The 144,179-nt window shown below is 38.9% G+C and overlaps 1 protein-coding gene and 2 long non-coding RNA genes across 3 annotated transcripts; 1 reads left to right on the top strand and 2 right to left on the bottom strand.

Annotated features, from left to right (window-relative positions):
- The first annotated feature begins 74,927 nt into the window (after window positions 1-74,927).
- LOC149912956 (uncharacterized) lies at window positions 74,928-87,014 on the top strand. Its single transcript, XR_016461765.1, has 3 exons — window positions 74,928-75,190; window positions 76,597-76,629; window positions 84,444-87,014. It is a non-coding gene; the product is annotated as an uncharacterized LOC149912956 (long non-coding RNA).
- A 9,716-nt stretch (window positions 87,015-96,730) lies between these two features.
- LOC149912955 (uncharacterized) lies at window positions 96,731-97,833 on the bottom strand. Its single transcript, XR_016462282.1, has 3 exons — window positions 97,676-97,833; window positions 97,463-97,561; window positions 96,731-96,925 (listed from the first exon to the last, which is right to left on the bottom strand). It is a non-coding gene; the product is annotated as an uncharacterized LOC149912955 (long non-coding RNA).
- A 4,525-nt stretch (window positions 97,834-102,358) lies between these two features.
- On the bottom strand, window positions 102,359-114,166 carry DIRAS2 (DIRAS family GTPase 2). Its single transcript, XM_031610507.2, has 2 exons — window positions 113,714-114,166; window positions 102,359-104,043 (listed from the first exon to the last, which is right to left on the bottom strand). Exon 2 carries the CDS (start codon window positions 104,002-104,004, stop codon window positions 103,405-103,407), a length of 600 nt encoding a protein of 199 aa, XP_031466367.1. The 5' UTR covers window positions 104,005-104,043; window positions 113,714-114,166; the 3' UTR covers window positions 102,359-103,404.
- Between the last annotated feature and the right edge of the window lie 30,013 nt (window positions 114,167-144,179).

Genomic DNA, 144,179 nt, shown 5'->3' with positions numbered 1-144,179 from the left:
AAAGTTCATGCAAATTCTCTTCTATTTTCTGCATTAGAGAAAGGAATTTTCCTAAATGAAAGATGTTAAAAATATTTGTCACTTCTAAGACAGAATCTCCACTGCAGAAGCATTTATCGTGGAGCTGCTGGTTAGCTGTGTTCTTTGTTCTTTACGGTAGTCACTAAGTCTCAATGATAAAATAATACTTGACAAATCACATGATGTCTTAAAGAGCCAAAGTAGGGCTCTTTAATAGCAAGGTGATACAACAAGAGATCAAGAGTCTTTCTGGCTGACCCCCAATCCTTCTACTAAAACTTTGCCATGTAAACCCACTACACTGCAATTTTTACTGGAGGGTTTAGATGAAAAATGTTGATCTCCATTATCCCAGATATGAGGGGACGGACCCCAGTAGCAACAAGGAGCTTCAATTTAAAAATATCTGGGAAAACTCTGATTTCCACTATACTAGAGAGGCACAAAAAGGATTCTCTATGGTATAAAAAAAGTGAAGACATCAACAGCCACTTGCAAATTCCAGGTTGTGTAGGGAGCATATTGAAGTCATAAACACCTTGTCAAGATTTGTATAGAAACATTTCTACTTTTTTTTTTTTTTTTTTTTTTTCCTGGCTAAAACTAGAAAATTAGCAGAAATTGTCATTTCTGGAGGAAATAGTAATAGAAATAATTGAAATAAATAATTTTTCAATATTTTTATGTTTAGAAACTGGAATACTTCAAGAAAAAAAAGGTAATATTACATTTCTGCCATGGAGGAATTGACCATCTGTATTATGTACCACTCTTCTACCCACTGCTAAACCAGCAGTCCGGAGTGACCAGGCTATGACATGCTTTCAGGCTGCTTCAACAAATTGTGGGTAACCTTATTCACCAAGTTTGAAAATAGATTTATAATTTGATTGTGTATCAGAACTTAATTTGCAAATTACCCCTTTGGCTAAACTTTTTATGGCTATAGATAAATACAGATAAAATACTTTCCCCCTTTATTTAGGTGGATCAAGATGATTTTTATCATCTTCTCCATTGTAAATCTATTCCATTTTTCATTTTCTCTCCACTTGGGTCTTTTCTCAGAACCATGAATGTTATGGTATACTTCCTGAGGAGATAGATACAGAACAAGAAGTAATCCTTTTATGACCTTTCCATTCAATTGCATTATTTTTTTATGAGTTGCTCTGACATACAGCTATGGCTTTGGCACTCAAAAATCTGAACTGGACATAGTGTCTCCATCATTACCATTGTTAGATCTTTTAAATGCATTAAAAAAAAAAAAAAAATTAAAATTAAATGCATCAGAAATTCTAATTTGCCATGGAGATAATGTTCTTCCACCACATTTCAGATCAGAAGTTAAATTTCTTTTGACTCTTAATCCCTTTGCACCAAAATTCAGCTGGATTAAAGGTCTACCTATGTGAGAAGGAGAAGAAGGTCAGGCTGTTGTGAGTCTTGTGATAGGGGTGCCTGGGACAGAGGACTTGCTGCAGTTGTCTATGCTGGCAGCTCACCCTTCCAGTAGCCAGCTATCTGTTTCCTTATATTCCTCCACTTGTTCCTTTGGGTCTTTGCTTGTATTACAAAGTTGCAGATGCAGGGAATAGTGTTCCAACTGGAGTTCTGTGCAACCCAGAGGCACTGCAACAGTACCCTTGTTCAATGCTAATATGGCATGAACAAGAAAACAAAGTTGTGGAGCAAATGGAGGATGCGCAAAAGTCAATGTTTTAACAAAGCTCAAAAAGGAGGTAGCAGTGAGTGAGGATCACGTGTTGACTCAGAGAGCCAAGGGCAGGGCTGTGGTTTTCACTGAGCTGGCACGGGTGACACACAGGCATTATTATGGGCCTGGCCCTGGGCAGACAGGCACTGTGCATGGTGTGGGATGTCAGTGGGCAGAGAGACACCAAGAGATCTCCCAAGCACTAAACTGGCAGCCATAGGAAGGCTTCTGCTTCTGTTCTTGGCACATCTCATACCCAGTTTTTGAATTTGCTTTTCATTTGTAATTTTTTTTTTTTTCTTCAGTTTTCCTGATATCGGTGCAGGGTCCTCCTGGGGGGGATGCTCAGTGAGACGAGGCATTTCAACAGGACGATGGCACTTCAGCCATCTGACACCATGAAAAACCATCTGTGCACTTGTGCATTTTCTGTTCTAATCTGCTCACAATGTATGCACTGATTACATGCTGCTATATGGGAGAGCAGTCTACTCCCTTCCCCTCATGCAGTACAGCTACAAATGGAGCTGCTTATTAAATGAAAGAACATGATAAGAATTTATCTTGCCCTTGGGAGATGCCATTTTCTTTTATCTTCTGCTTTTTAAAAACAATCAAAATGTTTATAAACATATTTGAATGCAGAAGGTGGCAGTATAGTGCATGGCAAGCACAGATTATTTGAACTGCCATACACTGAACTGCCCACTCAACATGCCTAATTTATTATGTATAAAGCTGTTGATCAGGAAAACAACAACAACAACAACAAAACCCTCTGAAGGTCTGAATGGTATGCAATATTGCACTTCTTGAGGGGAAGCCCAAAACTAATAGTTATGTCAAATTGATGGAGATCTTTCTGGACCCCTATTTAGTTATATAATCTCATCAGCACACACTTCGGTATTTTAAAAAATTTTTTGTTCCAAACTCCAGATGATCTTATTTTGATTAATGTCATAGCAAGCATAATCTAGTTCTAAGATATTTATTGCATCTGTAAGAAACAATATTTTTTTATTTTAAACATATATTTGTGTAGATGTTTGGTTTAATCATAGTAATTTTATAATACAACCACAGCATTTACTTTACAGTAAAAACAGGCTCAAGCCTTCAGCAATAGATAAAGCAGACAGGTAAGGGGAAAGCACTCGAGTACTGTAAATTTCCTGACAATTTTTCTATCTGGATAAAAAACCTGAAAATATGGTTGGCAGGCTATATGAAAAAGACTGCATAAAGAAGTATTGCTGTATACTAGAATATGTTATTATTTGAAGGTTCTTAAATTTTAATCTGCCAGTTCATTACGATTTCAACCTTTTAAAATGAAAATGAAGAATAGGGCCAGCAGATGTCACTCTAGTAGAAGCAAAACAAGAAGAATAAAAGCTACCTCTTGCCAAATATTTGTACTTTCTGTCAGAGGAAAGAACCTATGTCAACATGATGCTTGTTCTAGCCTTTGGACTGAGTGTTTATCAGGAAACATATCAATAATACTTGTCAGAATTTAGAAGCATGAAAAGGGTTTGTGAAGCTTTAACACTGAGAGACAAAATATTTGATTATTTTTCTTGGAAATAAGCAGTGAGATAGGAGGAGATTGTTTGGGGAATAATTTTTGTACTAACTTATTCTAACTTTTACTAATAATTCAGAGAAATTTAAGTGAAAATCCAAATAGCCAATAATGTATTTTAGCTCTTATACTGTGGACAGCGTGCCTAAGTCTACAAGACCCTAGCTTGGTTATGAGGCATGTAAAGCAATGTTGTAATACTCAGGTGTACTGTGCTCCCTGGAGCTTCTCTGTCTAGTGAGCCTCACTTTTAGACTTAGTCATTCCACTTTCAGCATCCGTGATATGAAAATTCCATGTCTGTTAAATGACTGCCGTATGATTCAGCATTCTATGAAATGCTGAAAGAGATCATCTTCCTAAAACATGAATTTTGAAGTAGAATATAATGTTTATGAGAAAGGAATGTAAACCATACAGTCAGAAATTAACAAGGTGAAACACTAAACTTTCAATATCTTTAGCTTGAGGAGAGAGGAAATGAAGCTGTAATGCATTGAGTGGTTGAAAGGGACAGACATGGAAAATAGTGTATGTGAAAGGACTACTCTTGATTTTCACAGCATGCTCACTCACTAGCCACATGAGAACCTCATGAATTGAGAGCAATGAAACCAGTATATGAGAAATGCATAAACGTGAAAGGCAGAATTCAAGTGAGGTTTGAACCAACCTGGATCCTTTCCTGAAGTTCAGAAAAAAGTTCAGTTTTTAATGCAGGCTAATGCTCTGGCCAAATGTCCTTATTACTGCTGGTCAAACAGAGACTGAACTCTTCTAGGACGGAGTTTTTTCACGTGACCGAGTATCTCTAGGAGCACTTAGTATCTGTTGGATCAAAAGGAATTAATTTTACAGTCTAGATGAGACACAGGTTAGTGATAAGTATCAAAGTTTTAAACGTGTTCCAAACAGTAATCATTGAGGTGGCTTTAAGAGTGGATTTCAAGTCTCAGTTTTAGTTGATTATGATGTAGATTCTGATTCAGAGCTTGAATGCAACTCTGTATCTGAATTTGGGACTTTTCCACTATCCAGAATAAAAAACAATATTTTACATTTCAGATCCTTAAAAAACGTTTGATAATCTGAAGTCAGAATAAATTCACTAAAATTTTGTTTTATTTCTGCCTTATCCTCTCTCTTTATGAACTTCATGGTTGCTAATTCATCAGTCACCTGAATTCAGCAGGTACTTTATCCACAGAATTGGATCAGAATGCTTAGAAGAGAATATTATGGTTGATAGCCTACCTTCTGCTACATCTGTTACTTACGATGTCATGATTATTTAAACAAAGAACAACTTTGCTTCCTCTCTTTCCTTTTCTAGAAAATACATAAATGAAGGGAAAAATAAGCATTTTGAACGCAGAGAAAAAGTTCTTCAAATCTGTTTCTCAACCTCAATTACACTACATCATTTTTTTCTGTGTAAAATTGATTTCTAAATGAATAGAATTTTTTATGTGCTTTGTTTTACAGAAGGAATTTCATGGGTGGCAGTAGTGCCAGAGGTACACAAGTAGAAGGCACAGCTTTCTGCTGGTTGGTTGCCATGCTTGTGCCTCCTTGCTGCCACATGTTTAATGCATTGCCACTAGTTGAGGGAGCTGCCAGAGTTGCAACTTAAGACCTCTGGCGACTAGAGCAGGCAGAAAGAGCATTCTGCCTCTTTATCACTACTGCCATGCAGATGGTTGTACCAACTCCCATGTTCTTGCTGCTGGTGCTCCCTAGGGATGGATATTCCACCATTTGCACAAGCCCCACCTCATTCAGCACCATCCATCTCACACCATGCATTCTTGTGAGACCTGCTGAGACCGACCTTCCTTCCTTCCTTCCTTCCTTCCTTCCTTCCTTCCTTCCTTCCTTCCTTCCTTCCTTCCTTCCTTCCTTCCTTCCTTCCTTCCTTTCATGAGAGACAACTTCCATTTTAGTAAAATTAATGCAGGTGAAAACTATTTCATATTTGTGAATCTGTCAGAATGATGTTACAGTTTACAACTGCAAATAGATAGAAATCAAATTTCTGTTTATCTTCAAGAAGATCCCATGGCACTTAAGATTTTTTATTTCTATAGATTTCTAAAGAATTCTTTCAAAGTTAATTTTGTATTCTTGATACTAAATTAATACCTTGCCTGTGCTCCTCTCGTGCTGATCTTGTAAGGAAACACGTATTTCTTCTAACTGTTCTGCTTGTGAGTGACATATCAGTTTCTGCAGCCCATAGTGTACTACTCCCAAGATATCCCAAGATTAAATATTTAAAAATAATTGAGTTGATTCTGTTTCTGTAACAGGTACATGGTCTAAATACACTGCCTTAACATTAAGTGTGGAATTCCATGGAAAACACTATCTTCACACACCTTCAAAAAACAAAGAAACAAAAACAACAAATACTTGAATCCTACAGGGATCCCCTTTTTAGGGAATACTGCCATAGAAGCTGATAGTGCAAGAAGAAGACACCTATCATGTTTTAAACTTTTGTTTGTCAGACAAGCAATGTATGTCTATGTTGCACTTCACTACCTATAAAAAGCACTATCATCAATTTGCTTTCTGAAAGCAGATCTGTAATGATGTGATGTGTTACTTAACAAAATGAGACAAATAAAAGACATTTTGTCTGTTTCGGATTTTAGCAACACTGACCACAATTTATTTAGATAGTCTACTATTGTGATTTAACAGTCTCCACAAGGTAAACTTGTGTTTAGTAAGAAAGTTTCTAAGTTGGTCCTTTCCTACAAACATAAAAGACTGCTGGTTGAGAAATGTAGTTTGTTGTGTTTGGTTGTTTGTTTCTCTCAAGACCTAGCCTTTTGTTTAGCTTTTAAAAATCAATTCTTGATTCAATTTTGCACTTATTGTGGTCTACTAATATAACATTATAGACTTAAAGATAATTTATTTACACGACTGCTAATATTGAAGCATATTCCAAGTTCTCTTCCATAGCCACTATGTTCTCAAGTGATCACAGAATCATAGAATCACAGAATTACAGAATCACAGAATGGCTCAGGTTGGAAGCGACCTCAAGGATCATGAATCTCCAACCACCCTGCCACAAACAGGGCCACCAACCTCCCCATTTAATACTAGACCAGGCTGCCCAGGGCCCCATCCAACTTGGCCTTGAACACCTCCAGGGACGGGGCAACCACAGCCTCTCTGGGCAGCCTGTTCCAGCACCTCATCACTCTCTCTGTAAAGAACTTCTCCCTGACATCCAACCTAAGTCTTCCCTCCCTCAACTTAAAATCATTTCCCCTCGTCCTGCTGTTATCTACCCTTTCAAAGAGTTGATTTCCCTCCTGACTGTAGGCTCCCTTTAGGCACTGAAAGGCTGCAGTGAGGTCAGCCCACAGCCTTCTTTTCTCCAGGCTGAACAAGCCCAGCTCCCTCAGCCTGTCTTCATAGGGGAGGTGCTCCAGCCTCCTGATCTGTGGCTCTCCTCTGGACCCTCTTCAACAGCTCTCTGTCTTTCTTGTACAGGGATCTCCAGACCTGAATACAATACTCCAGATGGGGCCTCACAAGAGCAGAGTAGAGGGGGACAATCACCTCTCTGTCCCTGCTGGCCACTCCTCTTCTGATGGAGCCCAGGATATCATTTGCTTTCCAAGCTGCAAGAGCACACTGCTGGTTCATGTTTAGTTTCCCATCCATCAGGATGCCCAGGTCTTTCTCTGCAGGGCTTTCTTATTGCCCTTGAAAACCCTGGTGAGGCAGCTGCTTGGACAATTTCTCTATATTTCTTCCAGGCTGCCTGTCCCTCCTTCTACTTTCTTTAGACTTTCCTTTTGTGTTTGTGTTCATCCAGGATCTCTTTGTTCAGTCACGCAGGTCACCCAGTGTTTTTGATTTCCTCTTTTTTGGGATGCAGTACTCTTGAGTTTGGAGATGTGATTCTTGAACAAGCTTTCCTGGGTCTCTATTTCCTATAGGGCTTTATGCCTTGTTTTCCACCAAGCAGAAGTCTTTGGAGACCAAAATCTGCTGCCCTCAAGTCCAGGGTTGTGAGCTTACTGTGCACCCTACCACTGACCTGGGGATTTTGAGCACCACCATTTTGTGTTCTAAACTGCCAAAGCTGTCTGTGAGCTCCATATTCCTTACAGGTCCCTCCTGGTTGGTGAGAACAAGGTTCAGCATAATGCTTTTCTTCATTGGCTCTTCTATCACTTGAGAAGGAAGTTCTCATCAAGATATCTATTGGATCCTCCTGGATTGCTTATGACCTCCTGTGTCCTTCCAAAAGATATCAAGCTGGTTGGAAGTTCTTCCTGAGAATATGTGAATCTGAAGCTGCTCCTATCCTATCTAGAGGGCTGCATCCATTCATCCACATCTTGGTCAGGAGGCCTATAGCACTCTTCCACTATGTCACCCCTCTTTGATGCTGAACCATAAGCTCTCAGTCAGCTTCTTGTACATTTTCAGGTTGAGCTCAATGCATTCCAGCTGATAACTGAAATAGAAGGTGACATTTCCTTCTCATCTCCCCTGCCTGTCTTTCCTCAATCCTTCATTCCAACACTCTAGTCATAGGAGCCTCCCATCAGGTCTCCATGATATCAATAAAATCACAGCTCAGTGCAGATGTGTGTACATCTCTAATATCTCCTGTTTATTCCCATGTGTTTGCATACAAAAATTCAAGTTGAGCCTCTGAATAAGCTGACTTAATGACTGAAGTGGCTGGAATTCCTAAATGCTGCTCTTCAGGCACTCTCTCCCTGATCTAAAAGCCTTCTTCAGGCTCTGGGCATCTATCACAGAATCACAGAATCGTAGGGGTTGGAAGGGACCTCCAGAGATCCTCGAGTCCAACCCCCCTGCCAAAGCAGGATCCCTACACCAGGTCGCACAGGTAGGTGTCCAGGCGGGTCTTGAATATCTCCAGAGAAGGAGACTCCACAACCTCCCTGGGCAGCCTGTTCCAGCGCTCCGTCACCTCACCGTAAAGAAGTTCTTGTGCACATTTGTGTGGAACTTCCTATGCTGCAGTTTCTGGCCATTTCCCCTTGTCCTGTCTCCACACACTGCTGAAAACAGTCTGACCTGGATCAGGTCCCCTCTCAGTCTCCAAGTTGCTGGCACTGGCATCAAACTGACAGGAATATATTAACTTCACTTATTCCAAACTAGCTGAAGTCCTTTGACAGTTGAGACACATGTAAATGATGCAGTGCAATTTGAAAAATTCTAAGAGTCAGTTTGCGTACTGAAATCAAGTACTAATGCATGAAGTTAGATGTTTAGAAGAGATGTGTTCTAAGCTTTCACACAGTACATGAGCATAAAACTATACATGGAAATAATGAGGTAAAATTGATAAAATTTGGTCTGACTGTGATCAAACTTCTGACGAGTTTTCTGAGTTGACTGAACTGTCTGAAATTCTTTTTTACTGCCAAAAGAAATCCTTTGCTACCCAACCTCAGTGTGATGCCAAGCCAGGTGGCAGTTTCCATAGCACAGACTTCCCACTGTACTGTGTATAGAAAAACAATCTGAATAGACACACAAACCTTTCAGACTAGTGAATTCTGAGCTTTTAATGACAATATATGTATGTATTCTTGTATCCACCATCGGTAGAAGTTATGCAAAGCTAGTTCTGTCTATATATATACCTCTTACTTAGAGATTAAATACTATAGAATACAAACTGCATGCATTTGCAAGGCAACAAAATTTTTGGTGCTTTTAATTTTTGTAACTAAGAATATAATTGTTTTTAAATTTTCATCTTAGTGGTATGTTTATTTCAATGTTTTCAGATGGCATATTAGTGATATTAAACAATATCAATTGGCCCGTTTTTTTTCCCCAGTACTTCTTCATAGGGAATCTTGCACCCATATAGAGAGTGACTCAAATTGTCACCATGATGTTCCCCATCCAGCTGATATGATTTGAAAGGATTACTATCCATTGTAAAATTACATTAGACCTTGTGTGTCTTACTAATCCAGTGACTTCCACGTTCAATACTTCCTGAATAAGCTAGAAACCAGGCTGGAAAATCAGCATGGTTAACCAGCTGGGCTCTGCACATCACTGCAATATGCTTCATGTACTCCACTCTTCTTTATTGTAGTAATGAACAGTGTTGTGATGCCAAACCTCAATTCTCATTATACATTCAATCTAAATGTAAGGAAGGATTTGTCCTACCTGTGAAATCTGTTTCTAGCTTCCATCCTGAGGGTGACATAATGATCTTAAACCCCAAGGATTTAATACAGAATTCAAGCTCTTCAGAAGCCATAATCTTCCTACACTGAGTAGGCATTACTGTCATTGGTTAATGCATTTTCCATCCTTTAAATTAATCAATGAGGAATAGAGATGAACAAAACAAATATGTAGTATTTTTCCTTTGCTCAGTGTTACACTACCAGTTCTCAAATGGCTAAATCTGACAAAAACTGTGATTTAGCCATATTCAAATATTCAGGATACAGATAAATTATCTTCTTTATATGATTTAATGTGTGTGAATTTACTTAACCTGTACTTTCTGTGAAAGCTGGCAGGTAAGTTTTTCCTCCTTAAATAAACTGGTTCAATCTTGGCTGAGGGTAAAGGCGGAGTCTGAAGTGATGAAGTCTCAATATGAGAATTAACAGCCTGAAAAGCTGGACAAATTGTAGCCTGAAGTAGTAGTGAAAAAGAAAAGGGTTGGAAGCATCACTTTGTAGAAGTGAAATCTGCCACCATTTTTTGCTGATGTGTGAAGGATTTGGTTCTGGTGGTGGAGAGGAAAGAGACACGCATATAGAATATTTGTTTCGTAACTTTTTGTGCACTGCACTTTGGACTAAGTGAAATTGTTCAGTATGTATCCCATCATTTTCCAGGTGCCATACTATTGAAAAATATCAGTCAGTCTGCTAGAAACAATGATTTTCATCTACAGGCTATAAAGCTAGACTGCTCAAAGACCTGAATGAAATGTGAGAATACATCTGTCATCACACTGAGAGAAAGGCATTACAGAGGGCTGTAAACAAAGTAAATACTTTTGAAATACTCCCACAGCATTCTCCTGGAAAAGTTGGCAGCTCGTGTCTTAAACAAGCATACTCCTTGCTACTTAAATACCAGGTCCAGGGAGTGGGAGTTAAGTCTAGCTGTTGACTGGCCATATTTCCCAGGGGTTGATACTGGGACCTATACTATTATCTTTATGGTGATCTGGACGGGGTTGAGTGCAAATTCAGTATGCTTGAAGAAGACATAAGTTGGGAGGAAGTATCGATCTGCCTGAGGAAGTTCCTACGGAGAGATAAGACACAGCTGGGATCAAAGGACTGAGGCCAATTGTATAAGCATTAACAAGACCAAGTGCCGGACCCTAGGCTTGGTCACGACAACCCCATACTACAGATGTGGGGCAGAGTGGCTGGAAAGTTGAGCACTGGAGAAGGATCTGGGGGTGTCAGTTAACAACCAGCTGATCATAAGCCAGCAGTGTACCCAGGTAGCCAAGACATGCAAGCTTGTACCAGAAACAGCAAGATAAGAGAAGTGATAAGGGAAGTGATTTTCCACCTGTACTCAGCTCTGGTAAAAAGCCCCACCATGAATACTGTGTTCAGTTTTGGGCTCCTCACTACAAGAGAGACACTGAGTCACTGAGGAGTATCCAGAGAAAGTCAACAAAGCTGGTAAGGGGTCTGGAACACATCTTCCAAGGAGTGGCTGAGGGAACTGGGATTGTTTAGTATGGAGGAGACTCAGGGAATTTATTCCCTTACTGCTCTCTACAACTACCTGAAAGATGATTGTGGTGAGGTGGAGCTCAAACTCTTCTCCCAGATAACTAGGAACAGGATGAGTGACAATGATCAGAGAAGGTTTAGTTTTAATATTAGGAAAAATTTCCTTTCTGAAAGAGTGGTCAGGTATTGCGACAGGCTACCCAGGGAGGTGTTCAAGAAAAGGGTTGATGTTTCACAGGGTAACATGGTCTAGAGCAGTCACAGGCATGAGTTGGTGGTTGGCTAGATTATTTTAGTGGTCTTTTGAACCTTGATGATTCTATGATTCTATGAAAAGCACAAGAAAGGGAGTCCACTAGCCACTGATTATCCAATGAGGAAGACTTGTATTTGCATATCTGGGCATTAAAAAAATAATGGAATAAGTAATAGTAAATATCTGAGGAATCTGAAAGAGGAAGCATTTTATATTTGAGTAACTTTCACTCTGTAATTTCAAACTCTCTCACTACTTGATCTGAAAAACATTTTTTGAGGTAGACTCACATCTAAGATATACAGAATGTTTTTTGGTCAAGCAATTAAGATTATGAATGATGCATATTTTGATCTGATCAAATGAGTTCTTATGAGAAATTTGGGAAAAACCAAAAGAATGTAGGATCTTGGGAAGAAATAGACTTTTCTTTTCCCCAGTATTAAATCCTTGGATAAGTATCATGTAGTTATACAAATTTATACAATGCCCAATACAATTGTTGCCTCTGGGCCAGACTGGAATTTAAATAATATTCTAACTAGTAGATTTTCATTATCAGCTTGATTTACTTCATAATAGTCAATCTTGTTCCTGCCCACGGACAGTGTTTTTTTAAGGGTCAGTTACAAAATCTTGTCTATTCTTTAACTAACCTTCAGCAAATTCTATGTTTAAAACCTGATGCGTACAGGGAATTAATTGTTTCTCAGCCTTTTAAAAGTTCTGAAATTTATCCAGGAAATAAAAGATAAAAAACCTACAGTCTGAAATGTGATTTGTATCTTCATGTCACTACCATAAATAGGCAAAAGTCTTGATAAATAGTTAAGGACTGAGAGCTGTGGGGTTCTGCATGTTTTGTACATGAAACTCTCTCACTGTCTCTCTTAAGAAACAGATTGTGAACAACATTAGCTACTATATAGTTGGATCTAGGCAGATCAGATATGATATCTTTCTTTGTCATCCCATTTGAATAGTCTGTTGAAAAGTTGAATTTACAGAATTTTCTCTCTGTGCTGCCAAGCCTTTTAAGCTGACATCTTTTACAGTATCTTACTTTGATGTTTCCATGCTTCCTCTGTTCTACAGCATGTAGTGCCTTTCATTAAGGAAGCACCATTTTTTGGCATGAAAAGGAATTCCTGCTGTTAGTTGCCATGGAAAGAATTTATAAGGCCCAACTGCATATGCTGTATCTTGGCTAGAAAAGAAACCTTCATGTTCTTACTATGTAGGCTCTGTTTTCTAAAAATTGAACATATTGGCCATCCAGCCACTTTACCTATTAAAAAATATATATTTTATGTTTTCATTGAATATTTCATAAAACCATCTCTCCATTTATGGAGAATTCAGCTCAGCTCTGAAAATTCACAAGCTCTCTAATACCATTTAAATCCACTGGAAAACTAAGTACTGGACAAAATGTTTAGAATCTCTACATGAAGGCTGATTATGCACTGTTCATGTTCTGGTCTTCCTTACAAACATGTTTTAATGAATTGCTGAAATACAGGCTCTTGCTTGGAGAGTTGCTTCTGCAACACATTATACAATGCCTGTGCGACATAACAGTTTAGAATGATTTTTCATTTCAGCAGCAATTTGAAAGATCAAGATATCATTAAATGTTATGTGAAGATGAATATAACAAGATTTAAAATATCTAAAAGTGATACAGAGCTGTATTGTCCATATTATTGGCACTGAAATAAAAGAATGCAAGGGTGTTCAATAAACAGAAAAACCACACTTTTGCAATAGCAATGAATCAAAGAAATATAGAATGAACTGGGTTGAGAAGGACCATAATGATCATCTAGTTTCAGCCCCCTGCTACGTGCAGGGTTGCCAACCACCAGACCAGGCTGCCCAGAGCCACATCCAGCCTGGCCTTGAATGCCTCCAGGGATGGGGCATCCACAACCTCCTTGGGCAACCTGTTCCAGTGTGTCTCCACCCTCTGTGTGAAAAACTTCCTCCTAATATCTAACCTAAACCTCCCCTGTCTTAGTTTAAAACCATTCGCCCTTGTCCTATCACTATTCACCCTCATAAACATTTGTTCTCCCTCCTATTTATATTCTCCCTTCAAGTACTGGAAGGCCACAATGAGGTCTCTCCAGAGCCTTCTCTTTTCCAAGCTAAACAAGCTCATTTTCCTCAACCTTTCTTCACAGGAGCCCTCTGATCATCTTGGTGGTCCTCGTCTGGACCTGTTCCAAGAGTTCTGTTTGTACTGGGGCCCCAGGCCTGGTCGCAGTACTCCAGATGGGGCCTCACAAGAGCCGAGTAGATGGGGACAATCACCTCCTTCTCCCTGCTGGCCACACCTTTTTTAATGCAGCCTAGAACACAATTGGCCTTCTGGGCTCCAAGTGCACGCTGCTGGCTCATGTCCAGCTTCTTGTCCACCAGGACCCCCAACACCTTCTCTGCAGTTCTGCTCTCAAGGAGTTCTTCCTCAAATTTGTATAAATACCTGGGATTGCCCCAGCTCATTTGCAACTGAACTTGCACTTGGCTTTATTGAACCCCGTTAAGTTTTCATGGGCCCACTTCTCCAGCCTGTCCAGGTCCCTCTGGATGGCTTCCCTTCCTTCCAGTGTATTGACTGCATGTCTCAGCTTAGTGTCATCTGCAAACTTGCTGACGGTGCATTCAGTTCCATCATCTGTGTCACTGATGAAGATGTTGAAGAGCACTGGTCCCAGGACCAATATCCTTGGGGGATACCACTTGTGACCAGCCTGGTCCTGGCACAGAACCATTAAACACAACAATTTGGCTGCAACCAGCTAACCAGTTATTAATTCATCAGACAGTGCATTCTTCAAATCCACACCTCTCCAATTAAGAGAGAAGGATGTGGTGAGGGACCATTCCAAAAGATTTGTGGAAGTCCAGGCAAGTGACATCCGTTGACATTCCCTCATCAACTGATGTTGTCACTCCATCGTATATCAATTAGTATCCTAATTTCCAAAATGAGATTTCTTTTTCAGAGTCCTTATTCAGAGTACTGAATATCCTTCTATAGCAATTTTATTCGTTATTACTTATGCATTTAATTATAGTTCTTCATTTTCTGTGACACATTTATAATGGAATAGGATCTCTGTGAGTGGGAATTGCATGCTGAAATTTTAGAAGAAAATTAGCAACAAACAAGGGAGGAGGAGGAGAAAAACTCTTGGAATTTCCACATGAACTTAGTAGACTGAGACTCTAGTAGAAAATATGACTGTTAATTTTTCCCTGACTTGATGGGAGGAAGACTAAAACTTTTTAATGTTATTCTGATAGTTAAAATGTAGCAAGAGTTAAAAACTCGTGATGGGGATCACCAGCTTTTCTGTTCATTAAACACTATCTGGTGTACAGAAGCATGAATGGTAGAAGAAAAAGTGATCTGAGACAAAAGAAATTGTATATTTTATGTTTCTGGTTTGTTTATTAACCTTGAAAGAGGACAACACTGAACTAATAGTTATTAAAAATAATTTCTTAGAAGTTCCCCATCTATTAAAAATGTCACAACCCAAGCCATGGCAGGAAATGCTGTTCTTTCATAGATGTTAGGTTAGTATTCATGAAGTTGTTCTGGGTTTCCTCATTGTGGCTGCAAACTCCGTTTCTCTGTTGCTGTCTTGTGGATCACGAGAGGTCTTTGCACCCACTCTGACCTAGTGTAACCTCTCTCACATGCTGAGACAGTTTCTGAGTCCAGCACAACAGCTGCCCACAGGAACATGGTGATTTCAGTTCAGTTCCTGTTCTCATCTCCTGGGCTTCCCATTGTAGATTTGTGATGGCTCCAGCCATGTTGGTGATGCTGAGAGATTTCAGTGAGAGGTCCAGCCCATTAAATGTTTGTTCCGATAATAAAATCTGGTGTTAACCTCTTTCTAAGTAGAAGAAAATTGAATTTTCTTATTGTGTCTTACATGTTTAGGGAGCCTCCAAACAGGAAGGGAATCAACTCTTTGAAAGAGTTGATAACTGCAGGACATGGGGAAATGGTTTAAAGCTGAGGAAGGGAAGATTTAGGTTGGATGTCAGGGGGAAATTCTTTACAGAGAGTGTGGTGAGGTGCTGGAACAGCTGCCCAGAGAGGTTGTGGATGCCCTGTCCCTGGAGGTGTTCAAGGCCATGTTGGATGGGGCCCTGGGCAGCCTGGTCTGGTATTAAATGTGGAGGTTGGTGGCCCTGCCTGTGGCAGGGGGGTTGGAGATTCGTGATCCTTGAGGTCCCTTCCAAACCTGGCCATTCTGTGATTCTGTGATTCTGTAAGATAGACAAGCGCTTGGAAGCAGGCAATAAGAATGAAAGAAGCTGTGAGTGGGAGAAATATGTGTGGTTAAAATCTAAGAGTAGGGTTATCAATTTTGAAAACCTGAAAAAATATGAAGAGTTGATAAGAAAATGGAAAATAGATTGATTAGGAAGAACAACCTAATATTTTTTAAAGGAAAGCAAGAACCAGTGAGGTACTTGGTAAAGACCTTTGCTCAGTGTAAAAGCAAATGGGAAGGTTGTGACAGACAGCACCACTATGAGGGACAGACAACTTAGAAATTATGAATAGTTTCTTTGAAAAATAATACTTATAAGCAGTACAGGCAAATTAACTGCCAGTCTTATGGAGTGAGTAAGCTCCTTTCTAACTATGAGAAATTTGTAGTTTTATTTGTCAAAGATATATATATATATATTTGCCCTTAATTGAGCTCTCTGATTCACCATGAATATTTTATTTGATTATCTTAAAAGTACCTTAAGTACCTTAAGTATCTTAAAGTAGCTAGTTGAAGGATGGTGGCTTGCATTGTAAACAGAGGATAGATGATTACATTGACGTGATTCATTGCTTAAGAATACAGAAGTGATAGAAGTATCAATGCAGCAAGCTTAAAATTACCTTTTTTTTTTTTTTTAAATCTCTTCCTCCCTAAAGTAAACTGAAGCCTCTTTTGTCCCACAAAACACTGCTATGCCCCTAAAAGCTAGACATATTTCGCTTAACAAAAATATTCATGACAGTAAACAGGAGTTTTGGAAGATGGACAGGCAAAGTAGGCCCTTGACAGCCTCTCAGGGATGACCTGATAGTTTAATGCTATAAACTGGTGCACAAACTGGTCTAAAATGACCAATGTTTTCAACTAATTTCTTGGACTCTGAATATGCTTTGGCTTTATGAAATTATTACTTAATAAGGAAATAAGTATAGATGTTTTGCATTCTCAGAATGTGTATTTTGTACCTGAAGGCAGAGAAAAGCCTAAGAAAAACTATTTTGGATAAAGGAAAATAAATGATAGTAAAATAGGTTAACAGAATGCATCTTTATGTTATCATAATTGTTTTGGTAATTAGTTTGGAATTCAAAGGGACTTGTGACACCCAACAAAAAACATGTCTTATTTTCTTCCAGGGTTTTGGCCTGCTCTTCCCTCTTGAGGCAAAAGATATCCTTATAGGTGTACATAGTGTCCTGTCTTTTGTTTTTTTACTTACCAACAGATGGAAGCAGAAAACTCAACAACAGTAAAGCCATAGTATTGTATAGTACAGACATTTTACTTGCTTTTAAACTAATACTAGCTTCTAGACTTGATGATTATTACTCAAAGTAGTGAAAATGCAAAACTAAAGCATATTCTGTTCATTGCAGAATTACCACCTCTATAACTTACTCCTGCATGAGGAAACTCACAGCTAAACCCTGGATTAGAGACGTTATTAAGTACTAAACAATGACTTAAATCAGACTAGCATTGCAGTCAAACATTCAAAGGATAGTTTTAAGATTGTTTCATAACCAGCTCTTGTTTCAGTACAGATCAGTGTCTCTCTTTTGAACAGACTGATAGGGATTTATAATTGTCCAAAAATTGAAAGTTAGTGCTAAAAGATTGAAGAAGAAATCCCTAGTATTCCACAGTTCAGCATCAGATGGAAATACGGTTTGTCTTTAATTTTTTCCTTTATATAGGGCATGCATTTCTTTATCTGAGACATAAACTGGGAGATGTTTTTGATTTTTAATTCTTTTTTTCCTCCATATTATGCTCTTCAAATATGCAGTGCTGCTTATAAAGGATTTCATGCAAAAATCCACTATACACATTATCTATTTGACAGAGCTGGGATGTATTTTTGTGGATGAATCCTTGTACATTGCTTCTGTTTCCAAAGGCTGAACATCTTGTCAGTCTTCAAATTCATTACTAAAAGGACTTTTGAAAAGATATGCAACTTCATGAGTACTCCAACACTCTTCAAGAGTTATTAAATTCAAAGTGATTACTTCTTCAAAACAACGTTGGAATGCATTTTTACCTGAGTAATACTAGTGGCATGGTTCTTTCATCTAGTATTTCAGTTTGCAGATGTATGTAATGCTATGTTACAAAATATTCTGTACAAGTGAAGAGGCTCTTATAGGTAGAATAAAAAAATGCCCAGATCTATTGAACATAATATCATTGTCCATAGCTCACAACGTCCCACAGCTGCAGATCACAGGTAGGTGTAAGTGTGTATAGAGGCAGTATCAGCATTTGGCTGTCTTGATGTTTGCTCTCTGCCCTTGCCTTGTGCTGGAGGTGGTGGTGTACAAATAAAACTGCTCTACTTCTTATGATTCAGATAGATATTTTAATTGTGAAGCTAATAGACTATTATAAATCAAATGAAAGCCAAATATAAAAAATATAACACCTCAGCACTATCAGTAATTAATTATGTATGTCACTTCTCTTTTTTCTTTTATTCAAGAAGTGCTAAAAAACCTATGCATGATTTGTAAAGTCTAACTGCACAAAAGCACATTTTCAATGCCACCAAAGTTGTCTGTTTCTCTGAAAATATTGTTCTCGTGATTTTTTTTACCCCTGGTTCTGGGAAATAGGACAGAAATGGAAATACTTGCATCATGGTGGAAGAAAAGATTTAGGCTTTGTCTAGAATAGAAAATGTCATAACCTGTTATTTACAGATCATGAAACTCCTTAATATTCTGACCTCTTCATCCAGAATTTACAAGCAAGCTGAAATATTTTATTTTGTGAAATGAAAATAAAAGAAAAATATATTCCAGAGTTTTGAAACAATTTGGATCAATTTGACCTTTGTCTTTATTGAAATAAAAATGTGATGGCACTTGATGAAATTTTACAGACTGGGCTTGTCCTGTTTGCCTTCTGGTCAGATAGCATCTGCCTGATCACACCCTGATGCTTTGCTCTGAAGGGTGGACTCAGTGCATCCTACATATGCTTGGGGGACAAAACCTGGTGCTTGTGGATTAACAGGTAAACTAGTGGCGACACTGTCACTGAGGTGTGTTTTTCCTCATGGCAGAACTGTTTGTAGTTCAGTTTCTACTGGTTCTTTAGCAATACAGATGCATAATGTAATTAACTGTAATGACTAGGGGAGAAAAAAAAAAAAAGGAACCTTTACCTTCACCTTTGTTGTGAATATGGAGTTTGGAACCTTTCAAAAGATTTACACCTACATGTTATGAACTTGCAAAGTAATGGCACTTTAGAAACATCCTTAGTGTATTAAGCCACAAATGAATAAGCATTAGCAGTTGCTGGCTAAAATGGCAGGAGAAAAAATGCTATCCTAGTTTGATAATGGGGCTGAAAGGCAGAGACATGCCTAAGGCTTTACCACTGGCAGCTCTTGCAGCCCAATGCTTAAATTACAACAATCTTTGTCTCATAAAATGTGTACTCACCTGAATCTCTTCACAGAGAAGCAAGGGATTGAGAGAAATGTAATTGCCCCTTTCATCCAAAATCTGGGAAGAAAACTCTCTAACTCCAGTGTGGTGTTACAAAGTCAAATTCCTTTATTCCTCATGATAAATACAGACAACCTGACAAAAGAAACGTGCTCTCTCAGAGATCAGGTTCTACATTTCATTTAAAACATACATATGCAGTACATTAACATACATATTCTCTCTTTTTTTTTTTTCCTTGCTCCAAGAATTCATTAATATACGTTAATATCCCTCTGGTAGCAGCCTCTGATGGTCTTCAACAACTTACTTTCTCCTTTTGTTTCCATCAGCAGCTTCATTGCTGAGACTTTTGGCTGACCTTTAACTGTTTTTCCCAAATTTGGCAAACTTGCATTACTTGTTAGGCCATAATGAGCAACTTCCAAAACAACGTATGTGACATCTGAGAAAAAAAACCTACTTGCACCTGGTGTTTGCAAAAGGTAAAGGTAGATTCTTATGACTCCAGCACTTCTCATGAGGCAGAACTGCTGAGGGAGACAAGGCTGTTCACACACTAAGCCAAGCTGAAATGGAAAGTTTTAGAACTACCAGTCACTGATACTTTTGCTAAACTAATGTACTGATCCTTAAACGAATGTACTGATCCCTATTGATAAGCAAATCAGCCTACATCACCCCAACTATCTGATTTTTCCTTTTTTTTTTTTTTTTTTTTTTTTCCAGGGATTGGTGCAATCTCTGAAGAACATCTTCTCATTAAATTTTGGTCAGCTTTTGCCTGAAATAGAAATTAAAAAAAAATAATAGTAACTAGTTGTTTTATAAAAGCATGAATTCTAGTGAAAAGTTATACAGCTATTATTTTGTTTGGCTAGCACTGAAGGAATCAGCAACTGCAATTAATTTCCATGAGAAGTTATTACTATTTTCATAAGAATGGCCCTATTTGTTACAAATGGAGCAGGTTACAAAATACCAGCATTTCCTTTACTATCACTTTATAGAGGGGAATTGTCTGTGTGTGTGATTTGGGTTGTTTTTTTGTTTATGGATCTGTTCTGTACTTAAGTTACTTAACTGCATGCTGCTTAAAACAATATTAAACCATGACAGGTATGCCATATAATATTTAGAAGAAATTTTCTTGCTGTAAGAGTTAGGATTGTTTGGACAATGAAACATTAATATTTACCCTTGAAGGAAAAAAAAACCAAGGATGAAGCGTCCTTACAAATTAAGCTGAAATTTGGGAAGAACAAAGGAAGGAGGTCCCTGCAAAACAGGATAAAGAAAAAGCTAAGAAGAGTTTTGATTGCAAGGATGTGGTTAAACTATCTTGCAAATATATGGCAAGAGATTGTCAGTTAGCACTTGCATGTAAATCTTGTTTGCTCTGAATCCAGATTACATTTTTATGTATAAACAAAGGGGGATATCTACTGGGGAGATGGCTGATAGGTGAATAGAAAAGTATGTAAATCCCAAGTACCCCAGCCAATGGGGAAAGGGGGAAGGGCCCACTACTGTTGGGGATACAGGGATAAAAGAGGGGCTGTGTCCCCTAGTACTTTAGGAGACCCCACAGGGGTATGCCCCAGTGAATTCTCCCTTCACTTTGTCTCTTTTTGGCATAAAGATGACAGAGTAAGCTTATTGGAGCAGAAATTTTCCTAACAGCCCTTAAACATTAGAATTTCAGTGATGAATCAGCCCAGGTAGCATTTTGGAAAGATTCTCAGAATCACAGGTGTTTTTGTTCCTAGCTGTTTATGTCCAAGAAAATAATATTTTTTTGGAAGTGTTTTCCATCTGCATGTACTGAATTGAACCACTGAGTTAAGATTACTAAATCAGGTAAAAAGAAAGTATATCCAGGGAAATAATTGCTCTGTTGGAATTAAAATATGTTCTAATGGATTCTAACAAAAAGTTAGAAAAGTTAAAATAATATCAAATGGAAACATTAATAGAGCAAAAGATTTCAAAAATCAGATTGCATAATTTAATAAGTTGTGCATTACTGTTATTAAATTGGAAGTACCAGTTGAAGCCAGGGATATTCTATATCCTTCATTTTACACAAGTATCTTCATGTTTGTGGGCCTTCCTTGAATACTTTGTTGTAGGTTGTTACTTTGTTGATGGTGATATTTGTGATATTTTAACAAGGAACTTGAGAAAACTGAGGAACTTGAGAAACTGAGTACAAACGGCTACTGTCCAAAATTTAGTCTGAAAGAGAACTCCTTGAGACTGTTGGAAATAGTTTTGCTCAAATAGGCTTGCTCAACTCTCTCTATCCCAAAAGAGACAGAGGAGCTTTTAGCTTTCTTTTTTCAAATAAAGGGAGAGTCTACTGGGGGCAATTCCCATTAAGATCTCTCAACTCGTCAGAGGTCACAATCTCTTTTTCCCTATACCCTGATGTTATAGAGAGCCTCCTCCTTTCCCCTTTTCCTACTAGCTAAGGTACATTGAGTTCACATTCTTCTTGGTTCGCCTGTCATGTGCTCATCCCTCTCAAATAGGTACCCCATCCCTTCACTTCCTTTGTTCATACATTCTTTGCACCCTGGATTCAGATTTTGTTGTTTTGACCAACTAGAGATATCACTGTATCCTGTTTGACAAAGTCCATTACTCACTGGTGGAAACACTATTGTTTCCAAAATTGTCTCAGTACTCTTCTTATTGTACTGACATGGTGATTCTCTCCAAGGCCTCTTCCATTCTGTCCAAAGGATGCCTCCTTTGTTAAACAAGGAACACTGGGGAGTGCCAGGTCTTCCTGAAGCTTCTTCAGGCAGGCTTTACTTCCTTGGTCATGTCATGACTTGTTCTCTGGTTTGATCAATCTCTTTGTGCAGAATATTTTTGCAATGCATATGAGCATGCAAAAAAAAATATTACATATGTATATTCATACTGCCTAAATATAAATTGTTGCTAGCTATACACCTATATTTCTTATTATTTAACTTCTCCTTAAATTCTCTATCACTCCGGTCTTGTCTGTCCAGCACCAAAAATTAATAGCCTTCCAACATAATAACCCTATTAATATCCTTTTTGAGGATTTTTGATTCATAAAGGCATTATCACACTGTTTACAAGTGGGATGTCTAACTTGTCTTCAACTCAAGGCTCAGAGGTATTCCAGACAAGAGCTGCAGAATTTTTACCTATAAATTACTCCATCTACCTAATCTCTGTTGACTATAAATTACTTCACCTACCTACTGAGCATGCAAACTCATGCACTTTTCCTGTGCGGAGACCCCTGCTGAAGTACTGAGTTAGGAGAGGACAAACTGAGGGTTAACCATTGTATAGGAATGTGAGTAAGGAGAGGATAAGATAAGGGTTAACCATTGTTAAGGAATGTAGGTAAGCAGGATGTGAGGCCAGATAAGAAAAGAACATCTCAAAACTCTATTGTAAAGTTGAAGAAACATTACAGAAGGAATGGATCAGGATGGGATTACTTCTGTTGAAGACAATGAGCCTTCATCCCATGACCACCAGAGGGAGACCCCCACTGCCAACGGTGCACTTGCAAGAGGGAGGGACCGTGTGCTGATGTGTTCTCGGAAATGTAATGAATATGGAATTCCAAGAAAATCATTGATTATGTATTAGTTCGGCCTATATCTGTACCAAGCTTTTGCCCTATGGTGAGCAAGTTAGGTGGAGCTATCCCCCTTGCACCCAGTGTCTGTGCAGCACTGAATAAAGCATACCTGCTTTGTAATATTACTTGGGTTACAGAGTTTGATTCCGCATGTCAGTACCTTCCATCACCCCCCCCCCCCCCCAAAAAAAAAAACACCCAAACTGTTAGTAAAATATTTATCTTGTTGATTCTAATACAGAAAAAAAAAACCCAAACATTCCATACCTACATAGGTCACATCTGTCTTCAGTTTGACTCCATTTTCCTTCCTTAATGTGTTACATATGGTTCCTCCTGATACTGTATATATTCAAAGCCTGAAATATTCAAAGTCCTCACTGACTTGGGGAAATCAAACTCTATATCCACAAATTAGTTATAAAACAGGTATGGTCTAATCAGCACTGCATACACACACTGGGTGCAAATGGGATAACCCCTCCTAGTTTGTACACTGTGAGGTAGAGGTTAAGAATATTTATAGAGACACGACACATAGAGACTACGCCATGAATAGGAGGGATATTACAATTACTTTGAGAGATTATTATCATTTTCTCCACCCCCAGCCCAGCCCCTTTCCACATGCGCATTGTGTCGTGGTGGTGGTCTTTGGGGGTTGTAGGATGAAGGCTCAATCACAGAATCACAGAATCACAGAATCGTAGGGGTTGGAAGGGACCTCCAGAGATCATCGAGTCCAACCCCCCTGCCAAAGCAGGTTCCCTACACCAGGTCGCACAGGTAGGCGTCCAGGCGGGTCTTGAATATCTCCAGAGAAGGAGACTCCACAACCTCCCTGGGCAGCCTGTTCCAGTGCTCCGTCACCTCACTGTAAAGAAGTTCTTGTGCACATTGGTGCGGAACTTCCTATGCTCCAGTTTCTGGCCATTTCCCCTTGTCCTGTCTCCGCAAACTGCTGAAAACAGTCTGGCCTCGCCACTTTGTCCCCCACACCTTAGATTTTTATAGACCTGGATCAGGTCCCCTCTCATTCTTCTTTTCTCAAAGCTAAACAGACCCAGCTCACTCAGCCTTTCCTCATAGGGGAGATGCTCCAGGCCCTTCACCATCTTTGTGGCCCTCCGCTGGACTCTTTCCAAGAGATCCCTGTCTTTTTTGTATCGGGGAGCCCAGAACTGGACACAGTACTCCAGATGAGGCCTTACCAGGGCAGAGTAGAGGGGGAGGATCACCTCCCTCGACCTGCTGGCCACGCTCTTTTTAATGCACCCCAGAATGCCATTGGCCTTTTTGGCCACAAGGGCACACTGCTGGATGATGGCCAACCTGTCGTCCACCAGGACACCCAGGTCCCTCTCCGCAGAGCTCCTCTCCAGCAGGTCATCCCCCAACCTGTACTGGTGCATGCAATTATTCCTCCCTAAGTGCAAGACTTTACTTGCTTTTGTAATGTCTTCCTCTTGTCCTTTTTCACCTTTGGTGTGGTTTAAGTCTAATTGCTGGCTCTGTCCTTGTGGTGTATCTGTTACATTCTTTTCAAGAATAGCGTATCCTCAGCCTTATCTTCCCTATCCCCTGGTTTGCAAATCTTGCCTCCCCTTAACTTCCTTAAACAATTCAGCAAGGTTTGAGCAACGCTCCCCCTTTTTAAAGGGATTCTAAGAAATATGTTCCACATCATCACTCTATCAAAAACCATGAAAGTTTATTTGCATACTTCCTTCCGAGAGTACACAAATTCTGTGCTAACTCTTGGAGAGACAAGATTATAGATTATGTATATAAAATGATTGCTTATAATTACTTTTTTTTTTTTTTTTTTTTTCTGTTTAAGAACGCCTTTCTGCTGCAAATCGTGGTGTGGTAACAAAAGTTTTGCTATTTTTTCAAGAAGTGGTAGAAACCTTGTTACATCTGTGCACTTTTGTTTATGTCCACATTATGTGGAGTTTTGCTGAAAGCATTATGTTTTATTCTTGCCTAAAATTGCTGACAAGGGAATCTGACTCCATAACAAAAATCTCCTGGGACTGCGAAGGAGGGAGTTGGTAGAGTTTCTGAAGCAGTAATATAGATTTGCCCAAAAATTAAATTTATTTTTTCTGTGCAGAGTTCCAATGAATAAGGCTTTGTTTTTGAGTTGTTTGCTAGGAGTTGTGAAGGGGTTCTTTGATTAGTTGTAGAATTAACATTAGTGATGGCAGCAAAATAATATGCAACGAGACTTTATTAATGGGAAAGGACCAGATAAAATCCGTTCATCTTGATTTATCCTCCTAACTAATCAACAAAATCACCGCGAATGGTATCGCTGCTCTGAGACCACTTCTTAGCATTTCAGTGTGAGAATGGTTCTTTGTCATAGGTTTTTCAGCTGGCTTCCCCTCCCACCCTTGGCACACTTCCCCAGACTACCTAAATTTCCATTTGAATAAGAATTTTTTAAGCACCTAATCAGGCTTCCTTGTGAAAGGAGATAAGAACCAAAGTGACTGCCATTCTGAAATACAAAACAAGCAAATCTGGCGTGCCTGCATTCATACTTGGTCTTCTTTGGAACAGCTGAATAGATAATTGACGATTGGACTAGATGATCTTGGAGGTCTTCCCCAACCTTAATGGCTGATAATGAACTGAGCCTCTTCACAGCTGCTGAATAATAGTAACATGCAGAATCCCAGTAGCTACTAGCTTTATTTTCTATTAACCAAGTTCATATTTAGAAAGACAGGCCTAAGAATGTGGAACAGAATAAAAAGATTTTTATGTGCTGCAAAGGAGCATACTCCATCTGTGCTTAACTGGCACTAGAAGGAAACAATACCTTAGTCTTAGTGCAGTTAATGGGCTACTTATTCAGTGAAGCTGAAACAGCTGAAGGTTTTTTTTTTTTCTATTATTGTTTTTGTTCTTGCATCTAATTATATAGGCAGAGGAGCATGAAAGATTGTATGAGGAGGTAGAAGGAGATGAAGGAGGTAAGGTTTCTCTTTTTCTCTGATTTACAGTTCATTTTCTGCTAAATTTTAACGGTAATTTTCCTTGGACTGAATAAATTTTCCAGAGCATCTTTTCCTGCTGATTCAACCTCTTTCCTTGTATGGGAATCAAATGTTGTTTCTGCATTAGAATTGGATAATATTTTTTTATTTCATGATCTCTGCTGTCATAGTTCTTTTTGGGAGTATTTCTACTTCAGGAAGATCCCTGATGGTTTACATCACTTATCCTCTAGACGAACCTTCCCAGGAATGCACGCCCTGGATATGGGTGTATATATGTATATTTTGTCACACACATTGCGAGAATATCCTGCGTGAGATTGATCAAACTAGAAAACAAGTGATGGCATGCCCGAGGAAGCTCCTGAAGAGACATTGGAAGGCCTGGCATCATCCTCCCGCCCTGTGCTCTTTGTTTAACGAAGACTTTGAAGAAAATCACCATATCAATACGACAAGAAGAGCACTGAGATGTCTTGGAAACAACAGGATGGCTACAGACCTACACCAGATAACACACGAATCAACAAATGTAAACTGTGATAAGGTTATGAACCTGGAGTACCCAGTCAATGGGGAAACAGGGCAGGGGGATGGGTAAAGGGAAAAACAGGTATAAAGACTGTCATCTTGTGTCCATAGGGGCGCTCCTGCTTGCGGGATGCCTGCCATTGGAATCGTGAATAAATCTGCTTTTATCAGATGTACCGTCCTGACAAAAATTATTTGGATGTTTCCAACACTTGTGGTTCCATTTTTTGGATTTTTTTTCCTTTTTTTTTCTCTTTTATTTCCAGTTTAACAGTATGGGAATGTGGTGGAAGAATCATACATAAAAACAGTTTGTCAGTCTCTGCTGTGCACTGTATTACAAATACGTGGGCTGCTAGTATAAATCTGTCCCATGGTTCTCGTCTCATTCCTGGCACACAGAATACTTCTGTCTTTAAAACATACATCCAACACTTGGCTTATGTGTGTGATATAATGTGAATCTGTGTACTGCAATGTGCTGTATTATGCTCTGTTAACAATAAGAAAAAGAAACAATATATGTTTAAATGTCTAGGAAGCAGACGTGGAATCAAACTCTATAATCCACATATGGTTATAAACCTGGTATGTTTATTAAGGTGGCATGTGCAAGGGGGATCTCTTCTCATAACTTGCACACCAAGGAAAGCAGCAACTGCACATTTATAGGCATAGTGTACGCATTCATCACACTTCCAAGAAATTGGTTACGTACTATTGGATGTCCCCTCACTCTCAGCATGCGTCCTAGAATATGGCAAGGATCTCTGGGCCCATTTAGTGAAACTTTTAGGGGGGTTTGCATTGTGTTGCAACAGCAACTCCATCTCCTTATCTTCACGGGACCCTCCTTTGAGTTTTAGACAGCAACTCCACTTATCTTCGCTGGACCTCCCATTGTGTAGTAAGCAGCAACACTGCCTTCCATTGTGTTGTCAACTCTGCCTTCTTACCTTCATGGGTCTCCCTCCCCCATTGAGTCACAAACAGTAGCTCTACTTATTTTCACTTGTCTTCAAGGACATCACATTCCTATGGTTTCTGTGTTCCTCCCTAAAATTTGCAAACAAAGTTATAGTTTCCTTGATTCAAAGGAGATATAATCAATGTGAGTACCACATCTGATAACTAAATGCCTGTCATGCTTTTGAAGCAGAATTGTACTTGTTACTACAAGAGGCTGATCCTTCTTCTAAAACAAGTGTATTCTACTTGCTTTACATTATGTACTGTTTATCAGGTGAACTTGTTTTTAGGGTAGAAAGGCATCAGAGCTCTCTGTCATGTCTACTTTGACATGTCTGTTTCTGATGTGTCAACATAACTAATGTCAGTGGAAAACCAGCATATCTCTTGAAATATGTATGTAATACTTTGCAGAGCAATTGCCATAAATTATTTTTCCAGCTTGCTGTTCTTCAGTCACTTCCAGTGTTTGTTATTGGTTCACCTTTAATAGAAATACTTCATTATCTTTTCTGTCTCCATGATTTTCCTCTCCCTTCACTTCCACATCAGCTTCTTCCAGAGAGGGTATCTACATTGCCTGTGCATTATGTATATTGTTTCCCAAAACACACTGGAAAAAAAAATCAGCTTGAAGCCCTTAGGGTTTAAACAAAGCTGCAAGTCTTTCAGAGCAGGTAGTCACTGCAGAGCTCAGGGTTGTTTTTGGAGCTGACACAGACAACTGACCACATGAATCAGGAGTGCACTGTTCTCTAGTAAAAATGACTGCAGCATTGGCTCAGATGTAATGGAACTGAATTTACATTGTTTTGCAGTTAGTTCCTGCAGGTCCTGCAGCCTCTTGGTTGAGAAGTCTTCATGCAGAACACTGCACATCAATTCTTCTGTTACAAAGCTAATAAAAAAGAAATGAATGTATGTGGTGTGTTCTCTGTCACCTGACACTCTCTTCTGAAAGTCCTGTGTTCTCTTTGCAAATATTTACAATTAAGGTGTTACTAGCTGTACCAAAGGTTTAGAAAGAGATATACTCCAGTTCTGATTCTACTTGAAGTAAAAAACTGCATTATTAGGAAATCTGCTTTCTTTTCTAGAACTAGTCATAGTATAAGGCAACTAATTTTCTACAAATCCAAAGACAGTGTATAAATTTGTCCTAAGTTCTTGACCTATTTCATTATATTATTTTAGAATGTGAGTTTACTGGTTTATCAAAGACATTCTCTAAGGCCCTTCAGTTTCCCCACCTTCCCATACATGTAGCCTGCATGTCTTACTCAATCAAGGTATTTGTTATTCTAATATGAAACTCAAACAAACCAGTCAACAGGTTGCATAATATTTGGGTCTCTTGATCAGGGAGCACTGAATGAGAAGACTCAGAGGGTGGTAGTTTAGTTATGTCTCAGCATGTGGTCATAATTCATGTGAACTGAGTGAACATAGATGATTTAGGAAATAAATACTATAACTTGAAATGTATCAAACGGCAGAAGAAAAGATGTTTGTGGGTGCGTACAAACATTGTTATAACAAACATTTCAGGTCAGTCTGTGTCTTAACCACTTAAAAATGAACACATGCAAGTACTCAGTATTGCTTTATGATTCCTTGATCAAAAATTATATTAGTGAATGGTTTATACTTGAGGAATACTTGAATTGCTAAGGAGTGTTAAGAACTGTCACACAAAGGCTTTTGAATGTTACTCAATACAACTTTCCATTTTTCTTCTCCAGGATCCAGTCACTGCTTGAGCTAAGCCTAGAACTAGCCATTTTCTACCTTCCTGAAGCCTTTGTAGTTTGTGTCAAAAGAAAAACATATCAGGCAGCTACACTGGGTATCGCTAGATGTATCTAACTGTGCTGTACGCAGTGATGTGTACTTTTGGAAGCTGATCTATAATAAATCATAGACAATTCTGTGATGTCTAGACAAATAGTTAAACTTTTATCGAGATCATCACCGTACTCAGTGTTAATACATTGTGGAGAAGACTGATTTCCTATGGATGTTCCTCAGCATAAAATGCCTCAGTCACCAGTTTTGGCCTTATGCTATACTACTGTCTATTGCTACAGGGACCTTGCAGATGGTTATCACACAAAATACTGATGGACAACACACAAATTGCAACTGTAAGTTGGTGGTTACCTACGAATTGCACTTAAGAAAAAAATATTTGTTTTTACTTGTTTTCTGCCTCACAGAAATCAATTTAAATAGCTGTAGTATAAGATTTCTAAAGAATAAAATGAGCTAAAGGCCCTCTTGAATGACGAGTGAACACCTTGTAGTGAAAAATGTTGAAAATTACATGTGATTTATATGCTTTGCTAGTGATATCCATATAAACTTCTTATTTTTATATAAAATCAAGATGCTCTAGTCAGTATAGAGTCAAACAAAAACTGAAAATCTGGTTGGCTTGTATACAGAATGCACATATTTTTATGCATTTTTCATCATGTATTATAACACTCTATGTAATAATAGAATACAGTACTGATTTTCCTATAGAAATTACATGTCTATCTCTGTTCTTGTGCCTGAGTTTGGGATACGAATTTCCTAGCACTGGAGTAATAATAACATGTGAAAACTATTTTCTTTCCAATAAATTACTGTAAAAACACTTTTGTCAATTGTTTCCAGGCTGGTTGGGCCTGGTTCTATGACTAATGAGGCAGGGGAACCTACAGACCCATTCCCTGGGAAAGGGGAAAAAGGGAAGAAAGGTAGGGACATGTGGTAATAATCTGAGGAGGAAAGTTAATTTACTCAATATGATATCGGAATGCAAGACAACACAGTGTAATACAATATAATTAGAATTGAAACTAATAAATCAAGTAAGATGAGAGAGTGTCCAAAAACTGGAGGCTTAACTCTAATGCTGGAGGTGATGGCTAGGGAGCACACACTGAAAAGATGAACAGTAACAGAAAAAGGGGATATGTCATGACATGCAAACAGTTTTATCTTTCGCTCTGAACAGAAAACAGAAATGAAAAGTCCGCTGGGATATGTACTTTTTCTTCCCTACCCAGAAAATCGTCAGTCTGTAGAAGTGGAGCATTAACTACTTAACTCCCAGCTCTCTACATGATGTTATGATGTGGAATACTGATAACAAAAATCATAAAACCATGACAACTTTTTTTTTCAGCTGTTGTTCACAAATTTATGTTCACATACACACAATTCATGTAAGCGGGTCAACAATGGATTCTCTAATGCAGTTCACATGCAGAGGGGTAATTAAACTTCCTCTAACAACATGGCATATATTTTGTTGTTGCTGTTGTTTTGTTGTTGCAAAAAACTATTCTAACTTCTTTGAAAGTAACTGATTACTGAATTACATGAAGTATGTTTCATATAAAATACTTCTGGAAATGTATCACCTACAGTTCTGTTACTCATCAGGATGTGGGGTATTTTCCATGAAGATACTACCTTTGCATTTTGGGTGAAGAGTAAACGTAAGAGAGGTCCTGACTTCAATCTAAATGTCAACAAGAAAAAGCAGGTCAATGAAAAACATTGTGTGAGTAAAAGTTAGAGAAGAAAAGGGGTTTTTATGAAGGGACAGTGGTGTTGTAGATACAAGGTCAGAATACAGATCGCAACCTTTCTGTTAAATTTCATTTAATTTCTTCATCATATTAAAGGTGCTAGTGGTTTGGTACCAGTCAATTTTTCCAATTCTTTTCAGGCAACAATTTAGTTTGTCCACTGTATTCAAAATTCATGTAGAAACAAAGCAAAGTGTAATGATAAGTCACAAAAACTGTTTACAGTCTATACCAACAGCTTGTAATCCAACATTTAACATTTGAAAATTTATCAAGTAATGTAATCCAAAGCTGCAGGGTCCACTTTCTTAAGTTATTATTTTTGACAGGAATTAGTTCATGAAAATCTTGCATTCTATTTTCACTTTTTTTCTTTTTCTTTTTCTTTTCTTTTTTTTTTTCTTTTCCTTTTGAATCACATTCCAACATATGATTGAAAAGGAAAACATCTAGGCCTGGGATATGACCATGGCCCTCATCCCACATCCCACCCTGAATACAGCATACAACTTTCCATGCCACTGTCTAAAAATCTAGTCTTTCAACAAATTCAGTGCAGTGTAACAGTACTGATGAAGACTAGCTTCTGATGAGCAAGACTCTCAAGATATAACTCATTTCAAGAAAAGGAAATATTCTGGGATAATTACGATATACAGAGGTATGAAGTTATTAGTAATATATAGAAAGAGATACAAGAAATAATCCTGTTTTTTTGCAACTCAGAATTTAGAAGTCACCAAGAATACTTAGCCAGAGAAGGAGGTGTAAATGAGGAAGATGACATATAAGGCATTATTAAAAGGTGAAACTCATTATAACGGGGTATTACGGATGCCAGAAATAGATTAGTCAAATTAATGGAAATCTAGCAGACATTAGGCAGCACAAATATGTGAATCTGCCTAGCTTAAAGAAACCTGAACTTGCCAGTAGTTGCTTGCTGGTAGGATAACCATGAGAAAGTATCCATGAGGTGCACCATACTAGTTTCTGTGTAAAAGTATACTTTTTTAACTTTTTTTTTCCTAATTTTACTGTATGTTTTACAAGAAAGAATAAAAAACTGACTCTAAGCAGACAGTGTTTTACACATGGTTCAGAAAATGATATACAGTCAGTTTCCCCAAGTACTCCCTATCCTATGTACTGCAGAACTGATCTCCAGTAACAAAGATGAGATGAAGCTACGGTCTCTGCTAGTATAAAACATTTTTAACCTGATATTGTAATATCATACAGTTAAACTTCCTTTAGTTTTTCTAATGTTAACTTCTACTTTGGTATGTAGGTGGGAAAAATTAAGAATGACAGGAGTACCTTTTTACAGTGGAGGCATCAGTAAAAGAAGATTTTACTCATGAATTCTTTTCTTCACAGGTATTTCTGAATAGTTGAAGTATTTCAAATATCAGAAGTTGTGTCTTGTAAGTTATTTGGGTTATTTTGAAGACTGATACTCAAAGCTTTCATAGCAGATTATTCCTTTCAGTTACCACTGAAAAGCCATGATATAGCCGCCATCAAGGAAATGTGGTGGAATGACTCACACAGCTGGAGTGCTGTGATGGATGGCTACTGATTTTTCAAAAGAGATAGGCAAGGCAGGAAAGGTGGGGACTTCAACTTCCCAGACATCTGCTGGATTTATAACACAGCAGATAAGGAACAGTCCTGGAGGTTCCTAGAGCATGTGAGAGATAAATTCCTGACACAGCTGGTGAAGGACCCAACAAGGGGAAGCAAAATCCTGGACCTGCTGTTTATTAACAGAGAAGGTCTTGCAGGGGATATAAATGTTGGACATAGTCTGGGGCATGGTGATCATGAGATGCCAGATTTCTCAGTCCTTGTTGAACCACAGAAGGGAGTCAGCAGAACTGCCAGCTTGGACTTCCAGAGGGCAGATTTTAACCTCTTTGGGACCATGGTTGAGAGAGGCCCTTGGGAGGTAGTTTTGGAGAGCATGGGAGCCCAGGAAGACTGGGAATACTTTAAGGAAGTTATTTTGAAGTTGCAGGAGCTGACCATCCCCAAGTCAGGGAAGACAAGCCAATGGGCAAGAAGGGCAGACTGGCTGAACAACCTTTGGCTGGAACTGTAGAACAAAAGGAAAGTTTATGGTCTTTGGAAGAGTGGGCAAGCTTCTTATGATGATTACAGGTATGTAGTGAAGTTGTGCAGGGGGAAAATTAGAAAAGCCAAAGGCCAGCTAGAACTGAACTTGGCCATTAAGGTAAAGGAAAACAATAAATATTCCTTTAAATACATCAACAAGAGGAGTGTTAGGGAGAATTTCCATTGACTGTTGGACACCGAGGGCAACTTGGTGACCAAGGATCAGGATAAGGCTGAGGTGCTTAATGCTTTCTTTGCTTCAGTCTTTAATATTAAGATTTGTTACTCCCTGGGCACACAGCCTTCTGTGCTGGTAGATAGGGATGGGGAATGGAATAGGCCCTGCATGATCCATGATGACATAGTTTTGGACCAGCTCTAAACGCTGGATGCTTACAAATATATGGGGCTGAATGGATTGCACTCTACAGTGCTGAGGGAGTTGGTGGATGTGGTTGCCAAGCCACTCTCCATCATTCTTCAGCTAACCAGGGATGTCCCGGTGGACTGGAGACTGGTAAATGTGATGCCCATCTTCAAAAAGGGCCAGAAGGATGATCCTGCTAGCTACACAACTATCAGTCTCACATCACTGCAAGGAAGGTTATGGGACAGATAATCTCAGGAGCCATCATGGATTAATTAAAGGTCAACGAGAGGATCAGGCCCAGACAGGATGTGTTTACAAACGGTAGATCCTGTTTGAATAATCTGATTTCATTCTATGATAAGGTGATTCGATTAGTGGTTGAAGGGAAGGCAGTCGATGTGGTCTGCCTGGACTTCAGTAAAGCCTTTGACACTGTCCCCCACTGCATCCTCGTGGAGAAGCTGGCTGCCAATGGTTTGGATGGGCATACGCTCCGCTGGGTGAAACACTGGCTGGACTGCTGGGCCCAAAGAGTAAGTTTGCAGATGACACCAAATTGGGAGGGAGTGTTGATCTGTCTGAGAGGAGAAAGGCTTTGCAGTGGGACCTGGGTAGAATGAATCGATGAGTCAAGGTAAACTGTATGAGTTTCAGTAGGGCCAAGTGTTGGGTCCTGCATTTTGGTCACAACAACCCCAGGCAATCCTACAGGCTTGGGGAGGAGTGGCTTCTGGCCTGACAGAAAGGGACCTTGGTGTACTAATAGGCAATTGGCTTAATCTGAGCCAGCAATGTGTCCAGGTGGACAAGATGACCAATGACATCCTGGCTTGTATCAGGAATGGTGTGGTAAGCGGGAACAGGGAAGTAAATCTGCCCCCATACTTGGCACTGGTGAGGCCCCTTCACGAGTATTGTGTTCACTTTTGGGCACCTCAGTACAGAAAGGACAGTGAGGTGCTGGAGCAGGTCCAAAGAAGGGCAACAAGGCTTGTGAAGTGCTTGGAGAATATGCCCTACAAGGAGAGACTGAAGGGAACTAGGGCTGTTTAGTCTGGGGAAAAGGAGGCTTAGGGGAGACCTTATCGCTCTTTTTAGATACCTGAAAGGTGATTGCATTGAGAGCAGTGTTGGTTTCTTCTCATTGGTGACAGGACGAAAAGAAATGGCCTGAAGTTGCACCAGGGTATCAGGAAACACTTCTTCATTCTTCACAGAAAGGATTGTTAAGCACTGGAATAGGCTCCTCAGGGAGGTAGTTGAGTCACCATCCTTGGATGTGTTCAAAAACCGTTTGGATGTGGTGCTCAGGGACATGATTTAGAGGGTTGTTAGAGTAAGGGTAGTTCAGTTAAGTCATGGTTGGACTTGATGATTTTTAAGGTCTTTTCCAACCTGAGTGATTCTATGATTCTAAGATCATTGCATGATTCTACTGTTCCTACATTGATTTCAGCTCTATCCCTTCTTTTTACTTCTCTTCGGCTCCCAGTTTTATCCTGCTTAGCAATAAGACAGTATTTCTTGGTGTTTGTAGATAAAAATCTAGAAAGGCCATTTAAAAATACGTTAGGACATGTAGAACTTAAACTGTTTTAAATGATTTGAGGTGACAAATGATTCATAATAACCATGTTCCAGAATTATTCTTGAATTCAAAGATTAATTCATTGTCTTTGTCTAGAAGTAAACATGCACAAAAGTACAATATTATGTAACTTAAATTCTGTGCCTAGATATTTATAACAAATAGCTACTGCAGAAAAAAAGAAGAAATATTTGAACTCAGTTATCAGATTTTTTTTTCCACTCTGTAGTGTACAGCTCACTTCTCAGTTCAAGAGAATCTTGATAAACAAATGCTTGTGTAGCAAATGAAAGCCACAAAATGAAAGATGTGTTATGGAAATTTGTTTCAGTATTAAGGCTATAAAGCTTTAATGTTTCCACATAGTAGTTGATTGTTCTCCCAATATAATGTTTAATATATATATTAATATAATTAATAATCATTCAAGAAGATAAGTAATCTTTAAAGAAAATGAATGTTTGGGAATTGAAAATAGAATATTTCTTTTAATGAACTTTTCTACTTTTCATTAAGAAATATGCTGATATCTCTTACGGATGGTATATTCAAACATTCTCAATTTATTACTGTTTTTTTGCACCAAGGAAGTTCAATAACTCCAGGGTTTTAATCCATATCTAGTGATTTGGAATCATCACCACAGGTATCTAAAACATGTATAATTTTCAGAAGCATTAATAGAGTACATTGCATTTATGTACCTGAGACAGAAGCAGAGTACAGAAAATCTTGTACCAAAGTATTAGCACTGTCTTGTGATCTACCGGCAGAATGTGATATGAAAGGATGGTACTGCCTACTTTTACTGCAAGTTGCTATTGTAGCTAGAATTAAAATCAAACTTTATGACAGTTGTTCAAATGATATGAAAGTGATGCTATGGGCTATATATAAAGTTTCTACAGGTAGTGTCAGTATATACAACTACATAGTTATAAATCTCATTTCAGTTCTGATCAATATGTGCCTGCTAACTGCTCTAGTTAAATTACAGTGAAAATGGCTTTGTATTTCATATTTGCAGTGAATATTTTGATGCATGAATGTTCTTTTCCTAATACTTGGAAGTAAGCTTTTAAGAGTGTGTTGGCTGTTGGAGTTCCTAGAAAACGGAAAGCTCACCCTCAATGTAGAATGCCAAACAGATGTCTTACTACCATCTTGTGAGAATCAGGATATTAAGCCAATAAACAGACTTTAAAGGACTAAAACACAAGTTTGCAAAGTTAGAGTTTTGAACACACATATATATAGCATTCATATTATTCAGCAACATTGTGATGCTTCATGCATATGTACATATATCCAATGCATATATATGTATGTATCCACACATATGCATATACAGACAGAATTCTAAGCTTGAAAATCTGTTATGTGTACATTTATGTATACAAACTTGTATTTATATTCATATATGTACACTTTTTATATATATTATGTAAATCATATCTTTCAGGCTATCCTACAACCAGTAATATTACCTCCTTACTTGAATCACAGCACAAGAACAAAAATGCTGCCATGGATAGCTTCCACAGTACCACATTTGTAGATTTTTTACAGATGAAACTATTTAACAAAACCTACAGGTTTCTTTAGCTTCCTTGAAAACCTTTTTTAAATTATTATTTTCTTTCAGGTTGCATGACTCAGCAAGAGTAGTTTTGCCCAGTTTTATGCAGAAGAACAGGCACCAGCTTTACACACATATTATGTCAGTGGTGGCAGGTCCGTGGTATCTTGGTATACACAAGATTTTTTACCTTTGAAGTATTCAAATGTTGTGTTATATATGTTAGTACCAGAATCAGGAAAACATTAGTATTTATGCTATTGCAATATTTTCTATAAAAGTGTGGTAATCATCCTCAGAGCAAAGCATATTTCATATAAATTGCTAACTTGGAAGTTAAATGTTCTTGCTCTAGCTGACAAAAAAAATCTCTTTTCAAATTAATTAGATTCATGTATTCGCATAAGTATACAAAAATATCAATTATTGATGATGCAACTTCAGATAAAGTTCAAGAGTACTTCAGGAGAAGTCCTCAATACAGCAACACTGTACTGCGTTGCTCAATCCCTTAGCCTAATTAAAGCTTAGCCATAGCTATCTGCTGTGGATCTGCAGATCCACAAAAAAAAAAAAAAGCATTTGAAATTACAACAAATTGAAATGGATGAGAAATGGATTGACCCTGGAAATCTCCATTTAATCTTTTCTTGGCTTTCATCAGCAAATCAGTTTCTATTATGCAATAAGCATTCAGAGTGATCAGCTAGGATTTCAACTGGTGACTGCAAGTATGCCATATGGCAAAAAAAGGATTATTCAGCCTGCAATTCTTAGGTTATATTATATATATCATGCTTATGGTTTCCGTTTTTATGTTGTACTGACATACAGTACAGGGCATATGTAGTACTGAGTCTTTGTTTTTTACGGCTTTTTTTTTGGTGCTGAGCACCAACAACTGCAAAACTGCTGAACAAGAGCAGTTTTTTTATACTCCCATTCCAAAGTACTCCTCTTGAGTATTTTTGTATTTGTTTTTCTTTTCGGTGTTCAGAGAAATCTTGTATCCAATGTGAAAAAAAGCACAAAATAAATTTTAAATAGAGAGAAAGTCTTTCAGTTAAAAAAAATCACAGAACTGTGCTTTCACCAGACCGTCCAACTGCTAAATGTAATAGGGTCAATCATTTTCAGTTAAATTTATACATATTTACTAACTGAATTTTCCCTACTTGGTAGAATTGCAGTCAATTTCTTCCTTGTGCAAAGATAGGATGCAAGTGTGCTTACTTTGTTGATAATGCTGCATTAGAAATTCAGTATAAAATAGTAATTGTTAACAAAATTTTGTGCTATATGGCTAGGCATATGACTTTTGACTGTGAAAAGCTGACACCAGAATGATCCTACCTGTTATTTGTGGGAATCAGTTCCAGTCTATCAACAAAAGTACGTATTTAATATGCTCCATTTTTAATGGAAACACAGTAAGTAAAAACTGGCTAGCAACACATCACTTTCAGTAGGAAAATAAGGCATTATAAAGAACAATTATGCAAAGATCATTTAAAATGTTCTTAAGTCTTATTAGACATCATCAAAAAGGAGAATTTTGGAGAGAAATTTTGGAAGAAATCTGTCTTTCTAGTAATAAGATTTAATTATTCAGTAGTTACCTTTGTTCAACTCCATAAATGCTGACACAATTTCTATTTGGGATAGTTGCAACTTGTTTGGTGAGGTTATAGATATTTCCTCCTGCATACAGGAATAAAACTATAAAAATATGGTGTGTGCATGGAGACACATGCAACTGCAACATACTTTCGTTGTTGAGAGTCTGTGATCTTGCAGGCTGATAAATTTCAAACCATCCTAAAGGCAAAAAGATAAATAGCAAAAAGAAACAGCCAAGCAAGCCACATGGAGAGCATATTTCAAATTAACCTAGAAAGTAATTTTATTAATATGAAGACTGCAGTCTGAAACGGAGTGAAACGTTATGAACTAATAGTAATTTGTCAAGATGTTTGCTCGACATATAATGCAGCATCCAGTTTGCCGGAGGGTCAGAGGAGTGTTTTAAGTTCTGCCTTCAGCTACTTTTTAGAGATTTTCCAAACTGCCCTTTGGAAAGCCTAGATGACAATTACTGGTCAAGGATATGTCTAGAGGAAGGCATCTTCCTTCCTGTTAGAAGACTATTATCTATCATGTTAATTCACATGACATGTATTTATGAAGGAGTATGAAAAAGAAATTGTTCGAAAACAGTGAAAACAGTGCTGAGAATATCAGGAGTTTACTTATTGTAATGGCAGCAGGAACCAGTGCAATGAGAGGATGTTACAAAAAGAATAATCACACATCTCCAAAGATCTAGGTTTGCAGAAAGACTCCACAAGGGTGGGATTTCCAGCAAGAGATGCTTCCTCAGTGGCTGTCAGCCCTTAAGCACTTCTGATCACACAGGTGAATTGCCTCCACTGGCTTCCAGGACTGACCTTGTCTCTTCTTTCAGGTGCTCAATCAGTGGTTCAGGCCATGACTCAGAACTTCCCATACGCTCCATCCCTTCAGGGCATGAACCAGTGACTGAGCCAGCTGGAGGGTGAGCCTTCCCTAATACAAGCATCCAAAGAATTGAGTACAATTACCCATTGTGGTGCAGGTTGACTCAATGTAGGATGATTGCTTCGTGACTGAAATTCATGTTCTCTCATGGGCCAGTGCACGACGGTGTTACCAGAGACATGCAGTTGTTTGGTGCAGCCCATCTTATGTTCCATCAGTCCCACATAGGTCATCACCGGGTGTTGTTCTTGATCTCACAGTGACACTGGAGCGTTTTGATGACAATTTTCTCTTTCCGGTGATCCTAGAGACTCTGAACACTCATGGGAGTAGTACAGATGTTTCAGAGGTACCAAGAGGGGAAGGTCTGCCCTCTATGGTGAGATACAGGCTGTTTTCCTGCCCTGGGTCAACACTTTGGCTTGCACTGGGGCATGTCCCAGCCATCGGTACCACACCCTTTGGCCAGATATCTGTGACTGCATAACTCTATCAGGTGCCAAAGTGAGGGTCCTGATCTGCCACAGGGACATGATTAGGATCCCATTAGCAGTGAAGACCACAATGTTGACCACAATGTCAGTAGGCCATGCACAGATTACCAGAGGGACTACCAAACCCCCCATGTCCAATAATCTTCCCCAAGGTGCAAGTAGGCCACACTACTTCAATCCAACTTGCACCTTCCAGTGCCATTCTATTCTATGGGTACTGGGTTCCAGATTCACAGGGGCGGGGAGCAGAAGGTTATTTTCATTGCCAGTCTGATTATCAGTGCCCGCAGTTTGGATCCTAAGAGAGGGGAGGCCCAAGTCATCTGAAGTATCTTGAGGGATGTCATCCTTAGGTCTTTCACTCAGGTCCCACAGGTTTCATGCAATCTCTTCGTATTTTCCTCATGTGGCTCAGACATCGTATTCCGAGTCACCTGAGGAGGTTTTTCCTTTTATTAAGGTCTATAAAGTCCTCTAAATGCCAAGTTTTTGCCAGTACTCGTTCAATTATCTGTACCCCTGCCCATCTGGGGGTATTTTGAAATTTTTGATCATCCCTAGCTGTTTCCACAGTTGAAGCAAAACATGATTGGTTTGGCAATTGATCTTGGCGAAGGCCACCTTGGCCCATATACAATCATTAAACATTTGTTTTTGGGACACCCGCATGGGGCCCACTTTGGGTGCCTGTGGGGCAGGTATTCTGGAAATACTTCAGCCCCTTCTACTGTCCTAATATTGTGCCTTGCTCTCAAGTGCGCCGTCTCCCCCAGATCAGCCATCAGCTGAGCTGCCTGATGAACAATGGCCTCTGAGACCACCTGGGAATTCAGTATAGACACTATGTTCCATATTGGTGGGAGGGTACCTACTGTAAAATTAGGCTCCTCATACCAGCCACAAATTTTACTAAATCTGGGCTTTCAAAGGCTTTCTCGTATATTACCTCTTTCATCCCTAGCTCATGAATATATGTTTCAAGGTCCTTCACAGGGAACCATAAACCTCTATGTACCAGGACCTTGGCCTTATTAGTCCAAATGGTATCACATGCTGCCATCAGCAAATCCATTAGTGAATGGTTTTCCTCATGATGTTACACAGTGGTGAATAGTCTTTGCCTACTGGCAGGGTGAAAGGTAATGGATGCAAGCTTGGAAATTTCTGGTCCATTGACCACAACACTCTCCATCTCCCATGTCCCATAATTGAAGTAAGTGGTACACTTTCCCTTGGCTTCTGATGGAATCATTGAACCAAATCCATTAATTCGGATGCTGTATACAGGTGAGCTGTTACATGGAGGTGGGCATGGGCAGGGGGCCATTGAGCAGAGGGCACCCCTACTGATCTATCTTGTACCTTTTTTGTTTTGTCAGATTCAAAGGATTCTGGCTCAAGTAGGGCTTCAAGATCTAATCTTACAATTTTTTCCTTCAATTACTCAGGCCACCGAATCAATGCGCCTGGGTAATCAGGCCCATTGATTCAGGGGCCTGAGTATTTTCTAACGTGATATTATGCATCTGTTTTCAAGGTAATGTTAAACTCCACTTTTTTCCCTGTCAATATGTCAAACAGTTGCTTGGATTTCTCAGTGCAGTCACACAGTAACTGGTTCTCATTTTCTAAAGTATAATTTGAAAGTTCTGCATGATTCAGTGCCATTAATAGTGGCCACAGTGGACACAACCAGCAATTGTTCCTTTGTAATTACAGTGTCTTTATTTAATCCATAGAGATATTCTTCCATGTGTGACGGGGATTTAAAAATATTTCCACTATCCTGCAAGGGGCCCCATTTTTCAACTATGGCCACTATTTCATAATACAGGGATCCTAGAAATCCTGGGATATGCCCCACCAGAGTTTTATCTAGGCAGACAATTTTCTCCCCCTTGACCCATGATTCAGCAGTTCCCATACACTTGAAAAGTATTAATTTAACCTTACTTAACTTACCTCTTATTGCAAGTTTCCAGGAGTCCTCCTGCACACTACTTCTGTTTCTTGAACTGTGAAGTCACATTAGTAAAAATAATAGATTGCCAATTATGTCTCATCAGATCTTCCACCGTATCACAAGAAAGGCTTTTTAATGTGGAAGTTTTATTTAGAAATAGCTAGATGATCTGCTGTCATTTAAAAATTTAAGTTCTGGGCAGTAAAGTCGAAAAGCTGAAAATGTGAACCGAGTTTACTAACCACAGGATATATATTGTAATTAGAAATAACTAATAATTACAATACATATAATTCACTCTGAATGCAAAAAAAAAAAAAAAAAAAAAAAAAAAAATTGCTTTATTCTTTTCTCTTCTATCCTGTTCTTGTGTTGCTTATATAAATGATATGTCCAAGGACTACTTACTGATAAGTTTGCCAGAGGAGTATATATGTATCACAGTGGAATTAGAACAGGGTATGGAGTAAAGTCTTGTGATGAGCAGCTAAGGGAACTGGGATTGTTTAGTCTGAAGAAGAGGAGGCTCAGGAGAAACCTTATTGCTCTCTACAACTACTTGAAAGGAGGCTCTGGTGAGGCAAGGTCTAGTCTCTTTTCCCAATTAAAAGTGATAGGACTAGAGAGAATGGCATCAAGTTGTGCCAGGGGAAGTTCAGGTTGGATTTTTTCCTAAGAAAAAATTCTTCTCAGGAAGAGTCATGAGGTATTAGAATGGGCTGCCCAGGGAGGTAGTGGAGTCACTGTCCCTGGAGATGTTTAAGGAAAGTGTAGATGTAATACCTAGGGTCATGGTTTAGTGGGCAGGATTAGTGGCTGGTGGACAGTTGGACTAGATAATCTTAGAGGTCTTTCCTAACCTTAATAATTCTATGATTCTATGATAACATAGTGTAGCATTTCTGTGCATATCTCTTTGCTCAGTCTATTGTAAGTACTGTACAAACCATAGCTTCTCTGTGCTTTGCTAACAAAGATTTCCACGTTTTTCACTTAGCCACAAATTCTTTCTCTGGATAGCAATTAAGATATGCCATTATTCACTGTCTTGTTCAGTTTACTGTTTTACTGAAAGTCATGTCCTTCGGGTCTGTAAATCACGGTTATGTTGTAGTTGATTTCACAGTCTCTTAGAAGTATTATATATATTAATGGAATTGTTCCTCAGCTGGAACATAAAACTAAATACTCTATCTGTGAATTATCTCAGTGATTTTTCTCATTGTTCATACTATCACCTATATATATTTCTGTGCAGGACTCAGTAGAATGGTATACGGATTGAATCTATTTAAGCAACTAGCACTGCATTATATGACTTTTTTGTTTTCATTTCTTTTTCCTTTTTTCCTCCTGTGGGGAAAACCTCATCATGGTGGAGAAAGATTCTCATGGTACTTCCATATGATGAAAAACGTGGACTTAGTTAAAGACTGTTCTAAATGGAAGTTATTCTATTTCTTTCTTAATATCTTTCACTACATAGAGATGCCTACTTTATTTTGCCTGAAGGAAGTGAAATGTATTAATCATTTTACTGAAAATAATTTTACGTTAATGTATTCATACTACATACAGTAGTAAAATAATGGGGAAAACAAAAAGCCTATTAACTTCCTTACAAAAAGGATGAGACACTATATTTTTACTGCACTTCTATTAATCTGAAATTTCTCCTATCCAATGTTTGAAAACATCTGTGTGATCTCCTAGGTGTACAACACTTACAAATACTTTCAAGTTCTCTTCTATTTTATGTAAGAAGAATGCTCGTAATTTTTTTCTAAGAATATAGTTTAAATAAATGGACAAATATGAAGAGCTTTTGTTGACTGCCTCTGCATATAGGTGGACTTCTGTATCACACAAAGTTGTTTAGAATTGATTTGTATCCATAGACCAAGTGCAATCTTCAGTGTTGATTCTCTAAAGTTAGTAGGAGCTTACAAAAAAGAATTGTGAAATGAACATTAAGACCTCACACTAATAGGAAGCTTGTCACAGTCACAGCATTGCTCTTTAAGGAGGTTTTAACTGAAATTTTTCCAACATAAAATTCCTTGTAACAGCCTTTTTTAAAAGAACTTTTGTCACTGCTCTGTATTACTGTTATATGGTTAAATTCAGCTGTCAGATATATGAGTCATCAGCATGAGCAATAAAATGTGACCATGTTCTTGGAAGCCCTTCTACCTGCATTATTATTGTCATTACTGTGAAATAACTTTCACAGGTTTTCATCTTTGCATATAAAGTATAAAATAATGTTTAAGAGAAAACTGTGCTTTGAGGATACTGAAGATTTCTCTCTGCTTTTCTTAACCCCACTCACCCCTGCAAAGATAGGAATTTGAGATGTTAATTTCTGGACATAACTGGTGCTTTGACATACCAGTGCATCCAGGAGCCTGACTTTGGAAATTGTGATTTCTGGTGGATCAAGACTTTTGTGGTTTTGTTTGTTTGTTTGTGTGTTTGTTTGTTTTTTCCTTGGGAATTATCTCAAAATTTGAGGAAGAGACAGTTAGAGGACTTGCTGTTTCCAGAATTTATTAAAATCTGAATGCCTAATGTTGCATGTATAATTTATCTGGTACTGCCTACTTTTTCTTAATGATTTTGGAAGACTAATATCTACACTTAGGTCTTGGTGTAATTTATAAAGAATGTAATATGTCATTTTGGTTATTTTAGGTATTTTGGTTTATACTTTCAGAACAGTTTTAATACTGGAAAGAATCATATTAAAAACCTGTGTAGATGTCACAACATTTAGGAAAATAGTAAATGTCCTCCACATTGATAGTATATATGTATGTTGCTCTGAAAGTAATGCCTCCTATTTATCTCCATGGAAACTACAGAGGCTACAAAGAGCAGAGTAACACTATTTGATAGAGCAAATTCTCAGCTACTGCTTTCCAACACTGCTTTTCAACATAATCACCAGCATTAGTTATGCACTGCCATCAGCAGTGAACAAAACCCTGCATGCCATGCTCATAAAAATCTGTACAAGCAGAGGTGCCGCACTGTCACTGTCACCACTGCTGAAATGCATCACCCACCTCCTCACTGTGCTCACATCCACTGTTTTGTCTCCATAAATATTCAGGAAGTGTCAATGAATGTCAGTGGGTACCATTTTTTCCTCATGAAGGAATTCAGAGTCATGCCTTTGCTTCATATGCACTTCCATGTCAGATGCCATTTTGTCAGATTGCCCCTCTGCTGACATCTGTCATACAGCAACAAAACATAACAGAATATTGGTGTGAAGGTTCAGTTTCTACTACCATACCACCAACACCTGCCTTTGATGCCATGGGCCAACATAATGAAACTGGAGGTTTTACTTTTGGAACAGCCCTCATATATTATGTGATGCTGAAAACTGCTAAGTTTTCAGCAAGCCAGTGAAACTTGTGAAAATTCAATACCTTTGTGGGAGCTCTTTATTTTCATGAAAGTACTGACTGAATTTATTGCACTGAGCTAATTTAGAAGGTCACTTGTTTTTAAATCTTTTAGTTTTAACTGCAGTATCTGTAAGTTCTTTATTTATATATAGGATATATTTATATATCCTTCTTTATTTTTTAGTGTACAAGACAAAGGTTCTGAACTATAGTCAAAATGATGCTGTATAACAATATAAGATTACTTGCTTTTATTCTATGAAAAAAAAATTGCAATGACCACCATAAAAGATAGATTATAGTGTGTTTGTGGTAATAAACTGTTGTTAAAAGTGTAATTATACTCAATTTTGTGAGAAAGAAACATTGCATCCTTTACATACACATAAAAAATGCATCTGCTGATGGAGAGTATGTCTGGTACAAAACTGAATAGTTAAATTTCCCCTGGGGACAGGAACAACCTAGTTACTGGCTTGTGGTTATGCAAACAGTGAACTCTGTGACTTATTTTGTTCTTTTTTTGGGTAAGTGCAAACTCTTTGTGAGGTGTATGTGACAGTTTTTCCATGCATTTGACTTAATAAAGTACTATTGTAATGACTAACTAGTCAAGTAACTTAACCAAGATACAAATGAGCTAAAAGATTCCAAGCCAAGCTTAAGGATAGTTTGTTTCTTACTCCTGAGGAAACATTGCTCAGGCCTGCAAGTTATGCCAGGAAGTATAGGGAAAAGTTGGAATGACCAGAACTAGATGATAATTTGAGTGGAACATCAACAATTTCATAAAGCAGTGAACTTTAAGCCTGCAAGCTTTAGCTCAGAATTGAGTTTTAGCTGGCTAAAACACACAGTGTATGTACACTGTGTGAAGCTTCCCATTTCGCCTTAGGTGAGTGGTAGATAGATTTGTGCATGATTTCCAAATATTGTCCCTGTATATCATTGCCACTAGACAAAGAGAATAAAAAGCTATGCTGTTCCTCTGGTTCAAATGACTGAGCAGACTGATCCTGGGATATCAGTCTGAGCTCATTCTCTCTAGGGTCATAACGTCATTCTGCAAAAGACTGGAAGAAAACAGGAGCTTCTAGCTACTGTATTCAGTGACTTCAGAAAGAGAATGCCATGCATTGGTTGGTATGTCATTTATCCACACACAGACATAGTAAGCCCAAGATCACTATTCGTCTTCCTCTGATAATTACCAGCTATGTGGCTGAAGAAGCCAAAGCTGGGGAACATGAAGTCCCAGCAGAAAAGGTTATAGAACATAAGATTTTGTGCAGTTATTGGACTTTTGACAGAACAGTCATGAAAGAAAGCCTGTGCATAGCAGAGACCTAAACAACATCACAGTTTAATTATTTTGTTAATGTATTCTTTCACCCAACTATTAGTCTTCTTTCTCTTCATTTCTGCTCTCCTAGCATTTGAAGATCTTATTGTCATGAGTGTTGCTGCAGTCTGTGGAACTATCCAAAGGCTTCTCTACCACTTCTGTAGATGAAGCAGGAAAAACTATTAACACAACTTGTTACTGATGCTGAAAACATTTTCAATGATCAATTTAATAACTCAATAGATTTCCACATGTCCCCAGATTTGTAATATTGGTAAATCAATTTAGAAAATGAAGACCAAAATACAAACCTCTTGAAATACCCATTCCTGTTTCATACTTTTTAGAAGTACATGAACACAGAAGCTCAGAGATTATTTAAAGTTAAAAATACCAATATTTGAAGGCAAATGACATTATAATGAATCTAAAACCAACTTCTGAAGAACTGGCACTTGCAATCATTGTTAGAGTTGCAGTATCAGTAGAGCAGCCCATAATTTTCTGCTAAGGGCTGCCATCAAAAAATGAAAGTTATCTTGGACATACTTGGAGATTTAAGTAAAGATTTCTCCATAAGCTTTTCTAGTACCAGTCTAACCATTAGTAATTTTGTTTTGTTCTGTAATACTTTTCCTGAAGTATGACAAATAATTCCTTTCTCTTGGTTCCAGAGGACTATACTAGCTGTAAAAAAAACTAATAGGTAAAATATGCTATTTTCTAAGTAATAGTACAGGATATTAGTTGTTACTCAGTGTGAGATGAAAAAAATTCTGCCTCAAAAACATGTCTGCTTTGGAGAAGAGGAGGTAAGAGGCAGTCTCACTGCTCTCTACAACTTCCTGAGTGAAGGTGTAGAGGAGGGTACCCATCTCTTCTCCTTGGGAACTGATGAACACACTATGCAGCAGTGGCACAAAACTGTGACAAGTGAGGTTCAGACTCGACATTTGTTAAAAAAAAATATATTGTGAGGGTAGTCAGAGATTGGAATAGGGCTTCTGAAAAGGTAGGTGATGTTCCATGCACGTCAGTATGCAAGTAATATGCTTTAGCTTTTGTTTATCCCTGAAGAGGTCAGGGAGTTGGACTAGGTGATCTTTGGAAATCTCTTCTAACCAGACTTTCTATTCTATTCTAAAATAAAAATGAAATTGTATAAAATGAAATATAATAAACACTAGTACTTCACCCTCGATACCAATTTTTAGAAAGAGCATGCTTATTCTAACTCCCAGTTTAAAGACTCAATTCCCTTTCTCATTTCACCAGTGAACTCATTATTTAATTTTAGAAGCAGATTTCATATAGTATCCCAAGTTGGAAGGAGGTTGTACTCAGTTATCCCACAAGGATAACCTCAGCTCCACAAAGAACCCCCAAACCCTGAGTCTGAGAATGTTGACCAAACACAATTTAAGCTCTAGCAGCTTAAGACTGTGCCCACTGCCCTGGGCAATCTGCTCCATGTCCACCACCCTGTGGTGAAGAACCTTTTCCTAGCACACCACTGACCCTTCCCTGACACAGCTCCACGCCATTTCCTTATGCCCTGCTGCTGTCATAAGAGAGCAGAGCTCAGCACTGTCACTTCACTCCGTGTGGAGCTGTAGGCTGCCATGAGGCCTCCCCTCAGCCCTCCCTTGGGACTCCTGTGTACCTTCCCTCTCCCTTCAGCGTGGAACATCCTTGCCCAGTGTGTGAAGCCTGACCCAGACTTCATGTCAAGGAAGAGGCCCAGGGAACATGGCAGCCCAGGGCAGGCAGCTGGCACTGCCTTTGCTCAGCACTGAGCAGAGAAGGCCAAAGGGGATGGAGGGCAGCAGAGATGCTCTCTCCTCTCGCTGCAGGGTGACACCAATGGACAGGCAAGGCCTCAGCAGCCCCCATGACCCAGGGGTTGGCTCCTCACTGTGTAAGGGCAGGGCAGTGTGGAAGGCAGACAGAAAAGTGCTGGCTAAAAGGACTTAGAAGGGTAGGGGAGAAAGTCATCAAGCCTAATTATTTGTTTTCATTGGAAATACCAGACATCTGAAACAAGTGAGCCTCACTGTTTTTCTGCTTACATTGATTTTAATCTGTGTTGTGCTGATCTTTCAATTTTACTGTCACAGATCCATTTTCAATAGAATATTAAAAAAAAAAAAAAGATTTCAGAGTCTAGAGAATAAAGAATTTCAACATTTTAGAAAGCAGCGAGCATTTTTAAATAAAGAGCTCTAGCATAGCTGCATTTTTAGTTAACAGTCACTTCAGTTTGGTTATGCTGAAAACATTTTTAAAGTTAGAGACAAGGAGGCATTTTCATATTCAGAATGAGAGAGAATGAACAGCAAGCAAACTGCTCAGGAAGCTTTAGAGAGGAACCTAATTGCAGGAAGGCAGAAAGAAAAGTGGGCAGAGTAGAAGGTCTGGTTTATTGTATGGAGTTGAATGATTAGGTTAGATGAGATGAAAATGTGGAGAGGAATTGCTTGGAAAAATGAAGCAATAGTAAAGCAAGAGGTACAACATTTGCTTCACTAAGCTATGGCAGGAATGATGAGAAGGTGGGTTGAGAGAGAGTAGAAAGGAGAGCAGGAGAGAAAACAAGCATAGCTGAGAAAATAAGGTCAGTTGTGAAGAGACCTTAAATGCAAAGACAAAAAGGAACTGGGGAGGAGTGAAGACAAGGTGATTTGTAATGCATGGCTGTCCTAGATGAACAACATTAAAGAGTTGTACCAAAAATCTTTTGGAATAAAAAAATGAGAGTTCTGTGATTCCAGCTAGGTGAGACTACCGTTGGCAGCTAATGGGACAAAGCACGGGAAATATAATAGCTATGCCTCTGTAGTTATCTACACTCAGCTGGAGACTAAACAGAGCATCAACCTTGTCAGCCTGATGCTCCTTCATTTCCAGCTAATGTGATCTGAGGAGACAGTAGGATAGAGGCAGTTGCATTATGATGCAAATGTGTGAAAATAGGACACTATGTTTAGCAATGACTGCAGAATGTATGCTTTCAGAGTGACTGTTTTTCACCTATATTTAAAACTTCTGTGGGAATATGTATAGCTTGGAATAAGTTTTGGAAAATAATATCTACTGTATTCACAACGGGAGAAGGCTTTTTTTTTTTTTTTAACGTTTCATCTTAGCTTTTATTTTTAATTAAAAACAAAGCAAAACTTTATATATCTGTTTATTCTGCATATGAGCAAATTCGCAGTAATAATATAGCAGATAAGAAAATGTCACATCACTAAATCCCTTTGTATGGGAAATGAAATAGTTTAAACTCTGCTGAAAAAGAAAATAAATATTATGAATGAATCTGGTATGAGATTAGGAACTGCCTGTAAAATTAACACCAATGTAAAATTTCAGATCCCTTTTGTTTCCTATCTCCACTGCCTTAAAATTCAAGTGTATTTTTAATATTCTTTCAATAGATCCTCTTTTTAAAAAGTATGCTTTTAGACTCTGGTTGAAGAAACATATGAAGAGACACTTCTCCAGGCAGAACCATAAAGTGGGTAGAACCCACATCTTGTTTGTGCTTCTGCAATAGTTTTCCTAAGCAAAATATTTAGACATAATCTTTTATGAGCTTGAAAATACTCACAAACAAGCCTTTCTACAATTCACATCAGTTGATAGGAAGCTTATTTTGATTAAGAATCTTGTTCATATCACTCCTTCATTCATCCAAATTATTCATTCATTATAGCATTTAATATCAATCTGAATGTGTTTGTTTTTCTGTCCTAACTGGAGTCTGAAAGGCAAACTAGATGCACTGCATGTAGATGGCCTTTTCAGCCTCTTAGAAAGCAAAAATCATGAAAATTAATGCCTGCAATGAACCTTTATGAGTGCTTTAAGAAAGGGATAACAGAAAAAGAAAAAACCTAGTATGGAACAGGAAATGTACAGGGAGGTCTCTGTGGTTTATAGATAGTTTTAATAACTGGATACATGTATTTCAGATAAAATCTAATTTGTGCCACCATAACATGTTTCAGAAGATAAGCTGACAGACTGAAAGGCTTGGCTGATTTTGCTGAAAAAGTGATTGTGTCCTCTACAGGGGGGGTTTACAAACGCAATGATAGTTAAAAAAATAGGGTTATAGTTAAATACATAAAGGTAAGGGTAAATGTACAGAATCATTGCCTCTTACGTTAAAGGTCTGGTTATCATAAGAGATGTTGAGTTAGTGGTCAAATGGCTTGCTTGTGAAACTTGGTATTGGCATGGTGGAAACAGGTCAGAACCACAGGCTTGATTGGTGGATGAAAGAAACTGGGTTTGGGTTAGAATACTAACTTGCATGATGGTTTTGTGGATTTTCATCATGAGAGGGTAAAAGAAGAGACAATAAATAACTGCAAGATGTGGGCATTAAAGCAGTATGGCATTCTAAGCAAGTATTGCTCTTGAACATTTCTTGTCAATCACAAATGGAAACTGTAAGTGTAGCTAACCTGGAAATAAGACTCTGTCTGAAAGCCCTGAAGCATAGCATCTGACAGACTGATTTCAGGCTGATGAATTTGGGGAAACTGCTAGATTTATATAACTTCATCACATGTATTTTAAATATCAAAGTGCATACTGCTGATGTTTTAACAGTTCCTTTTTAAGCCAACCTTCCAAAAGCTGGCTAAAAATAGAAATTCTTATCAAGGTACAATGAATCCCTGAGATCGACATATTCCTGACCAAACTTGGAACTACTGATTCTGAAGATTAATCTGTGAAAATCAGATTCCTGGACTACACTTATGAGTGTGTTCTATCTTGAACAACAGACTGCATTTATTGAACAAGTGCTGACTGGAATAAAATGTTGGATAGGCTGGAATAATGCTGTAACATGAAGGAGATCTTGAATTTTTTATAGGCTTATAGTGTCTACAATTAGCAAATAGGCTTTTCTTGGCTTATACAGGACCTGTGTACTCTTAGCTGTCTTTATATGCACATGAAGTATTGTTCAAGAGGTACTGTGACAGCTGTGACATTCAGAAAATACATGAAAGCAAATTATTCTGCCTAGTTATAAAGATTGTATAGAACTACTCCTGCATGTCTGTTAATGTAGAAATGGACATTTTTACTCTGACAGTGATGGACTTGTCTAAGTGCATGCAGAATGTGGCCCCTTGACAGCTAGTATTTTTCAACACTCATTGACACTGGCAGTGGCCATTTAATAGCTTTCATTTGTTCACAGGCATGCAACCCACGATGCTGCTGAGAGCTCATGATGGCACCTTTCCTCAGTCATAATGAGTTAGGGGATAAAGGGTAAACATGGTCCAGCTGTAAAGGAAGCCAAGACAAAAGAATGTAGCAAGCAGGATGAGATAATAAGCTGAAGAATACAAGATGTAAGGGGTCCATAACGTCACTTGGTTTTGCTAACTCAGAAGAAATTCGCAAATAGCATCACTTAATTTAACCTCTTGCTAGCTCAAGGGGAACTTATTGCTTAACCTTTTGCTAACCCAGACACATTCTCAAAAGGGAACCTTCTCCAGTCAGCAGGAAAGGGCCCCTAAGAAAGCAAGGGGGAGGAAAGATAAGCAGAATTAGAAATTGCTGAGGTATGCAGGGTGGGAGAAGAGCTCAAAACTGGGACAAAGTTCAGAAGGACATGGCGAGGAAGATGTCAGACTTCATCCTGGAATGACCACAGAGGGGGAGGAAGACGTCGAGCCTTCATCCAATAGAAGCTACTGCGCATGCACTGGGGAGGGGGACAGTATGTAAATGAATTCCCGGAAAAGTAATGAATATGTTAATGAGTCTTGGGTAACACTTCTGAATATGTATTGTTTGTCTTATAAACGTATCGGGATCTTGCTCTTTGGTGTGCAAGCTAGAAGGAGCGATCCCCCTTGCACCTGGCATGTGGCACAGCGCTGAAATAAAGACGTACCTGCTTTTATAACCTTACAGGGGTTAGAGAGTTTGATTCTGCAAATCAATAACATACTAGAAGCCAATCCCTTTGACAAGGTTATTGCCATAGATGTTCAGCTCTCTTGTAAATAGAAGAGCTGTTGTTCATCTTTGTGGCAGAGAGAGCTGTAAGGAGTTGAAGAAACTCCTTAAGAAATGGGGAGCTACACCAGGCTTTTTTGAAAGCACATCAGAAGACAAATGTTACTAATGCGCTGTTTTATGAATATTCTAGCTTACTATCCTGAAGGCACTTTGAAATAACTAGATTTAACTTGTGGAATGGAATATTCAAGTGGAAGGGACCTTCAAATGTCATCTCTCATACAACTGCCTTAACACTCCTGTGCTTATCAAAGGTTAAAATATATTGGTAAGGGCATTGTTCAAATGCTTCTGAAACACTGACAGGCAGAGGGCATCAACCATCTCTGTAGGAAGACTCTCCCAGAGTTTGACAATCCTCATGGTATTTTTCCTTCCTTGAAACAGGAAGTATTCATAACTCAGCTGAAATAAAAGTTAAACTTTTACATACAAGATAATTATTTTCACCTTGGTTAGCTGTGCCTGTTTAAAGTGATCTATGTATGTTTACCAGTGATCTATCTACACTTACTATTGACTAGCCATTTAATTAACGAGGTAAAGTTTTCACATTACTGACTGAAGTGACTCAACTGCTGTGTGAATCAAGTGCCTTTATACTTTCTGATGCATCTCTCTCTCTTTTTTAAGCATAGAGTTATTTTTTTTTCATAGAATCATAGAATGACCTAGGCTGAAAAGGACCTCAAAGATCATCCAGTTTCAACTCCTTTGTGTGGGAAGTGTTGTCAGACACTAGTCCAGGCTGCAAGAGCCACATCCAGTCTGGCCTTGAATGCCTCCAGGAATGAGGCAACCACCTTTGGGCAACAAGTGAAAAACTTATTCCTAGTATCTAACCTAAACCTCCCCGTCTCAGTTTAAAACCATTCCCCCTTGTCCTATTACTATCCACCCTCATAAACATTTGTACCGCCCTCCTTCAAGTACTGGAAAGACAAAATGAGGTCTCCTCAGAGCCTTCTCTTTTCCAAGCTAAACAACTTCCCTCAACCTTTCTTCACAGAAGGGGTGCTCCAGCCCTCTGATCATGTTAGTGGTCCTCTTCTGGACCGGTCCCAAGAGCTCTGTGTCTTTCTTGTGCTGGGGGCCTCAGGCCTGGGCACAGTACTCCAGGGCCTCACAAGAGCTGAGTAGAGGGGGACAATCGCTTCCCCCTCCCTGCTTTCTTAATGCAGCCAAGAACACAGTTGGTCTTCCGGGCTGAAAGCGCACACTGTTGGCTCATGTCCAGCTTCTTGTCCACCAGGACCCCCAAGTCCTTCTCTGCAGGAGTACTCTCAAGGAGATCTTCCCCAACTTTGTATAAACATCCGGGATTGCCCTGGTCCAAGTGCAACACCCTACACTTGGCTGTTGAACCTCATTAGGTTTTCATGGGCCCACTTCTCCAGCCTGTCCAGGTCCCTCTGGATGGCTTCTCTTCCTTCCAGTGTATTGTCTGCACCACTCAGCATGGTGTCATCTGCAAACTTGCTGAGGGTGCACTTGACTCCATCATTTATGTCACTGATGAAGATGTTGAAGAGCACTGGTCCCATGACTGACCCCTGAGGGACACCGCTTGCGACCAGATTCCACCCTGACACAGAACAATTTGGCTGCATCCAGCCAGCCAATTTCTAATCCATCAAACAGTCCATCTTTCAAATCCATACCTCTCCAGTTTAGAAAGAAGGATGTGGTGAGGGATCATATCAAAGGCTTTGCAGAAGCCCAGGTAGATGACATCCACCACCCTTCCCCCGTCCACCAACACCATCACTCCAGCATAGAAAGCCACCAGATTGGTCAGGCATGATCTGCCCTTGTCGAAGCCATGCTGTTTTGAATCAGCTCTTGATCTCTTATGTGCCTTAATATAGATTTAGGAGGATCTGCTCCATGATCTTCCCAGGTACATAAGTGAGGCTCACAGGCCTGTAGTTCCCCAGGTCTTCCTTTCTCCCTTTCTTAAAAATGGGAGTATCATTTCCCTTTTTCCAGTCACCAGGGAATTCACCAGACAGCCAAGACAGATTTTTCAAATATGATGGAGAGCAGCTCAATAACTCCTCCTCACAACAATCACTGATGTAGTAGGCGTGGCGAGGAGACAAAGTAGTAATAGGAGTAGTTACAGATTTATTAAAGCAGTGCACACGCTGGATGCAAGGGGTAATCCTTCCACCTATCTTCCCTATACTGGGAAGCAGAAGCGCTACATATTTGTAAGCCAAGCCCATACACATTCAATAGATTTCCTGGAACCCATCTACATATTCATTATTTTTCCATGAATTCATTTACATACAGTCCCTCCCCTTGGCACATGCATCATGTGTAGTGAGGGTCTCCACTGGTGGTCTTTGGGGATAAAATTAATTATCTTCCTCTCTCTGGCTCTTCACCTTTGGCCCACTTTGCACCAGAAAACCGATCCTTGCTGACGATGTCTCAGCATTTACTCATGTTTGTTCCTCTTTCTGTTATCTATGGAGAGTAGAGCTTGCTGTGGTGGGCCTTAAACAATGGGTAAAATTAGATTAGCACTTATCTTTCCTGCTGCGGTTTGCAAAAGGCTTTAGTGAGCCTTAAGCAATGGGTAAAATTTAACCCCCTTTTATTAGCACTAGTAAAAAACAGCCTCCTCAACACCAGCTACAAACCAGTAAAATTAGTCAGCCACAGTGTTTTCTTTTAATAGAAAGAAAAAAGGAATTTGTTTATAAGTGAAAGATACTCTTGTAAGAAAAACTACACTACCTATAACAGGAACTGAACTTTACTTCACATCTGCAAAGCAATGTATTTTCACCACTTTCAGCTGCACTCCTGCTGTAAAGCATTTGACTGAGTATCAGAGGAACTCAGACATAGCACAGCTTTCAAACATATTTTCAATGTTGTTAGGCCTTCTCATTCTGTACGATCTTTTATCTTAGAATTTTCTGGATAACAGCTACTACACCCTAAAAGTTCAGAAAAATACGGAACATCAATGCCAACAGCTGGAACGAGTGAGGGTCCAAACACAAGCATATGTTTCAACAGCAGCTTTCCGCAGCTACTGCTCCCACACTGACAATGAGTCCCGAGTGCTTGCGGTGGTGAATGAGCTGTAGACTCAGGGGCTGCATGCTCTGCTGCGAGTTGCTGAGCTCCAATAGCTTCCGCTCTAGCGCCTTTTGTTGTGCAGATTCTCTGCAAAAGTCCACCCACATCGTGTATTGAGAACCTGTCAATTGTACCAAAGTCTTGCAATCACGAGGATGAGGAATGTAACTTTTCATAACAGAGCTCAACAGAACACTGAGCCCGAATTCAAAAACCAAAATCACAGGGCAGGTGTGAGCCCAATGCAATCTCTGAACAATGTGAAAGTCTCCTTCCTGCTCCACTTCTTTATGAATCACTTGCCAAACATCATGCAGATTGAGGGGCTGCAAGTCTGGCTCCTTCGTCGGACTCACTAGTCTGGGGTCTAAAAAGTAAACCGATCTCCAGGGCCCCAAAAGGTCTTTAGCCACAGGGTCAGAGCATGTAGCTGCGTTCCACAGCCCCACTCCCACTTTGTCCCACATTTCTGTGTCATGTCCTGTAACCCCATCTACTCCTACATTATGAGAGACCCACACCAAAAGTCGCCTTAAATTAAAGCCTTCCATGTCAGAATGGTGGCTTCTGCAGAATCGTTTCCATTATTTTGCAAACTGCCTTCTGTTCCTTTTTTTATACTTGTTCCCATTACTCCCCGTTGCTCACCTCTGTCCTGCAGAAGTGATTGTGGCTTTGCAGCCTGGTCCTGCTTCCTTTCAGCAGTTTCTGGGACAGGTTCATTTCAGCAGCCCTAGGTTGTACTTCCTTTCAGCAACCCTGATTCCTTGCCACCAGTCAGCTTGATAGCTGATTATATCCTGAGGCAGACCCTGATACAGGGTCCCTGTTTGGGCACCATTTGTGGCAAGCAAGGCACAGATTCTATTGCTGGTGCAGAATGAAGTCCTTTTTATTTTTGGTGCTTAGAACCTTTTATACCCCTATAGCAATCCCTTAGTTACATGTACCAGTCAGGCACCTCATGCATGTTTACGTCTGGCGCAAGTAGCTGCCGAGCTTGTTTACTCGTTTGCAAGGTCTTTTGTTCATAATGCCTTTGTTTGTTCCACAACTGTCCAATTCTGGATTGATGTTAACTCCAATTTTATTTAATCTGCTCCTAACTGGATATCTTGTCTTGTCATGGGAACTCATTACTGGATAACTTATTGAAGAAAGATACTTGCAATACCACAGCAAACTGATATTAATGAAAGATAACATACTTAGTAGAAAATTTCAAATCATCAAAATTACAAAAAAAGAATAGAACAGGATTTGTCATGGAAAGTTTTATTTATTATCACATATAAGGCTTTCTCTGAGGTTTTCTTAATCTAGGTGTGACTTAGCTGGATAACTTCTGTTTGGGATAAAAGAGTGTGAAGAAAATTAGAGGTTCTTCATATTAGCAAAATATACAGGCTTAGTGTTTTTACAAGGATTTCTCAATTTATTATGTACATTCACTGTAGTTTTCTATCTACTCTTGTATTCATTTTGTAAGAAAACTCTGCCTTGAAAGAATGGCAAAAAGGGTAACTTAGGGAGCTAGCTCAGAGATCATTTTCATGCACCACTGATTACAGAATCCCTCTGCACACAATTTCACACTGCTTTCTGGAGTTAGTCACTTGTGAAATTGTGATGGCCTGCACCTTGAGGAAATTTAGCTCATCAACTGCAAATAATTACATTTAGTCCCTAGGTATAATCCTACACTCTCACTCTATTTATTTATAGATCATGTGCGTTACTAATATAGAACAGAGGTAAACTTTGCTTTTTTAACAACTATATGTGGGTTGGTTCATAGTCAGATTTACCACTGATATAAATTGTGAAAACATAGTCTATCAAAACAGCAGCACTCAGAAACAGAATATTGTCCTAACCGTTTCTTCAGTTTTGCAGACTTTTGAATATGATTTTTGCAGCTTATAGTAAAATTTGCTGGTGAGTTCCATTAATTATGATTGGCTTCAGACATAGGTGAGTCAGGTTTCTTGTACAGGCAGTGGTGAGGGAGACTTATCTGCAGGCAGTTCATGCCTTAAGGACTGAAGGGCTGGGAGCAGAGAGATTGGCTTTCTGGACTCCATTTTTCTGAAGAGTTCCACTTCCCCAGTCCAGCAACTGCAAAATTCAAATTATTCCTCCATCTGTGGTAACCAAAAGTGCTGTCCCGTAAAACATAATCATTTCCCCAGTTTGGGAGTCCTTTCTTAATCCAGAGGTTAGGCATAACATATCTTAACTTAGGTATTTAGGAGGCTGATGAGAGCCCATGAAGTCCTAAAGTTCAACCCGTACCCACCCTTGTCAGAGGAATTTCTTTGCTCACTGCAGGGGATTTGGACTAGATGACCTTTAAAGGTCCCTTGCAACTCAAACAATTCTATGATTCTAAAATAGGGACTGTGGAGACAGTGATGGCACTTGCCAAGAACCCAAAAGTTGTCTTTCTCACCATCACCTACTATAGATGCAAAGAGAGGTCCTATTCTTGAAATCAATTTCTGGTGGAAGAGCTCAAGTACTGTGAAAACTAAAAGGATCTCAGAGATGTCATTTAAACTTTGTAGAGTAAAGCATTATGATTTACAGAATGTACAAAGGTGCAATGAATATTTTTGTAATAAAATTTCTTGCTCCCAAATGGAATATGAGAAGTATTCTTTCTGCAAACTTACTCAGTTTGTACATTCAATTCCCTCATTTAGGTCAATCCATAAATGTATTAAACAAGATGGGCTCCAGTACCAACCGCTGGGGGACACCACTTGAAACGGGCTGCCAACTGGACTTAACTTCATTAACTACTACCTGTTGGGCACGGCCCACTAGCCAGTTCCTTACCCAAAGAAGGGCACCACCTCTGGTAGGCTCTCATACAAGCTGTGTAAGGAAGCTATCTTCCATGCATTCCAGAATCCTCTTGGACTGCTTCCTCTGCGCTGTATTATATTTTCAACATTTATCAGGGAAGTTGAAGTCTCCCACGAGGACGAGTGCTGGCATTCATGCGACTTCCACAAGCTGCTCATGGAATGCCTCATCCTTCTCTTCATCCTGATTAAGAGGTCTATAACAGACGCCCACCAAAATGTCAGCCCTACAGGCCTTCCCCCTGATTCTTATCCATAGACACTCTACTTTATCACTCCTAACCCCAAGCTCTTCAACATCAAAACACTCTTTAATATAAAGAGCCACACCACCACCCTTCCTTCCTCATCTATCCCTTCTGAAGAGCTTGTAGACAGCCATCACAGCACTGTAATCATGGGAGTGATCCCACCAAGTTTCAGTAATAGCAACTAGGTTATAGTTAGCCTGCCACACAATCGTTTCCAACTCCTTCTGCTTGTTGCCCATGTTGTGTGCCATGTTGTAGGGTGTTTAAACTGTGCTGCTAATGTGCCAGTTCCCCTCCTGCTCACTCAGGAGCTCACCCACCAGCTGCCAGCTCCCCAGCATAAGCACAGTGCTGTTGCTGGCTTCAAACAAGCCTTAAAAAAGAGCTTTTTTGTTGGCCTTTTTACTTCAGGTCCTTTGCCTAGTGCAGTCTTACCTGCTCCGAAGGTAGTCTCTGCAGCAAAAATGGTTCATTACCATTAAATGTCTTTGTTACCTTTTATTTATTTTTTTTTTAATAGCTGTGACTTGTCTACCCTTATGTGCTCTGTAGGATGGTAATTAATTTTGACTAAAAGAATCAGTTAATTAGTATGAAGTACAATTACATCTGTTACACCATCCAGATTTCCAGATTTCTGTTCTTTTCAGAAAACATTTAATAATGATCATTTGGAGTATGCTTTTAAAATGAATATTATTCAGGTAAATTTTTGAACGTGGTTTGAAATATAAATTTTAAATTCTGTGCAGTTTTATGAATGAAACAGAACTTTACTTTTCCATAATTATTTGTATTTTAAGAAACAAAATACAATGCTTGCAAGATTGATCAGCTGGAATTCTAACTTTTTGTGGGGTAATCTATTTCTATATTTTCCTTTTATCTTCCTACAGAGAATTCTGTATTGACCATAACATTAAATTCAGAGATATAACCTTGTCCACAGATTGATCTGAGAATGGTGAACAAAATATATATATCCTGACATCCATTTTCTCACATGCTGTAAAACTTTGGATTGAGTCACTTCATCTGAAGGTGTTCAAGCCAATACAGGTGGGGCCCTGGATAACCTGATCAAATGGGTGGCAACCCTACCCATGGCAGGGAGACTGGAACGAGATGATCTTTAAAGTCTCTTCCAATCCATTGCCATTCTATGATTCTGCGATCTCTGTTTCCCATTAGTACTTGTCGAATAGGAAATCTGCAGTCTGAGGGCTGTAAACATTCCTACAGATTAGGATCATCTTTTTTGTTTGTGTGCATAGCATATCCATGCTATACTCCAGAGTATATACTGTAAATTCCACAGTGCACCCTATACGTCTGTTTCAGCATGTGTTTGGATCCGAGAGACAGGATGTCTCAGGAGCAGATGCAAGCAAACTATGAGGAGCACAGAGGGTTATGGGTTTTATTCAACATACACACACACACAGGCATCCATTTTAGATAATCCCTGTGAGCAGGACACAGAAATTCCCTTAGCAACTGAATTGTTACTTACCGACTCCTGAGAGATGGCACATTGCTGAAAAGAGAGAAAAGGAACATGCTGGCGGTGGACTCAAGGTAGTTCCAGCAGGGCGTTCCCTGCTTCAAGGTGCACTTTTTCTCTCTCTTCTCAGCAGCCTCTCTCCTACTTTTATTCTCTCCAAGGTCTGCAGGGTTTTTTCCACTTGCATGCTGTTCCTGCACAGCCAATACGTGATACAGAGCGCAAGTGGAACACCTGCTTGCAAACAAGTTTTTGCAAAAACAAGATAAACTACCAAAGTCAGCTCTCTCTACAAGATATCTGTGGCTACAACCACAACACAAATACTTTGTTCCATCCCAGGATCATTCTTCAGGGCCTTTACGTTGCTGACAAATGCTACCCCATGATCTTGGGTTGGAACACACTGGTCCCTTATAACTGTCAGAATGCTTTGTTCCATCCCAGGATCATTCTTCAGTCAGGGGCCTTTAGGTGCCCAACACATCAGTCAGTTTTGTTTTCCTCTTAGCTGTAATTCTTTGTTGTTTATGAATTGAAAGCTTGTTTAATAGATCAATCCACTAGTATTTTAGACAAAGATTCCTAGAAACAAAAGTGAATTTTTCAAAGATTATTTTAAGACTGTTATATGTGATTGTAAATAATTCCATGTCTGGAAGAGGAATCCAAAAACTGCTAGAAACAAAAGGGAAATAATATATTTTTTAGGCTGTTATATGTAGTCATATATAATTCCATGTCTAGGTTATGAATAAGCTCTAGAAGATTGTTTGGAATTTACTGATTAGATACTTGAACATAAGGCTTTGATTTTGATTACCTTAAAGAAAAAGTGTTATTTCTCAGGAGTTTGAGAATTAGTCTGAAAATGGTGCAAGGGGCTTGTAAGTAACTTGAGATTTATTTATGCTACTTGGCCTTCTTTCCTCTTATTAACTGAAACAAATATAATGTTTTTCAAAGTTCACACTGTGCTGACAAATACCACAAAAAAAGAAACACACATAGCACATGTACAGGCAGGTAAGGAGATGGGAATGTTTAACAAATAATGTGGAGTACAACTGTTCTAGTGCTACCATCAGGGCAGCAGTTATGTGTGCATGGAATCAGGCAGGGTCTATTCAGAGAGCATGGGAAGCAAAGGGCATACTCTGTGCCTTCTTTAGCATGCTAGCATCCGTATATTCTGCATGAAGCCTCAAAGTCAGTATCAAGTAAGTGAATTTCTCACTCATACAGTCAAAAAGAACAAAGGTGGACAGAAATTAGGCAAAGCCAAGAGCGTCCATCCACCATACAGCATGAACCAAGCACACGCTTATAATATCATACCATGGAGCAGTTCTTGGGCAAATGTTGGGAGTTCTTTTTTCTGCAAACTTGTTTTGTCCATCACGTGTGTTTTCCAGTTGGTTCTATTTTCACATCCCCAACAGAGAAATTGCAGTCTACTAATGTTTTTTTTTATATACCGGTTAAGCATTTTTACTGCAATCAAGCAATACAAACTTCTTGGCAAAAAATGTTGCAAAGGTGGGATTAGACAATGCGATACTTCACCAGAGTAAGTAATTTCTTATTTCATGATCTTAGTTTATAGACAGGATTTCAGTAATATTGTTTACAGAATACTAACTATGATGGCAGGTGGTAAAATCAAACAATTATTGTTAGCTACAAGAAACATTGTTACTATTTTATTTTTCTGAAATAATTTCTTTGAAGTTGTTCTGTATAATTTTCAGCATTGCTCTGCAGTCTCCATTTAATCAGCAGATAAAGGCAATAGGAAAATGGGCTGAGAGTTCATCCTGGAAAACATGAGAAGAATTAGAAGATCTTTAGAAAATTAATGCTTTTCATTTTGACAGCTCCAGTTTTCAACTGTGCCTTTAGGGTGTTCTTTTTCCCCCTCATTTCTTTAAGACTTGAAAAAAAAGAAATGCATATGGGATGGATTAGTTTGATTCCAAGCCTATGTGTGCCAGTAACTGCAGCACTGAGCAATTAACTTCTGCAGTTAAAAGTTACACTCAGATTTGAGGAGTAATAATTGATGTGAAAGATTTTCAAAAATTCCAGTGGTCAGAGCTCATCTTCCAGAATGCATCTGAATAAAAGCCTGAGAGTTGAGACAAGAGTAACCAGGAAATTCTGTAAAATAAGCTTCCTAGAACAGTGTTGAAAGACCAGAACATGTGATCACATAGGAGATTTCATTCTTGATTTATGCTTGATATACTAATGTATGAAGATTTTATACATAGCTCATGAAGGCTGTATTGTTCTGAGTGTACGTCATCTACTTTTTGCTTCTTGAAAAGTTGTGTTCCTGGATTTCTTTTGGTTCTGCTTCCAGCAGGTCATGCTTCATTAATAGAATGAGAAGTAATGCCTTTTGCAAACAATAATGTCAAGGTACACACAAGTTACATGAGAGGACTCACAAGGAAAAAGAAGCTTTCCAGGCCCCTATATCAGCATCACAGTCAGCTTTGCTAATGTAGCTGACCTTTAATTATTCCATAGTGTATGAGCAAATGAACTGCTGTGTGTCACTCTGGGTGTGCTGTGACGTCACTGCAAATATTTTATTCCTACTTTTCATTTACTCTATCTGAACGTCTGTGTGAGAAATGGAAGAATTGGGTCTTTGAATTAATGCTGTGCCATATTAAGAACTTGATCTAAAAGGGTTTTTCAACCTAATACTTTAAAAGTGTTTTAGGTTTTTTTTTTTGTTTTGTAGTTTGCTTGTTTTGTTTTTCTCTTGAAAGGAAGCAACAGCAATTAGGTGATAACTTCATTAACTTTCCAATGTGTTTTCTAATTCCATTGTGTTTATTCTAATAATGATTACTTCAGCCAGATTGGAAATCTTTATTCAAGAAAGGATAGGAAAGAAAGTGCATTGTAGGTCATGAGAAGAGAGTATAAATGCAGACAGGTCTGGAAAATATCCATTGCCTCTCCTTTCTTTTCCTTTTTTCCTTTTCCTTCCCTCCCCCCCTTGCTTCCCTCCCTTCCCTCCTTCCTTTCTTCCTTCCTCTTTGCCTTCCATCCCCTTCCTGCCTTCCTGCCTGCTTGTCTTTCTGCTTTACTCCCTCCCTTCCTCCTTTCTTCACGTAATTCTAATTCACATCATCTCAACATCTTTAACTGTGGATATATATCTTTTTGTCAGTCTACTTGTTACCAGTTAATATACAAAAAATGTTGATGTTGCAAAAATGTGAGCAGTAGAACAGCTGCTGTAGAACATGACATGCTTGAAGACAGGTTTTAAATTCCCACACCTTACTGAGCTTTGAGAGATGTGGATTGCCTCCAAAATATTTATTTACATTGCTGCCTTGCTGCAAACCACACAAAACAAGTAAATTTGGGCCTCCCCTTCCTCATGCCTGCCAGGATACCAAAGGGTTTGCTGCAGGTATTTTTGATGCATAGGTGGCATTATCTCATACAAACGGCTATCTGGATTTTAGGCCATAATGCCTTCTGATAGTGGAATGCATGGATTAAGATGCCCTAGGGTATGCATTTCTGTTTATTTTCCTTTGGTTCACTATCAGTATTCATCTACATTGATCTTTTTTATCTTTTACAGTTTTCTCTATGAAATTTAACTCTTTCAGCTTTCAGCTATAGATAAGAGTGTTGTTCAACATGAGAATAGTAGAAGCATGTAGATGAGTGGTTTGCTTGGCTGTTGTACAAGAAACTCTCCAAACATCAGCAATTGCACTGCCCCTTTCTCCTGAAGATTACTTAAAAGAAAAGAATAATAGTATCTGGAAATCATCTAAAAACTTTTTACTTCACAGAATCACAGAATTGCCAGGGTTGGAAGGGACCTCAAGGATCATGAATCTCCAACCCCCCTGCCACACGCAGGGCCACCAACCATTCCACCTAATGCTAGACCAGACTGCCCAGGGCCCCATCCAATCTGGCCTTGAACACCTCCAGGGACGGGGCATCCACAACCTCCCTGGGCAGCCTGTTCCAGTACCTCACCACTCTCTCCGTAAAGAATTTCCCCCTGACGTCCAACCTAAATCTCCCTTCCCTCAGCTTAAAACCATTTCCCCTTGTCCTGCTGTCACTCACCCTTTCAAAGAGTTGATTCCCCTCCTGTTTGTAGGCTCCCTTTAGGTACTGAAAGGCTGCAATGAGGTCACCCCGCAGCCTTCTTTTCTCCAGGCTGAACAAGCCCAGTTCTTTCAGCCTGTCCTCATAGGGGAGGTGCTCCAGTCCCCTGATCATCTTCGTGGCCCTCCTCTGGACCCTCTCCAACAGCTCCCTGTCTTTCTTGTACTGGGGGCTCCAGACCTGGACGCAGTATTCCAGATGGGGCCTCACAAGAGCAGAGTAGAGGGAGACAATCACCTCTCTGTCCCTGCTGGCCACCCCTCTTCTGATGGAGCCCAGGATCCCATTTGCCTTCCGAGCCGCAAGGGCACACTGCTGGCTCATGTTAAGTTTTTCGTCTACCAAGACCCCCAGGTCCTTCTCCACAGGGCTGTTCTCAAGGACTGCTCCTTCCAGTCTGTATGGATGCCTGGGATTCCTCTGGCCCAAGTGCAAAACTCTGCACTTTGCCGTGTTGAACCTCATCAGGTTCACCCGGGCCCACCTTTCTAGCCTCTCGAGGTCCCTCTGAATGGCATCCCTTCCTTCAATTGTGTCGACTGCACCACTCAGCTTGGTGTCGTCAGCTTGTCAACTTGTTGGACTTTTTTCCAATTATGAAACAGAAAAGGTAATATTCATACAAGGTTTGAATTTTTACTAACAAAAAGGCAATCATAGCCCTGAAAATTAAGTTTCATTTTTGCTAAAACCTTATTAAAAAATGAAAATAAACCTAAGAGTTATATACAAGGCTGGCATCTGCAAACATTTTCTCAGGGGATATGTAAGGAAGGTTTGAAACTGTTGACACAAAGCCTATTCCACTGCTATTATGTGAATTACAATGGGCAATTACATTCTTGAAAAATTGCAGCCTTAAACATAAAATAAATGAAAAGTGCATCTGAGGTTCCACATCCATCTTGGCAATTTCTGTGCTGTATTTTGCTGGTTTATGATGTTTTGCACAGAGTAGGCAGGTGCTCATCAGTAGATTAGCATTTTTTACTTGTTATTCATTCTTTAATTTTAGCATGTGATTTGCAACAAACGTAGGTTCTGAAATTTAGTTTGGATTTGCCCACCCTTCCCATTTTTCTCTTCATCTCTTACTTAACCTCACAAGTCATTGTTGAAAAAAATACTACCCTAATGAGCTTCTTTACTCGTTATATCCAGAGAGAGTACCTCTGAAAAGGTGAACTCATTTCATGGTGATAGTGATGTTGTGTTATTTACTCTGTAGAATACAAGGGAGTTATCTTCAAACATTAACTTGTAAAAGTCAGAGCTGCAGCTAGAGGAAGGACTTGCACAACATAAAAAAAGGCCATAAAAAAGGCTAGACTGTGGTTTCCAAGGGCTGGATGCCCATAAAACAGTTTGGATTTCTGGATATTAACAGAGTAGAAGGACTATTTATGTCCTGTAAGGTAGACTAAGAAAAGTAAGAACATCTCAGTACTAATATTAATTTTCTAGCTATAGTTTTCTTCACTTGCGAACAGGCTCCATGAAATTTAATATAACCATTGTATTTATTTTAAGTGGAGACTGGCAAGGAAACCTAATTTTCCTAGTGTCTTTTTTTTAGTAGTTGCCATTCTGTAGTGGACAGCATGTTCTGAATCACATATTAGACTGAAGACACAGGATATCACTTGGAGGACTGAAAATCTAGAATTTGAAATCTCTAATACCGTACTCTAGGAGGTTTGTGGAAAGAGATACCCAGGGAAAATACTATCCTATCTGCAGTAGGATAAGTGTGGGAATGAATAGAGCACTGCCCTTTGGGAGACCAGATATCTTCCTTCCCATGCATGTCTCAGGAATGTAGTATACCTGTAAAGCTCACTTGTTGCTACACTCATCTCCTGCTGTTTTTCTACAGATGTCAGGTGGGCCAAATACAACTTAATGAGCCAATGAAACACGCAGCTGCCACCCATTACCTGTTGAACTATTTCCTAGAAAAAAATGTTTCTAGTTCTTTCTCATCTAGGAAGTGTTTCTGTTCCTACATGTCTGTATGTTATCACTAGTTATATCCACTCATTCATCAAAACCTCTTACCTCTTCATATAACTTTAGATTACCCATGAACCAAATAACATGCCTAAAACTGTTGAGAATCCTGTGGAATTTTATCATAGTATTGATCAGGTTGAAAAAGACCCTCAGGATCATCGAGTCCAACTGCAACATAACCATATTACTTTAACTCTAATAACCCAGTGATAAGTCATGTCCCTAACACCACATCCAAATGGATTTTAAACACATTCAGTCATGGTGACTCAACAACCTCTCTGGGGAACCTATTCCAGTGCTTAACAACCATTTCTGTAAGGAAGTTTTTCCTGATATTCAACCTAAATCGCCCCTGGTGCAATTGAGTCAATTTCCCCTTCTCCTGTCACCTGTCAACAGTAAGAAGAGACCAGCCCCACTCTCGCTGTAATCACCTTTCAGGTATTTGAAGAGAGCAGTACGGTCTCCCCTCAGACTCCTCTTCTGCAGACTAACCAGCCCCAGCTCCTTCAGTCTCTCCTCATAGATCATATTCTCCAAATCCTTCACAAGCCTTGCTGCCCTTCTTTGGACCTGCTCCAGCAGCTCACTATCCCTACTGTATTGAGGTGCCCGAAACTGAACATACTCAAGGTGGGGCCTCATCAGTGCCAAGTACAGGGGGAGGATTACTTCTCTAGTCCTGCTTACCACACCATTTCTGATACAAGCCAGGATGCTGAATATTGGCTAATATTGACTAATATCGGCTAATATTCAGCAGGCTGTCCATCAGGTCCCACCAAGGTCCCTTTCTATCAGACAGCTTTCCAGCCACTCCTCCCCAAGCCTGTAGGGTTGCCTGGGGTTGTTGTGACGAAAATGCAGGACCTGACACTTGGCCCCATTGAAACTCATACAGTTTACCTTGGACCATCGATGCAGTCTATCCAGGTCCCTCTGTAGTGCCTTTCTTGGGCAGATCAACACTCCCTTCCAACATAAAATATAATTCATAATAACAGGTATTGAGTACTGTTTAGGATGTCACCCTAATTTTAGTTAAATTCTTATTATTTTATCTTATGCTTTCAGAAGCAAAATAGAAAAGAAAAAAACTGGAAACACAGTGATTGCTCCGAACCTAAAGTATTGTTCATCTTCGTATCACATCTGTCCTTTAAAAAGTACTATCACTGTAGTAGACTTCTCAGATTTCCTCTGACTATTGTCTTTTATACAATATGTTTTACGTATTATAGCTAAACAAAGTGTTCTTCTAAATGTGGATATGAAGAGTACTTTTATGAAGCCTTGATTTCTCCTATCAGCATCTGAAGTCTAATGAATACCCTAGGACTTGCTGAAACTCTAATCTAGTATTTTAAACTACACAGACAATTTCTTGTATTCATATTCCACATTATGGCATGCAATGAGTCCAGCCATTTGCTTAAAAAAATCATTTGGGAGGAAAGATCTTTGAATAGTTTCTGAAAAGCCTGCATTCTGAACATAAAGCCTTATACAATTGAACAGCTTCAGCTTTTGTTTGCAACATATAGAAATCTTAATAAACACGTGCATTTTAAATGAATTATAAAGCAATTTTGAAATCAACGTTAAATGCATGTCTGAGTTTTCTCATCCAGCCCTGAACATGTCCAAATCCTTTGGTTTGAAAATGCATGTTCTCTATTCAGCTTCAGTAATTATTTTAGCAGTTGCAGCCTGCTATGTGGCCAGATTCAGCTTTCAAAATTAGGGCAATTGCTTGGGGCTATGAATCATCCCTGGGGATTTGTGTAAGTCTGTCCAGCTGCTCTCATTTCACATGCGTATTAGAGAATTAGAGAGCAATTGCTAAGAAAAAGTTTCAGGCAGCAGCATATTGCTTATCTAATACATAAGGATGCAAAGAAAAAGTTTGCTAAAACGTATGCAACTCCAGTACACCTGAACCCTGTTCTCCTAGCATGCTACAGCAGCCTGCTCTCTCATTTAGTTTTAAGCTTCTTATTGCTTTAAAACTCATCTAGCTTTCCACCATAAAACCAAACAAAACCGAAGAACAACAAAAAAATACACTAGCATCTGTTCTGTTCTCTTTTTCCAACTAATGAAATCTGAGCTTTACCTCAGATGGACACGAAAATAATATTTACTTTGTGGCTCCAGAAATGATGTTATATGGTAATTTCTAGAAACAAAGGGTAAATATTTAGTCAATATCCACTGCAGCCCCATTCACCATGTTAACCTGGGGATGTAGGTTACCTAAGAATATCTCCCTGAAGTCAATACTGTTCTGTCATAAGGAATTTGTAATAGATGAAGCCTGCTACAACAGCTTTGTGTACATTCTCATTTTCCAGTAGGCAACAGGATTAATAGGTACAATTGAGATAGGAAACGAGTGTGTATTTGCCTGGATGCACATCTGATTTTCATTTTTGCACAAACAGGAAAATGGAACAAACATGATCATCAGAGTTGTACATCTGCAATACAAGATGTCAGTAATGTTGTAACTCAGAGATAGTTCAGTTCCTAGGGTGTGCTAAGTGCACTCTTAGAAAAAAGCCACACACAACCCTTTTTTGGCAGAGGCCCTGCAACACAAACCAGCAAGACTAACAACATATCCACACAGTATCAACAAGAAATTGGCAAAATTTCCTTTATGTCTTTACTCCTCATAATACTCCTCAAATAAAATAAACAAACTCATACACATGTGAACTCCTTGAGGATAGTTTGAAAGCATGTGATCTGCTGAAGTGAATTCATTCATCACGTAGGATATCTTGTTTTTTTATAAATCTTACGGTGAAAGTGTAGAATGCAAACCAATCTTACAGTGGGGTAAGAATCCTAGATCAGATCTTCAGAGAAACATGCCTACATTTGCCACTATCTCAGGTAATCACATAGAGCTGCGAATAAACTGAGGAGAAAAAAACAACCAAAAAATACACTTGGGTGCAGGGTGGTAAAGGAATAATAAAAAGAATATGAAAGAGAAGACTTGAGAAATAGAGTACAAATGTTTGACTTGTGAAATACAGAGGAAAGATATATTTAATTGGTATATCTCATACTGATCTATCTGATCTTGATGTTTCTAATTTTGAGAAGTAGTGGCCACTTTTCTTAGAAAGATACCTTATTCCATGAATGACTGCATGAACTAGATTCTATTCTGTGAGAAACTACCTTGTATATTTCAAATTGCATAGCCTTAAATGTTTTAAAGATACTATAGTTGATAACTGTAGTAAATGTACTTATCATGGTGAATGATAATGGCATCAACTGAAATAATCAAGTACATTCATGCTGAACAGTGTCCTGATTTTTATATCACTCGCTCATTCCTACATATTTAGTGAGAAGATAAGGAGATAATGAGGTACAGTGAAGTATATATGTCTGAAACACTTCCTGTTAGTATCAATTTTTATCATCTCACATTTCTTTGCCTATATTATTATGTTTTCCAGTTGACTATTCCCCACACACTCTCAAAGTGTTAGGCAGTAGTACTGTCACGGAGTTAACTAGATCAATTTATGCCCGTGACAGGGGGCAGTAGGCCCCTGCCCCCTCCCGCCCCGGCCCCACAAAATGGGAAGGAAGGAAGGAAGGGAGGAAAAAAAAACCGCAGCAACAATCTATGGAGGTAAACTTATTTTACTAACTATGATATCGGAATGCAAGATAATATAATCTAGTTGAATTTGAGACTAATAAATCAAATAAGATAGGAGAGAGAGAGTTCCTGAGACCGAGTCAAACCTGAAAAGCTTGGAACGGCTAGGAAAGCACCCTCAGCACCCACTGCCAGGCAGTAAGAGACCGCCCCACCAGGAAGGGTCAGATCCCATAACTTCTGTAATGTATAGGGATAGGTACGTAGAATTAGAGCATTAACACTTTAATTCCAGTACATGATGTTTTGATGTGGAATACTGAAAACCAAAAAAAACATAAAACCATGAAAAGTACCTTAATCTATCAGAGCTGATCACAAAATACTGAGTTAAGCCTTCCAACTATCCAGCCTTTATTTTACTGTAGTTTCTTGTAGTAATGTATTCTGCACCTGTATCCAAATAACAGAATCATAGAAAAATTTAGGTTTGAAAAGACCTTCAATATCATTAAGTCCAATCACTTACCTACTATGAGTCTATTGCTAAACCACATCTGTAAGTTCCACATTCACACCTCTTTTTAATACCTCCATGGATGGAGGAAGGCTGGGAAGCCTGTTCTAATGCCTAAGCACCATTTGTGTGAATAATTTTTTCCTGATACCTAATTTAAACCTCCCCTGTGGAACTTAATCTTGGTGTCTCAGGTGCTAGCACTTGTGACCTGAGCAAAGAGACTGACACCCATCTCTCTACAGCCTTCTTTTAGGAATTATAGTGAGCAATGAGGTGTCCCCTCAACCTTCCTAGTACTAGTGGCCATGTTATTTATATTACAGACCAGGTTGCCATTGGCTTTCTTGGCCACCATAGTGTTGATTAGTTCAGCCTGCAGTCAACGGCACTTTCATGTCCTTTTCTGCTGTGTATCTAGCCACCCTTCCCCAAGCCTCTTTTGCTGAACAGGGTTGTTATGACTCAGGTGCAGCACCCAGTATTTAGCCTTCTTGAATGACTTGTGATTGGATCTAGCTCACTCAGATCCCTCTGCAGAGCCTTCTTAACCTCAGGCAGATCAGCACTCTCACACAACTTCGTGTGAGTCTTAGAGAGCTTGTAACCAGCCAGCCATCGGATTTAACTCCGTCCACAATGAGCCTCTGGGCACAGCCAGCCAGCCAGTTTTTACCCAGTGAACAACACATCCATTCAAGCAGCCATTTTCCCCAGAAGAATGCTGCGACAGAATATCAAATGATTTTCTATAGTTCAGATAACTAATAAGCACAGCCTTTCACCTGTCCACTAGGTAAGTCAGCTTTTCATAGAAGATCAGGTCAGTGAGATAGGAATTGACATTCATGAACCCATGCTGGCTTGGTTTTGTCACCTGGTTGTCCTGTACATGCTATGTGATGACACTTGAGTTGAATTCATGACTTTCTCTGACACCAAAGTCAGACTGATAGGCCCATTGTTCCCTGAAATGCTCTTTTCTGCCTTTTAAGAAGGTATTTGCACATTCGCCAATCTCTAATCAACTGGGAACCCCCTAGTTAGACAGGACTACTGGTAAATTATTGAAAATGACTTGGCAAGCACTTCCACCAGCTCCTTCAGCATGCTTGGTTGAATCCTGTCCCGCCCTATAGATCTGTGGGTGTTCAAATGGTGTAGTAGATCTCCAGAGTTTTCTGTTTGGATCATAAGTTCTTCGTTCTGTTCTCTGCCTCTGCCTGAGAACAACTAGTTCTGCTAATAAAGTCTGAGGCAAAGAAGACAAAGAAAGTATTAAATGTACCTCAGCCTTTTCCTCATCTCTTGTCTTTCCCCTTGCATCCAGGAAAGAATGGAGATTCTTCTTAGACATCTTTTTGTTTATGTACTTAGAAAAATATTTTTTGTTTTCTTTTAATATAATACCCAAGATGTTTTCTAGCTAGGTTTTGGCCTTTCTAATTTCCTCACTGCTTAACTTCATGACATTATTTTAACCCTTCTGAGTTGCCTTACCCTTCTTCCAAGGGTAATAAATTCTCCTTTTCCTCCTCGGTTCCTGGAGAATCTCTGTTCAGCAAGGCTGTTCTTTGTCCTCACTGACTTGCCTTTTGGCACATAGGAACAGCCTGTTCCTATGCCTCAAGATTTCATTCTTGAATACTGGCCAGCCATCCTGTGCTCCTTTGCCTTTTAGAACTGCTTCCCAAGTGGCACTGTCAAGTATGTCCCTAAATATGAGAAAATCAGCCCTACAAAAATACTAAATGTCCATTCTTCTGATCATCCTACTTGCTTCCCCAGTGATTGAGAACTCTTATCTTCTTTGTGACCACTGTGCCTGAGATGGCCTCCAGCTAGTACCTAGAATCACAGACTCACAGAATGGCTTGCATTGGAAGGGTCCCAAGGATCATCAAGTTCCAAGTCTCCTGCCACAGGCAGGGCCACCAACCTCCAGAAGTGGTACTAGACAGGTTGCCCAGGCCTCCATCCAACCTTTTTTTTTCTTTTTTTCTAGTAGCGAAAATGAATAATTTAATGAGGCAAATTACCAAACAAGCATCAATTAAATTGCATTCTACAACACAAAAGGAAGTTCTCCCACATACATTTCAAGTTTGCAGTCATACACACACATGGCTGAGCTGCAGTCTTCTGGGGACTATGCCTGAGGCACGGAGCTGCCTGGGTTCTCCAAGAAGTGCAATCACAAGCATCTGCTGCTGCATGCCCTAGCTCACCGCTCTGCTGGCAACAAGTGGGCTCCTCCATGTGGCTTTCTTACCCTTTTCTCACCACAGACAAAGAACCAGGTTGGATGCTGGTGGCGAGTGCAAAGAGCAGGACAGGTGCTGCTCACCGCTGCCCCCACCTCATCATGAGTTAAAAAAAAAGATAAAAACAAAACATCAGCCAGAAGACCTTCTCTGCTAAAAACAACAGATCAGCCAGGCCACCTTCCCTAATGAGTTTGCTTTCCACTTGCTTCAGGAAGTTATTCACACATTCTGTGAATCCACTAGTTTGTTTCTCTGCTATATTGTGTTTCCAGCAGGCCTTTCTTTTTGTCTTTTAGATATTTGATGCAAATAGAATGGATCTGAGTACTTAGACATTCCTTTTTGTACCAAAATTCTGGAACATAGTTAATAATACTGAGTATGGGCTTTGATATTAATCTCACCATAATTCCCACTTGTGAAGGTGGACCTTTCTCGCACTTTTTTTTTTTTCTTGTATACTTAACAAACCTTTCACGCAAACAGAATAAGCATGTTTCAGCAAGAAACAAGTCCAAATGCAATCAACAAGTACAAGAAAGAAATTATCCTTATTGCTAGCAGAAGTCTATTCATGCCTTCTTTTGAAATATATACAAATTTTCTTTTACCTGTGAGAGAGGTGGTTACGCCTGTATTTTATGTTCCAGGTTTGAGTCATACTTCATTATGAACATTATTACACCTTTTCATTACTTTGACTAGACGGCTGCTAATTTTTTTCCTTTCCAATCATATCAACCACCACGACTTTTTTATGGTTATCACTGTTCCTTAATGTATGGAAACTGTTGATCACAGCCTGAACCTCTGATTGACCACCTAAGGCAAGCAATGAGTCAGCCACGGAGCACAGGTGAAGGCAATTCACCTGTACTACCAGGAGGGGGTGGACTGACTGCCACTAAGCAAGGATCTCTCTCTGGAGATTGCTCCTTGTGGAATTTGCTGTAAGCCTACAATGCCAGTGTATTATTTTGATTATCTTTCCACTGTGATAATCTTGCTAAGCCTAACCACTGTATACTTACTGACTGTACACTTAGCAACTTTATTTTGATATTTTATTTATATCATGCAAGTGTGCCTGGCAACTATAGCAGTCCTGTTCACGTTCTTTATCAGGGCTAAGCACAGCTGTATGCAAGCAGAGATCCACTGATTACAGATTAATCTCCACAGATTATTATCTTTGACTGTATTTCATTCAAACTTATTTTCCTAATTTCTATAACAGTAATTATTTCTAAATGTGAAAATGATAACAACAGCAACAAAATTTGCATCAGAACAGTACAGTAGCCTGAAGATCAGGTGGAAGGGGACTATTTTCTGTTAGAAAAAACTGAAGACACCAGAACTCCAATATTATTTTATTGCAAGTAAATTAAACTGTCCTGAGAAATTTTTTGCACACCGACCATTGGCAATGAGCTTGTTTATGGTGATAAACTTTTGGAGTTACAGTGACATATTGAAATTTTCCAAAATTAACTGCCGAGTTCTGTTCAAGAACTTCTACTGAGCAAGTGTCACACAGTTTGGATGGCAACATCCTGTTTGGGAGTGGAAGGCAGCTTCTATTATGAACCAATTTTGCCTTAATAGTGTACAATAGCTGATAGTTTGATTTACAAATATATGAGAATGTTGCATGAATGTGCTTAGATTTAATGCATTGTTTTAGGAATACTTGCGTCTAATTGTGAGTTTGATGTCATTGGTATTAGCTGGATTCCATGGAAGCAAAGATGGTGCTGGTAAAAAACAAATAGCAGTACAGCATAGGCAGAATCTTGCAATTCTGTATGTATTTGGCAACCTTTGACATACAGAATATGTTACAGTGGGAGACACTGAGTGTTAGAGTGAGCAGCGCTACAGACTTCACTCTGCTTTCATGATCATCATGTGAATGTAGCTGCAGAAATTCATGTAATTTAAAAATAAATTAATAAGTAAACCAAGAGCCTGAAATCACCGTATCTGTACGTGTTTAATGTTGTACATCCATCCACATAGAGCCACACTTTTTTTTAAATGAAACAACCAATTAGTTTCTAGAAAACACAAAAGCCTTTTAAAATCACCATGATAATCCCCACATCCTGGGGAGTAAACAAATTAACTAGCATTTACCCACATTGAAATCTGCAACATGTCTCTGTTTCTTTGATCACTGTAATTACAAGAGGAGTTAATGATATTGGTGCTGTCATTTGACTGTTTTAAAACACCCACCCGCAGAGGCCAAGGTCATTACACCTATTAACTAGATGCACAGATTTAACTAAACTCATTATGACTAGCTGGAGAAACACTGTCTTCTTGTTGGGTGCAGGGGGATGAGTGAAGTGAGCAGTCACACAGGTGAGCACACCTGCTTCTACGAACTGTTTTTGTTTGCTCTGTAGAGCAGATCCATATATAGCCTTGCACTTGGTCATATGTGAGCACACTCCTTTAATCTAGTCTTGGACAACATTTCTGTCCCAGAGCACCATAATAACCAGTGTACTCCTGTAGCAGAACAATGTCAAGAAGTGTCTCTGCTCTTCCACAGACTCAGCAGCAGCAGCCTGTAACACGTAAGTAGATGTGGTACTGTGACATATTTTGTAAAGATATTTATGCAGAGTCCTCTTCCAGAGGTTGTAGGCTGCTGAACTGTATTTCTGTAGAAAATATAGTCCCTTATCTATCTTTTGTTATGTTTTGTTCTGTTCCTGGGTGCAGTTAATTGACTGTACTTTGAATTTTATCTTCTGTGTCTCTTTCTTTTCTTGAATTTTCTGTATCCTTTATCTCAGGCTTCAGCTATTACACCACAGGTTTGTCACTCTCAGAAACACTGCAAATTGTCAGCATTGGTCCTGATTCAACGTGGAATAAATCTGAAAGGACATTTTTATCAAGATTTCGTTGAAAAGAATGGCAGGCCTTTGGGAGACTAGTGCCCTCAAAATGGGAAGAGTGTTAGCTGCCCTAAGGCAGCTCAAAGAGTACAGGCTGTTACAGATTTTACATCTATTCATATGTTGTCAATATGATTCTGGATATCTATATAAAAATCAAAAACTAAAAGAATTGAGTCCATCAAGGCTCAAGCAGTCTCCCAGTGCTGTCTCCATGTAGCTTTTCATCCTTAAATAAACATACTTAATAACAATAAATATTATTTAGAAAAGACTTATTTACAAAAACATTATGGATGTATACAGATAATTTTAAAATTAAGTCAATTATTTAAATTCAAAAAAGCATCATTGTGAGGCACTAGTTTGGTCGTAAACCTTGAATTAAGTTACTAGATATCCTTATTAGCTTTGTGTCTTGTACTGATCTGGCTCATGAACCTTAGCAGGAAACAATCATATCTTATGTATAAAATTTCAATCTTCTCATTGAAATCAAAAATAAATGAAAGTTCTGGAGAGGTAAATTTTCAGGATTTCTATTTTGCATCAATCACAAAAGAAAAAATGATTTGGTGTGTTTTTTCCCCTAGTTTATTAAAAAATGACCTTTCTTTAATTAAATAAATTTTCCAGTACAAGACTCCATTATAGGTAGAATATTTTATGGACAAATGATACTAGATGCCCTTGACACAAAAATCCTTGGTACTGATAAATTATTTTCACTTGACAAAGAAAGCCCAGTATGTTGTTCACAATACTAAATGCTTCAGATTTTTTTTTTTTTTTTTTTTTTTTTTTTTTTTTTTGAGTTCAAACTGCTTCAATTTTTTTTCCTCAGGTAGTATGAAATTAGTATTGCAGTTATTTATGAAAATCTGTTCTAAACTTCATGAGTTATTCTGGGAAAAGTTGAAAGAGAAAAAATTTAATTCTAATAGCCTGTAACAGCATGCACCTGAGGATAAGCAGACTTAGCAAGAGTTCAATGTTTTAGATCCTTCTGTAGCATCAGTTATATGTTAAGATTTATAATGGGAATGAAGTGCAATTATTTCTTTTTCCTCACTTCACAGTATTGGGGACCTTCCTGAAAAGATCAAGCCAAGGTATGTATATACAGCTGTGTAGGCAATTTATTTCAATCGCAACTGGAGATTACAAAATTATTTAAAACTGAACAAGTTATTCCTTAATGCTGCACACTGGAGGTTGTATATTCAAGATATCTTGCTCTAAGCAGATAACTTGAGTAACCTGAATCACTCTCTTGCGAAGTCACTAAAAATACAAGGAACTTGAGTTAAGACCGTAAGAACTGAAAGACTGAAGACAAAGAATTCTCCATTCTTCATAGCACCAAAGTCATTAAGGAATATGGAGTTCCACATGGTGCCTTTCTGGGCACAGTCAGAAAGAAGACATTAAGATCATAGGAATTAAAATACATCTTTCACATCCCAAAATGTTTCACACTGTCCTTCTTCACATGCTTGTCAACAAACTGAAGAAAAAGGGATTTGATGGATGCACCACTCACTGGATAAAGAATTGGCTGGATGATTGCACTGAGAGAGTTGCAGTCAGTGGCTCAGTATCCAGGTGGAGACAAGTAGTGACAAGTGGCATTCCTCAGGAACTGGTGCTGGGACCAGTGTTATTTAACATCTTTGTAGGTGATGTGGACAATGGGACTGAGTACACTCTCAGGAAGTTTGCAGACAGCACCAAGCTGAGTATTGCAGTTCATGTCCTACAGGGAAGAGGATGCTATCCAGAGGGACTTGGACAGGATTGAAAGGTAGGCCTGTGCCAACCTCTAGAAGTTCAACAAGTCCAAGTGCAAGGTCCTGCATCTGGGCCAGAGCAATCTCAAGCAATGATAAAAGTTGGGTGGGGAATGGCTTGAGAGCAGCCCTGAGGAGAAGGATTTGGGCGTGTCAATTGATGAAACATTCAGCATGAGCCAGCAATGTGCTCTTGCAGACCAGAAGGCCAACAGTATCCTAGGTTACATCAAGAGAAATGTGACCAGCAGGTTGATGGAGGTGGTTCTGCCCCTCTACTCTGCTCTCGTGAGACTCCACCTGGAGCACTGTGTCCAGTTTTCTGGAGCATCTTACACTAGAAGGACATGGAATTCTTCGAGGAGGTCCCGAGGAGGGCTATGAAGATAATCAGATGGCTGGAACACCTCCCCTTCGAGGACAGGCTAGTAGAGCTGGGGCTTTTCAGCTGGAGAAGACGGGGCTCCAATGAGACCTTATAGTGGCCTTCCAGTTCCTGAAGAAGGCCTTCAGGAAAGCTAGTGAGGGACTTTTTGTAAGGGCATGTAGCACCAGGACAAGGGGAAATGGCATTCAATTCGAAGAGAGCAGATTTAGACTAGATATCAGGAAGAACAGGGTTTAGATGGTTTAGTGCAGAGCCAGGAGTTGACTCGATGATCCTCACGGGTCCCTTCAAGTTCTATAATTCTATGTTTCTATGTTTTTATGATTCTACATTAGCACAGTTCCCAGTAGTGTAATCTTTTTTTAAGCATATTCATGGTACTGAATCTTCGTGTAATAGCTTGGTTTGTTTATTTTCTAGCAAAGCCTATTTTAACCTTACTTTAAAAAAACAGTGTAAAAGTGGAGGTCAGTTGATGCAGTTCCAAAATACTGCCTAGATATTGAAAGATAATCTTTCTGTTTGCAGTGCACAAACACAATACTTCCATTTAATACATCCATATAAAATACTTCCATTTTTTTCATTTATAAGCATAGATTTTAGAATATTTAAAAAATATTTTTCTAGTAATGCAGTGTCATGTCACATCTTTAATGGAAGAAGAAAAATAAAATAAAAGAAAAAAAGCCTTGACAAACAGGAATATGGCCAGATGAATGTAAACTGGTTGTGGTAGACTTTCAAACTAACTCTCACAGTTACCTTAGTGGAGTTTTTTCAGGGTCAATCATGTATTTGACTCCATTTTTTGTTTCCTATGTAATACATTTTGGTTTATTGTATTATTTTAGAGGTGGAAAGATTTTCTAATCTGATCATCAAGCTGAGGCTAAAAAGCTAAGACAAGTTCAATTTCTTGTTCTGAGTTTCAGAGTGATCTTGGACAAATTTCTGCCCTCTTGCCCAAATATTATGCTCCATTCTTACTAATGTCTTAGCTATTGGAGTAAAGGAATATATGGGAAATAAGGAATGTACTTCTAACTCATTTATTATTCTTTAGAGATGCAGTGCCAATAGCAATTTTATTGAGCATTATGTACGTGCCAAAAAATGTGAATTCTCAGAATTTCATAGAATTAAACAAATTCTGCTTTTGAGTTGCATTTAAGTCAGCAAGTATCTTATTTTTTTAAATTACTCTTTACATTTAGCTTGGCATTATTTTCTACCACTAGTAATAGCCTTGTTTGTTTTACAAGAATATGACAAATATGTCTACTTCCTCTCTTTAATTTAATGACATATTAATAATAGCATGAATAATCTCTTGTAAAATCTAGTTTTTTAAGGCTTATTCAAGGTAGTTCAGCAGATGTAAACAGCTTAAATTAGAAAGGATTGAATTTAACATGCAACCTCACAAAACTGAGGTTGGTACTCTACCCAGAAATGTTGACTATTACAAGCAGTTGACTGTTATGAGCAGTGAAAAAGGGACTTTCTCTCTTTCAAATAAAAGATTGGGTCTTTTGCAAGGTAATGACTCATAAAGAAGAGCTTACATTTCTGCCTACAGCCTCCTACCCTATAAAATTTTAATTATGTCCTTAGGAAAATGGACGAAAAGTAGAAAAATATTCCTTGCTGACTATATTCATCTTACTGACTGCAATCTGCGAATCAATTCAGTTTCTGGTTAGAAATTTAACACTACTAAAAGGTGTCCTCATCACTACTGGCTGAATCATAACAGATGGGGGGGACCATGTTAGAAAGCCTGCACTTCAGCTTATGCTGACAAAAGAGAAGTCTATCAAACACTGGTCTGGGAGATGCTGCTGTAAAGTTAAGCTTACTCCAAATAACAGCTCTATGGAGAGCAGCCTAATCCTAGGTAGTACTTAACTGTTCAAGATGTTACCAGCTCCATTTAAAAGATATGCCAAAACCTTGCAAGCAGAGGTGTCTTTATCTATCTATCTATTTATTAATTTTAATATGGAGATGTTTTGTGAGGAATCACTTCAGACACATCAGCATTTCCGTACTAGGCCTGGTCAAATTTTAGAATTTAGTAAGCTCATAAAATGAAAATTAATACAGAGTAAAAGTTACCAACACTTTTTCACATCTCAGATATGATTTATTTTTAATTTGATTTATTAGGAGTTAAGTTATCCAAAATTGTTAATTTTCTAATGTCTTTGTTCTAAGACATTTTTAGAGATCTACGTGTTGCTATGATGTGCTAATCTTTCAGTATTTCTTTTCTCTTTGCTGTCCTTCACCTTCTTTTCTAAGATAACACAGTATCTCTAAGTCAATTCCATATTTTTAAACTTTTGTCCATTGGTAAACCTTGGTCCACTGTCATTGTCCAAATGATTCCACTCCATCATTTAAATTATTACTATATACATATACACATATGTATATAATATATACAGATGTGAATCTAGGTAAATTCAACAACATTTCTTCAGGTAAAACTTGTATGAAGAGGAACAGTCAGTCCTCTTTCTTGTGTTAAAGGGAAATCCTTGCTCTCTCTTACACATCAAATGGCCCATATTGTCTCTTTTGTGTTCCTAAAGCCCTCTGCATGATCAGACTTTTATAAGTAAGTCTTACTAACCAGAGAGAGAAAAAGTTGACCTGTACAGAAAGCTAACATAATTGATTTTCCAATAATGACTTTGTTGAATCATTGCTGTTATTTCAAAGTATTAATACTGTTCAAACTGACAGCTAAAATGTGGAATTATGTTTTCTCTGCCTGTTTAGATTTCATGGTATTACCCTTATCATATATCTGTATGTTAGTGGTTCAAGGGACCAGCACTGTTTAGTTCAGAAAGCCTAATAAACTGTGTCAACCCAAAAACAGGTCTTAATATTTTGTTAGAAGTGTACACAGTGGCATTTTCATGCATACCCTCATACTATTTATCATTTGAAAATTAAGTTATGTAATTAGCCCAATAGCCATATAGCAATGATATAAATTGGTGTTGTCTTTATGTAAAATAACATTTTTAGTTGCTGAAGTTCCTCTCAACTAGTCGTTTTTTACTCTCCCTGGTTGACATTGTAACTCTTAAGTTTCAATTCACCCTCAATAGCTTTGGTAGCTATTTTTTCAAAACGTAACTGGAGAGTGAACAGTAGGTGGGAATCCAGCATGCATGCTGCTTGTGCTGCTAGGTGGGGACTCTTTTCTCAGCAGTGTTTTCCAGCACATATTTTAGGGAGCATATTTTTAGAGGAAATCACCAAGGTGAGAAGGCTGATACTGACAGCAGTCCAGATGTCACTGCACTTCAGAAAGCAGTTTGGTAACTTGTGCAGACAGGAATTGGCTTAGTTGTCAGAAGGGCAGAAGGTTTTGGAGGAAAGAGGACTCATGAGATCTCTGGGGCACTGTTGTGACCAAATCTAAAAGACTGCTTGGAGTGACAGAAATTGTGACAGAAAATGAGATACAGAAACTTCATCTAAAGTGGCTCCTAGGCTGGTAAGTAAGTAGGTAACTGTGCATTCTAGGGAAAATCCAGAGTCTCAACTGTTGTGCAATTTTCATAGAATCATAGAGTAATTAAGGTTGGAAAAGATCACTCTTTTCCTAATATCCAAACTGAACCTCTTTGGTGCAACTTTAGGCCATTATCTCTTGTCAGTGCACTTGTCAGTGCTACCTGGAAGAAGAGACTGACCCCTCCTTGCCACAACTTCCTTTCAGAGAGTTGTAGAGACCAATGAGGTCCCCCCTGAGCTTCCTCTTCTCCAGATGAAACAATCTCTGTTCCCGCAGCTGCTTCTCATAAAGCTTGTGCTTCAGGCTCCTCACCTGCTTTGTTGCCCTTCTCTGGGCACACTCCAGGGACTCAGTGTCTTTCTTGTGGTGAGAGACCCAAAGCTGAATATGCTACTCAGATATCACCAGATCTGAGTACAGGGGGAAAATCACCTTGCTAGTCATGCTGGCAACACTATTTCTGATACAAGCCATGATACCATTGGCCTTCTTGGGCAGACTGCTGCTTATTTTCAACTGGCTAACAAGCAATACTCCCAGATCCTTTTCCTGTGTGCAGGTTTCCATCCAGTCTGCCCAAAGGCTGTAGCATTGTGTGTGGTTTTCACAAACCTCATGTAAAATGCAGGACCTGGCACTTGGTCTTGTTGAACTGTGGGCTTTAGCCATGAACCAGCACCTCTACACCTGGACTTGCTGGCTCTTTGTAGTACAACATAACTCTCTGACCATATATTTTTCATGAAGGCAGACCTGCTTATGTGAAAAGAATCCCTTTCCTAAACATTCTGACAGACATAAGCTTATTCCTTTGATAGAAGGAAGGGGACAGATACTGAGGGACATAAAATGTAAATAAAAGTACAGTTTGTATTTCATGCCAATACTTGGAAGTGTTTCCCCAGTGCTCATCTGAATAATTCAGAAGCATTTTTATCAGTAAGCTAAGAAAAAAAAACCTTCAGAGTACTCTGAAGTCTTTACTTCAGTTACCTATAAACAAAATATTTCAAGAAATACTCAGCGTTGATGTGAACTGCAACTTCTAAGGGATTTCCAACTAAGATAAATGTGATTAAGAATTATCCACGAATCTTGATACATGCAGATGTTTTTTCAGAGCTTACTCTACACTGTCAAATAGATGGAGTTGAAGAAAGCATGCTGAACTGCAGTGGCTTGTTATCAAATGAAAATATGCTACAAGAGATCTTTTTTGTGGTATTCCTTTTTCCTCTTTGAGGCAAAGCAGTTACAGCTTAACCCAGCTACAAATGTAAATAGAATGACTATTCAGGGACTGTTGTGAATTGTTTAAAGCTCATTTTCTTAAAGACGCAAGGAAAATGAAGTAAAACATACTACTAATATTATGACAGTATAACAATATGCTATATAAACTGCATACAGCTATTAGGCGTTTCCAGTAATTCATAAGTAGATATTGCTTTATTCCTAATATTTCTTTTCTTTTTTAAGGTAGTTTTATATCAAAATAAATTGCTTCTGGCCACAGATAAGTCTATTCTTTAAATATTTTGTAACTAAATACAGTGTCAGAAATTCAGTTTTATATAAAAACTGTATCTGTCTTAATCATCTCTAGACCAGGCAAAATCCCTAACAGTATTCACTTAATCCTGCTCTAACCATGTCTATGGTGTTTTCTTAGAGCCGTAAAGCATCTGTGCTATTCAAATTGAAATGAAAAGAGTTACTAGTACTTTTCTTCAAAGCTACTGTTTCTGTGATGATGCTCTATGTCTGCATTCACTGTTTTTTCCCGAGGGAAAAAAAGTAATTAAGATTCATATAGTATTTCAAGCTTGTAGCATTAAAAAAAAAAAAAAAAAAAGAGTGCTCAAGGCTTCCAGTGAGATGGTCTATTTGCTTGTGAAACTCCTTAAAAACACACACACAAAAGGCTGAAGTTAATTAGGTTGGATGATTCATTTTCATAGTTCTACCTTTGAATATGGATCTGCTCAAAAGTTATTTATTTGTAATTAATTTTTCTAGCCTTGTAACTCTAAGATGCAGTTTTTAATAGTTCATATACAGGAGAGAGTCCAGAACTGCCAGGTATTCATAGTTTACTCGTGTTTGTAACATGTAGTTGTGATGGGTGATATTTATAGGAATGAAAAGTTGTTTCTGTGTTAGATATCAAAGACGGGGGAATTGATCTGAAGAAGTAGAGCACAATGTATTTGTATTTTGTAACTTGTCCTTAGAAATAGATGATGTGAAAAAGTAGTGTCACGGTTTTATAATTTTGTTACCAGTATTCCACATCATAACATCACGTAAAGTGTGGGGAATTAAATTGTTAGTGCTTCAGTTCCGTGGACTGACAACTTTCTGGATACTTGGTTCTCAGAAGAGAAGAACTACATATCCCAGAAGACTTCATGTTCTGAGAGAACGATAAGCCATGGGATGAAGCCACGAGACTTGCTCTCTCTCTCTCTCTCACTCACTGCCTGGCAGTGTGTGGGTGCTCCCCAGCCGTGTGCCTTCAGTTCAAAGTAGGCCTTTCGGTTTCAGATACTCTCTCTCTCATTTTATTTGATTTATTAGCCTCAATTTTAATTTTATTTTATTATATTGTGTTATCTTGCATTCTAATATCAAATTTAGTAAAATTAGTTTCCTCCTTAGATCATTGTCACTGTTCTGCTTTTGGGGCCAGCTCCCATCTTCCTACCCTTCCCCTTTTCCCTCCCCATTTTGGGGTCAGGGGGCCTACAGGCCTGCTGCCACCTGTGACTGGCACAGATTGATCTAGATAACTCTGTGACAGTATTTGGTGGAGAATGCAGGCAATCTGAAGCTTTTAACATTAGCAGAAAAAAAAGGATTTCTTTAAGCCGGAAACGTGAGGAGCATTGGTAGCTAGCTTTGACCTTCATAGATTAGATTGTAGTCTGGACAGTCTGCCAAACTCTGGACACTGTACCAAGTGTTTTTGTTTTTTTTCACCCTTTTAGCAACTGTCAGCTATGAATCTGTTCTTTATTTTAGGAGCGTTGTATAAGGGACTAAAGGCCATTATGTTTTTTGGAACTTAGTGCTCTCTTATTAATTTCATGCTTTCTTGTTGTGGAACTGTATATTTATATAACCAAGTAAGGGCACTGATGGAGACACCTGCCTGGTACTTACATGAAGTGTTGTATGATTTGAATATTGACAATTACATTCCAGATGGAGGGGCAGAAATGGAAACGGGTGTCCTCATGTCTAGAATGGAAAGAAGCGGAGGAAGTAGAGGAAGATCCAGACAAAGGGCCCTCCCCAAAACCACCATCACTGAGAAAGGCAACTGAGAAATCTAAGAGAGTGAGGAGGAGGGAATCACTGTTACCACTGTTCAATCTCTGAAGATGATTGAAATTCCAAGGCTCAAGAAAGGAGTTTACAGGGAACCCAAATGAAACTACTGTCACCTGGTTGCTTCAGTTGGGACAGCAGGGCCAGTAGCGCGTCTCTAGACGGTAACGAAGCTCACCAACTAGGAGGCATTGCCAGAAAGTCAGCTATTTGACAGACGGATTAGTAAATGTTTGGATGGAGCCGCCATCCTCTGGGAACAAATGTTAGCAGCTGTGAAGGTAAAGATTCCTTCAAAGACAATCCGAAGCCTGAGAGTAAAAAGTGGAATATGATTGAAAATAGTATCCAGTATTTGAGGAAAATAGTCATGGTGGAAACGTTGTATGACCCTATGTTTGTTCCTAACAATCCATGTCAAGACCATGACAATGTACAAATACCTTACATTTTAGTAGCATATTTTAGAAATTTAGTTACTGAACCACATGATTAATTCTTGCTTGCAAAACTGCAATAGTTTTTAAAAATGTTGCAAAACACTTATTATGGTCTAGAAAGCATATCATCAGGCTATTCTGTTTGAATAAGAGGCCCTCAGCAAAAAAGAAAAACTGACATCAAAGAAGCCAGGGCTTCCACACAAAGCTGGATTGTCTCACTCTGTGAATTGGTTGGGATGCAACAGCATCAAGATGATCCCCTCTATCCTCTGTCCAAACTTATCTCTATCCAAAGATGAGCAGATGTCCAGTAGTAATGGCCAAGTGTTGAGTTAGCAAATGTTAGAAGTTAAATCATTATCAATATATGCTTAGCTAACAACAATTTACGTTTAGCCAGTATCCATATGCTTAGTTGAGCATCAGGAAGGTTGTGAACCTGAAGTACTCAGACAATGAGGAACTAGGAGAGGAAAAGATAAGAATCAGGTAATAGGGCACAAAAGATGTAACACTGTTTCTGCAGGCACACTCCTGCTTGCAGGACACCTGCCATTGCAACTGCGAATAAAATCTGTTTTTATCAGATGTACAGTCCTGATAAATTATTTGGATATTTTCAACACACTGAAAGAAGGAACTGCTGAGTTTAGGAATAGAGAGAAGTATGAGTGGAGAAATCCTTGCTATTTACTCTTATTTCTAGTGTGTCTTCCACTTTGTACATTTTCCCTTTTTTTTTGCAACCAAAGAAGAAACTTTCTTCTTTCCTGATATAATTCAAATATAGCACTCTGAGAACAGAAACATCCTTTTTTTGTTTTCTGAAGTACAGAGTACCAAAGCCTAAAGCAGTTCAAGGAAGAATAGGGACATTTTTAAGTCGCATGTCTGAGGGCATGTTGCTGTAACTGTTCCTCAATAAAAGTGCAAGAGAAAGATTAAGAAAGAAGAGAGAAAAAGCAGAGGCAGCAGCTGAGTTTAGGAACAGGCCTAGCAGGGGAATCCACCCAGAAATTTCTTCTTGTGCCATGGGAAGTTATAGGTGTCACCAGTCAGGGCACTGCCTAGGAATCTGGGAGACACTTGCAACATGAGTAGGCGTACCCTCCAGAAAGAACACTGTGCTCTGCCTTTAATTTCAGCATTATACATAATCTTGAGAAATATGAAGCTTTCTTACTTTCAATCTTCTTTGTAGGTAGTCTCTAAGAAACATTTTTATAAAATAATTGCTATGCGGGAAAAAAAAAACAAAAACAAAATAAATAAAAAAACCCACTCAAATGCCTCACCTAATTAAATGAAGGAGAAAAAAAAAAAAGTATTTTTGCAAATAGAAACTATGACAAAACATTGAACCTAGTGTTCCTTCTTATATGTCCTCACAACACTTCTGAAATCTAGAAGTGACTCTTTCAGAAAAAGGAGATCATCAACCTAATTTTGATAATGAATTGAACCAGTGGAACGATCACAAACTAGAGTGACTTCAGTAGACATGAAGAATACAAGAAAATATTTCTGACAGTTATTTATTCAAGCTAAGAATTAATAAAAATATTTATTTGGTTTATATTGATGGACAAAGAGTTTATTAGCTGATGATGTTACAATATGGTTACGAGATCTCTCAGGCACTCAAATTAAAGATAGCAGCTGCTTCACCACTTGTACAGCTTTAAACTTAATTCCCTTGTACTCAGAATAAATCAGAACTGTAACATAAAATATTTCTCAGCCTTAGTACCATATAACAAAGAAGAACAGAACAGTACTTAGTAAAAGAAGGAACGGCTTATGTTCAGTTTCACCAATTATTTCCCCTTCACCATAACAGAATGAGTTTTCGATAAGTACAGCCTAGCACATGAGAACAGGATGCTGTTTGTTCCAGATAAAAATGGAGCCCTCTGACAGATTTGTAATGCATGTGACATGAATGTGTCTTCATTCTTACCAAACCTTCAGGCAAAAATATGCCTTGGAAAAGGAACTTAGATCATCAGCAAACAAAAAGAAATCTGAAACTAAAATATTTCATATGGGATAAAAGAATACACAGTATTTGATTTTGCTAGGCTTACATGTATGTAGTTTAACTCTTCTTAGTACAGTATATTTATCATTCTACTCAGAAATTTACTAAATATTTTTCACTTTACAGACTTGTTTCTTTTTATGGCAGCAAGATGTTCAGTGGTCCTAACAGGGTCAGCACAGTAAGTGCACTAAGTGGGATTTATTTCTTGATGAGAGTAGTGATGCTATACATAGGAGCAGAACTATGTCGTCACAGCTTAACTGGAGCTAGCTGCTTTTTAAAGTATTAAGTGGGTGTCTTCCTAATGACACATTGTAGAATTACCTTAACAGTTCTGCTCTCTTGTCAAATGTACAGGCTTTTTTTTGTGTGCTCTCTGCCTCAGGAGCAGTATCTCCAGTGGCATTTCAGAAAAGTATTACAGAATAAGCAATTGCAGGAGGAAAACAACAGGGCATTTTCTCAATCATGTCAAAAAAAAGAAAGCACTCAGCAGCTGATATTATGCAAACACTGTGACACAACATATGATAAAGTGGTTCTTCTGTGTATTGCTGCTATTCAGAAACTTTGTGGTCATAAAACTTAAGTTCCCTTCAGTTCATTAAGTATATCTTAACGAATAAGAATGGTAAGAATGCTTAGGCAATGTTCACAGTACTGTCAGAATAGTTCTTTATCTTAAGTTGGTAACTAGAACAAAGCTTATGGTCTCCCAGTGATTTGAACACTAGAATTCTACTGGCAATATTTATTACACACTTACAAATTCTATGCCAAAATCCTTACCTACTTTATTATTTATTATTATTTTTAAGTCTCTCTGTCATCAGTCAACAGGATCAACAAACTGTACATCACGTATGCTGAAAAATTTTTATCTCAAAGCCATATAAAAGGAAAAATGAATCTGAAATATACAAGAACTGATTTTTTTTTAAGGTTTTCAAAATTGGTTTAAAAAATGGAGTTTTTTCATCAGTATGAAACAAGTAGAAATAAGTTACTTTGGAATATGATAAAAGTCTAGCCAAAGTTGATTATGATGTGATTTTTCACTGTGGTGTTTAAGAAGTTTTTGTTAAAGCAACTGAGGAGTAATGCAGCAAATCATCCATTTCATGCATTAGAACTGGGTTTATTTGGCTGACCACAAAACAGTAGTAAAAGCAAAGACTGTAAAATTAGAGTCTTCTAAACTTATCTGTCATAATAACTTTTTAACCTATTTATCAGCAATACTGTATATTAACAAAAAAATTGTTCTCCTGTTTGTTTTTCTTTCCTTTCAGCTAAAACACTGCAGTCTGCAAACATCATAATCTGGGATTATACCTATGCTGAATTATCCAACAGGCAAACCGGTTATGGAAATTAATTTTTCTATCAGGTTCCTATGTCCTATTTACAGTGACACTATTTAAAAAAGCATATAATTTGGTTAATGTTCTTGTGAGGATGGAAATTAAACTTGTTTTTTTAAACACAGCACAAAACATTGTTTGGCCTCAGACATAGGAAACGTGGATTAAAATTAAAGGAAATATATTAGTAATAAATATATTCCACACAGATTTATCTCTTCTTCCTGACTGTAAGCATCTTACTTTGCTGACCACAGCTTTCTGCAAATGTCAGATATTATTGAGTCTCTGCTTGATTTGACAGCATATAATTGAATAGGACATGAGTTGAAGTGGTAGTATTTTTCAAACAAATATTTATAAATGTATTTAGTCATTCGCAGGTAATCAGGTTAGGAAAAAACTAGATATAAAGCTTACAAATAATGTGAATTCCTTAAGATTGGCTTCTAGGACAGCTAATTCTCTTTTAACTACTTCCCCTGTTTTCCCTGAGCCATTATCCTGATGATCTGAGAATGATAATGTCTCAGGGAAAACAGGGGAAGTTGTCCCATTTGAGAATCTTATTAAACATTCTGTAGCAAAGGCGTGTTTACTCCCCTGCCCTAGTAAGGACTCACTGTCCTGAAAATTTCTACAGCTCTGCACCTTCCTTGGCTGAGTCCTTAAGACCCTATGTTCACCCATCACCTAACACTCGAAGCTCACCACTGAAACATTTACCTAACTGCTACTTTGCACTTTGCAGAAATACCTCTAGGATTTCTACGCAAATACAATCACCCTATCTATAATCCTCTCCTAAATAAATAGTCCAAAAAAAAAAAGTATTGTAAGATACTTTATTTCTTGCTGTTCTGTGTGTATTTTTTTGGTTGTTTTTTTTTTTTTTTTTTCTTTTTTTCCATTTTTTGTGAAAGACTTCTTAGCACCTTGATTATAGCCATTCTGGCAATACTACTGTGCTGTATCATAGCCAAAACATAAAACCCATAAAATTAGTCAGAATATTTACACCTAAGTTTTCAGTATTGCTCTTGTTTTTTTAAGTTAATGAGCACTATAAAAATACCAGTGGAAAAAATATTAAATTCTAAAATATGTTACAGGCACTTTATCCTAAATATTTAAAAACAACAACAACAACAAAAAACTACGAACTTTTCTTGAAGTTATCTCTGGATGTCATATTACTCTGCAGTTTGAATCATTTACCTGAAAATCTGAATTAAACAGTAGGTTTGATTTATTCTTAAGGCAATGTCTCAAGAAGCGGCTATTTTAATAAAATCAGGTTTTACCAAAACAGGAAGAAGTAATTCTTTTTTTCTTCTGACACCCAAATAGCAATAAGAAAAGAAGGACTCTGAAATTTTAAAGATTTCATTTTCCTGGCCTTGAGTTCTGCAAATCTTTTCAGCTTTAGGGTTTACATATAAATTTGGAACATGATCTGACTGTCTATCCTTCAGGTAAGCAGAAAACTACCGCAATGCATATTAGAAAACATCTATAACACTTCCAATCAGAAATCTTTGTATTTAGATACAGAAATAAAAATGAAACATAAATATTCTTCTGCCTCTGTCTGAGTACCAATCATACTCAATATAATATGCAGGAAGTTACATGCATTCCCTGTATTTCAAGGAAATGATGGAGGACTCTTCCTTTCTTCTGAAATCTTAGTGCCTTTAAATCTGTACATAGGCAATTATTATTGTAGTACAAAAAAATGTTAATAAAATAACTGGTCTTTAACTTTCAGCATTATGTGCTGTATTAAAGTAGTCTCCAGCAAGGTAGCATGAAAGGATCATATTATATGTGTAATACAAACACAGAAGACATTTACTGTACTGAACCAACCCAAACCCTGTTAAGATTTGCATTTCCCAAGTTCACCAAGAATATTTATTTAAATGAAAGAGAAAGAAACTAATGCAAATCCAGTCAGTTAAATAAAATATTTAATTTGCCAGAAGAGTTTAAAGAAAAAAGATTGTATTAGTGTCTTCAAATTCCATTGGGATTTTCCCTGTAAACATACTTCCCCATCCTAGAATGTTTAAAGATGGCAATGAAGAAAATTTTAAATAAAGATTGCTTTCAGAAAAATCTAAGCCACCAATGTGATAAGCCTTTTTGATAGGCAGTCAATCCTATTGAATGACTATTTTTGGCATTTCCTCTGGGTTGGTTGTTTTTCTTTTCCCCTGTGAATCTGTCATGATTAATCTCCCTCTGAGATTGCTTGCTATAGTAATCGTGTTCCCCACATGACATTAAAGGAATGCGTAGAGTACTAAGATTCTTACTCAACAATGCTGTCATTTTCTCATACAGCAAATCTCCCATCATTTTTTGTACAAACACACTTGTCCTTCATAAAACTACCAAAGCCAGAATATGTTTTTACGTATCTGGAAATGCAAAAGAAAACAAACAAAACCATGAACCAATGAAAAGAAACATAAAAAATGCAATTAAACAAGGATCTCTTCACCTATTCTGCTGTCACAAACTTTCTTGGTGAGAATTTTTGTTCTACATCACTGTAACGTTGTCCATTGTCTGAAAAAGTTCCTAATCATTCTGCTAAAATTTGAAATATATATCCTAGCATTTCAGCAGGTCAGGGGTGGTGATCCTGCCCCTTAGCTCTGTTCTGGTGAGGCGTCACCTGGACGACTACGTTCAGATGTGGAGTTCTCAGTCCTCAGAGAGACATGGGCCTATTGGAGCGTGTCCAGAGGAGGGCCACAGAAATTATCCAAGAGATAGAACACTACTCCTATAGGATAGGCTGAGAGAACAGGGGTAGTTCAGCCTGGAGAAGGCTCCCGGGAGAGCTGAGAGTAGTCTTTCAGTGTCTAAAGGGGACTGTAAAAAAGAGGACTGACTCTTTAGCAGGGTCTGTGGTGATTGGACAGGAGGAAATGGTTTTAAAATTAAAGAGGGAATATTTCAACAGGAAATAAGGAAATGTTTTTTATGATAAGGGTGGTGAGGCACAGGAATAGGCTGCATAGAGATGTTGTGGAAGCCCATCCCTGGAGACATTCAAAGTCAGGATAGATGGAGAAGAAAGAAAAAAGAAAAATAAATTATTACAAAGTGATCATAAACAAAAACCAGTGATGTTTAAAAATCTAAGCAGTGTAAATAAATCAAATGTTATATATCAGCAATCCCTACAGATTTGCAAGTACAATTTTTTCTTTATTTTTAACAAGGAGTTAATCACATATTGATATGGTCTTCAAGCATGTCTGACTCCACAGAGAAAGCACTACACTACACCACACCAGACTTGAGTTAAGATGTTTACTGGTTTGTAATGACTAACTAAGTCTTTGTGTGAGATTTTGCCTTGTGTTAATGTGTGGGCATTAATGTGTGGGCACATGTCCTCAGCAGGACACTGAGTACCACGCAGCAGTTTCCTCACTCCACCATCAGTGGAGTGGTGGACAAAATACAAAAGAAATGTTCAAGAACTTGTGGACTGAAATTAGAACATTTTAATAAGACATGAAAGAAAAAAAGGAAAAAAGAAAAAATAAAGAGCACAAAAAATGACAACCAAAAAAATAATCAAAGTAAGAGATACACAGTGTAATTTCTCATCACCTTCCAACTGATGCATGGACAGTCCCCTAACAGTGGCTACCCAGCCTGGCCAACTTGCCCTTTAGGCATCCATGTTGTATAGAATATTGCTTTGGCCAGTTTGGGACACTTGTCCTGGTTAGCTCCTTATGCACCCCATTGCTGGCAGAGAGGATAGTAGAGAGGCTGAAACGTCTTTGCTTTAGTGTAGACACTACTCAGCAGCTGAAACATCAGCTGTTTTATTTGGCCCTGGAGAATTGTGAAATGTAAGAACTAGAATCTGAAGTGTTAAAAACAATAAGACAGATTTTCACTGCATGTTATGAACTTGAAAAGGATGATAGATTTTGAAAAAATGACAGCTATGTTATTGGAGAATGTTAAAAGTAAATAGAGAAATGAACTTTTCATTTCATATGTTCCCTAAGTCTCCTGTGTATTCTAGAAGAAAAAATGCAACAGATTTCCCAAAAGTCCACAACCATACTTTACAGGTTTATGGAAGTGCAAGGTCCTGTACTCATAGTGGCAGTCCCAAACACAGATTCTGGTTGGGTGGAGAATGGCTTGAGAGCAGCCCTGAGGAGAAGGATTTGGGGGTGTCACTTGATGAGAGACTCAACATGAGCTGACACTGTGTGCTTGCAGCCCAGAAGACCAACTATATCCTGTACTGCATCAAGAGAAGCATGACCAGCAGGTCAAGGGAGGTGACTCTGCCCCTGCATTGAGACAGGAAATGGAGCTGTTGGAGCAGTTCCAGAGAGGGCCATAAATATTTAAGAGGGCTGGAGCACCTCCCCTACAAGGACAGAGTGAGAGAGCTGGGACTCTTCAGCCTGGAGAAGAGAAGACTCCAAAGAGATCTTATAGCGACCTTCCAGTACCTGAAGGGGGCATGTAGTAACTGGCCAAGGGGAAATGACTTTAAACTGGAAGAAGGCATATTTAGACTAGATATTAGGACAAAATTCTTTACTGTGAGGATGGTAATACACTGGAACAAATTGCCCAGGGAGTTTGTGAATGCTACCTCCCTAGAGGCATTCAAGGCCAGGCTGGATGGGACTTTGAGAAAGCTGGTCTGGTGGGTGGTGTCCCTATATCAGGGGGGTTGGAACAAGATGATATAGAGGGTGCCTTCCAACCCAAACTATTCTATGATTCTGTGATTCTCTGATTCTCCATAACACTCTTCAGAATCTCCAAATCTGTAGTTTGCTAGAACATCAACTCCCAAATACATAATTCTTGGAAAGAAACTGGAAAACATGGAAACAATTTCATTCTTAACTGAATTAGGAATGAGTCTGGCCTCTGGCATTCAGAAAAAAAATGGAAGTTGCACATACTTCAATGTATTTGAAAGTTAAAATACGAGAAGCTCAAAGTGTTCCTATTCAAGCTTCTGCTTTGTGTTCTAAAACACCATAATAGTAGCATTTCAAACTATAAAACATATTTGTGTGGGAAATGGATGACTCATACTGCCTCTACAAAATGACTTAATTTTCTTTGGAACTTCAAATTTTAATTGCCACTGAATGCACTTTAAAAATCTCTTGCTGAAAATAGTCCTAATATGGAAGTTTATTTTCTAACTTACAAGATTCAGTAGAATTGCATTACTTTCAAGCTTTTAAGAAAACACAGAAAACAGACTGAAGACATCATAACAGTAAAGGCTAAACAGTTACAACAACTATCTTCCATTTAAAAATGCATTATCTCACACACTTGTATGGTGTAGAATAGTATGCTTTCTGGATTGCAGTGTAATACAGATTTTTGTAAACTAGTTTACATGGGAAGTTTAGAACAGTGCTGTGTAGCCTAAATGACCCAAAGCTTTTAACAAGTTAACTTCTAAACATGCAGAGCCGTGGTTGAGGCCGTGCAGAGAAGTTGAAGTATATTTTATTCAGGTCACATCTTTTTTGAACTCCTCACAACATCTTGTTTACCCACAGTATATAAATCGCTCCTATTCCACTTGGGTAACATATCATATATGCCTGTCCCAGATCATGTGCTGGACTAGATTCATCAGGGGAAGAAAGAGCAGAGCTCTGAACAAACTGGTTTGATCAGGGTGTACAAGAAGTAAATATTTCACTTAAATAAATGTGTATTCTTTACCTGTTAATTGTTGACCAGGTGTGTTTTCAGCTAGTAAATTATTTCTGTGTAAGGCCTTTGCCTTTGCCCATGTCAGGGCAGTGCTGATCCCAGGTCTGCTCCCATTTGTCTGAACCTTTCTTCGTTTTTGGCTCAAAGCTTGCTTTCTGAGGCATTTCTTGCTGTAAGACTCTGACTTATCTAGGAGATGAGAGATGGGTATGGCAGTTGGCATCACTGTGTGAAAAATTTTACATTTGAGAGCATTTCTTTGGAGCTGTTTGCCTTCGGAAGAGAGTGCTCAGGACTGTTTACTGGTGGAAGATCTGACCAAATATTCCAGCTTGCTATGGGAGATTGGGGAATTATACCATTGTATGCTGTGAAGGCCAGATACAAGTTGGTGTCTCCATGCTTCCTCTTATCTGCTGGCAAAGCCCAGAAGATGGGAACAAAAGGAGTTCCTGCTGAGATCCAAAAGCCAGAAGCTGTTGCTCCAAAAGGAGCTGACTCACAGAATCACGAAATTGCCAGGGCTGGAAGGGACCTCAAGGATTATGAATCTCCAACCCCCCTGCCACACGCAGGGCCACCAACCTCCTCATTTGATGCTAGACCAGGCTGCCCAGGGTCCCATCCAATCTGGCCTCGAACACTTTCAGGGACAGGGCATCTACAGCCTCTCTGGGCAGCCTGTTCCAGTACCTCACCACTCTAACTTGACCACTTTGGACTTATAAATAAATTTGTACTGCCATTGGAAAGGGGTCGTTGCCATCGTCATCATCAACTGAACATCAGTGACCAACGACCAGAAGACCAACCTCCTGAAACCAGGGACTGATCTACAAACCATGCTGAACCCAAAGTCATGCTTATCTCCCTCTTGCTTCCTACAAAGACCTTTTATTTCCTATCTTTTCTATCACCCGTCTTCCCTTCCCTATCTCCCTAAGTGACTAGGATTTGTAATAAACTGGTCAGGGTAACATTTGACCTGTTGTGTCTTAATCTTGCCATCGGGTATACATGTATTAAAGGAATCTCCTCTCACTCCCGTAAATTGGAGCGAGGCACCACCCGCTCTCCCTTCCCTTCATACAATGCTGCACATGTAGCAGCAGCTGCTTCTAGAGGAGGGGTAAAAGCACTTGGATGCTACTGACAGAGTTGTCTTCTTGCTTTGCTTCTCCCCTGTGTAAACCATTTCCAGTATTCAGGAAGTGCTATGGTGAATGCAGCTGTACTGTGGTGAAGGCAGCCTGCTGCTCTTCGCAGGGAGAGGAGGGGCAAGGACAGAGGAGCCTGAGACACTACCGCTTCTTTTCCCTGCTCTTTCAGCAATAAAATTCTGTGTTTGCATCCATCTTTAATGATATTTTTCAGCTCTGCAATCTAGGCATACTTTAAGTATTACTGCATAACTATTTTCCACAAGAGGATAGAGAGTTACTTTATCCCTCTGATCACTGGACTTGTTAAATTATTGTTGGTAATTAATCGAAGAAAATAATCATCTGTTCTAGAGGAATGTCTTGTCAGTTTTTGTAAAGTGGCATTCAGCTTTGGCGATTAGAAAAGCAAAGACTGAAACAATTATGTGCTGCTCAAATTCAGAATGTGACTACATGAAAACTCAGATTTGAGTTTGAAAAAAAACAGGGAGCCACTATGCCAAATATATTTTTAAAAGAAAACGAGGAAGGCAGAATTTCAGACTGTTTAATTTACTAAGAATAATTTTTTCAACTGTTGAGACTGACTTCTGCTTACTTTGAGTTTCATATCCTAATAGATTTTCTTACATGGATAACTATAATTATATGCATATAATTATATATGTATTTCACTTCTTTCTTTCCTTCTTTATTTCATCATTTTCTTCCTAAATTTTACCACTGAAAACACACTAATCCATTTTCCCTCCACACTCAGCATCCACAGTCACACACAGTCTGCCTGTAATTTTGCCTTTTTTCTGCATCTAAATATGCTCTTCCAGAGCAATAAATTTTATTCTCACTGTAAAAATAGGCTTTTCCAAGGCTTGTGGAAAGAAGGGACCTTACTGTAACGTTATCATGGCTATGAGCTCATGCAAGAGAACATCTGCCTCTTCTCACATAGCAGAGAAAGAGGACTGACAGAGGCCTTCTCTTCCTTGTTGTCTGTTTCTCAGCTGAGGTGACCATATAGTCACTTTACAGCTTTTTGCAGATTGTTTTCACAGGTACCTGTCTGCATAACAGGGAGAAGGGCTGTGTGCTGTTACTGAACATCCAACTGACGTCATATACCTGGGCTTGTGCAAAGCATTTGACACTATCCCTTGTGACACACTGTCAACATTTTATGGGCTGATTTGGCCCTGTTCTGTCACTAGTGGGGAGAAGGGATCCACGAATCCTTGCCTCTGGAAAGGGGAAAACAGGGGATAAAGGATAGAGAGACGGACCCAAAAACAAAACAGTAGTGATGGTCTGAGGAGAAACAAACTAATTTACGTAATAAGATATCGGAATACAAGATAATGCACTATAATACAATATAATACAATATAATTAGAATTGGAGCTAATAAATCAAATATAATGAGAGAGAGTGTCTGAAAACTGAAGGCCTTACACTAATGCTGAGATGATATGTGCAGTTGGGTCGAGCAGCAGGGAGGAGAGCCTGGTCCAGTGACCTTACCAGGGCTTTATCTCCTCTCTGAACACAGAGTCCTCTGGGGTATGTAGTTCTTCTCTTCTGGGACAGGCATCTGGAACTGGAGCATTAACTCTTTAATTCCCAGTGCACTACATGATGTTATGATGTGGAATATTGATAGCCAAAAATTTCATCCCTTATTCACATCACTGCATCATGCTTAACATATACAAACAAAAAACAATAATGAATAAGCATTGAACATACACACACACATAAATATATATATACATGAAATTACTGACTGCACTCCCCCAGCATCAAATCTCCTTGCGATACACATTGAATATCCCCATTTTTCTGCATCACCTACCAAGTGAAGCCAGGGCCCTGAGCAAAAACAGTTCCACAAAGGGGTTTGCCCTTTTCAGAAGCTTGAAAGACCCAATCTACTTTTCTCAGCATGCTCTTTATGTGTACCACAGGGACCTTATCTCCCTCTGCAGTACATAGGGAGCTGGATTGGACCATTTTGATTGACTGATCCTCTATTATTGCCCAACCAGGTGGCTTCTTTCAAATGCTTCTTCCAGTGCTGAAATGTTCCTCCACCCATTGCTTTCAACATGGTTTTTAACAACCCATTCAATCTTACCAGAGGCTGATGCATGACAGGGGACCAAGCTGATTGACAGCAGGAACTGAACCAAATAAGGATAGGAAGAATCACAGGCAAAGGCTCTTCTCAACATCACTGAGCAAAAGCAGTAATATATTAGAGTGATAGCACCTTGATGCTCTCTCCATTTCTGTCTAAAATTGAATGAAAATGATTTTCTTATTCTTACAGAAAAAATATTTTTTATACCTCATCTGCTTTTTCTACTAAAATGAATACAGTGGCAGCTTATATGTGACAGGCACGGTCATCCACGGCTTTCATGCACTGGGATAAAACAGCACTTGTAGGATCCATTTGGGCCATTTCTTGGTCTCTGAATGAGGCATAAGTACCTCTGACTGAAAAACAAATGATCCTCTGTGCTTCAGTTCCATTATGACTTCATGGTAGGTCCATTATGGCTCATTATAAACAGAAGCACTTGACCAAAGTAACCTACACGAAATCTTATATTATTCTAGTTTGTTTAAAGCCGCGTCTGCATCCTTCGCAAGATGTATCCAAGTCCATGTTTTCAGAGCTATTTTATGTTCTGCACTTCTTCTGATTCCAACATAAGTTGAACTTTACAGAATCACGAAATAGTACAGGTTGGAAGGCATCTTTAGAGATTATTGGTCCATCACCCCTGCTAAAAGCAGGTTCCCTACAGCAGGTCACACAGGTGGGCATCCAGATTGGTCTTGAATATCTCCAGAAAAGGAGACTCCACAATATCTTTGGGCAGCCTGTTCCAATGCTTCATCACTCTGATAGTAAAAAAGTTCTTCCTTGTGTTGGTATGGAACTGCCTGTATTTCAGTTTCTGATCACTGCCCTTTATTCTGTTGCTGCACACCATCAAAATGAGTCCACCTCCACTGACTTTTCTCTCCTACTTCAGGCATTTATAAACATAAATGAGATCCCCCATCAGCCTTCTCTTCTCCAGGCTGAACAGTCCCAGGTCTCTCAGTATTTCCTTGCACAGGAGATACTTCAGGCTCCTAATTGCTCTGAATTAGACTCATTCTAGGAGCTGATGAAGATGTGGAAGAAGACGTTACTACCCCATGCTGCGTGTATTGGTGTACAGGCACTTCAAGGAAACAGGGTGAAGATATCCCTAGAGGGGTACAAGATTTCCTGTAGGCATATCTTCAGGTTCTTGAGGTGGCTAGTCTTCTGGTTTTTGTCATCGGAGGCAGTTAAAGAACATTTGTTACTCTTACGGATGTCATAGCTCCTTCTCCATTTGATTGCAATGGCTTGAGCATTGCCATCATGGACCCTGCCCCCTACGTTCTCCACTTTAAAGTATGCCTCGCTAGGTTAGCCAGCTTGTTGCCTCTTCTAAACAGGTGGAATCCACTGCACCCTACAAGATATTAATAGAAGATCCCATTATAGTAAAAACCAAAACTTTCAGAGTGGCACCAGCACTTTGGGTACCATTCTCTACGTTAAATAATCATTTGAATTAATTAGAAAACATATATATGAGGTGAGTGTGATGCCAGTGACTAACAGGGTTCATATGCATGTGCTCATAACTTTGAATGTTAAAAGGGAACAAATTGCAAGCAAAGAAAGAAAAAACTCAGAGGCAAGCAAACTGTGTAATTCTTGTGGTGTTGATGAGAACAAATTGATGGACAAATACCTATAAAGCAGTTATGTTGTGCAAATTGCTGCACTGACGTAGAACAACCAGTGTAGCAGGATGTGCCGTGTCAGTATCAGGGTAGTGCTCCACGAATGATGATGTATATGATAGAAGAAAGGAATAGCAGAATTTTTTTTTAAATTTACACTAAATCCTCAATATTTCAGTGTTTGAAATGCTTACAAAAGTGCATATGTATTCAGGTTTGTTTGTTGATTCCTCTCTTTGCTGAGTATGAATTATGGCTACGTAAAAAAATTATCAATTTCATTTATCTGAACCACTTCTTAATTACAAGGAAAGTTAAGGTGTGATACTTGCTTTTTTTTTTTTATGTGCCATAGTAGAAAATTTTGTGAAAACATCAGGCATTTGGTAAAAAAGGAGTAGCAGAAGCACAACCACCAAGTTTATATCTATCACTATTTAGAACTCAATAATAGAATATAGACTAGCTTTCAGAGATATTTTGCTTTTTGATGGCCAAAACAAACACCACTTGAAAAATTCTGTTTTATGTGTAAAGAAAATTGTTTTGAACATATAGGTGCTTTGTCTCACCATAATAAAGGAAAAGTAAATGTCAGATAAGACAATACTCTTCCACTCCCTAGGACTTTTTAGGATTCCAATTTGTATAGGTGCAGACTTCAGGACATTAGCTAACATGTCTGACTCTATTTTGTTTTAGGGTATTTTCTTTCCCATTTTTAGAAATAGTATGGTTAATATTCTTAGGAAACAAACACAATACAGACAAAGGTTCCCAAACCATATTTTCATTTAAACTTTATTTCTTATGTTTAAAACACTACTGGAAACATAGAAGCTTGTAGGCACAAACAACTTAATATCCAGAGTTTCTGAATAAAATATTTGCTAATGAAATCACATTGATTCATTTTCATGAAAACTACATAATTTAATACATCTCATATACATACAAAATTCATGTGTGGTAAAGATTTATTTTGTCTAAACATCTGGGTGCTAAAATCCACTGCAGATCTTACATTTTAAATGTTATATCTCTTCTGTATGTTTTAAATAGATTATTATACGAATATCACAGCTTCAAAGAAAACCAACTTCTAATAAAGCTGTGTATTTTCTTCATATTTTTTCTTGAATTAAAGGAAAAAAAAATAGATAAGTAATAACATAACAAATGTGTAATCTAGAAGTATAAACTAGAATAAAAATATAAGGGTAAAAATATGTTCTTTTTTGTGTCTATGTTCCATGAGGAATATTACTTCTCTACTGGCCTTGGTTTGATACATGTAAGTCTACAAAACAGTCCACGACCTATTATGTAACAGGAGAAGAATTAACTGGGAATTAGAGGAAATGGTCCTTAAGTGTAATAACTGGTAACTACTTGCTATATTTCCTGCTTCTACATACACTTTTTTCTTTCTATGAGGCACATTCAAAAAAAAGCCAAAATCTGAATTTCAGTTTGCAATGTATTTACAGGCATTACATTTTGAGTCTAATTCAGATCCCCTGTATTCTACTTCTGCAAGATTCTTCATCATACAAATAATTCCCCCAGTTAAAGTAACAGTACTAAAAGGACTGCTTCTTTACATAGCCTTGTCTTGTTTCTGCTTCTATAGTTATTCCATGCTGACCACTTAGAAGTGGACCAAGCACAGTGTCCTTAGGCACCAGTCTGTTAATGTCAGTGGGAGATCTCTGCAATGCTAACCCCACTGTATGACTCGCCATTCCCAACTGTGGTCATTCTTTTGACTTTCCAGTTCTGCTAGTGGATTCCAGTGCAGTAAAGATATGTGTATTTGCTTACAAATAGAGTATATGTATAAACATGTAGAAAACATGTACTAAAGATAGTTTTGCATCCCTGATCTGAAACAGTGTTTGATCTACTGACACACTGAGAAGGAGAAGATGCACGCAGCCACATAAGCTATACCGAGCTTCTTTATATATTTTGGAAACTCAGAATCTGAAGAGGCAGTCTGAGCAAAGGCAGACAGCACTTGAGTGGGACTGGAGAGATCTGCTTTTCTTCCTGAGTCTGTCACTATTGGGTAATTTATGAACTCTTCTTCTCTTTGTGCCTCAGATTCACCACCTGCAAATTTAAGGTAATGATTCTGTCTTCTGTATAAAGTGCTTTGGAATTAATGGAGAATAAGCATTGCTTAAGAGGGAAATTTATCACTAAGGAAGAGCCTTAGCCTTTTTTCTTTCTTCACTTTTCTAAGGAAATAAACACAAAAACTGTCTTCTTTGAAATCAGTAGGAGGTTTACACTCGATAATAATGCTGCCAGAACCTTTTCTGTGTGAATGACAGAAATTCTGCTCCTTCAGAGACAGCATTAACAGCAATTCTTGCTCAAAGACATGTAACTATCACCCTACCTATGAAATGTCTACACTTTAGTAGGTAGAAGGTAAGCAGTAGCTTTGAGAGCAACAAGGTAGCAATTTTCAATGTAAATGCTGTATTTGAATAGCTCTAAGACATTCATAATGCAACAGCATGCATATAATAATACTAGTACTAGAATACATTTTCCTATAGTATGATTTTGACACAGAAGTTTCCTAAAAATATGTTTTGTTTGTTTTAATAGGTCAAAGAAGTTTGTGAAGTATAAATTGTAGTTTATACAGTTCCTGTGTGTCCTCTAAGAAATGTATGTGCTTCTTTTATATTTGATGTTATTTGCTATCAATGGGAAACAAACTTTAATCTTCCCTATTAAAAAAAAAAAAAAAAAAAAAAAAAAAAAGCTTAGAGAGACATCCAGCAAAACTCATATTTTGGACATTTATCCCCTTCAAAATGTTTTAAGAAGTATTCCATGACAGAGTAGTTGAATGATTTCCCTTCCCTTCCCTTCCCTTCCCTTCCCTTCCCTTCCCTTCCCTTCCCTTCCCTTCCCTTCCCTTCCCTTCCCTTCCCTTCCCTTCCCTTCCCTTCCCTTCCCTTCCCTTCCCTTCCCTTCCCTTCCCTTCCCTTCCCTTCCCTTCCCTTCCCTTCCCTTCCCTTCCCTTCCCCTCCACTTGTCTTCCCTTCCCTTCCCTTCCCTTCCCCTCCACTTGTCTTCCCTTCCCTTCCCTTCCCCTCCACTTGTTTTCCCTTCCCTTCACCTTCCTTCTCCCCCCTCCCCTCCCCTCCCTTCCACTCCCCTCCCCTCCCTTTCCCTTTCCCCTTCCCCTCCCCCCCCCTCCCCTCCCCTCCGCTCTCCTCACCTCATGTTTAAATGATGAATATATGATGAATATAAAACCCCACAGACAATGTAAATACAATAAATCTAGCAATGTATGAATCCAAAACCATTCTAATTGGAATATACTAATAGAAATAAGTTTTACTGAACTAATCTGGTAAACAGAGTAAAACCTTCTTGTTACAGTACCCCTCTCCTACAGCAGCATGTGTTCAATACTCCTTTGGTTCATTCACAAGTCATGCTGTCTGTTCCATCAGAACTGCTTGAAGTCAGACTTTCCACAGAGGGTCTTTGTGGGCGACTCTCCAGCCAGTCCTCCCTGAAGAAGTTATCTGTTGCCATATATATACAGTTTTTATATATCCTGATGTTCCTCAACAGCAAGCATCTTCTCCTCTGAAATACACTGGGGGGACGAATGTATTTCAGAGGAGATGAATCTCCATCCATCCTACAGGGGCTGGCTTTTCATCATCTTTATTTCAAACTCTGTATCATATAGGAAAGACATCTCATGCTCGGGGAGGTAGAGGAAATCTCCACTTCTTTTAACTGTGCTTCCTTTTGGTGAGAAATAGATTATTTGGCATATCTGAGATTATTACTTTATTCAAACAACCTCAGCAGTCAGAACTGAAAATTGCACAGAACAGTTTGTCCACATCACTCTTGAAGGGTATGATAACTTCATCCAGCATGCAGTTACATGTCCTAGCATTAGCATTTTTTTTTCTAGCATTATACAATGCTTTCCACTGTAGTTACATAAGAATATAGATATCATGATTTTGATTTCTAAGCCTTCCACAATATGGTCCAGATGATTTTTCTTGTCCTGAATTTTTCACTGGTATCTAGAGAGCACAATTCTTCCAGTTGTTGGCTGTTTTCATAGAAATGACAGTAACTCTTCTTTTTTTTTCAAATTCTGAATATTTGTTTTAAAACAGATATCAATCAGTATGATCTGGTCTGGTTGTTTGCTGTGTATTGGCTTTACATGGGTAATAGCAGACAGGTGAGAATGCATGACAGACTCCTGTCAGTGCAATTTCACATGACTACACATTTGCCCTTCAGCTTCTCTTTCCTTTTCTGCTGCTTGCTTTTTTTGCCATCAATTTGTAAACTCACAGTCCTGCGTTTCTCTAAGTTCAAAAGCTCTTGAAATAACTCCTTCACATTGTGGTTCAGCTTGGCAGAGGTCTCCATGAACGCACACCTCCACTTCTTGGCCGTAGCTTCTCCTTCACTGCTTTCTACCTCTCGATTTTGGTTCTCATCATTTTTGTTTCCCACCAGCATTATTGGAATGCTTTCTACATCACCTTTAATCTGACATATTTGTTCATAGATTGGTTTAAGTTCCTCCAAAGACTGTCGGCTGGTGATAGAGTAAACCAAAATGAAAGCATGTCCTTTAGAAATAGAAAGACGTTGCATGGCTGGAAATTGATGGCTCCCTGTAGTATCAGTTATCTGCAAAGTGCATATACTTTTATCACAGCTGATCACCTGCCGGTAGGTGTCTTCAATGGTAGGGATGTAGCTCTCTCTGAAAGTGCCTTTCACAAATCTCAAGACCAAAGAACTTTTGCCAACTCCTCCAGCCCCAAACACAACAACCCTGTAATCATTGCTTTGCTCTGGCATGTTTCTCAGTGTGTCTGTTGTTCAGCTAGAGGGGAAAATCTAGGAAACAAAATAACAGAAAACAAAGATATTAATCAGCTAACTTCAGTAACTGAACTTATCTTTCCCAGTAAGAGAAATAAATGTGATGAAGTGATGTTATGCATGTTGCAGAGTTGCGGTCTGGCCTGGATAAGTAATAAATTACTATCTTCATCACTTATTTAAAATGAACATTGTGATTTTAAGTTATATTCCTACTGGACTAACATTACCAAAGCAAAAAGCTACACATGGGAACTGGTATTTCATCACGGCCATGTCCTGAACGAACTGAGCAGAAGTGAGACTGAACTCCCCCTTCATATCCAATAAAGTGTCTCAAATCATTGTTAAAACACACTGCTACATATGTGTATGACAGTCAGAGAATCACTGAATCATTAAGCTGGAAAAGACCAGTAAGATCATCTAGTCCATCTCTTCGGCAGCTAGGGAACTTATTTCCAGTGCCCCTGGACAACACATCTTTATGACCTGTAAAATGTATTTGCAGATTAGCTGGAGTACTGCATCCAGATTGGGGGCCCCCAATACAGGAAAGACGTGGAGCTGCTGAGGAGAGTCTGGTGGAGGGTCACAAAGATGACAGAGGGCTAGAGCACCTCCCCTATCAAGACAGGCTGAGGGAGCTGAGCTTGTTCAGCCTGGAGAAAAGAAGGCTGTGAGGAGACTTCTTTGCAGCCTTTCCAGTATTTAAAAGGGGATTATAAAAAGGAGGGGAATCAATTTTTTTCAAGGTTAGGCAGTGATAGGTGAAGGGGGAATGGTTTTAAGCTCAAGGAGGGATATGAAGTTCTTTACAGAAAGTGTGGTGAGATGCTGGAACAGCTGCCTGGAGAGGTTGTAGATGCTCTGTTCCTGGAGGTGTTCAAGACCAGGATGGATGGGGCCCTGGGCAACCTGCTCTAGTACCAGATCTGGAGGTTGGTGGCCCTGCCTGTGGCAGGGGGGTTGGAATTTGGTCATCCTTGGACTCCGTTCCAACCCAAGCCATTCCATGATTCTGTGATTCTATTATTTTCTTTGTCTAACTTGTCTGCCCATTGTACTTATGACTTGCCTCTTATGTTTGTATTTGAGGCATTAGTAAGTCATTCTCTTTCACTCCAGAAGGAACAGAGAGACGGAGTTCCTGCATAATAAATACCTTCAAAAAGTTCTGAAAATGATCTGACTTGTGTACTTCCCCTTACAGTAAAATTAGATTAGAATATCAGGCTACAATACAGACAGAACATTAAAATCCAATGTGAAGCCCACCTACAGAAAGGGTCGTAAGGAGCATCCAGGGAACTACAGACCTTTCAGTATGACCTCTGTATCAGGGAAGGTCATGGTTCAGATTGTCTTGAGTCACATGGCATGCACAGGACACCTGGATATCAGGCACAGCCAGCATGTGCTCATGAGAGACAGGTCTTGATTAACCAACATCACCTCCTTCAATGACCAGGTGACCCACCTGGTGGATGAGGGAAAGACTGTTGACATATCTACCTAGGCTTCAGCAAAGCCTTTGACACTGTCCCATAGTATTCTCCTGAGGAAGCTGGCAGCTTATGTCCTGGGCAGGTATGTACTTTGCTGTGTAAAGAACTGGCTGGAGGGCTGGACCCATAAAGTGATGGTGAATGGAGTTAAATTCACTTGGCGGCCACTCATGAGTTGTGCTCCCCGGGAGCTGGTACTGAGTCTTGTCCTGTTCAATGTTTTAATTGATGATCTGGATGAGGGTACTGAATGCTCCCTCAGTAAGTTTGCTGATGGCACCAAGCTGCAGGGAAATGCCAGTCTGCCTGGGAGTAGGAAGGCCCTTTAAAGGGATCTAGACTGGCTGGATTGCAGGGCAGAGACCAGGGGGACAAAGTTCAAAAGGATCAAGTGCTGGGTCCTGCACTTTGGTTACAAAAACCCCAAGCAGCACTACAAGCTTGGGGCAGAGTGGCTGGAAACCCTAGCCTGGTCTAGCATTAGGTGGGAAGGTTGGTGGCCCTGTATGTGGCAGGGGAGGTTGAAGATTCATGATCCTTGAGGTCCCTTCCAACCCTGGCAATTCTGTGATTCTGTGAAACCTGTGTGCAGGAAAACAATTTAGGATATTAACTGTCAATCAGTTGAGCATGAGTAGCAGTGTGCCCAGATGGCATCCTAGATTGTATCAGAAATAGTGCTGCCAGCAAGAGGAGCAAGGAGGTTATCATCCTTCTGTACTCAGCATTAATAAGGCCATACCTTGAGTACTGTGTTCAGTTTTGGTCCTCTTAGTACAAGAAAAACACTGAGGCCATGGTGTGTGTGAGAAGGGCAACAAAGCTGGTGAGAGGTCTGGAACACAAATCTTATGAGGAGTGGCTGAGGAAACTGGGATTGTTCAGTCTGGTGGAGACTCAAGAGAGACCTTATAGCTGTCTATAACTACCTGAAAGGAAGTTGTGGTGAGGTGGGAGCTGGACTCATCTCCCAGGTATCTATCAACTGAATGAGAGGGATGAGCCACGGGATTTTTAGGTTGGATATTAAGAAAAAAACTGTCTCAGAAAGAGCAGTCAAGTATTGTAACAGTCTGCCCAGGGAGGTGGTGGAGTTATCGTCCCAGGAGGCATTCAAGAAACATGCAGACGTAGCACTTAGTGGGTGTAGGGGTAATGGATTGATGGTTGGACTTGGTAATTTTAGAGATCTTTTCCAACCTCAGTGGTTCGATGATTCTATGATCATATATAGGCCATCGGTGCTAGTAAAATCCTTTTCCTTTTATAATTGAAAGCATTTAAGATATTCACTACAGATCTCTCACAGTTTTGTTTTTGTTGCAATGTTTTCATCATGTTGCACTGTTAGAATTCCATGCAAAGATATATTGCAAATTTCTTTGAAACTTTTTGGCTAGATGCTTTAGAGCAGTGTTCATTTTTATAAAAAATCTGATCCTACACTTGTTATTTGGAGCCAGAGACTTTGATCCAGTTCTTGAGCTCTTATGACATCATATTGAGATGTCAGTTTGATATACAGTACAGCATTTGTCAGATGCTCTGTATTAATTTCCTGAAAGCTCTTTTTCCTCAGGCAAAATCATCTCATGTCAGTCAGATTTATTTATTTATTTATTTATTCATTCATTCATTCATTTATTCATTTATTCATTCATTCATTCATTCATTCATACATTCATTCATTAAGCCTAGGGAAATGTTCCTGTATTCTCATGGTTATGATGAAAATCCAACGAAATTTCAGCAATGCATTTGGTTCAAACCCTTACATCAATGTAAAATAACAATCCATAAGGCTATCCAGTGATGATACCACTTTGCAATGATACATGATGGAAGATGGACATTAGTAGAAAATGCTGTTAGAAATATGGTGGATTAGAGCATGGTTTATGGTGCCATTGAAGGTGAAAAAGATAAGCATTATGAACGAAGAGAGTAGAAGGACTTTTTATGTGTCCATAGAAAAGTATTTCTGTGGGAGTATTATCACGATGTTTGCCAATGAATATAGACTTACAGAATGGGGATTTTATGCTAATGGTATTTCCATCTTTTAATGCAATACAATATATAACTAGATTCTTTTTTCTGTGCTTGCTTAGACTTTCTTATCAACAAAAATCTTGACATATTTGAAAACTAAACAGCTTCAAAAGGCATTTAGAACAGCTTTTCATTGCAACATGAGGTTCTAGTGCATTTGGAAATCACTTTTTTATTCCCATGCTAAACAAAATGTTCTTTGAAAGCATGCTTCTGGATGATCACAGAAACTGTGATTTCTTCACTGCAGGAATGTTGTAACACTTGATTTATGTCAGCTCTGGTTTTCAGGCAGATGTTGTTCTTGCTATCCTTGTAAGTAGATATGAATATTTTTGTACTGTTGAAGTTTTTGTTTATACTTGAGTGCAGCGTTGGTTACAGATAAGCATCCATTCAAAACATCTTCTATTTTTGTATTACATTTACATAAAATAGGAGGTTAACTGACCAAGTAACAACAATGTGAATACCTACACATGGATTAACCATATAATACAGCTAATAAAAATTATTTGACATTCAGAGCAAAACTGTTTTCTGAATCAAAATTTCAGTTTGAAAATCTTGGCTTATTTTCAAAATGTTGATTTATAATTTTGTGAATTCGTCGCACTTAAGTCTGATAATTTTGTAAGCAGCAGATTGTTGGATAACATAAAAAAAATAGATTAAATAAAATTATATGAAGTAAAACACTATTTACTCGTAGCTGTTGCAACTTTTTAAATACCTTCCTAAGACAAAATTATAGGGAAGTATTTTAGACCATAGCAAAATGAAGTCTTGAAATGCAAAGAAATTGGTTACATAATTTCAAGATAACAATATGCTGCATTTTGTTCAATGTACGCAGTGCCAGAGAACTTTAAGATTTCTCTGGGTCTTCCTCAAACCGTAATGCTACCAAATGAAAAGTTTACCAAGGGTGGACTGATGTTCTACTAAGTGTCACTTTGCAGTTAGTGGATTAGGTAATCTTAAAATTAAAAAAAAAAAGAATCTACACTCAAGGTCTGTTTGAATTCATCTTTACTTTTGGCATGTTAGATACTTCACTTAACTGGAGCTACTTCTAGATTTATTTATTTGTTGGAGTATTTGGTAAAGCAGTATGTTAATATTTTAAGTGCTTAGAGACAAATGTCACTGAGCAACCTTAGAGGTCTTGCAGGTATGTAGATAGGTATTTGCTAATTCACACACAGAAATAAAAATGTTGAGATGACAGCACAGTATTAAATCACTATGGAACCGATATGCTTTTATTTGATTTTTCTTCCCATCGTAACAACTGGGGTTTGTTCATTTTACTATGGATTTAATTCATCTTACTAAAGAAAAAATTTTCACAATTTTATATATTAAGTTTTCACCCCGTAATACCATTGGATAGAGCTGTAGAACATTTCACTGAAATGTTCCACTCATACGAATATTCACATGGTTGAAGACTAAGTCTCCTCTCTCAGTCTGTCTTTAAAGAGCAGAATGTTCTTTATGGAAATGAGGTTTGATTTTACATGCTGTGGTGAGCTTCTCTAGATGTCCACTACCTATCAAAAAGTAACTTATTTTTTCTGTATCTAACTGAAAGATGTGTGGGCTAAAAGTTTTCCTTAATGAAGAAAGTTAGAAAAATACAGGGGAAAAAAAAAAAAACAAAACCAAAATTTCTCAAGTAAACGCTTGGCTCTAAATGCTTTGGGTGCTAACTCCCATATATTGTGAGATTCATGATAAAAACATAGGCATATAAAAGTACAAATAACACTGTGCACGTTCTTGGAAGACTGCTTCTGTTCAGCAGAAAAAACTGTACAAAGATCAGTGGCCCTTTTGCCTTTCCTCCTTAGTCCTCAATTCCCTCACATAAACTGTTTAAACAACACTTCTGTAGAAGCAGAATCATCAAAGATCAAGGGTTGATGACTTGTTCAAGAATATACAGCTCCTACTGTTGTCTTTTCTTGCCACACATGTAGTGACTGCAATCTTGACTACTGAGATAGCTCTGATACTCTTATACAGACTAAATATTTCCCCATTCAAAACAATGTGGATTAGACCTAACCAAGGGTATCATTATCTGCTTTTCAGTCTATGCCTTGCATAGTGCGCTGTCCAAAAACACGACCAGTCAATGAAATACATTTTTCAACTGTTAGGCAAGAACTTGTCAATAGATTAATACAGTGTGTTTCAGGATCTGAAAGGATATCTGACAAATGATTATATAGTGCAGTTCTGTTGTCACTAAGGTTTCAAGTGCTAGGAAGAAGCCTGTGCTTTCACCAGAAATTGTCTGCAGATCAAAAAGTTTGGAAAGCAGCAAGTAAAGTATAAATGTGGGACATGACAAAAGAATGAAGATTTCTGATGGTAGTTTCAGAATTTTCACAATAGTGTATTTGCTGTCTAAGATGTGCCATTTGCTGATGTAGAAGGAAATATATATATAATATATATTGTAATGTTATTTCCTTTAACAATTACTTTGCAAATCTGCACCTCAAGATGTTCACAAAACTGAATACTTTTGTTACTGAAACTTGTGTTACCTTTAAACAGGAAAGCAATTTCATATTCATCTTAATCATTTTCCCAGGTTTCTCTACTTTCTATTCTGAAGTAAAAAATGTATACTTAGCCTTATGAGTAGTTTACTTCCTTTACTTCCTTTACTTTTCCTTGTAGCAGTGTGCAAAACTATAAATCTGTATTTTAAAAATATTTTAAAAAGTACTTTCTCAGTAATACACATCTGCATTCTAATGTTTGAGCACATAAAGAAAACTGCAATGTGTTTTGTTTGCAGGAATATATTAGCAAATTGTGTTAGCCAGTATCTGATTACACATAGCTTCTTAAGAACAAACAAAAGTTGTCAGTCTATATTTTCAGAAAAGAATATAAGAATCAATAAAAGACAGTAATTTTCTTTTTCCTAACTTCACATTCATTTTAAGGTAGAACTACTGAACTTTTATTAGAAGGGAAACATCAGTTAGCCAGGAATGTATTTGTACTTTTCATATGACTGGTTGCCTACACACAGATTTTAAACAGTGATGTTAAAACTCTGTGAGGATTTCATTGACACCTATCCTGAATCACATTAAACCAATTCCATTGCTTGAAGTCATGATGAGGGAGACTATATTTCACTGACACAGTCTACTCAAGCTCTGCGTAGTCAGAGGCTTATTCTGATCTCATAAACATAAGTCTATCATTCAACTCAAATTTACTCAAGAAGTGCCTCTAACTTCGGTGTGAGTGGAAAAGTGTATTTGTCACACACTGATACCCATTTTTATGACATTTTGTGTTCTTCTTTTGATACTCATATCAACAATTACATGGTAATCAGTATTTTTGCTTGTTTTCTTAGAAAGATGAAAGAAAATGTACTCTGTTTCAATTTATACATACAGTAGAATTGTTACATGACTTTTTACCACTGCCTTTGCAACAATAAGATAAACTGTATTTTTTTTATTTTACTGCAACACCAAGAGTGAAGTATTTACTCATAAAACCTTTGTCTGAGTGGAAACTAAAAAAAAAAACTTTCTGAACAAATTTTCCTTTTTTTTTTTTTTTTTTCTTTTTTTAATGTTTCCTGTAAGAAAACTGTTCATTTGAAAAGGAAAGTAATACTTCTGATATTTCTGAAAATTGTGTTTTTCTATTTCACTTTTTTTTTTTTTACTTTATTCTAATATGTAATACTGACAATTCATCAGTAAGTTCTATTTTAGTTTCCATGTATAAATGTATAAATGCGTCATACTCACATGTCACCTGGAAGATGGATGATTGAAATGCATCTGATTAGTTAGTTATTACAGAATAATTACTGAGATTTACTGCAAGTTGAGAGCAATTCAATGTAACGGTGTCCTGATTAAAAAAAAAAAAACAATACAGAGAAAAAAAGTATTTGATTAAAAAGAAAATAAAGTAGAAGAAAAGGGAACATAGAGTTGAATGTGATCATTGCTTTCTGTAAGAGAATCTTTGAGCCAGAATAATTTTTAATGCGATTTTTTAAAGCTAAGCCTGGGGGAACAGGGTACACTCTGTCACAATGAAAAGGTGTGTCTTTGATTTTTACATGTGACGATGGGATCTTTACAGGGACAGATGTATTGGTTAGCATAAAAGTGAAGTTTTCAGTTGAAACTCAAATGAAACTAGGACCTCCATTAATAGCAACTTCAGAATCAGCAGTGACAAATAAATCTTATCCACCTCGGTTGGCTTGGAGTTGTTTTTTTTTTTGATACTACAGGCTGCAGCGCTGGTATAACACAATATTGACCACATGGGCAGGAGGAACTTTCTCTCCGAACTCCAATCTTACACAGAGACCTATTCTGCATTATATGAAGGGGATATCATTTAGTCTGATGAGTATCAGGGCTTATGTATCTGCTCTAGTGCTAGAGTGGTTCGAACAGAAGTGCAGCAAAACCTAGAAGAAAAATATGCTTGCATTTGGTTTTGTTGTGGGATATGCAGTAAACTGTGCTTCCCAAGTGTCTGACCAATTTGCAAAGAGATTTTTCAGTGTAGGCAACTTCCAGTGAATGGCAAGAATTGTATTTGGCATTGAAAGAGACTTTCTAAAATATCAAATCCAATTCATTGCTGTTGCAGGCAACAATTTCATAATCTCTTCCATCGAGTTCCATCTGAAAAACATGCTCAACCTCTTCATTACTTCAACAAGAAAGCAATTTCAGTAGGTTAGTACTCTAATGGTTTGAAACCATCTGTCTTGAGAGTATTCACACCCCATTTATACCCATTTGTTCTTTGCTTTTCCCAGTGATGAAAACTGCTGTATATTGCAATCATTTTCCCAGACTTTCAGTTCCACGGGGCCATTGATTTGCAGTTACATATTTGATGTACGTATTTGGATAGCTTTTCATGCAAAAGCGTACAAATGCACTGTGCAATATAAGAGATACTGTGAAACCTGAAGCTATTTCATAGTCCCTGAACAATGGCTCAGATGCCGTTCCATGAGAACTACGCTCTACTGTGTTTTGTAAGCACAGCTAGGTCCCCCTGCAGGGAGCTCCTGAAACTGGAGTGAAGTCAGAAAAGGGGGAAAAACAACAGACAAAATAATCATCTGGCCCAGAATTAACCATTTTAGAATCTGAAAACATTCCAGGTACAATAAAGTATAAACCCTAGCAAAAGTAAAACAGCAATCACTTGTAACAGCTTCATTTATATGAAAAGGTATGTGAGTGCACACATCACACATGTGCAAGTATGTGCATTCATAAACAGGCATTACACATCAATGTATGATCAATCACACATAAAAACAAGAGATAAGGAGAATTACTTTAAAATGAAACATTTTAAATGAAACAAATTATTTTAAAATGAAATTCAAATCTTGTTGCTCAGCCTGAGCTCACCCAGCTGTGACTGAGGGTTGCAGCATACAGAACTCCCCACATTTTACAGGGGAGACACCATAAGAGGAAATAATGTCATCTCTGAATTCATGTCAATTACTTGAGAATAGCCCTTCATGATTTATTTTCATTCATTCAGTTGAGAACCACGCAATCTACAGAGCAAACAAAATATTTTTCACCTGGAAGACGAATGTTGAAAAGTTGTGTTTGTTTCTAACGCATTTTTGTGTTCTTTCCTCACATAAGGAAAAATGTAGCTTTAACATATTTTTTAATAGAAAATTAAAAAAACCTCTCTCTTTACACCATTGCAATGGCAGTGTGTAAGTAGGGCAAAATTCAGTTTTAATGAAAGACAGTTTAAAAAAATAGAAAGTGATTAAGCCATGACTAGCATCCCATAAACAGAAAAATAGTGCTGTTAAGCTGGTCAGCATGCATGTTACAGGTTTCTGGCTTCCATATCAGCCCCAGCTTGTAATGTGCCATATTCTTTATCTGTGGTAACGACTTGGATCAGATCTCGCAGTTGTAACTCAAGCAAAACTCTACTGAAATTTTTCCTGAGTGAGGACCGTGGATTTTGGTCAGAGAAGGTAAAAAGAACCTCTACTCTCCTTGCAAAGCTGTGTTTATGGATAAGGCAATGAAGACAAGTGACAGAAAGAAAATTACCTGTGAAGGAAGAGAAGGCTGCAAAATCTCCTCAGTTTCTGCCTGTCATCACACCCGCTGCTCACCCTCACTGCTGTGAGTTTTTCTCTACTGGGAAAGGGAATGCGTCTCAGTCGCAGGGCTGTAGCTCTATCCTCTCCTCCTCTGCCTTGAGTCCTGTGATGCCCGTTGCCTGCTGCCTGTCCTAGGCTGCGGCTCTGCACTCTCCCCGGGTGCTGGGACCAGGTGGGTGCTGCTGTTGGCTGGGCTGCAGCTTCACTCCTGCTTGCTGCTGTTAGCGATGGACTGGCTTCATCCTCTGCTGGTGCTGCTGCCTAAATGGCGACTGCACAGCTCATCCAGGCTTTTAACTGCCACCTACTGAGTAATTGTGGAATATGTGTATGGATGCATATGTTACATTGGCTGCAAATTTCTAGCATTCTCCCCAAATGCGGTGCATTTTTACAACTAAACTTCAAGCCTTCCAAATATTTAGTAGTTAAAACGGTAGTTTACTTTAATCTCATACTTTTTTTTTTTTTTTTACTTTTTTTTTTCTTTTCTTATTTTTTTTTTCAGCAGCTAAATATGGAGCAAGACACTTCTTTAACTTCAAAAAGCTTACAAAGCCTTTGGTTAGGCTAATCCTCAGTGGGCCTAAATCACCATAGCTCCATCCAAATCAATGGAGCTCTGCTGATTTATATTAGCTGCGAAATTTGTATTTTAGATCCAATATTTATTTGCAAAAATACAGCAGAAATGAAGTGCTAAAAGCATGCCATAAAAGCAGATGCTATCCAACAGAACCCTTCAGCATTTCAGTCACTGAAAGCACATGAGATAAATTTTCTGTGTGTTTTCCTGAGAGTGGAGTAAAATAATTTTCTTGGGTTTTACAGTCAAATGAAAAGTGAGTAAGCACATTGATTTTTCCAACTTGAAATGCAATTTTTTAATGAAAAATCCAGAGACATGTTCTAATACCTCCTCCAGCTGTTTATATCCAAATCACCTCCTAGCAATGCCCAGAACAGCTTTCTCTCTCTATAGTAGAAGCAGGCTGTACACAAGATCTGCACGTTCCCTCACACGGGTCACAGGTTGTTCTGTATGACTGAGGGGTGACGGCTCCTCATAGCCCTGTGGCACCACGGTTTCTCTCAGCCTGCACACATAGCTGAGCCAAGCTGTTAGCCTGGTGGGGAAAAGAAGCTGCCCTGCAGCGATAGGTGGCATCCAGCACCAGGTATGGCAGTAAGGAGAGTATATGATTTTTAGGCTTGCTGTGACTGTGGAGGGAACCAAAGGTTGAGCAGTCAGCTCACAACAGCTGGTAGGATTTGTTAAATGTCACCCTTGGTAAACGGAGGCTTTGTTTTGCTCGTTTTCATGAAACATTCATACATCATGTTAATTGTTTTGTTTGAAATGAAAAGGTTTTTCCTTTACGTGTGCGCTTTGCAGATGTCTGAGAGCATTAGGTTGCTGAATGGCCTGTCCTTCTAGCCATAAGGAGGGATTTGTACTGGATGCAGGTCTGGTACAGACAAGCCTTGACCCTTGTTCTGCAGGCCACCAGACAGCCCGCGTGGGCCCAGCCGTGCCCCGACAGCCATAGGCCTACTGAAGCAGACTTCCAGCACAGCCCTACCTCAACAATAATCTAACCTTGTGTGCTTTGAGGACCGGCTAATTAGTATACTGAAAGCAAAAAGTGGAGGTATTAGAAGACTGCAGTTACTGCAACAAAGCAAAGCTTAATCTACAGACTGTGTAATATTAGACAAAGATTTGGCTTTTTTCCTGGTGCTGCCCATGGCAGCATGCATGTAGGATCTGGTTCTGCTTATTCCAGAGTCTACAGTGTGCTTCTGAAGCTATAAAAAAATACAGCTTCTCAGTGATTTGCAGATAGCAGATCTCAGACCTCAGCAAGTATACCCTTACTACAGTGCATTTTTTAACTTGCCTGAAAAGTGTTAGAAGCATCTGTTGAGCATTAGAGTCATAATTTGCAACAACTTTCGCTCATTTGATTTACACCACTAGTCAGGGAAATTTTAACTCTTGAATTGTATCCCAAAAAGACAGATGTTCAAACCTTCAAGACCATATCTTTTAAAATCCCGATCCTTTCTGAAATACAATTTACGTCAATTGCAACTATCAGCGTAGGCTGCTGTCATTCTACTAGCATGTCCAAAATAAAGAGTTCTCTCATTGGCAGACACATCTGCGCTGGTATACACATGCTCCAGTTAAGCAGCTTTCAGTCGGGCTCTCCTCCCACTGCAATCATGGTGAGATTTTTCTGAGCACAAGTGCAGTGCTAAGCTTGCACTTTAAAGCCCTGCAAAGGACATAGACTGCTGCAGAAGTAATGCTTCCTGTTTATTTCTACAGAAATTACAAAAGATATACAGAACACATTAATGCTTTTGATAGACCACATTCTTGCTACAAAACATTACTTTTCAGCATAGTCACCAACATTTGCTACACATTTTTCCCTGTTATGAACAAGAGTCTGCAAACTGCACTTGTGAAAATGTGTACCAGTGGAGGTAACCCACTGCTGCTATTGCAGCAGTGTCCAGTGCTAAGACCTTACTCTAGACTGCAGGGGAACCACTGCGGCAAACTGAGTCAGTGAGAGGGAAAGTAGCTGGTGCTCTGCCAGGAGCTCCAGTGAAGTCCTCCGAGAATGCCGCTCCTCCCCTCCCCTCTGAGAACCTAAAATGCCCCAAAAAGGCAGTTCATGGAACCAGAATATTAACTCTTTAACTCCCACTCCCACCAACAACAAAAATCACAAAACCGCAACATTCCATCCCTTATTCCACATCACTGCATCATACTTAATATATATCTATATACAAACAAAAGTAACTAACAAGCATTATATACACACATATCTATATACATGGAGTTACTGACTGCATTCCCCCAACATCAAATCTTGTGATACATATTGAACATCCCCACTTCTCTGCATCACCCACCAAGTGGACCCAGGTCCCTGAGCAAAAACAGTTCCACAGAGAGGTCTACCCTATCCAGAAGCTGGAAGAACCCAATCCGCTTTTCTCAACATGCTATATACGTGTACCGCAGGGACCTAATCTCCCTCTACAGTATGTAGGGAGCAAGATTAGATAGGACCGTTTTGATTGACTGATCCTCTATTGTTGCCCAACCAGGTGGCTTCTTTCAAATGCTTCTCTCAGTGCTTAAATGTTCCTCCACCCATTGCTTTCAACATGGTTTTTAACAACCCATTCTAGTGTTCGATCTTACCAGAAGCTGGTGCATGCTAAGGGATATTATAAATCCACTCAGTGCCATGTTCTTTGGCCTAAATATTTACAAGTGAATTTTTGAAATGAGTTCCATTATCTGTCTCAATTCTTTCTGGAGTGCCTGTAGCCATAGGACTTGTTTCTCCAAACCTAATATGGTGTTTTGGGTGGTAGCAGGGGGTACTGCATATGCTTCAAGCCACCCAGTGGTTACCTCCACCATGGTAAGCACATAATGCTTACCATTGTGAGTTTGTGGCAAGGTGATATAACCTGCTACAACTCCCCATATTTATACTTTTGCCATTGCCCTTCTTCCCAGAGAGGTTTCATCCTCTTGGCTTGTTTAATTGCAGCACACTTGTCACAGCCATGAATAATCTGCAATAGTGTCCATAGTTAAGTCCACCTCTAGGCCACTAGACCACTTATATATCCCATCTCTTCCTTGATGGCCCAAGGTCTTATGGGCCCACCAAGCTAAAATAACTCTCTCTTATTCTGCCAGTACAAGTCTATTTGAGCCACCTCAATTTTAGCAGCTAGATCTACCTGACGGTTACTTTGCTGTTCTTCAGTAGCCTAACTCTTGGGCACATGCGCATCTACATGGCGCACCTGTACAACCATATTCTTTGTTCGGGCAACAATGTCTTTCCACAGTTCAGCAGCACAAATAGGTTTATCCCTTCTTTGCCAGTTGCTTTGTTCCCATTGCTGTAACCACCCCAATAAGGCATTTGCCACCATCCATGAGGCAGTATAAAGATAAAGCATTTGCCACCTCTGGTTTGATTCTCCTTCTCCTTCAGTGGCCACTGCAACTTGTCGTGTGGGCTCTACATAGCAGTTTTCTATTCTGCAATGCTTCCCTACAATACAACATGATCCATCTGTGAACAGGGCATATTTCTTTTCATCTTCTGGTAGTTCACTGTATGATGAGGCCTCTTTAGCATGCAGTACTACTTCTCCTGGTGATGTTCCAAACTTTTTGCCTTCAGACCAGTCCATAATCATCTTTAAGATTCCTGGACAGCTGAAGTTTCCCATGTGTGCTTATTGTGTAACCAGCGCAATCCACTTACTCCATGTGGCATCAGTAGCATGATGGGTGGAAGAAACCTTTCTTTAAATATCCAATTTAGCACTGGCAGTCGAGGTGCCAGAAAGATCTGCATTTCAGTACCAATTACTTCAGAAACAGGCTAAGATCTTCTTTTCAGTTGGAATGTAACACTCTTCCAACCCCCTGTATGCTCGACTCCAGAATCCCAGGGGTTGGCCTTGGGTCTCTCCGAGGCTCTTTGTCACAAACTCCACATGGGAACTTTTTCCCCAGCAGCAGTGTAGAGGATGTATCGCTCCACGCAACAATGTCATCGATGTACTGCAGGTGCTCAGGAGCACCACCCTGTTCCAACGTGGTTTGGATCAACCCATGGCAAATGGTCAGGCTATGTTTCCACCCCTGGGGCAAACAGTTCCAGGTGTACCATTTGACTGCTTTTGACTCTAGCTCACACTGGAGTTCTAACATATATGGCACAGCAGCACTCAGTGGGGGTGTGACTTCATTCAGGCCATGATAGTCTGTCAGCCTCCATTTTCCACTGGCTTTACACACTGGCCATATGGAGTGGTTAAAAAGTGAGTGAGTTTTGCTGATCACTCCTTAACTCTCTAGCTGATGAATCAGCTTATGAATGGGGAACAAGGAATCCCTGTTGGTGCGGTACTGCCATCTGTGCACCGTTTTTGTAGCAATTGGTACCTGCTGCTCTTTTACCTGTAGTAACCCCACAACAGACAGATCTTCTGACAGGCCAGGCAAAAAACAGACAGCTGCTTAATGTTGTATGTATCTAGATCAGCTATTCCAAAAGCCCATCAATATCTCTTAGAATCCTTGAAATGCCGCCTCTGAGATAATCTATACCAAGTATGCATAGAGCCCTCCAGCCAGTCAATATAGGATGCTTCTGCCAGTCTTTACCAGTGAGGCTTATTTCTGCCTCCAACACAAGCAATTCCTGACAGCCTCCAATTACTCCAGAAATATAAATCAATCCTGTCCCTTTATAATCCGAGGGCATCAGAGTGCACTGAGCACCAGTGTCCACCAGTGCTTTTTATTTCTGTGGGTCTGATGTGTCAAGCCATTGTATCCATATAGTTCAATACACTCTATTATTCCTTTCCTCCCCCAAATGAGGGCAGGGCCCCTCTATTGGTTACCTGCAATAATGGGAGCAATTTCAGTGGTGTCTGATCTGTTTTCTAATTCTCTCACCCATGCTCGTAGTGCAGGAGTGGGTTTGTTATGCCATTTCTTCATGTCTTCTCCATGCTCATGTAAGCAGCTCCACAAGGCGGCATGTGACATAGATTTACTGCTGTCATTTGCTCAAGCAGAAAGGTGTTTGCCTTTGATAGCTGAGACATTAATCAGTTCGATCATCTCTTTCAGCAGACACTTTTGATCATCCTGGTCATCATCGTGTATTTCCGATACCACCTTGGGTTAATCACAATTAATCAATAAGGATGATTCCTCCAGCATGCTGTCTTGTTTCTTCTCCATTTTATCTATCATCTTAACTACTTTATCTAGTCTTTCTGTTACTTGGGAAATGGCTGAAAGGAAAGAATGGGATGGTGGTAATTTTTGTTCAAAGTTTTGAAGTGTAATAATTAGTTCAAAAACTGGTGGTCTTCTGTTTCGGTCCTTTTATCTATCAAACATTACTGCTAATGTACTGGTGTACCTCTCCAATGCTGTTCTTGTGAGCTTCAGCCATATATCAGGTGTACTCCTCACTCTCAGGATCATCCTGGTGTGGATTGTTAGGAACAAACATGGGATCATACAACATTTTCACCATGACTGTTTCTATCAAATATTGAATATCTTTCTCAGAAGTATTCCATTTTCTCATCTCAGGCTCCAGATTGTCTTTCAAGGGATATCTTTCCTTCATGGCTGCTAACTCTCATTCCCAGAGGGTGGCAGCTCTGTTTTCCAGACATCTACTAATCCCTTTGTCAATAGCTGAGTCTCAGACAATGCCTCCTAGTTGGTGAGCTTCATTACCATCTAGAGACATGCTACTGGCCCCGCTGTCCCAACAGTGAAGCAACCAGGTGACAGTAGTTTCATTTGGGCACTGTGTAAACTCCTTTCTTGAGCCTTGGAGTTCAGTCATCTCCAGTGGTCAACAAACAGTGGTAACAGCGACTCCCTCCTCCTCACTCTCCTCTTTGTGTCTCTTAGTTTTCTCAGTTGCCTTTCTCAGTGATGGTGCTTTTGGTGAGGGTCCCTCACCTGGATCTTCCTTGACTTCCTCCATTTCTTCTTTCCATTCTTACACAAGGGCACCCATTTCCATTTCAGCCACTCCTCAGGGGAAACTGACATTGATACTGGTGCTTCCTGTGATCAATTGATTCTGACTTGGACACTTCCCCCTTTGTTAGCATCTCAGTTTGGAAACTCTTTCTCTCCAGAACAGTATTATATTGAGCTTGGTAATCAGAAGCCAAGCCCCAGATAAGCCATTCCTCCTCAGATCTTCCTAAGCCGCACCATCCTTTACTCAAATTCTCACTTAATTTCTTGGCATCCCACAGGTGTTCAAGAGAGAAATCCCATGACACTGGAGGTCCCCACACTTTTAATCTCTTTTTTAAACCTCTCCACATTCCCTGACACTCCACATTCTCTGGTTTTTGGAAAAGCTTCCTCCACATAATGTAAATTAGTATTGCAGAGAATACATTCAGAGAGACTCATAACACAGTCCCTGAGCCGGCATCCGAACATGCATAAGGAACTGGGAAGAGCACCTGGAAACCAGTTCAAACGTCATATTGTCTGCTAAATTAGCCGAGATGTATAGGTACTAGGCAGGTATCTCCATCAGTGCCCTTAATTGGTTATAGGCATATGCAACTCCGACATCAGTGTCCGACATGATGAACTTAAAAAGAAACCAAAATGTTCCAAGAAATATAATGGTCTTTAGTCCTCTGTACAATGCTCTTAAAATGAAGTAGAGTTTCACAGTTGCCTGCATTCTCCCCTAATAATTATCACAAAGTTATCCCTAGATCTGTGACAGGGGCACAAGTCTGGAAGGAGACAAAATAGAGGAGAAAAAAAAAGTACTAGCCATTTTTGTGTCCCAGCTGGCCCTGGCCCGTGACTAATAAGGCAAGGCACTTGCAGGCTGTGCACTCCAGGAGAGTGAAAGAGGGGAAAGGGTGATAGATGGGTCTAAAAAAAACAAGAAAAACAACAGGAACAATCTGAGGTGGAACAGTAATTTACTAAATCCAACAAAATCAAATGAAATGAGAGAGAAAATGTGTCCAGTGCTAAGATCTTACTCTACACTGTGGGGGAACCACATGCTTTCTCTGCAGCAAATCAGTAGAGTCAGCGAGAGGGAGAGCAGCTGGTGTCCTGCCAGGAGCTCTACCTTTCTTATTCTACAAGCAAAGTCCTCTGGGAATACTGCTCCTCTCCTCCCCTCCAAGAACCCAAAATGCCCCAAAAAAGCAGTCCATGGAACCAGAACATTAACTCTTTAACTCCCACTGTTTTACATGATGCTACGATGTGGAATACCAACAACAAAAAGCACAAAGCCAAAACACCACTGCTGAAATGTACCACCGACTGCCTCACTGTGCTCACATCCACTGGTTGGTTTCCATAAACCTTCAGCATGTGTGGATGAATGGCAATGGGTGCTATTTTTTCTGCACAAAGGAATTCAGTGACACACCTTTGCTTCACGTGCACTTCCATGTCAGATGCCATTTTGTCAGACTGTCCCTCTGCTGCCATCTGTTACACTGCAACAAAATGTAACAAAATATTGGTAGAAAGGTTCAGTCTCTACTTCTGTACCATCATCCGCCTTTGACATTGTGGGCCAACATGATAAAATAGAAGGCATTACTTTCGGAGCAACACATATATTTTGGTGTAAGATTTCCCTTCCTACCTATGCTGAAAATGAGCATGGCAACTTCTGCCCTCAGCTATGGCTTTGTAGGCTTTGTAACACTGTTGTATTCAGTACCTAGTTACCTAGGTATTCCAGGATATGCAGCCACAGGAAATGTGTGTTTCCCAGGTGTGCCTCACCTTGCAGTAAATACAGCGTAATCCCAGCAAATTCCAAAGGTCCTAACCCAGGCCAGAAACAGCAAGATACGAAATTCCCCACCCCAGGCTGTAGGAAGTACATTGCATTGCTGGGTGACAGCTCTGGGCAGAGGGGATGCAGCCTCACAGAGGGAGCCATGCAGCCATATTTGCATCTCAGTGCTTCTTACAGGTTTGTGGTTTGCAGAGATACAGGGATCATAGAAGCAACATTGAGTCCTTCATCCTGATATGCAGTGAGTCCTGTTTCATTAGTGAATTATAGCCCTCACAGTGCTGTTCACACTGAAGAAATGCCCTTCCCCAAGGACCTCTGTGGTAAAGTCCCAAAATACAGTGTGCTCCATGCATTACTCAGTGCAAAGGAAAGTGGAGAGGGCAAGAGTACAAAGCTCTTTGAGACTGTTTCCATAAAACTAACATTGTTGATAAAAGCGTTGTGCATGCTACATGATTTTTGTGCTTCTTACTGCATATGAACAAGAGACTTCCTTAGTTAGCAAAACATGAGCTGTCTAAAGATTGAATGCACATCTATCATAAAATTATACATGCGCTGAAAAGTACTTTATTACATTTCTAAATTATTAAGAATTCTCTGAAGCAAAATATAGCATTTCTATCTCCATAAATCATAAAATCATAGAATCATAGAATTGTTCAGGTTTGGAAAAGATCTTCAAAATCATCAAGTCCAACCACAACCTAACCATACTAAACTAACTCTTAACAACCTTCCGCTAAATCATGTCCCTGAGCACCACATCCAAGTAGTTTTTAAATACATCCAGGGGTAGTGGCTCAACCACATACCTGGGGAGCCTATTCCAGTGCTTAACAACCATTTCTGTATGGAAGTTTTTTACTGATATTCAACCCAAAACTCCCCTGGTGCAACTTGAGGCATTCCCTCTCATCCTGTCACCTGTCACCAGTGAAAAGAGACCAGCCCCGCTGTTGCTGCAATCACCTTTCATATATTGGAAGAGAGCAATAAGGTCTCCCCTCAGACTCCTCTTCCCCAAACTAAACAGCCCCAGTTCCTTCAGTCACTCCTCACAGAGCATATTCTCCATGACCCTCAAAAGCCTTGTTACCTTTCTTTGGACTTGCTTCAGTGCCTCAATGTCCTTTCTGTATTGAGGTGCCCGAAACTGAACATCTCAACTGAACAACTCAAGGTGGGGCCTCACCAGTGCCAAGTACAGGGAGAGGATTACTTCCTCAGTCCTGCTCACCACACCACTCCTGATACAAGCCAGGATGCCATTGGCCTTCTTGGCCACCTGGGCACACTGCTGGCTCAGATTAGGCCAATTGCCTATCAGTACACCAAGATCCCTTTCTGTCAGGCAGCTTTCCAGCCACTCTTCCCATGGCCTGTAGGGTTGCCTGGGGCTGTTGTAACCAAAATGCAGGACCCAACACTTGGCCCTATTGAAATTCATACAGTTTACCTTGGCCCATCGATCCAGTTTATCCAGGTCCTTTTACAGTGCCTATCTACCCTCCAGCAGATCAACACTCCAACTCGGTGTTGTCTGCAAACTTATTGAGGGTGCATTCAATTCCCTTGTCAAGATCATTGATAAAGATGCTAAATAAGAGTGGTCCCAGTACCAAGCCCTGGAGGATACCACTCATGACTGTTCACCAACTGGATTTAACTCCACTGACCACAATTTTTTGGTTCCAGCAGTCCAGCCATTGTTTCACCCAGCAGAGTGTATGCCCATCCAAACCATGGGCTGCCAGCTCCTCCACAAGGATGTTGTGGGGGACAGTGTCAAAGGCCTTAGTAAAGTCCAGGCAGACCACAAAGCAGGTCACCTTGCCATAGAATGAAATCAGGCTTGTTAAACAGGATCTACCATTCATGAACCCATGCTGACTGGGTCTGATCCCCTGGCTGACCTTTTTAATTGATCCACAATGGCTCTTGAGATTACCCATTCCATAATCTTCCCAGGCACCGATGTGAGACTGATAGGTCTGTAGCAACCAGGATAATCTTTCTGGCCCTTTCTGAAGATGGGAGTCACATCTTCAAACTTGTATGAGCATACATCACACAATATATTGAATATCTGAGTAAGGAAAGGACAAGATAAGGATTAAATCTTGTTTAGGAAGAGCAGGATGTGTGGTCAGATAAGAAAAGGACGTCTGGAAACTCTGTTGCAACATTACACAAGGAATGGGTCAGGATAGGATTACTTCTGTCAGAGACAATGGGTCTTCTCCCATGCAAAGGAGACCCCCACTGCTCATGGCAGGACCATATGTTGATAAGTCAGGAATGTAATGAATACGTATGCGAATTCCACTGATCGTGTATTCATTTGGCCTATATCTGTACCAAGCTTCTTCCTTACATTGGGAAGATAGGTGGAAATATCCCCCTTGCACCCAGTGCCTGCGCAGCACTGATTAAAACGTACCTGCTTCATAATCTAATTTTGGCTTGTGGAGTCTGATTCCGCGAGTCATATCGGTACCTACAACAATCTTCTCTCTCGATGAATAATATTCACCATAAACTCTGCACTGTCCTTGATCCACAATAACTCAGGCAGAATGAGGAAGGCTAACCTCTGCAGAAAAGGAAGGTTAAGATATGTGTAACTTGATAAATGTAGATGAATTGAATGACATTGGCTAGATGATTGACATTGATTTTAACTGTGCTGCTCACAGATGCCAATGTGTATGCAACATAAAAGCTTTTTTATATGAAGTTAGTGCAAATTGAGAGCAACGGAGAAGCAAATTTTCAGAGCTAAGAGTCAGCAAAAGAACTCAGCTTCTACAAATGCAATGACAGCTCACAGTGAGATGAAAGATACTTTAGGTAGTCAAAAACTTAGGTTCACATTCACATAATGTCCTAAAAAATCAGAAGTTATGAAGACTATTTGCATTGCTCTCGACAACATTTTTTTTAAAAAAGGACAAAAAAGCCTTAATTGTGCAAGTCCTTCAGTTTACAGATCATCTACTTGTCTTGTGTCCCTAAAAAGGAGGACAACACCTCTCCAGTTTTACAGCTGCTGTTAGGCATAATCCACTATTGGGCTCACACAGACTGAATAGCTGGTGAAAGAGTTATAATTACATTACTCAATATCATTGAAAAAAGATTTTATTTTCCATTATTAGCAGGAATTAAGATATTCTGTGTAAGACTCACAAAGGTAAATAATAATGTTTCCATTTAAAGTATTGAGTTCGTTATTTTTGCAGCACTTCAAATGTAAATAACTTATATATGTTTAGAATTTATACGAATTATAACAGAATATATGCGCACAGCCATAATATCATGCTTGCATTTTCAATACTTCATAAGATCCCTAGTCGCTATATGTTTATTTGTCAATAAAGAACAGCCTGAATCTTGCTATTGCTTTCTTCATTTAAGGCTAATTGGTTGATTTATCAGCTGTAAGTATTCTCTCTTAATCATCTGATGTGCAGAAGACAGAAGATCTTGGCATTTTAGGTACAGAAAACATAATGCACCCTTTGCAAAATATACTAATTTTATTTGTTCAAGGTCACAGTTCCTAATTTTCCCTTCAGTACTTATTGTTGCCTATTTTAAACGGAAACTTTAATCACAGGTTGTCTTGACATCACTGATCCAGTTGGTACTCAGATCCCTCAATTACAACAATTGGATGTTAGTGGTGAGAGACGAAGAGCCTTCTATCATTTTCCACATTGCTGCTCCCAACTGCTTTTGGATTTGTATCCACGTGTGTTAGAGACCTACAGGCCACTGACTGAAGAATAGGATGAAACAAAGTATTCTGACAGTTTTAAGGGAAGTGTTTTGTTTTATTTTGTTTTGTTTTGTTTTGTAGAGAGAGCTGACCTTGGTAGTTTATCGTGTTTTTGCAAGAACTTATTTTGCAAGCAGGTATTCCACTTGGGCTCTGTATCATGCATTGGCCACACAGGTACAGTGTATAAATGGAAAAAACCATGTAGACCCTGGTGAGAATAAAGCTTGAGAGAGGCTGTGGTGGGAGAGAAAGAAGTGCACTTTGAATCAGGGGATTTCCTGCTCTACCTACTGAATCTACTGATGTCATGTTCCTCCTCTCTCCTTTTCAGCATTTCACCATCTCTCAAAGGGTTGGTAAGTAATAGTGAATAGAGAATTTCTGCTTGCCACTAACTGGGATTATCTAAAATGGATGCCTGTGTTTGTGTATGTATTGAATAAAACTTGTAACCCTCTGTGATGCTCTAAGTGTGTAGTTTACTTCCCTCTGCTCCTGAGACACCCTGTCTCTCAGATCCAAACAAACCATGAAACACCATGCAAAGAGTAGAATCAGAGTACCAAAGCAGGAAGCAACAGGGAATTGCTAATTAGACCTGAACATCACTAATGTGATACTCTTCTACTACCAAAAGTATAATTTCTCATGTTTTTGCAGAAATGTTCAGGGACAAGAATGGCATTTGTCTGGATGTCCTATAGTGCGCACAAAATTTGCACATTCTAAGCAATTCTCTGGTTTCTGCAGTATATCTGGAGTATCAGCATGACTTTTCATCTTCTCAATTCTTGTCTAGCATAAACTCTTACTTCTGCTAACTAGATTAGATGCAGTTGTATCTTGATGTTATCACTGTATCCAGAGCTGTGCACTGTTGGTATTCATCTCTTTCTTGAGGATGTACAGAGGATAACAGAACCACGTAAATGCCAGTGGTATCTTTTTAGTTGGGCCTTATGATTTTCAAGTGCTACCTACTGGTTTTCTCTCCTATCCACCATTAAATGTTAAATACTACAGCACTATTTGGCCCGGTGTACAAACCTATTAATACCAATATTAGTGAGAATCTATTTCCTGAATACGTGCTGTAAAGCAAGGTTATGTGCATATCTATTTCTTTCTTGTCACTTCCCATTCCAGGTCTTATTCTGCCAGTCCTTTATTCCATTGATTCTATCAGCATTTCTGTTTTTATAGAAATTTTATGTGTCTCTGGCAATGTTTTAACAAGCAGTATTCCATCACCTTGCCAAGAATAGCTGCAGATTTAACAGAAGTTCTATCTTCTATGCTGAAATTCAGATTTACCTGTCAAGGTTAAAGAAAGAACACACAATGCCATAGTCACCTGACTGCAATTAAGCAACATTAGTTGAGTCTGCCAAAATCTCCCCCCGGTGATGGTGTTGAACATGCTGGGATGGCAGTTATGACAACCTTGTGCTGTGTTCTCTGCACAGCAGCTGACATTGCTTGTCAGAGTGAAAGCTGATCAGACTATCCCTTCCACACATCCTGTTTTTGGTATTGATCAGGAAGGCTTATACCAGCAATGCAGACAGCCTAACACCACCTCGTATTACAGAGATCTGCCTCCGTCCCCCCCAGGTATCCTACAGTGACAACCACATTCAGGCAAAAATGTTATATTCATTTCCAGTTACGAAAACTAAGTAAATAATAGAAATGCAAAAGCCACTTGATAATATGTCTGGTAGATTCCTCCATGTCACTGCCTAATATTATGCCCTATTTTAATTGAGTTTCCATGAAAATTACAGGAATGTTTCTATCTTTGCCTTATGTGGTGGTGATACTTCGGTTTCCTTTATGGTTCTTGCTTCATATTTGTCTATTAAATTTCTTAATATTTTAAGACTTTTTGCAGGATCAGCGCACCTATCCATATCTGCAGATAATGCTTTGGCACTGGTGACACCTGATGATTTTCATCAAATGCTGCATTTTAATATCATTGCTATGGACTCACTTGCAGAAGCCAATGAGTCAAATACATTTGTCCTTTTTACAAGGACATCCTTTCTTCCCAGTGGTTCCTCATATCCTTCAAAGTTAATGATCTTGAGCAAAACTTTTAGCCACATAAAAAATGTGGAATTGGCACAACAGAAAAAGAAGAACATGATATGCATAACTTCTTTCTCTTAAATTATCATATTCAACAGCATAATCAGAAAAACAAAACAACAAAAAAAAAAACAAACCACCACAAGTCTTTTATTCTTTATTTGCTATTAATGACCTTAAGGAGTGCAAAGTGCAGGTTTTTCACTGGACATGATGAAATTCAAAGCCACTTCATAGTGTTAGCCGAAGTATGAGAAAAAATTTTCCAAGGGATAGTGTGGTGTAAGCAAAATGTCTTGCTTAATATATAAGAATTTATCATTCTTATATATTCATTTGGAGGAAGTACCCTTCTGAATAGTATTTCAAGAAAGATATTCTATTGATATTTACATTTTTCCCAAATGCCTATCAGTTCATAATCCAAACAAAGATTTCTGTCCTCATACAAGCAGAGCTGAAGACCAGAGAGGTGAACTTGTTTGCACAAGGTCAGCTGAAGACCAGAGAGGTAAACTTGTTTGCACAAGGTCATCTAGTCCACAGTGTCTCTTGAGTAAAGTAGACCCTGCTGAGTCTTAGCAGAGCTTTCTGCACACTAGCACCTGCTGTTAGTTATTTAGGTTTATTATGATACTGCAGCTGTGGCCTTAAGGACCAAGGTATTTCAGAATACTTCTATCATTCACAAGCATAGGTTTCAGTCATTTTCACTGGATTCTGAACATAGAATCATAGAATCATGGAATCATAGAATCACAAGGTTGGAAACAACCTGCAAGATCATCTAGTCCAACCGCCTTCCCATTCCTATTAGTACCATAAGCTACTAAACCGTATCTCGTAGCTCCTCATCCAGGTGCCTCTTGAACACTGCCAGGGACGGCGACTCCACCACCTCCCTGGGCAGGCCATTCCAGTGCCTGACTACCCTCTGAAAGAAAAAGTTCCTCCTAATGTCCAACCTAAACCTCCAATGGTAAAACTTCTGGCCATTTCCTCAGGTCCTACTATTTGCCTGGGAGAAGAGGCCAGACCCTTTTTCATCACAGCCTCCTTTCAGGAAGTTGTAGAGTGCGATGAGGTCTCCCCTGAGCCTCCTCTTCTCTAGACTGAATAATCCCAGCTCCTTCAGCCACTCCTCATAAGACTTGTGCTCCAGACCCCTCACCAGTTTCTCTGCCCTTCTCTGGACTCGTTCCAGGGCCTCAATGTCTTTCTTGTAGTGAGGGGCCCAAAACTGAACACAGTACTCGAGGTGCGGCCTCACCAGTGCTGAGTACAGGAGGATGATCACCTCCCTGCTCCTGCTGGCCACACTATTTCTAATGCAGGCCAGGATGGTGCTGGCCTTCTTGGCCACCTGGGCACACTGTCGGCTCATGTTCAGCCGAGCATCAACCAACACCCCCAGGTCCCTTTCCTCTTCACAATCATCCAGCCACTCATCCCCAAGCCTGTAGTGCTGCATGGGGTTGTTGTGGCCAAAGTGCAGGACCCGACACTTGGCCTTGTTAAACCTCATCCCATTCAACTCAGCCCAGTGATCCAGCTTATCTAGATCCCTCTGCAGGTCCTGCCCTCAGGCAGGTCGACACCACCTCCCAACTTGGTGTCATCTGCAAACTTACTCAGGGTACACTCAATCCCTTCATCTAAGTCATCAATAAAGATATTAAACAGGATGGGCTGCAGCACCGACCCCTGGGGGACACCACTTGAAACAGGTCGCCAGCTGGACTTCACTCCACTGACCACCATCCGTTGAGCACGGCCCTCCAGCCAGTTCCTTATCCAACAGAGGGTAAAACTGGGAACCAGTTTCCACAGAAGGATATTGTGAGAGACCACGTCAAATGCTTTGCTGAAGTCTAGGTAGGCTACATCAACAGCCTTTCCCTCATCTACCAGTCTGATCACCCAGTCGTAGAAGGAGATGAGGTTGGTCAAGCATGACCTGCCTTTCATGAACCCATGCTGGCTGTGCCTGATCCCGTGGATGCCACGCACAAGCCGTGTGTTCTCTCCCAGGAGGATTTGTTCCATGACCTTCCCTGGCACTGATGTCAGGCTGAAAGGCCTGTAGTTCTCCAGATCCTCCTTACGGCCCTTCTTGTAGATGGGAATCACATCAGCAAGCCTCCAATCCTCTGGAACCTCTCCAGTCATCCGGGAGCACTGGTATAGCTGAGAGCAGCTTAGCAATCACCCCCGCCAACTCCCTCAGCACCCTAGGATGAAGCCCATCCGGTCCCATGGACTTGTGACAGTCCAGATAGAGGAGGAACTCCTTAACCATCTCCACCTGAATCTCCGGGGGGATATTCTGCGTATCAGCCCAGATTTCCAGATCAGGGCACAAAGTGCCCTGAGGATAACTGGTCTGACTATTAAAGGCAGATGTAAAGAAGGCATTGAGGACCTCAGCCTTCTCCTTGTCTTCCGTGGTCACATTCCCCGGTGCATCAATTAAAGGATAGAGATTATCCTTGGTTCTTCTCTTGCCATTGATATATTTGTAAAAGAATTTCTTATTCTCCTTTACTGCAGTGGCCAATCTGAGTTCAAGATGGGCTTTTGCCTTCCAGATTTCCTCCCTGCATACCTTAGCAACTTCCTTGTAATCTCCCCTAGTAGCCTGTCCCTTCTTCCAGAGGACATAACTCTCTTTTTCTTCCTGAGTCTCAACAGTAGTTCCCGGCTCATCCTCACTGGTCTTCTTCCTCTACAGCCTTACAGTATTCAGGGACAGTCTGTTTTTGCACCTGATGATACATCCTCGCTGGTTAAGAGAGTAGAAGCAGTCTTACTGTGGTTTCATGAATGAGAGGAAACTTGCTTGTGTGGAGAGTCCCTATGACAAGAATGCTTCCATACTTGGAACTGAGTCATTAGTAGCTCTTTTTTGGATATCTGTATATTTCACATCAGTGACACTGGTGAAGACACAGCCTGAGTCTGTGACATAGAAAAATTAACAAAAATCATAGGATCATAGAATCACCAAGATTAGAAAAGACCTCCAAGATCATCCAGTCCAACTGTCCACATACCATCAATATTTCCCCACCAAACCAAGTCCCCACCAAGCCAATCTACACATTACTTGAATACTTCCAGGGATGCTGACTCAACCACCTCCCTAGGGAGCCCATTCCAGCACCTGACCACTCTTTCAAAGAAAAAAAAATCCTGATATCCAACCTAAATATTTTTTCAATGCCTAGTCACCTACAATCGTTTAGGCTTCATAGCATTCATTAAATAATATGCATTTTTAGGAATCCCTAGATGTGCTTCTTTTCCTTTCAAAGTGATTGAGAGTTTGCAAAATCATCATTTGGTCACTGAAGAAAACCCAGTTTTTTAGCTTGTTAATTTGGGTGATTGTGAGGAATGTCCAGTATTCTACTGCTGGGAAGGCAGGACTAATGAAGTACAGCTTCCAAAGTCTTAGATTTGAGAGAGGCAGTGAGGATGAGAAAGGAGAAAACTAATGAGTTCAGAAAACAGACATACACAAAACATGTAGGGTAGGGCTACCCTTAGTTATTGTCCTAGTAAAATTCCAGGAAAAATTGTCAGATCCATTCCAAAACAAGGTGGAAACAGTCAAGGCTGCATCATGGTCCAACGCTTGATAAAAGGTCAAATGCAAACAGAAAATACAGAGCTGCTGCCTCCCTTCACTGCTGTGATAACTCTTTTGGGAAACCCTGGTACATAAATCCCTGCTTACTGGGCTGAATAATGTCCTTAGTAGCTGTCTGCTTTGAATAGAACTGTAAATTACTGTGAGAATATGATGAGGCTTTCCACATGCAGTCCATGCTACTGTTCCTGAGTACAAAATACAATTTTTCCTCTGTACAAAATATGTCAGTAACAAAAAGGCGAGGTACCTGTATTCATAAATTGCTCATGGACATCTCAGAAATGCCCATTTATCACAGCTGGTTGCATGTTGGTCTGAGATGAAAAAATAAGAAAAAAAAATGTGCGTATCCTATAGGATGTCACAGATGTGACTATAATAAAAACATTCCCTGCTTGAAATACAATAGCCCTTACAGTGTAATTTGAATGCCTGCTGTTCATTTAAATTGCCTACTGTGTGGGCTCTGTGCCACTATACTGTACAGACATAAAAGAAATATATAGTATTTGCTTTTCCTAAAAAGAAATAAGGAATACTAATGTAGTACATCTTCATAAAAGTATAATCATGTTCATTTAACTTCTTCAGAAAGAAGAAAAAAAAGAAAAAAAATTGTATCACTTCTGCAAGCTACTTACGCACTTTTCTTTGCCACTGTTACTGAAACATAAGCTTTTAATAATCAAGAATTTGGCTTTGTTCAGAGAGCTTTACAGGCCTCCCAATACCTGGGCTACCATCTGCTAGATGAATACATCAGTCCTCTAAACATTTCTCTTGAATAAAGATGGTAGATTTGGACGCAAGAAAGTGTTACAGCTTCAGTTCATTACCTCTGGGTTTTTTGGAGTATGGCTAAAGAACACAATGTAGTCTGCGTAGAGATACTTAAATCTGCGCCAAATAAGCTAGCTCCAAAATTAAAAACAGCACATTCATCTCAACTCAGCAGTTTTCTCAAAGTAATTGACTCTACTGAAAACTGCAGTAAGATGTGTTCAGAGACAAGATGCCTTGAGAGATGTGATTGTGCTTCTGGACTTTTGCTAGAACCTTGATCCGCTGCTACGTGGAGATATGCTGCATTTAGAAATGTCCAAAAAGCCCACTGGCCACACAATTTTAAATGGCTTTATTCACTGTGCAGCAATGCTAACACCTACACATACGTCAACTAACATTACTGCATACTGAGTAACTCACAATAAGCTGGATGTAAATGGTATTTCTTAGAACAGAATTTGTCCTGAAGGGCCCACCAACCTATACAGATAGTGATGACGTGGTCACAGTAGTAGCACTCATGATATCAGAGTCTTTGTTTTTACACTGGAGTTTTGTGGACTTTCACTGAAGACAAAACTTGGCTGGTAATTTTCATTATTTTTTCCTCATAATAAACTGAATTTTTACACAGGAAATACCTACATTGGACATGGAAACTTTTGTGCTTATCAGAGGTCTCTTGCAACCTCTGGGCTAGCTTAAAGAAGCATGCTGTTTCTGTTGCCCTTTCTAGGGGAGATATGATTAAGCAATGTTAAGCCAAATCATCAGTGGATGAAAGCCCACCTTCACTGTAATTAGACTACAAGATATGCCAGTTTACAGAGCTGAGAACTGGGACCTAGCTGTTCTGATCTGTAGCTGTTGCTGTCCTGAAACAAGGATGAATGCAGGTATATTCTGCCAAAATCAATTCTACAGGCAGAGACAGAATATACTTGCATTAACCACTACCACTTGATCATTCTATGAGTAAAATGATCTCACCAAGCCTAGCAAATGTTCTTTCCCTGCTAAATTTGCTGGTGTTTCACAGGTAAACCCAGTCATTTTAATTCACTGCTCTGTGGTTTTTGAATGTTTCATTTATAAAAAAAATCTTGACATAATTTCAAGGGAAACTATCTTAATGCACACAAATTGGAAATAGGCCATAAGTTTATTAAAGCAAATTTTGGGCAGGAACATAGTGTCTAGAAAAGATTTGCTTAGAGATGGATTGCTAATCTGTCCTAGTTAATCACAAAGGCTTCTCCTCAGAAACGGGAGCTGTTAGAGAAAACAACAGGAAGAGGAGTATTTTGAAAAAATTCATCAAAGTCTTTTACCTATTTCCAAGCAACAGAAAACAACAGAGAAGCTGTGTGGTTCTTTCAACTTGCCTTTCATTGTAAGAGGCATCTTTGTTGAGATTTGTATACTTCTTTAAAAATATCTTGGTTTCAGTGAACTTTACTTGGACTACCAATAAATATGACAACCATGGCATTTCCACAGGGCCAGAACAATGAAAAATATTTTTATAGGGTGAACAAAATAACAGGCTACACTGTTCAAACAAAATTTAGACTGATCAAAGAAACTTGTGAATTGCACTCTGGTCTTTAACCAGCTGTTGTCTTTCAACAGATACTCTGGATGTCCAGACTGTGGCCTCATATTATCGACAGTTGCCTTCCTGTGCCCAGTGCCCTTATCTTCATTGCTCACTTTTGAATAGGACTGTATGCACTAGTGATTAGTACACGTAAGTCTGAAGAAGACATGCATGTTTGAAATACATGTTCCTAGATCCTGTATCAATCAGCACTTCATTGAAATCTCTATATGACCTAATGCACTGGTGGAGTCTGTAGTAAACCTAGTTCCATTACAAAGAAAATAAGCGTGAAACACAAAGCCCATTACTTCCAGGATAGCTGACTGTGACGTTGTGGTCTGAGGTGCCTCATTTTGCTCATTATTTGAATCCTTAGAATAAGTTTAATTGAACATTATGGTTCAACACAAGCTATATTAACTTTTTTTTTAATCTGCTCCTTTGGCACTACTTATTAAGTAATTTTCAGAAATACCACATGCAGGCATTTATGTCAGAAATTAGAAAGCAAGAGTTTCTCAATGAGATTCCCAATGTCTTTTTTTAAAGTTCATAAGTCTGTCTGGAAATTCAGAACAGAAGGCTATACTGAGACAGGATTCAGTCACCAAAATAGATTCCCCACTCATCAGACACCAAAAAAACCTTAAAAGAATGGTTCATATCGTATTTGCGATTACATCTTTTTTTGAAGTTAAAAAAATCAGACTTGGCTATCTGTTGCATTTTCTGCAGATCTACAGTGCCTGATTAGCCAATGATAGCAACTTACTCTATCCTCTGGCACTGCAGTTTTTTAAAAGTCTATTTCAGTATACCTCACCCTGAAAAATAGTCCAACTAAGGGAGTACAACTTAAAATATTGAAATAAATATTTCAAAAATATTTAAAATTGCTAAATTTTATGAGGGAGGATATTTGCTTCAGTTCTAATCCTCTAAGAAAGGATTAAAAGGGCAATATACACAGCAGGTTTAAGTTTTAACTGTGGCTCTCTTGAAACCAGTAGTATTAAAATTGTTGACTCTGGCAATAATGTATTCTATGAGATATGTTACATAACTAGATCTTTGAAAGAATACATCATTATTCAAAAGACATAGAATCAGGCAGGAAAATTCTGGTCATTTTACAATCTTTTTATCACAATTCCTGTATTTGTAAGATTAACTTTAGCCTCTGGTGGTTTGGATTTTTTTGCTTAACAATTTGTATCCTCTCCCACAAATGATTACTTTTAGCTAATTCTGTACTCATTTAGTCTCTCCTTTCACCTTTTTTCCCTATTGTCACAATCAATCCTGGCCTTGCAAGCCTGGCCTTGCAATTCCAAGCAAATAAATTAGCCTTGTTATTTCTTCGGGTGTTTTTTTCAGTACAAGGATCTTTCAACTGACTTTTCACAGAAGAACATCTGTGAAAGAGAGTGGAGCAACCAATTCAGTTTCAGCCCTTTACATTGACAGAATAATTCAAAGCAGTTTTCAGCATTACTATTATTAGTATTGGTAGCTAGACCTTAATCACAATACACAAGCAAATTCTTCACCTACTTCTTTTCAATGTGCTCAGATTTTAAGCAAATATGAACAGAAGCTTCTAGTCAGAAATCTGTTCAATGCAATCAGATTTCTACGTGACATAAAAAGGAGAGATGGCCATAGGATAGACATAAAATTACTCCAAATGTGGTAGAGTTTTATGTTCAGCTTCCTGAAAGTTCCTACTGTACTGAACAGAAAGATATGATAAAGGTCAATCAGAAGATCGAATGGAAATAACAAACAAAAAGTACCATATTTATATTTATATTTATATTTATATTTATATTTATATTTATATTTATATTTATATTTATATTTATATAATGCATTTGTACTTTGATATATATTTTATATAATGCATTTGTACTTTGATATATATTTTATATAATACTTTGTCCTTTGAAGGACAAAGAGAACCAGAATAAAAGTTAAATCATGTTTTTAACATATACCGTGGCATTCTGTCTCTAATGGGCAGAGCAAAAAGTGAAGAAAATCAGAGATGACCACAGTTTGAATGGATAACATAGAAAAGTCACAAAGCAAAGTATAAAAACTACTCTATTTGATAATTCTGCAGTGACTAATGAAGGTTGAGTGGGCATTTGTGTTTCTACAGTCAGAGTTTCTTTTAAAATTCTCTGAATTACAAAGTTTGACATGACCTGTAGTGTGCCACCAACTGGGATCATGCTGGGTATTCCACCAATTTCTATGTTTTTCAGAACAGACTTACTTTTTGCATTACTGTACTCTAAGACAGGTCAAATCCAGCAATGTAATTTCCATGTCCGCGTGCAATTTCATTGGTTTATGTGGACTGTATTTTAAAATCATGTAGCTCTTGTTCTCTGTGCATTCATGTCTGCATTTATGAACAAACAAAGAAACAAGCAAACACTTGAAGTCTGTAAAATGAGACATTCCATTTAGGTAACAGAACCTATAACAAATGTATCTGTCAGAAAGCTATCCACTATCTCTATAGTATGATGTCACAGTATATTCAGACTCATACAAGAAAAAAACAACAAAACCCTAAAATGAAACAAAGCAAAAAAAAAAAAGAAAAGCCAAAAAAAAAAAAAAAGCCCTTTCTCTTCACAACTACCTTGTTGGTTCTCTACCTCTGTCAAAATGCAGGGAAATCTGAGACATTTAAATCAAAAGATTTTGCCAAAATTCCCAATGCCTTGTTTACTCATTAAACACATGCTGCTTTTTTGAGACTTTCAGCTACAGTGACCTCTGAATCTGTGCTGACTACTGGCCACACAGCACTGCTTGCTGTTATTTGTGTAGTGTGTGTTTTTCGTATTCAATTTCCTCAGATCAACCTATACAAAAATCCAACAGTTTGAAAGAGAGCTTCATACAACTTCTAAAATGTATCCAGTAAACACAACTAACAATAAGGATCTTGCATTTTGTTCATCCCGTGAGAGAAAGTGACAAAGTGAAAAGAAGAAAAGTAAGAACAAAGAAATAAATGTTAGTCTTTTTCTGTTTCAAGCAGTGAAACACAACTGACGTAACTGAATTTGAAACTAGTGAAATGCTGCCAATCAAACACTTCTGTTCACAAGTGAACAGTTTCAGGAATTGAAAAACACATAAACTAACATTTCCTGAAGGTTTGCAAATATGAAGGTGTTTATGGTACAACAGAAAGCAAATGTTTGTATTAAGAAACTGAGAAGCAAAAGGGTTAATGTCCCAACAGACAACTAAAAAGGAGGTTTCACACTTTACAGATAAGGGGCCTTGTGAAGGCAAGACCAAGCTTTTCCGGACCACTTCTCTTATCTGGTGATAATACACAGATCTGTTGAATTACAACAGGCAAACTAAGTGGGGGAGGGAGAATTATGTCAAACTAGCCTGTGCATCAAAGAAGGTGAGTTAGCAGTTATTTGGGTGGGACAGAGTGCTCCCTGGCCCCTGAAACTCCTCTGATCCACTGACCCACTTCCAGAATTACTCTGGATCTTAAACTGCACTTGCACGGGGCTAGGGTCATTCTTCAATCCCAGCATTAGAGGACACCCGAAGACCACCTAAGAGCCTGGACTCATTTACAACTAATGACTGAACTCCTCCTTGCAGGGAGAGTGTAAATGCATAAGTGCAAAGGACTGTCATGTTGGATGCATGCCCACCACCAGAGGACCAATCCCGAGTACCAAGACATCACTAGATTGAAGGGTGGTGACTCTCACTTTTTTTATCTTTACCTGTCCCTCTCCCTCTTTTCATTTACGTTAGAATGTAACACAAGGCATATCACCATTGCAAAGGAGCTTGATGTTTATGTCCACATCGCATCTAGTTACAGCACTGAATTAATAAAACCCAATGGCTACTGCTGTTAGCTACCACAGATAAGTGAATCACATAAGCACTTAGGTTGGCATACCTATGTTATGATTTTTGTACCATCTTTGCAAAATCTCTCTCTTGCTCTCTTGAATTTCCACTGTTTGTTTGTTGTTGTCCCTTCTTTCTCAACTGGAAGGGGGTTGGAACTGGGTGGGCTTTAAGGTCCCTTCTAATCTAAGCCATTCTATGATTCTGTGATTATCATCAATATTATTTTCCCCTCCTTTTCTGTACTATGAAATTGGTTTTATCTCAACCCATGAGTTTTTTCTCCAATCTCATGATATGGTGTGAACAAACAGCTGTGCAGTTTGTTCACTGTACAACTGTGCAGCTGCCTGCCAGGTTAAACCACAGCATTAACAGACACAGCAGAACATGCTTAATGCACACAGAGGAGATAATTAATTTATGGAGTACATGCAACAGTGGGCTAAAATAAGCTCTAGGAGAAAAACAACTGTCGTATCTGTGAGAGCTACCTTCTAGGTGCCAGATACTGCATTTTTGAAAGTAGAGCTTTCCAAACTAAGAGTAGTGACCACAGCAGCATCTGTGGCACATAACTGTGGAGGAATAAATCAAATGAAGATAAACTTCCAAAACTGAGAATCATTAAAGAAGTCATAAATCAGGAGGTGAAACTGGAAGGTCATTTTTGTGAACACAGAATTCAGGTGAAATTGACTTTTTACTTAGTTCTCCTTTATATATGCATATATATGTACTATATGCAATTATTTACTAAAAACTCACTGAAATCATACAGGAACACAACAGAATGTTGCTTTAGAGCAATCACTTATCACTTGCTTACCAGTTAACCTGGCACCTTGCTGATTATTTTATAAAGCTGTAGCTATCATGACATGTACAGTGATACTCTGAACAGGAATCTTCCCCTGTACATGAGAAACAGTGATATACACATAAGTCATCTCTGCAGAGATATTTTGACTAAAGCTTGTTCTAAATCTGTTCCATTTGCTTGCCACAGACAACCCTCTCCATTCACTTCATCCATTTTCCTATCTTTCAGGGTCAGTGAAAGTTCATTTACTTATGTTTAACAGCAGCTGTTTTTAGTCATTATGGCTTATTCTAAAAAACAGTATCCTTGTTCTAAGTAACAGAGTACTAACATATACAGATGTCTTTCTTTTCAAATATCTTGGAAGCTACTATTCTTAACTGATCTTCCTATTCATGTTAAAAAGCAAAGAAATAAAAGAAGGACAGAAGCTAGCTGTTCTTTACTAATGAAACAAAACTAGATTATGTGCTTGATTTCACAACTATACTAAGAGAATTACCTTGTACAAAACTTAATATCTATGCTTACTTTACAGCTAAATTGACTGTGTGAAAACCCTTAATGTTAGCTCAATTGTCCAGAGTCATTTATATGAATGTGTGTAATCAACAGAACATACAAAGTTACATAATTAATGGCAAATGTTTCCATAGTTCAATGAAAGTAATTATAACACCTCTGTTTATTAATTTACGTAAGTTAGAGTTCTCTCATCTTAGCCACTGTCCTTCCCTAACAAGAAGTAAGCAAAAATTTCTTTGTTATTTGAAAAATCATTTTGGAGTTGTTAGGAACTTCATGTTCAGAGCATATATTTATCAGCAACATTTTATTTTTAGTGCAAGAAAATATTATCTTTTGTTCCTTTATTTTGGGCTTTCCTTGAACATTTATATATAAAAATCTAACCTAGGACATGATTTTGGAAATCTATATAGAACTGTAACCTATATGTCAAAATGTGTATCCAATTATTAAATATTATAATATTAAGTATTATCCAATTATTAAATATTACGTCCATGGGTGCCAGTTTCTAACCCCATAGCTAACATAGCTCTGCCTCAGGTTCATCAGTCAGGCTTGTATTCATCCAACTGCAATGAAACAGGTATCACAGCTCTGAGCTGGCATCCCATTTAAATAACTTCAGCCATACAGAAGCTAGACATCTAGCCTAAATTGTCTCCATAGTCTACAGAGAGAAAGAGAGAGAGAAAACCAGAAGATAAGGTATAGAATTACAGAATCACGAAATTGTAGTGGATGGAAGTGACCTCTAGAGATTACCGAGCCCAATCCCCTGCTAAAGCAGGGTCCCTACAGATCACACAGGGAAGAAGCATCCAGGTGAGTGATGATCTCCAGAGAAAGAGACTCCACAGCATCTCTGGACAGCTTGTTCCAGTGCTCTGTCACTTCACTCTTATAGTAAAGAAGATTTTTCTTGTGTTTGTTTGGAACATCCTGTGTTTTAGTTTCCTGCTTGTATTAGACACTTACTTTGCTATAAAATTAATATTCTTTCAGCAAAGAGTAATACTTTGTCCTTTTTTGTAGTCTGGATATCCAAGCTGTATAAATATACATATTATTCCAGATTATGAAATACATGTGAAATTAGACCTCTATTTGAATTGTGGATTAACATGTATGCAGGGTGTGAGCTGTACAATGTAAATTTGCATCCTAACATATCAAACTATTCTTCTTGAGTAGGCTGCTTCCAGGCTTGACACACTCAATCATACAGCTAGACTGAAATTGCCTTTCACATGGTCACAGTACACCATTTTGATTCAAAACACTGAGAAATAAATTATACCAATTTTTACACTTTGCATTCAATGGAATTCACACTTGTACATAACAGAGACTATGCAAATATGTGAGAAAAATGAACATTTCATGAATTCATACCAAATGGGTCACCAGACCATCATTTTGTAATCTTCAACTATGTTCAGCATCTCCTAATGACTTACCCGTGGCGTTTGTGAAATGAGGGGGTGTTTTCAGTATGAGTGTCAACTAGCAGGTGTCTACCACATATTACTTTTTGTCATGTCAGGTATCACCAATGTCCCAAGAATGTCCAAGAAATTAACATTCTGTTTCATTCCAAAGAAAGCTGGTTCTTATATTCTCTTTTCATCTCTGGTATGAGATATGGTACTCATATCTGAATCGTAATTGGTCAAACAAACCATGCATAAACTGCTGTATTTGGACAACTAAACTGAGCTACTGAGAAGGAACCAATGCAAAACAAGTCAGTGATGCCACAGTGCTGAGGAAGTCTAAACACCAAAATGTGAGAGCAGCCAGCAAAGGCTGTGCTAGCTTGCTGAAGAACGCAAACTCACAGGAGACCATCTGAGCCAACGAGTCTCACAGCGTAAGATTACCCTTGAAATCCTCTGCAATTAATTTACCTGTAGATTCTCCCAGAATTCCTTAAAATTGATTAGCCAAACTCTTAAGCTCCCTTTTTTTCTATACAGATTAAAAAATATCCTAGCACACTTTTTATGAAAATCAACAATTGAAGTCCAGTAAATATGAATTTAAAGTTCGTATTTGTAAAAATCTTAACAGATAAACTAAGGCAAAATGAAAACATTCATTGATATTGTGAATAATATTAGACTAAAGCTTAACTGTTGAGAATTTGTATAGATTTCAAAATTACATTCTTAAAAAAAATGAATTTAAGGACACCACAATAACTACTGTTGAAATATATGATGATAATGGAAGAAAATCACAAAAAGCGTAATGCTACCAGTGTAGTGTGGTTGAGATCTTTTCAGGTTATTTTCCTGGGGAATGGCCTGGCAGATTAAAACCACTGGATTGGGAATGACTAATCCCATCAGCCAAGAAAGTCTCACAAAAAATTTACTACAGAAACAAATAAAGACAGAAAACAGTACAGATCTGAGGAGCCTTTACAGTGAAATAAATTCACTGAGCTCTGGAAATTAGATTCTGCTGAATTTGCCATAGAAAACTGACGGATGCACTATACTAAAGACAATCTCAAGTTCTTTGAAGCACACATCACATCTGTGATGAAATCCTTGAAAAGTAGCCCTTGGGATGAAGCTATACTAGTATGTTTGAGCAACTGATATCAGCTTCTAATATCTAACTTTGGTTTTCTTAGTCTGCCTGAAGTCTCCATAACACTTGCAAACTAAGGTTCTCACAAGTTAAATGAAGCTACTCATGTAGCCTTAATACACTCCAAGTTAAATGAAGCTACTCATGTAGCCTCAATACACTCCATTGTGTTTACACTTTACAGTACATGCACACTAATTGTACAAACACAAACTAATTTTTCCACAAGAACCCTGCTTCCACCAGCTTCTAAGAGAGTTGGCAATTATTTACTAAGCAGCTTGTTGGTATTTCATTTTCTCTCAGTGCTCTCCAACAAAGTGTGCTGCGCAGTAAGCTGGAACTGAAGCTGAGCACTGCACTCTCTGAAAGCTCTCAACCACTTCCAGTACATAAAGAAGAAAAGGAGGAAAGAAAAAGGGCTTTCAGTGGAACCATGCCCACCCAATCACTGCCAGAGCAAGCGTGTCCCTCTCATGCCATGTGTCAGGGACCCTAGATGGGCCATACAATATCAAGAGATATGCAGTCAAGTAGGATGACTTCATATTTCAAACATGATGTAAATTCTATCATTTCTTAATTTTGATGAATTAACATTGATATCTCAATGTTGTCTTGCTGCATTATTTTTTATGTGTCCTCACATAGAAGACATTTTGTTACAGACACTTTTCTTCTGTTGTTAACTCCTCAGGTCAGGTCTCCTGCCTTTTTTCTTTTTTGTTTTTATTTTCATCTTACATCTACCCAGATATTGCTACATTATTGTTTGTCACGTTTTGTTTCACAGTCACAAGGCGGAAGATATGCTTTATTAATCCCCAGATGTCATACACTCCTATGGTTCCATATAAACAATAGTAAGAAGAAAAAAAAATCAAACTTATTTTGTCAGCTTATCTTACCATCTTATGAAGGACTTCTGAATGAAATGCTTCAGCATTTAGCACACTAACGACAGACTTGATGTTCTCTCATAGCTTTTTTATGTACTTCATTGTGTTCAATACAAAATAAATTAATTGTTTTAATGCAGCACATGGTGCTAAAAAGGAGATAGAATTTCAAAAGTAATGACAGAACATGCATTAATGCAATATAGTCATTTTTAAAAAAACATACTATCCTTTCACTGACAGCCCCCTTACTAAAAAAGTAAAATAAAATAAAAAATCCATTTCTTTGTCATAAAAGACTTACAGATATGACACACTAAGTATCTATTATTGGTGTCCGGAGAGAACAGAAACAAGCAGATGGTGCTGGGAAGTCCAAACGTCTATGCATGTGTGGATTTAAGAAAGTACATCAGCTATTCCTACAGGCATAACTAGTTAGCCTTATATTAATACAGATACACATGAATACAGAATCATAAGATAATAGGATCACCAAGAATGGAAAAGATTATCCAGTTCAATCATTCCCTATCAACAATATTTTCCATTGAACCATGTCTCTCAGTACAACATCAAAATGTTTCTTGAACATCTCCAAGGGTGTTGACTCCAGTACCACCCTGGGCAGTCTGTTCCAGCACCAGATCACTCTCAGAGAATTATTTCCTAACTCCAGTTTGAATCTCCCCTGCGGCAACCTGAGGCCATAAATATGTGCAAACCAGTGCTCATCACAGATTTCCAAGAATGAGCTGAGTTAATGGAAAGTCAAGAAAAAATAATTTAGAACCATATCATAAAATGAGGCACTTAACAGTTTTAAAAATTATTATTAACACAGGGTAATCCTCAAAGTTGACTGAAATATGTCATTATTAAAAAAAAAATAAAATATAAAAATAAAAAGGATGACTCCATGCCATAAAAATCAAACAAAAATCTGCTGTTTCTTCTACCAATTTTTATGAGGAAGCCTGCACATATTTTAGGGATCTCATGAATCCTGATCTCTCACAATCAGCTGCCTGATCTCCTCCTAATATAGCTAGGTAGTGGGCTTAGCTACACAAGCTATCTGGGCTGTTATCATTTTGCAATAGATGGATGCACACTATAAAAGGTGCATAAGCAAAGCAGGGAAAGCCATTTATCTTTAACTGACATGAAATGAAATGGTATTTAAAAAACGGAGGGAAGAATAACAAATACACACTTCTACCTTGTTTTGGAAAAACCTCTAAATGACAACTGAATAAACATACAGTATCCAGTGAGAATACAGTACCTCTTAGAATTGCAAGAGAAATACCACCT

This window comes from Phasianus colchicus, chromosome Z (genome assembly GCF_987193195.1).
Source record: "Phasianus colchicus chromosome Z, bPhaCol1.hap1.1, whole genome shotgun sequence".
Taxonomy (NCBI): domain Eukaryota; kingdom Metazoa; phylum Chordata; class Aves; order Galliformes; family Phasianidae; genus Phasianus; species Phasianus colchicus.
The sequence above is the reverse complement of the archived record's forward strand: the minus strand, read 5'-3'. Positions and strand labels throughout refer to the sequence as shown.

Bases quoted from the DNA above. Each gene is read 5' to 3' on its own strand.
- DIRAS2 (XM_031610507.2), bottom strand. From the start codon at position 104,004: ATGCCAGAGCAAAGCAATGATTACAGGGTTGTTGTGTTTGGGGCTGGA.